Below are 142,848 nucleotides of genomic sequence, written 5' to 3'. Positions count from 1 at the left end.
TTGTACAAAAAACACTTCATTCTGTTATTAAAATTGTGGTTAGATAAATATTTTTTTTTTCAAACATTTTTTGTTCGTTAAAATGCCAATGTAATCATAAACTATGTTTCAATATTATTTTACAAATATTTTATCATATTCCATCCAAAATAAAAGGCTGATTTTTCAAGTTTTAAAAAATCAAGGTGTTGCAATACTTTTTTCCATGTGCACATATATATATATAATTATATGTATAAGGAGTTACATTCTGGCGTTCCATTAAAGTATAATATCAGTGTTATAAATCATATCCTTTATGAAATAGATACAACAAATCTTACATTACGTTTTTAATCGCACAAATCAAGTTGACTTCAAAGGTTATTTTAAATGGTCTAGTCACATTTTGGACACAAGACACGACCCTTGGTCCGCCTTTTAGACAAACAGTAGTGTTCTGTAAATATATGTAAACAATTGCATCAACGGTTTTTATTTAATTTGCACTAAATATAGTTGACAGTTTCTTTTTATCTTTTTAATGAGTTTCATTGAGTCTGTCTATTCTGTAAAGTTATGTAAACTTACAGATTGTTGCAAAACCATATATCATGGCCAAGCGTTATATACATGTATATAATATATTAGATGTATCATATTCAGTCAGAAATATGTAAACGGAATGTATGATGTCTACTATGATATACAATTTACTGATCTCTATTTGGTGCAAGGTCGAACATTAAACTATTTTACTTTTAACTGATTTACTTTGAGGACTAGATTTTAAATCATATCACATTTATAAAATCATGCTTTTAATTAGATTTAGGACACGGCTAAATTTTGTCGACTTTGTGCGTCACATATTTATTTTCATGTTGCAAATATACTGCATTCCAAAGTTATATTTGTTCGGTCTTTTCGATTTATTCGAATTAGATACATATGACGTTACGCACTGTATTGATGCAACTCAACGTTACCTTGCAATATTTCGAGCACAAAAAAACTGGACACTGAGCGCGGAAGCTATACACCAGTGTTGTACCAGTCGACCCCTCCAAAAAAAAACCTAGACGCAGAAGCCATGCCTCACACTCTTAAACACAGGATCCGATTCAGGACATGATATCTGCTTTTAAAGTACCGGTGTTTGTAAAAATCATGCAGAAGGTGATTCAGGACTTGTCACAGAAGTAATTGTTTTTGCCCTATATCATAAGAACTTTGGTAGATGAGTAAAATTCTGTCTTTATTTTCCCTGTATTATGCCCGTTGCCATGGTAACCATCAAATCAACATTTTGCCTGAATATGTAAAAAAAGACCCTTTTGAAAATATAAAATAAGGGAATTTAAAGTCCGATAGAAATAAAGTTAATCAATTCAAACAATATGAATATTTACAATATTGACAAACTAAACCCCAAACTATACAAAAACGTTAAAATTTTGAATTTACTAAATAGTTTGTTTCCATAGCAACCATTTAAAAATGTGTTAAAATTCGAAAATGAAAAATTTCAAAAACACCTAAATTTCAAATCTGTTTATCTCCCAAGACCAACAATATTATGACATGTCATTGACAAATTTTGAAAGACCACATTCTATATATTAATAAAATAAAAAGACAGTCGTGTGTTTTTTTTTTTTTTTTCTTTAAAAAAATAATTTTAGTCAAAAATTGTCAATTTTCACCAAAATTTAGATTACCAAACAGATGAATACTGAAACATTTTGAACTTAAAAAGCTAAAACTTTCCATTTATACGTGCATTTCTGACACAAATATGGTAATTTTAAACGAAAATATATGCTAAATGAAGATATACTTTTACAAAATGAAAAATCATTACTCTGGGTATGGTGCACCCCCCTTTTTTTCGATCTATTTTTTTTTTCAAAATTATAAAATTTGTTGAAAAAATTGTGGTATCTCATAGTGTTTACTTGTGAACTAAGTATTTTAAGAATTTAAGCATAACACAACTTCTAAAGTTGAGGGCAGCATATGTACCCCTCCCTTCAATCTTATATGTAAGATTTGTCATAAGTTTTTAAAAATGGTAATACGCAAAACCCGTTATCTTGCCTTAGACTGATGCTGTCAGTGAAAAAGAATAATGTTGAATCCAAAACTTAATTTCTGGTAAGTCTATGTATAAAAATAAGAGGATGTGTTTTAATTGTCAATGAAACAATTAACTCTCCACCAGAGAGCAAAGACATAGAAATCAGCAACCACAGGTCACCATATAGCCTTCAACAATGAGCATTATCTATAAAACAAATCTTAATGAACATTTAAAAAAAATAGCTCAGGACACTTTCTCTTTCAAAATGGTTATAAAAAAGTTACAGTAACAATTTAATGCAACTCATTGTTGGTTTTTGAAACAGATTGATTCTTTAAAAACTTTAAGCCTAGACTAAACAAGAAGGCTCACTCTGAAATGTCTGGTTGGTTTTATTTATCATTGAATTACTTTTACAACTCTGTAAGTGTTATGTAAAGATTATAATACAATTATCATAATAACTTAACATTATCAATGTTCTAAGAAAATGAGGTCAGGGTAAGATTGACAGATGAAAAAGAGAGAACGGAAACGGAAAATTCAGCACCTTTTCCATTTTTAAAGGGGCATAACTTATTGACAGTACAAATAACACCAATAACATTCTTACTCTTCTGCATTTTATGGAAATAAGCATTGTGTATAAGTTTCAAAACATTTGGTTGTGGCAAACTTAAGTTAGAGAACGGAAACAAAAAAATCAGGATTTTTTTTCCATTTGTATAAGGGTATAACTCTGGAACGGACGTACTTATGGACAAAGGTACAACGTAATGCCCCCTTTGCAACGGTGGGGCCATACACATTCTATATGTTCTATCTGAGGAAATATACACCAACGATTTACATTAAATTGTGCAAGAATTTGTCAATGTTTCTATTGTATATGGTGGAAAAGGACAGCTTGTCTATTATTTTTTTCAATAACCTATAAACTGAATTATTATTGGTATACGGCAGAATAATCGCATCTTTTATGGTCCTAACTATTATATACTGTTTTGATTCTAAAACCTTCATGACAAACCATGTGCAATGACCATTCATTGAATTTTGCCTAATTTAATCAATTGTTATATTTACACATTTTTATGCCCCGTCGTGGCAGAGGGGTTATTAAGGTTTATCCTTGTCCGTCCGTCAGTATGTCCCAAAGTTGGTTTCTGTTCTCTATCTTTATAAAAAAAAGAAGATGTGGTATGATTGCAAATGAGACAACTGTCCACAAGAGACCAAAATTACACAGACATTAACAACTATAGGTCACCGTGCCTCAACCAAATGTTATGAAACTTGATCACATTGCTTATTACCATACAACACAGACTAAGATTGAATTTTGGTGGTGTCACTTAAACCGTCCAAGAGTTATGCCCCTTTACAAATAGAAATATTACTGAATTTCCCGTTTCTGTTCTCTAACTTTAGTTTGTCTTTACCAAATGCTATTAAAATTATACACAGTGCTTAAAACCACCACATACAGATCAAGTTTGAATTTTGGTGGTGTCACTTTTACTGTTCTATGCCATGCCTCTTTATAGAGGGAAAAAGTTGCTGAATTTCTTGTTTTGTATTTATTTCTTTAGTTTACCTCAACCAAATGTTATGAAACTTTTATAGGTGGCACGGTAGTATTTGCATTCCAGAATTTAGGTTGCTCTTTTGTGTACCCTACTTAGGTAAATGTATCTAAACAGTGTGATTGGACAAAAAATACAGTATCAACTGAACATACTTTCCCAAACTGAGTGATGAATCAGGTGTATAAAAATATAAAATAATTTTACATACAGATGAAAATGAATTTTTGAGAATTTTTTTAAATTTTGTATTCACTGCACCATAAAAGACCTAAAAGTACTAGTGGCCTTAGGTTTTTAAAAATAGCAAAAAAAGTAAACGGTCATGATACATATTCAAATTCATTTCTGAATAGTAAAATAAAAGTACTTCAGTTAACTGTGAATGTAGAATTTTTTGCAGTGTTAGAAAGTGGTGAAAATTCTAAAAAGGCTATCATTATCCCTTATGGGCCCGGAAATACTACCGTGCCACCTATACAATACTTATCACCATAAACGTTAGTACACAATTGGTGAGTGTCACTTTTACCGTACTTCAGTTATGTCCGTTTATGGCTTATTCTCATTTCGCCTTAGCTGTCAAAAAAATTATATAAAATTAATCCCAGTTTGCCTTAGTACAAATTTTCAGGTACATAAGAATTAACTAAGGTGAAATGGGAGCTTCTGTAAACATTATAATTAAGTTATGTTTTGTTTGTATTGCAATTAGTTATTATTTGTTATTTTGATGTCAAATTTTACCATGAAATATTATTTATGTTTGGTGTCCCACTTTTTAAATAATTCTTTTTTTGTAGCTGCTCTTCTTTTTCTGATTTTATTTTACTCATAACAGACTCTATTTTAAAAGAGTAAAATCCATTTTATTCCTTTTTATAATCTTTTTCAATGTTTACCATAAATTGAATGAAGATTTCATAAAGAAACACACATTTTTTACAACATTCCATGTTTTTATTCTTATAATTGATAAAATTTACATTTATTGTTCGGGAAATTTCCCAAAAAATATGAAAGTTTCAAAATATTTGTAGTAAAGATGGATGTGACAACGAATTATTCGGGAAGTGTCCCGAAATCATTCTCAACATTATTATTTATTAAATATATGTTGGCAGAGCATTTTAACAAACAGATCTGAAACGCATTTTGGGAAATATCCCGACAAAAAATAAACTAAGTACAACATGTATAACACAGATGTCTTCAACTATTTCGGGATTTATCCCGAAAATTCAAATGTATATACTAGACCTCATGACTAATAATTTCTTTTCACATTTCGGGAAAAATCCCGAAAATATAAATCTAATATCAGACACACACTTGTTACATAGATTTTTTTTACCCATTTCGGGAAAAATCCCGAAATAAAATCTACAAGAAAAAATTATGCATTTTGGTTTTTTAAACATATTGGGGAAAATCCAGAAAAAAAAATCATTCAGATTTTACAACACATAATTTTGATACATTAAAAAAAGTTTTTACATAAATTTGTTTCCAACATTTGTTAAAATTTTAATTCATAAAAAATATGTTTATAACCATACTTTTCATTTCTTTAAAAAAAAAAAGTAATTTCTTAGAAATAATAAGGTTACTCTCTACTGCATCCCTTTTGTCATGCTTCAGTAATTCCCTAAATATAATATCAACCAAATTTGTCCCACAAAAAGGGGGGCCTATGCATCCTCTAAATCCCATTGATAAGTGTTCGATCTTAAACTGGCCTAAGCATAAACTTTAACATATAAACAAACGGCAAAATATTGTAAGTAATAAAACCATGATTTAGGGTTCAGGATTATTAAAATCCCTAAGCACATGCATTGTCCAAAAGCTTATTCAACTGCATATAAATTATCCCTGACCTACTTTTAGTGGTTCTCCTTAAACTGGACTTATCACAAATATTTCAGTGTAAACAAAGGAAATTTTCAAAGTCAATATGCCATTACTGAGAGGCTTGTGAGGAGTGGATGCTCTATGCGATTCAGAGATATATATATGTGTCCATAACACATTATACTCTGCTTCCACAATCAGATTTCCATGTTTAGTAACTTATTTGTAATTGTTTAAAAAACACTGACTTAAATGAACACTAAAAAGTACAAAGTTTCAAGTTTATTTGACCATTACATCATAGTAAACTATTGTACACAAAACCTTAACCTTCTCTACTGTTGTACATGTTGAAAACAAAATAATTGATAAAAACTAGTTTCAACTCATTATTTCAAATGCCAATGAAATTTTAAAATAGGAATGAAAAAAAACTCAAACTCAAAAATATTCAATAATGTAGCCTCATTTAATTTTCCTAATTTGCACATTTTTTTTGTCACAGAAAACATGGAAGAAACTATCTTTAATTATGTTTTTCTAAATTTCTTTGATATTCTCCACAGCAAAATATAAAAATTAAAATACATGTACTTTTAATATTACAAATACATACAATAAAATATAACTACAAATCATAGTATACATGTGAATAAATCTTCATAGCATGTGCAATGTTTGTTATATTCAGATGGAATTATTACATATTATAAATTGATCTGTTTCTTTACTGATGCCTAGCTTTCTCTTCCTTTCACTCGATCCTATAAGAGCAAAGTAAATTAACATTCAATAAAATATAACAAAAACGTTCTATTCTGCTGAATATGCTAAAAGTAAATATTAACTGTGAAATCAACAATTTTGATTATGTTGATAGGTTGAGACTATAACCATTTGACACTTATAATAAAACTTCTTTTCCTCCCTGACCATTTTGATTGCCTTGTGTGACGTTTCACACAATCAACATGATCATATTGCACATAATGTTTTTTAAATTTTTATAAATAAAGATAGTATAGCCAATAAGTTTTCAAAATTATTTAGTGTATGTTCTTTTCCCTTTCTCCAATTTGAATGTTCCTGGCAACCTGCATTCTTTTATTTTACTTTTTTCTTTTTACAAACACTGATCGAGATTTAAAAGGGGAGCAATATTGAGTTTGCATGTGGCTTAATAAACAGATTAAAATCCTTAAAACAATATGTTTTATCTGTATGAACATTATGGATTATTTATTCCTTTTAGAGTTTTCTGAATAAATAAATGATGAATGAGTCCATGGGACACATATTATGCCCCTGCTTGCATATAACAATTCAAAGGGTCATAAATCAAGAATGGTAAAAGTGACACACAGTACCCAAATGAGTACTTAATCGGAGTTTTGTGGTAATAAGCATTGTGTTTAAGTTTCAGTACATTTGGTTAAGCAAACTTAAGTTTATAGTGAACTAAAACAAATAAACAGATGTGTCATGTGAACATGATACCTCCGTCGCTTTTTCAAGAATAAAGTTCAATAACTTCTTCATAAAATTGAGAATGGAATTGGGGGGAATATGTCAACAATCTGACCAAAGTGCAGACAACAACCGAAGTCCACCAATGGGTCTTCAACACAGTGAGAAAATCATGCACTATAAGTGTTTGTCTTTTCTCTTTTTTTTATATAGATTAGACCGTTGGTTTTCACGTTTGACAGCTGGTTTCACAATAGTAATTTTTTGGGTCTTTAAATTAATAATAGCTTACTGTTTGGTGTGATCCAAGGCTCTGTGTTGAAGACTGTACTTTGACCTATAATGGTTTTTCTTTTACAAATTGTGACTTGGATGGAGAGTTGTCTCATTGGGAGTCATACCACATCTTCTTATATCTAATATTATGTACAAACATACAAGGATAAAACTTAATGCCCCCTCCGCTACGATGGGGCATAACAAAAAGCATATATATATATATAGAGAACCAGGACTCTTATTAAGACTGAACATGACAGTACCTTATTCTGCATTCTTTCATCTTATCCCCTGATTGCTGACATGAATGGTTCTTTATTTCTTTTACTTCCAGGCAATTTTGGTATGAAAGCACCATATTTCAAGTTAAGTGTATCCATGGTTTGTCCTGGGCATGTTTTGATAAAAATGATAAATGTTGACCACATCTTTTGGTGTCTCTCTTGTAAAACAATAATGCAAAGCCTCTGTGTGTTGTTTAAAATTACAAATCAAAGGAATTAACCAGTAACATAAATTGTATTATAATTTCACTTCTGAAATAATCCTGACCGGTGACTGTACAGTTTCAGCATATTTTCCTTTGTTCTTAATTTTTCTGATATTTAGCTGAAAGCAGGATCAATGAGAATCTTCATGTGTGTGGCCAACAGGTTCTTACGACCAGAGAACCTGAAAAAAAATTATCTGTTGAGGTCTTAACTAGTACCATTTATTTATCCATTAATGAGATAGAGCTTTGTTAGAATATTGAAAGGTTGAAGCAGTATTATTACTTTAATACACTAAAATATGTAATAAATAAAACAAGAATGTGTCCATGGGACACAGATGTCCCTGCTTGTATATATATATATCTCTAATATATATCCTTTTTCCTATTAAAAAAGTAACATATTCATGATAATATGAGAATGACAAAGTGACTTGATCAGTGTTTGGTGTTAACAAGCTTGTGTAAATATTTCACAACACTTAATGGTTGATGCAAAGTAAAGTTAAAGTGCAGTTTGGGATTTGAACAAGTTTTCAATTACTTCAAGTTCCTGTAAATCCCTGATATTCTTTAATGTTTTTTTTTTTTATTGCAGTACAGTAATAATCTGATGGTTCAAGAGAGCACAAAACCACGACAACAACATGTTTATCAAAATATCATTTTCCTTTGTTTTTTCTTAATACATTTGTATTATTAAACCAGAAGAAAAATAAATTTCCATATCTTGCCCTGTTAACGAGTTGTAATAAAATTTATTCATCAACATGATCAAATACACTGGATCAGAATCTGTTGGTAGTGCTCTGAGGTTAAATAATAGACCACTTTCGAGTTCATCCGTCACCGGCAAAAACTCGTCAATTATGCACGCCTTTATGACGTCATTTACCAGATAGAGGGGGTCGCCTGTATCCCTGCACTATTTACGTTCATCAAGCGTCTTAGTGATCGTCTTTGTGCAGGATAAACTAGAAATAATGGTTGCTCTGTAGGTACTTACTGACAATTCCCTAATGACAGCAGTGTTGATTGTCAATTTTGAGAATTCAATTTGCCGAATAATTCGTATAATATAGAATTATAGTTTTCCAACCACTCGCTCAACATTGGAAGGGAAGTGACGACGCCCCAAAACGCACAAATGACGGTGATAAAAGCGCGTATAATTGACGAGTTTTTTCCGGTGACGGATGAACTCGAAAGTGGTCTATTGACTTATTTTCATAGGTTTATGACCACTGACCAGCTATAACAATAATGGCTATAGAAAGTTGAGGCTCCAATGGGCCTTTATCGCTCACCCGATATTCTCATTTACAATTGATGCATGAAATAATGCAACTGTTATACTTTTGCTTTAGTTTCAGAGATATAAGTAAACACTGCATTTTTCTCCTATTTTCTATTTTTAGCCATGTCTGCCATGTAGGTTGGCAGGGTCATCAAACACATTTAAAACTATATAAACATACCCTAATGATGAGTGTGGCCAAATTTAGGTAGATTTGTCTCAGTTGTTTCAGGAGACGAATTTTCTAAAAGATGAAAAAAAATTATGAAAAATTATTCATTATTTATTCCTTTCAAAATTCTCTGAATAAATAAATGTCATGAATGGGTCCATGAGACACAGATTATGACCCGTGTATATCTATACTATTAAACGAGAAGACCTCATTTTGTGTGTCGCTTCTCTTCCTTCCACGGTATATCAATCATCATGCCTCTGTGTCCTATAGGTAACATGCATATTAGCATTTGTCATCCATTCTTATGATTATTCAGATTGAGTTATTTTGGGAGAAAAACGACAAAAAAGGAGTCTGGATATGAATCCGTCATCGGACTGACTTTTAGTCATAGATAAGACTTCCGGTTTGAAACATGCACAAATACAACCAATAGATAACAACAAGAGTGCACACGCTGAAATGTCTCGCCTTCTATACTAATCATTGATATTATGCTGATAGTCCTAAGTAAAAAGCTAAGCTTTATAACAACTGTACCATAAACTTAACATTAACCAAGATAACTAAACATTAACCAAGATAACTAAACAAAGACCAATGAACCTTGAAAATGAGGTTAAGGTCAGATGAACCATGCCAGGCAGACATGTACAGCTAACAATGCTTCTATACAACATATATAGTTGATGTATTACTTATAGTTTAAGAAAAATAGACCAAAACACAAAAACTTAACACTGTGCAATGAACCGTGAAAATGAGGTCACGGTCAAATAAAACCTACGCGACTGACATAAATATCATTAAATATTTCCATACACCAAATATAGTTGACCTATGGCATATAGTATTAGATAAAAAGCCCAAAACTCAAAAACTTAACTTTGACCACTGAACCATGAAAATGAGGTCAAGGTCACATGACATCTGCCCGCTCGACATGTACACCTTACAATCATTCCATACAACAAATATAGTAGACCTATTGCATATAGTATGAGAACAACAGACCAAAACACAAAAAATTAACTATAACCACTGAACCATGAAAATGAGGTCAAGGTCAGATGACACCTGCCAGTTGGACATGTACACCTTACAGTCCTTCCATACACCAAATATACTAGCCCTTTTGCTTATAGTATCTGAGATATGGACTTGACCACCAAAACTTAACCTTGTTCACTGATCCATGAAATGAGGTCGAGGTCAAGTGAAAATTGTCTGACAGACATGAGGACCTTGCAAGGTACGCACATATCATATATAGTTATCCTATTACTTATAATAAGAGAGAATTCAATATTACGAAAAATTTGAACTTTTTTTTCAAGTGGTCACTGAACCATGAAAATGAGGTCAAGGACATTGGACATGTGACTGACGGAAACTTCGTAACATGAGGCATCTATATACAAAGTATGAAGCATCCAGGTCTTCCACCTTCTAAAATATAAAGCTTTTAAGAAGTTAGCTAACGCCGCCGCCGCCGCCGGATCACTATCCCTATGTCGAGCTTTCTGCAACAAAAGTTGCAGGCTCTACAAAAATGAAAAATAAATAAGCCAATCAGAGCGTTCTCTATATCATGGCGTTTAGATCGCAAGAATCACAACTATTATACCTCCTTATAGAGAACAATTATTTTTCGCTTCAATCACATGTAAACTACGATTATACTACTTGAATATATAGAGACTCTCTGTATTCTTTCTACTGTTTTCTTTGAATGTTTACTATTTAAGGGGTCATACCAGTTGCATATATATTAAAACAAGAACTATCTTTAAAAAAGATATCCGACGTATTTAAATTTGAGTATATGTTTAAAACTATCATTTCGATAACCTTCAGAAGCACAATGACTTAATGATGCAGGACCTCTTTAATTAAATCTCCATCTGAATATAACTACAAGAAGGCGATTGCAGTGCACTGAAAACCTGCATAGTTTGACACAATTTGTCCTTGGTGGCAACGCCCGTTCACTACCTTCATGTTGTAACTTTTTAAAGAAAAAAAGAAAAAAACATACAATAGATTGTATACCAATATGCGAATTAAAATATTAAGGTACAATGTAATGTATGTGCCTGTTCCAAGTCACAAGTGTTACATTTTTTTTTTATAAATTAGGCAGTTTGTTTTCTTGTTTTACATTTGTCATTTTGGGGCCTTTTATAGCTGACTATGCGGTATGGGCTTTGGCCTTTGCTCATTGTTGAAGAGGGTACAGTGACCTTTAGTTTTTAATTTCTGTGTCATTTGGTCTCTTGTGGAAAGTTGTCTCATTGACAATCATACCACATCTTCTTTATATAAGCATAAATCTAATAAAGTTAAGTACAACATTTAAAAGTGTTGACAATGGTTGATGTTAATAACATTATATTAGATTTTCTTGAGGAGAATAACTAAAATATGATTTTATTAGGGCTTGGATCCCACTAACATGTTTAATCCTGCTATCTTCTGTGTCTGTCCCAAGTCAGGAACCTGGACAATCAGTGGTTGTTGTTTGTTGCTGTGCTGCATATTTGTTTTTAGTTATTTTATTTGTATATATGAATATTAAGGTCATTAGTTTGGAATTATTTTACAATTGTAATTTCAGGGCCTTTTTTATATATGACTATGCAGTATGATCATTGCTGAAGGCTGTACTTTGACCTATATATATAGTAAACTGACCGACGGAGGGACAGGTGTAAAACAATATGCCTGTCAACTTTTTCTTACAATTTCATACATTTCCCATATCATTGACATTGACTATTTTATCATTACTTACATCTGTCCATTATTATACTGTCTTTTAGGTCACATTGCATTTCAAGCTGATGTTCAATACTTGCACAGTTGTACACCTAGAAAAAAAGTATGCAAAATTAAGATAAAACAGTCTTGTGTTACTGTCACACTAGTTTAAATAGAGAGTCTTGTGAGTTTCACAAATCAGTATCTGCATCCTCCCCTTGAAATGTTGTGTTCTTAAGGGAACCAGGTGCTTTTTCCAAGTTAAGAAAGAGTTTTAAAACTATCCATGCATGTCCTCACATCTAATTTATAAAAGGTGATTAAATTGATCATTGAAATATGTATCAGAGTGAGAACTTCTCAATTTTCATTTTTTTTTTGGGGGGGGGGGATATTTATTACCCTAATTTAATATTTCTATTGTCTTTAATTAAGTAACTGAGACGTACAGTACTGAGGATAAAATTTTCATATCTCTTCATTTATATACACAAATTCTAATGATGTTTCACATCCTGGGGGATTAAAACCCAGATTAAAACCCATGAAATTGAAATTTTTCACACATAATTGACTTACATGTATAGTAGTACTTGGGAATGTAAACATGTAATAATGTTTTCCCAGTAGGCAGTTTAACCAAACTTAAGATAGACAAGACATAATAAATCTATTATACAATATACACAGCATGCACATGACATGTGCTCCAATCATAATGATGAACTGAGTCCATACTGTCCCTTTAACATGTTTAACAAATAATGCAAAAATTTTTTTTATTAAGATTCTGTGATTTTTTTAAATTTTATAAACATTCTTATAGTTTGCTTGAAATAAATTTAAGTTATATATATACTTAATCATCTGTAGAATTTTTTTATTAATGAAAAAAAAAGAATTAGCTTAACTGATTAATCAATATTTAGGTCACAAGGCTTTTTACCCTGATGATCGAAACTTGTCTAGAAATTGCTTCAGATTACTTTTAAGCAAATAGAACAGTTTTGAACATTCAAAAGGTCCCAAGTACATGTAAGTATTAATGACACACATTTTTGATGACCAACAATGTATGAAGAAATTTTCAAAGAACATAAAAATAAAAAACAAAAAAAATCACATTATAAATCGAACACTGTTTCTGTTAGCGCTTTCACTGCATCCCTTACAGTTCATCAGACAGAATTGTTATCGTTACTAGTAACAACTTGTGATGTTACCTAATAGTAAAGTCATGTGGTAGTTTGTATATATTACAGAATCTTATTCACAGACCGAATTTCACTTCCTATTAAAAGTCGGCTTATACTGTTAAATAAAATAGCGTTCCTTGGCTTCAAGCGGAATTTTATCTTCGGTCCACATCTGAAACTAGAGGCTCTAAAGAGCCTGTGTTGCTCACCTTGGTCTATGTGCATATCATAAACGAAGGACACAGATGGATTCATGACAAAATTGTGTTTTGATGCTGGTGATGTGTTTGTAGATCTTACTTTACTTAGTGCTTACAATTATCTCTATCTATTAAATGAACCTATGAATCTATCCCAGTAGTTAAACTATTTTGTAAAATTTTACAAGATTTACAAAATTTATGAAAATTGTTAAAAATTGACTATAAAGGGCAATAACTTCTTAAGGGGGTTGATTGACCATTTTCATCATGTTGACTTATTTGTAGGTCTAACTTAGGTCTACATTATTGCTGTTTACAGTTTATCTCTATTGATAATAATATTCAAGATAATAACCAAAAGCTGCAACATTTCCTTAAAATTACCAATTCAGGGGCAGCAACCCAACAACATTTTGCATGTTTGTTACGGAAATTTCAGGGCAGATAGACCTAGACCTAACGAAACAAATTTAACTGCGTCAGATTTGATTAAAATGCTTTGGTTTCTGAGATTTTAGCAAAAAACTGCATTTTACCCTAGTTACAATTTTTTGCCATGTTGGCCATCTTGGTTCGCCAGATGGCATCATTTAACACATTTTTTAAACTAGATACCCTAATGATAATTGAGGACAAGTTTGGTTAAATTTGTCTTAGTAGTTTCAGAGAAGATTTTTGTAAAAAAAAATTGACAAAAATTGACTATAAAGGGCAATAACTCATTAAGGGGTCAACTGACCATTTTGGTCATGTTGACTTTTTTGTAGATCCTACTTTGCTAAACATTATTGCTGTTAACAGTTTATCTATTTCCATAATAATATTCAAGATAATAACCAAAAACGGCAAAATTTCGTTAAAATTTCCAATTCAGGGGCAGTGCACGACAATGGATGACGGATGCCAAGTGATAAGAAAAGCTCACCTGACCTGAAAGGGATATAGTTTAAATTTCCCTTTCCACATAATGGTCAAAGTGTTCAGAACATGGAGAGCTTCTAATTGAAGGGACCTTTGTCAAGACAGCTGTTTGTGAACTCTTCCTCTATCAAATGGTTTGACCTATGTAGTTTTGATTACAAGTGGGACAGGTTGCACAATAAATAATATTTTTCGGATTTACAGTTCATGCTTTTATTCGGTTTAATTGCTGTGCCTGATTTCAGAGTTTTACTTCTAGCATTTAGCATGTTCCACATCTGAGATCCCCCCCATTTTTGTATTTCTGCCACTTTCGTTCTGTGTACTGAATTTTACTTGTGTCAGAAGTTTCTTTAGATTTGGTGCTTGTTGACAGCTCCCAATAAGTCATGATTCATCGACTAGATCTTTCATCTTCTTTGCTTGATACAGAATAGGTAAAAAAAACCTTAGCATAATTAAAGATCAGTGACTTTTTTTATTATCTCCCTTTAAAGGACACCTTGAAGGACACTTTTTCACAGCATCTGACAAATTAAAATATTTACAAGTGTCAAGGTGGTTGATAGTAAACAAATTAGGTATTGTTACTTAAAGACCAAACAACCTATTCATTTCTACCAGTGATTTTTCCTTAAAATTTTGTGTGAAGGTATTTCATGATTTGAGGAACAAAATGTGATGAAACAAATTGGGGGTCACGGACTTATTTTTGTCACTATAGCAACCTCAGTTTTGCGTTTCCTCAATATTAACATAATATTTGCTTGTTATCTAAACTCTCAAAAAAATCCTTTATATCAAACCTACAAGCATAGTTCTTGTTTCACGTTAAACAGTAGATTTGTATCTATCAAAACAGGTTCCAAAATTTAAAACTAGTATTGTTTTGATCTTTAAAAATATGATTTATTTCATCCCCGCCAAAAATAAAAATGAAAAATGAAAAACGTTTCCAGTATTAAAAAATTTCTGCCAGTGATTTATCCATACAAAATTTCAAGAAGGAAAGTGCCATGTGTATGTAATCTTCAAAATAAAGCAAAAAAAGTGTGTGTCACCGACCTTTCAAAAAAGTTATGAGTAATTTTTATGTTTTTTTTCTCGTTTGTTTTGGAGAAAAGAGTTGTCTTTCTTTAGAACATTGCATCTGACGTCATAGTACAAACTTTTCTTGCTGGCCCACTATTTGAAAAAAATCGCAAATTGGACTTTTGAAACTCACATTTAAATTTCCAAGAATAGCAACTATATTCACCTGTACTTTATTATCCGGTAATACAAGAGATTAAATGCATGTATCAGTATCAGATCTTATGATGCTGTTGTGGCATAATATTTACCTTCAGAAACACCATCCGTTGGAATGGAAAATTGTTTGAAATAACCTTTCACGCCGCTTTTGTTATGAAAATCTGTTTTTGTCCTCTGTCCCTCATTAGCATAATTATTGAAAATACAAAAAAAGAAAGAAGGCACTGGCTAACTTACAGAGTATTTGACTATATCAGACTAGAAGTGTGTTTTTTTTTCGTGTCAATTTTAGAAGTCTGCCATAATGAACTTATTCGCTACTGTAGACAGACGGACACACAAAATCATGAACGAACGTCTTTATACCATTATTTTTCCTGACTCAGACAAACGTATAGAAATTATTGCAGCAAGTTTGTGATTCATTATTTCTGAATATTTAACAGTCAGGGGACTTACTTAAATAAGTGATTTTCTAAATCACTGATTTAAGTAACATTATTTCAATAAAGATTGGAAGTAAGAGTTGTCTTTCTTTAATAATCACCTATTTAAGCAGTACAAATTAATCACTAGAAGAAGTGATTTAATGTTATTATAGCTTTAAATATAGAATACTAATGATCCAGGGACTAATTATGTTTCTAAAATTATCAGAATCAAGATCTGTGTTGTCTAGGATGACCAGGTCATTTCAGGTGATGACCTTGTACTGAATCTAGGATAATGACATTAAGATCACTTGTTTAAGCATCATACCTCAATACCTTATTTAAGTATCATTATTTTAATAACCCCCACTAATTTCAACACCCTCTAACAGTGAAATTTTAATAGTGAACAGTAGAATTTTATTACATAATCTGAAAGAAGAAACCTTGAACTTCACAGGAAAAATACTCCCACTGCTGGGAAAAATCTGTTAAGAAAGTATCAGTTCATTATTTAAAGCCATTATTATAGCATTTTTTCAACTAAAATAGAATTTGCAGATAAATGATAGCATCAAAGGCATAAACCTTGCTAAATAAAAGAAGAAAAAAGTTCATTTTTTCCAAGTTTATTAATGAAAAGATATTATTTAAACCTATGTCACAGTTTAAAATTTTGGTAAAACTTCAAAATCACAATTTGTGACAAAACTTCAAAGTCCCCTGACTGTTTAAGATATAAGTAAATTAAAATTATAGTATAATATATGAATTAAAGTTTTTTACTCTAAAATGTTATAAATCTATCATAAAATACAATCCCAGGCATGCAGTGTTATTACTATCTCAAGTGTTTTGAATAAACAAGACAGTAAATATAAAATACAAAAAAGTTTTTAATTCAAAAATTATTTTAGAAATAATTTTTCGTTGAAAACTACAAAGTAAGATTTCTCCAACAGGATAAAATATTATAAATCTAAATTGCTCATTTTGGAAATTTAAACAAAGGTTTTTCTCGGTATTAAAAATCAAAATTTGTTTTCAAACTTTCCGGTCATAGTTGAAGCTAAATAAAAGGGAGAGATTTAATGTTGGATATTATTCTTGGAGCATTTCTTTTTGTCTTAAGTTAAATTTCTAAATATTTAGTTTTAACCACCGACAATTTTGATTTTATTTCACATTCGCTGAGTATTAATTTTATTATTATGTTTTGCCTTACAGCTAATTTCCTATTGTATGTAGGGTAAAACTTTGGTTGACCTCCTTACTTTCTTTGTTTAAATGTTTATTCAAACTTTGTAATTAAGATTGACATCTTCATATATATAGGTATGTAAACCTGTATATATTCAATTGGACATTATCAAAAAATAATTATACAAAATATACAAACAAAGAAAGCAAGCTAACCAAAGTGTTGATATACATAAATTAGGTAATTAGCTTCAGTGAGATCAGGGGAAATGTTTATCATTTCTCCTTTAGACAATTTGAAATGAAACAAATGACAAACGACAATGACCCTTTGTCATTATTTTATTTTTACTATAAGATTTAGTGAAATAAGCAGTATAAATAAATTTTAACTTCATTGCAAGATCGGACATTATTTTACGAGAATCATCCATACATTAGTTCCATGCATACGTTGCCAGTATGTCAAAACATCTAGGAATAATTGTTTATCTGAATACTCAATTTTTGAAAATTGTGACATAAAATTAGAAGGATCATGTGAATATCATAAGGAACATTGTGTATTAAGTTTTAAGTTGATAGGACTTCAATTTCATAAAAAACTGCCTTGACCAAAAACTTCAACCTAAAGCGGGACAGATGGAGGAACGGACGCACAGACCAGAAAACATAATGTTCATAAATGGTGCAGAAAAAGAACTTTCACCTATCTAATTAACATGTACACAATTGGCGAAAATGAAAGACAAAATCTATCAAGTGAAAGATAAAAAAAAGAAATGTCGATTGGCACAAATACAAGACAAATATGCATGTGAAATAATAAAAACAAGAGGCGCTGTCACAACGACAGCAAACCCGATTTATTAACATTTAATTGTGTCCTGGCAATATCACAAGAACCATAACTGATGAATGCTGAAAGTGAAAATCGTCAATATCAAATTTGACCTCCATTTTGTAGTCAGTATCAACATATTAAAATTTGAAAAGCTTAGATTGAATGGTTCATTAGTAAATGCAACAACATGAATGGAAACGCCATTTTACAATCTTTCAAGAACCATAACTCCTGAACGGTAAAAGTCAAAATCGTCATTATTGAACTTGACCTCTATTTTGTCATCAGTAACAACATATAAAAATTTCAAAAACTTTGGTTGAATGGTTTATGAGAAAATGCACGGACACGACTGGAAAAACCATTTTTCAATCTTTCAAGAACCATAACTCCTGAACGTTAAAAGTCAAAATCGCCATTATTGAACTTGACCTCCATTTTGTCATCAGTAACAAAATATTAAAATTTGGGAAGCTTTGATAGAACAGTTCATGCGTAAATGCACGGACACGACTGAAAACTCCATTTTTCAATCTTTCAAGAACCATAACTCCTGAACCGTAAAAGTCAAAATCGTCATTATTGAACTTGACCTCTATTTTGTCATTGGTAACAACATATTAAAATTTGGGAAGCTTTGGTAGAACAGTTCATGCGTAAATGTACGGACACGACTGGAAACTCCATTTTTCAATCTTTCAAGAACCATAACTCCTGAACGGTAAAAGTCAAAATCGCCATTATTGAACTTGACCTTCATTTAGTTGTCAGTAACAACATATTAAAATTTTAAAAGCTTTCGTTGAACGGTTCATGAGTTAATGCACGGACAACATTTGATTGCCGCCCGCCCGCCGTACATCCCCAAATCAATAACCGACATTTTTGTCACAAAAATCCGGTTAAAAATGATATGCAGATTGGCGAAAATGCAAAAAGTCGAGATCAAAATTTATATGTGATTATTTTTATTAGAACGAAGGTCAAATATAGTGTAGTATCTTTTGTGTCCATTTTTGTTAAATTTTACATTTATATAAGACTAGAACACACCCGTGAAATCGCTGGTCCGTGACTAAAATAAAGTATATAACTATGTGTAAGCCTTATTTTAGCCTGGATATTTAATTATCTGATAAAGTCATGCTGATTATAAGATGCACAGTTTTCTCTACTTTCAAAATCTTTCTGTTAGAAACCGTTGACCTGGAACTTATCAATTATTGGAAATATTAACTATTTGAAAAACAAAAGAGCATGGAATGGAGTAGTTTTTTATCAACAGCATTGTCCAATATTAATTATAAATAAAGTCGAATTCTTGGTTTTGCTGTTTTGCGTCATGCCGGCTAACAATTGGAAACTGTACCTATACGCCTTATTTTAAGTCTAGATTTTTAGTATTCATATTATTATCTTTTAAAGTCATACTGATTAAAATACTACAATAGAAAACAATGTGATATAATTTAGTATTGTCAACCTTGTGATTATGACCCTTGTATATAGCAAATCCTAAATACACCGTTTGGTGGTGTGCCTGTCAGATGCAGAACGTACAGATAAGGTATAGGTAAAAGGTGAATATACTATTGGTATCAGTATTGGATTCGACCCGGAACTTGTTAATTATTTACAATATTAATTATGTGGAAAACAAAAGGGTCTGGAGTGGTGTAATTTTCAATCAACACCATAGTCCTATATTATAGCTATATATAAAGTTGAATTCTTTGATTTGTCGTTTTTATCCCATGCCGGCTGACAAATTGGACCTCGTTATTTTAGTATTATAGATATCAGCATACAAAAAATGAAACATCTGAGTCGATTGAGTCTCTAAAACACATTTTATGAGAATTATTTTAATTGAAATTGATTTTGTTTTTTGTTTGTTTTTTTGGGGTTTTTGGGGGTTGGGGTTGGTGGGGGGTGTGCTTTTTCTCCTTATTTCTTATATTCTGCTATGATAGAACATTTTCCTAGGAAATACTTAAATAAATATATGTTTATAAGTTAATGAAATAATTTTTAATGTTTAATGACAAATTATTCTTTAAAAGAGAAGCCTTTTATAATAATGTCCCTCTCTGGAATGCTGCGTAAATTTAATTTTGACGTAAGGACTTATTGAAACCTCCTTGGAGACAGTAAACTTATATATGGATTGTTCATTCTGCTTAAATACTTCAGTTACTCATTTCTGATAACATTTCTATCATAAATGAGTGAATTCAAGTTACCCCATTATTTTTACTTATTGACCTGAAAAGTTAAAATTTTAAGGAAATGAGAGGTATAAATTGACCAAAAGAGACCTTATAAAGGAGACAATGAGGTCCATAAGTGGTATTTATCTTCCTAAAATCATCTTAAGTATCATATTCAACTGTTTGTAGGCAGATAAGATAAATATTTGATCATTTATTGGTCCATTTGGGGCTATGGTTTTTTTTTCTGTACAATCTATTTTTTTAGCGACAAACCGAAAACAGTTTTTTCCTAAAAGTTCAATTTTAACATTACATATAGTGGCAGCTGAGGGTGAAACAAACAAATTTTTTTTCTCAGGGTCCAAAACAAATTCTTTTTTTCACCAAAAACTGGAAACTAACTTTTTTTTCCAAAAAAAACCATAGCCTTCATTGTGATTAAGTCACTAATACAAGTATGATATGTTCATGCCAGCATAATCATTTGTTGTTTACAAAGAGTCCTACACAACTTTAATTTGAATACAATCAAAAGTCAAGAACACCCTGGACCCAAAGCCAAAGGTGCACTTGAATGGGTCTATATATTTCATGTATTTGGTAGATTGATTTATAAATGAATAACTTTATTTCTGAATTTTAAATTGTTTTTTTTTTAAAACTGTGTAAGATAAATAATTGCTCTATCTAATAAGCATTGACCAGTTGACATTATTATGGTCAAACAAATGACAAAAAAATATTCTGAATGATGAATCCAGATTTTCCCCATACCTGTCACTGTCAGGTAACCTGAGGATTCCCAAAACCGAAGTGGTTCGTCTGAAAAAGTTGGAATTTACAGAATAGGTGACGGGTAACAGGTCTGTGGATAGAACAAACATCCTCACCTTCAAACTGGCAAAGTTCAACTTCTACAACAGTCTAGACAGAAGAACGTCTGTTATCCAATGTAACTACGCAATCTGGGAACCAGTTCAGGTAAGACCTTGAACTTGAAAATGCAGAGCTTTGCTTGTAGGTACGAAAGTAGCCTGTTGTTGAAGTGATTTCAATATATATGGTCCTATATGGTAAACATTTAGTTAAAACAAGTGTGAGAGCATTATTTGCGTTTAAAGAAGGACTGGGTGTTTCGTTTTGTCCTTTTTTTTTGGGAGGGGGGGATGATATGGGATGGGATAAGGGTAGTCCAAATAATTATGACGTCTTGAAAGGCTATTATAATTTTTTTCTTGACGCCTTATTGAAAGGCTATCATAATTTTTTTCTTTGACGCCTTACTTAGACGTCAAAGAAAAAAAATTATTTAGCCTTTCAAGACGTCATAATTATTTGGACTAGGATAAGGGTAGGTCACTAAGTGTGTGCAGTGGGTGGTAAGGGGGGTGCTTGCAAGTAAAAAAGTGAAATAAGACATTATTTAATGAACGTTGCACAAAAAATAAATACTTTGTTGTGAACCTTTTTCTGACTGAGTCACAGTCTTCTCATTGGCGGATCCAGGGGGGGGGGGGGGGGGGGGGGGGATGGGGTTCCAGGGGTTGGAACTTCCATTTTTTTTGCTGATCAATGCATTTGAATGGGGACATATAGTTGGAACATCCCCCCACCCCTTTTCAAAATGGCTGGATCCGCCCCTGCTCCTTTATTATTAACTTTATGTTTTACATTGTGTACTTGATATTCCCCATTTAGTATACACATTTATGATATAATTAGTTTACAGCTTTTAAAAAAGTATTTCTTGACGATCCCTTCCAATTTAAGTGTTTGAATTTTATTTGAAAAATACTGAGCACGCAAAATAAGCATTTGAAAATCACGATGCACATACATTTAAATTAGCAGAATACATTGCACGAGGCACCTGAGTCTTGTAAGAATGAACAGAGGCGGATTTAGGGGGGGGGGGGGCAGGTGGTCTGTTATTCTATAAACATTTAATTTTCACCCCTTTTTTCTCTAATCTTCAAAAAATTAACCCCCTTTTTCTCTAATCTTTATTTTTTTTGCCCTTTATTCTCTAATCTTCATTTTTTAAGGGCATTATTCTTTAATCATTAAACCCCATCTAAACCCTCTTGTATACAGAACAGAACATATATTCCAGACCATATGAGTATTTGGACCGTACACCTATATTCGTGTGGTGGGACCATATGTGTACAGTCAGACCAATATATATATGAGATTTTGATACATGTTTGTCAAAAATTAACCCCTAGGGTCGAAATACATATAGGGGCCATTTAGTCCTAACTTAAGACTGTATTAGTATATATATGAGTATATGTATATATACTAATACAGTCTTAAGTTAGGACTAAATGGACCCTATATGTATATATATATATACTAATACAGTCTTAAGTTAGGACTAAATGGACCCTTTATGTATTTCGACCCTAGGGGTTAATTTTTGACAAACATGTATCAAAATCTGCTATTGAAAATATATATACAAACATAAAAATTAATATTAAGAAAATTAGATGAATGGAGTGAAATATATCGTCATATCACCAACCCTAATAGTAATAATCTGGAAACAACTATTATTAGAGTAACAAAGCTACCTTATTTATTCTTTGCACTAGTTTTTGACACATTTTTATTACATTTTCTCTATGTGTTTTCAAGAGATTTTTTTTTATAGTTTTTGTCATGTATCATGATGTATCGATCTGTGGAGATTTTGTAGAAAAGTTCCTAAATATTCTAAAATATTTTCTTCCAACATTATGTTTATTCTAATAACTTCAATTTCAGCCAGCATAATTCAATCTGATGTATTAACTGACATGCTAAATGTACAGGAGCTTAACAGAATAAAGCTGTGATTAATATAATGATACTGTTCCACAACATTTTAGGGTCAGAGAAATTTAATGCTTGATTGGGAGCAATTATTTGTGGTCACTTAAACTGAAGAAATTTATTGCTTTTAATTGATTGACCATGTGCAGCTGGTAAGCACATAATCAGCTGATTTACTAAAATAACATTGATTACCCTTGAATATTATTATGGATAGAGATAAATTATAAACAGCAATAAGGTTTAGCAAAGTAAGATCTACAAGTAGGTCAACATGACCTAAATGGTCAATTGACCCCTGAAGGAGTTATATTCTATTTAAAGAATTTTTCGTAAATTTTTGTAATCTGAAACTACTGGTCCAAATACATGTACATGAAATACATGAAATAGATTCAAAGGAGTAGGGGCAATAAAGGTCATTTTTTTTCGTCCAATTTTGCCTATTCACTGTCTTGAAAACTATAATAATAGATAGAGAGAAACTTTGAAATGCAAAAATGACCAGAAAAATACTTTTTTGTGTGTGAACTTGAAGCAAGAGCCAAATAAGATCATAAAGATAGAGAGAAACTAAACAGACTTCATTGATCAGCAATATAGTTACGTACGATACAATTTTTTTTTAGTAAAGAACGCAATGTATTAAAAAAACATACACAATATAATTTAAATCATGCACATGTATATATAATTTACAGATCTAACATTGTTGGGTTGATGTTTAGACGAGTTGTATATACATTATGTACACAGTCATGTATCACCATCATTGATGGCGATCCGATGGATACATCTGTTGTAGGGTTGTCACTGACTCAGATGTACTTATGAATATAATTATTTTCTGTGACTGTATCTTACATTAATTTGTAGGATCCTTTACTATAGATAATTTAGCTGATCTGTAACAATAACATCTTCATGCCTTATATATCATGTACTGTAGTACGCTGCTAGATTAAAACTGACGTGGAAAGGTAACACATGGCCAGCGAAAGCTCTTTTTTTGAGAGCCCAGGTGGTCGTGTGGTCTAGCGGGACGGCTGCAGTGCAGGCGATTTGGTGTCACGATATCACAGTAGCATGGGTTCGAATCCCAGCGAGGGAAGAACCAAAAATTTGCGAAAGCAAATTTACAGATCTAACATTGTTGGGTTGATGTTTAGGCGAGTTGTATATATATATGTATCTAACTTTTCTAAACATCAACCCAACAATGTTAGAACATGGAATGTATATATATATATATATATATATATATACGACCTATTAGTCAAATGCGTTTTGTTAAAATATACTTTTTCACTTTTTTGGTCTTTTGGAAAACGTTGTTTGTGCTGTATTTAGACCCTTCTTCAACGAAATTTGTTTTACATGCACACGTATAAATTGCTGTTTTAATCCAACGCAATCATAGGTTTGAACGTAGTTTTTAATTTAGATTTGTACATGAACATATATATGTCAAAATATTCACTTCAAACTATCCTGAGCCAGTTATTTCAAGACATTAAATACATTTGTATATAGTCATAATATGCATTAATTAGGGAATGATGTGTTACTGTTAAACTTCAAACCCACTGTTGTTGAACTTTTAAAGAAATATTTGATAGAGAATTGTTGACATTATCTTTTTATATTTATGATTACTGTATCTAAACTTCAAAGTGTAATTTTTAAAATAACTTGCCATTTTCTTCTTTGAACTGTTTTCTTTCACTGCATGGTTCTTCACAAAATCACCACAAACACAATATTGTAATAAATTGAAGATAGTTATAAGATGTGTATTCTTGATGAATTTCAAACTACATTTTATTTTGCTCTACACATTTTATGATGTCCAAGTAATGAGGTCATGACATCAATATGAATCCATATAGTAACCAATGAAATAAGAGAGAAATTCATTTTATGTCTTCCTAGATCTTTGGATAAAAACAGGCCACATTTACTTGTACATGTTGTGTGTATTGTACTTAAATATAAAAACACCAGTAAATGTTATACATATATATCATGTATATACACTCTCATCACATTCAATGGACTTAATTAAGTATAATGGGAATAGGTCTATTAGTGTAAATAAAAGTGAAATAATTAGAAGGATTAGAATTTTGAAAATTTTATTGTAAGTAATAATTTCATACTTAACATGCTTAATGCGAATTATAATTATGATAATTGTATATTTTTTTTGTTTTGTGTATGGTCTCCTTAAAGTTTTATTTTGAGGAGGATTAAGGGGGATGGGGCAAATGGGCCGGGGCATTCCCTTTTTGATAAAATTTTGTTTGATTAATCTATTTAGGGATCAAATCACTGAAGCATGATTTGTATGGGTCCCTTTAAAAAAATTCTGGATTTGCCACAGGCATACAGAAATTAAGGATGTTTTATAATTTTATGAAATTTTAATCTATATATCAATTAAAAATATATATATATATATATATGCAGTAGTGATAAATTCAATAATCGTGTCACCTAAGGATATTTGCCTATAGATGTTTTATGTCCCACCTTTGGGCATTATGCGTTCTAATGAGTCATGAGTATGAGTCTGTTCCTCCATCTGTCTGTCCGGCTTCAAGTTTTTGATGAAGTTGAAGTCCAATCAACTTGAAACTTAGTACATGTTCCCTATGATATGATCTTTCTTATTTTATTATCCAATTTGAGTTTTGCCCCCAATTTCATGGTCCTCTGAACATATAAAAATGATAGTGCTAGTGGGTCATCTGTTCACTATGGACACATTATTGTTATTGATTTAAATGCAAAGTATTAAGAATAAATTTCTGAATTTCACCAGTTGATTATTCACTACAATTTAAAATTCAAGAATTTTGTACAAGTATGTACCACTTGAAAGTATATTTGACATGGATGAGAGTTTAGATGGGGTTTACAAATTAGAGAATAACAGGCAAAATGTACAAAATAAAGGTAAAACAAAAAAAAAAGGGAAAAGAAAGAAAACTAAAACTAAATAAATATTAGAAAAATTAACAGGGTGCTGAAATGAAATATAAAAATAGAGATTAAAGAAAAACAATTTAATATACATGTCTTAAAGAATAATTAAAGATACATGTATACAGAACCCCTATCTAGACCTTAATAAATCAAGCCATATAAACACATAAATGACAAATACTCTGTTAATTGTGATTAGGTCAGACAGGAGTTTGTCTGCAAAAGACTCATAAGTATCTCTCCATTAAAAAAAATGAAAGGCCAAATAATTTACAAAATTAAAAACTTTGATAATCAAGAGAAAAACTGAGAAAGACATATATCTATGATTCATACATAAAATACAAAACTTAGAACCTGAAATTAAAAAATTATAAACAGTCAGGGGCGTTACTTAAACAAGTAGTTTTTTTTTCACATTTTCACCTTACTTATATATATAAGTAATTTTTGTTTTTGAAAATAATAAGATTACTTAATCATGTTAATAGAGTTATTTTAAATTTGAATAGAAGCATAGATTAAATGTAGTTTGAATGAGTTTTTATATAATTTTATATGATAAAATAAAGAATTTATTAGATTGGAGAGGAGTATGGAGATAAAGGTTTATAATGACAAAAACATTACTTGAATAAGTTATTTTATACATTTTAATTTTTTTTAGTAATAACACTTATTTAAGAAACACATGTAGTTGATTTGGGTTAGCAGTTATAAATAACTTGAAATCTTAATTAATTCACAAGTATGTTAACTTTCTATTTATACCAGTCTACCTTCAAGATTTTGGAGGAAAAAGATAATTTAATAGTCCCTGAAGAGACCAATCTAAATTTACCCAGAAGTATCCATATGAAAGATAAGTGATAATTAAGTGCATCAGCAAGTTCATTAGTGTTTCAGAAAAAAATTATATTTCATGGGGAAAATAACCAGATGACTGTGAAAATTTGTTAAAGCTAGTAAAATCTGCATTTTTGGACACCTATAAAAATAATGTTTTGAAAAGTTACCTAATATATAAGTATTATTGAAAATAGCCTGGTTTTCAACATAACTTATATAGGCAGTTTTAAATGTTACTTGTTTAAATAATGCCCCTGACTTATGATTTTTTGTTTGTTTGTCAAAAGTTTTATTTTCTATTTAGCTCACCTGACCTAAGAGGCCAAGTGAGCTTTTGCCATCCCTTGGCATTAATTGTTGAATCATCCATTAATGTCTGGTGTACACTTTTTCATAGATCTTCTCTTCTGAAACTACTGTAATTAATTAATTTTAACCAAACTTTGGCTAAATGATCCTTAGGGTATCTAGTATATATTTTGTAATTTTTAGCTCAGTGAGGCCCGTAGGGCCCTATGTGAGCTTACGCCATTACTTGGCGTCCTATGTCGTCTGTCGTCGTAAACTATTTAAAAAATCTTCTCCTCTGAAACTACTGGGCCAAAAACATGTACCTTCAAACTTTAATTAAATGTTCCCAAGGGTATCTAGTTTATAAATTGTATCCGAAGTTTTGATCCATTGACAAACATGGACGCCATGGCTAAAAATAGAACATATTGGTCAAATGCAGTTTTTTAATTGGCCCCTTAAGGTGTTATTGCCCTTTAAAGTCAATTTTACACAATTTGTTGATCAAGTTTGCTAATTATATATAACATTTAAAAATCTTCTCTGAAATACAGATGAGCGATTCAGGCTCTTGAGAGCCTCTTGTTATCTTGTCCTTTAATTAAGAAACACTGCATAGTTTGGTAAAAAACAATAACTTTAATATTTAACGTAGCATTTCAAGATTAATCTGCCTTTAAAATTAAGACCAATCTTGAAAACCCTTGGCTATTTGAAGTTATTGCCCCTGCAATAGCAAGTTTCCACAATTTATACATGTTATATATATGTTCTTGTTAACAATGATTGTCATATTGAAAACAATTATAGATATCATAAAGATAAATTTAAAACAGAAAAATAGTAGTGTGGATGCTTATATGAGTTATTGCCCTTGAAATACAAAATTTTAGCAGAATTTCAAGTTTCATGCAGGAAGTATGATAGATGTAGAGACATTTATTTATGTTCAGCTAAGTTAAAGATCTGTGAATAAGCTTACATCATGACCAAAATAGTTAATTGATCCTTTATAGGATTTTTTGTCCTTAAGAAATTATTTTACCAAAAGTTATGTTTTTTTGCAGATAATAATAGAAAGAAGGAATTTTAATTTTTCTTTAAGTGATAAATATGTTCAGCAAAGTAAGATCTGGGAATAGGACTTGTATTATTTAAATTGCCAATTGATCCTTCAAAGCTGTTATTGCCCTTGAAAGAATATATTACCAAATATTTTTTTCTTCGGTTTTTTTACTTTTGATTTCTTTTTTATGGAAGTATTATATTTCATTTTACTTCCAATGGTCGAATATAGAAGAGCAGAAATTTAAGTAGCCCACATCAAATTATAGGGGCCATTGGCGATTGGGCCCCTGCTAATTTAAGTTTTTGATAGTAAAGAAGTGTCTTCATCAGAATTACAGTTTACATGTGTTGTTTACATTAATGTCATTAATTAGTTCTGCACAGTTAAAAATGTTAGAAGGAACTCTTTAGTTCACATAAATTCTTTTATAGCTGTTTAACTAATTCACCAATGTTTCTATTTCTTTTGAATCCTATTGATAGGTTTTTATTGAATTTGTCACCTATTGTAGAATCTATTTTGATAAGATTCCAGTATTTCCTGAATATTGTTTGAAGTTTTCTGCTTAAGAATTCGATTGATTATTCGTAATGAATGATATATTTTATCTATTTTCAACTTTGTTCTTTTTCTAGACATAAATTCATAGAAATTGATCAAATATCCACCTATTTAGGTGAAAATCCTAACTCTGGACACATCCTGATTTCATAGACAGAATTTCATAGAAATTAATCTAATATCTATCTATCCATTAGTGCATATCACAATTTTAAATTAAATAAATGTGCCTTCAAGTAGTTCATGTGTAAAAAAAAAATACTAAGGATAATTCTGTGGATTCATTTAAATTTTGGGTCACATGTATCAATTTTCGTGGATTAAAGAAATTTTGTATTTGTATTGTTTGTTTTTTTCATAGGACTTCTGTATACAACCCGATGGCAAATTTATAATTCGTTTAACATTTAAATTCGTGGTTCAGCTGTTTCAATGAAAACCATGAAAATTGGTATCCCATGAATAATAATGAATCCACATTGAACGTTTTCAGCATGAAGGTTTATGCCATTCTGTTCTTTTTTCAGATTGACATATCTGTAGGACATGCAGTTAGCCTAGACAAATAGGAAGAGAAAAGTCTTTGATTCTGAGTTCTCTGTGAAGTTCAAGTCTTTTTTAGTCTACATTATAATGGGAAGATGTGAATGGTAAGTTTGAAAGTTTGTAATTGTGCAAAAATATGTTATTTTTAACAAAATGTGCTGTTTTACAAATAAAATCCTCAGTCTCTTAGACACTTATGTAGCAATAAGGCCACTATATTGGTATATGAAATGATTGTAAGCTGTATTTGCCTGACTGGTTAAACTGACCATGCCTTCATTTTCATGGATCAAGTTTATGTGATATTATTAAAAAAAAGCGACAAATTTTCAATCATAAGTAAAGCAGGCTTAGTTGTTAATTTATGTGTCATTTGGACTCTTGTGGAGAGTTGTCTCATTGGCAATAATGAATTATACCACATCTTTTTTTATATGACATTTGAATGTTGCATTTATATATATATATATTATATACGTATTGCAATCACTCATTAGCTGGCCAATTGTTTATTAGCATCCATGTTCACATTTGTGCAATAATGGGATGATTTGGTGGCGCCATGTACTTTAACTGTTCTAGAGTAATGCCCCTTTACAAACAAAGAAAAATCCTGAATTTTGTTTCCATTTTCTAACTTTTATAAGTTTGCCTCTGAACCAAATGCTATGAAATCAATACACAGCAATGCTTATTACCACAAAATACAGATCAAGTATGTATTAAGGGTTGGTGTCACTTAACTGTTCTGTAGTTATGCCCCTTTACAAATGAAAAATATACTTATATTTATAGTTTCCGTTCTCTAACTTTGACTTGCCTCAACTAAATGCAATTAAACTTATACACAATGCTTGTTACCACAAAATACAGATCAAGTTTGAATTTTAAAGGGGGTCACTTTAACCGTTCTAGAATTATGCCCCTTCACAAATTTAATGATTGGTGAAATTTTAATTTCCATTCACTAACTTTAATTAGCTTGCCTCAACCAAATGCTATGACAAGTATGAATAATTGTACACAATATTTATTACCACAAAATACAGATCAAGTTTGACTTTTGAGGTTGTCACTAAATTTTTTAGAGTTATGTCCCTTTGAAAATGGAAAAATTGCTGGATTTGTGTTTCCTTTCTCTAAATTAAGTTTGCATAAACTAAATTTTATGAAACTTATACACACTACCTATTACCACTTAATCAGATCAAGTGTTTTCGGTAGAGTCACTTTTACCGTTCTTCAGTTATGTCCTTTTATAACTTTATATGATATGCAAGTGTGGGCATCATCTGTGATCCATTGATACATTCCCCATTTAATTTTTTGTTAAACATCAATTTTTAAATTTTTTGGTTGTCAGAGCTGATTAATGTCCCATTTGTTTGTAGGTAAGAATTGGTAAAGTAACACACACACATATATATATCAAAAAATGAAAACACTAGATTAGAAAAAAAAGATGCAGTATGATTGTTAAGGAAACAACTGCCATAATAATTATAAGAACAACATTTAAACATCATCAGAGTATTAAGGCTTCAATTATTGAACAAAACAAATGACATACAGTAAGCTATGAAAGGACCTGTGATAACAAATTCATCTATTATCATAATTATAAGACAGAACAAAATATGTCGGGGGATGGGGGGGGGGGGGGGGAAATCATGAATATTAATATACCTGAAGGACTTTAGAATATTGAACTTGAATTGACTCTTCTTTGTAGGATACAAAGAAATCTTGGAGGACAAATTGGTGCGAGTCTTAAAAGACACAGATTTGAAGATAAATGAAAGAAAAAGAATGACAAACATAGTTTAAAGGACTGCAGACTTCCTGATATCTTACAAACTGTTCTTTTGGTATACATGGTATAAATGTAATATTGCAATATCATCTTATTTGTATAGGTATACATCCTGTAAATCTTGTTGGTGCTTTTTAGCTCCTTAAATGCAACCACTATTTAGTAAACATTGTCGTAATTGTTGTTCTATATGTGAGCAAATTAGTTAACTAGCGCATAGTAATTGCATATATATAGGCAATCTTAGTCTTTTTAATTCAGAAATAATTTTTAAAGCAAGTTATTCTAATCAGACTAATGGAATTTTCTTTTCTATGTTTAACCTGTTATATGCACTTTTTCACATTTAGCATGTTGCAAATGTGATGCAATAGAGAGCAACCTTTATATTTCTTAGAAAATGCTTTTTCTGAACTGTTATGAAAAGTATGGTTATACATAATATCCCAAAAAAAATTAAGTGAGACATATGTTTTATGAATATTTCAATAAATGTTAGAAACAAGTTTACATAAAAATTTTCTTCTGTATCAAAATTCTGGGTTGTAAAATCAGGATTTTTCTCAATATGTTTAATAAATCAAAATGCGTAGTTTTTGCTTGTAGATTTTATTTCGGGATTTCCCGAAATGTGTAAAAAAAAATGTGCCTGATATTAGATTTTTATTTCGTGATTTTTCCCAAAATGTGAAAAGAAATTATTAGTCATGAGATCTAGCATATACATTTGATTTTTCGGGATAAATCCCGAAAATATGTGAAGACATCTGTGTTATGCATTTTGTAATTAGTTTATTTTTGTCGGGATATTTCCCGAAATGTGTTTCAGATCTGTTTGTTCAAATGCTTTGCCAACATATATGTCATAAAATTTAATGTTGAAAATGATTTCGGGATTTTTCCCGAAATGTTGAAAGAAATAATTAGTCATGAGACCTAGCATATACATTTGATTTTCGGGATAAATTCCGAAAATATTTGAAGACATCTGTGTTATACATTTTGTAATTAGTTTATTTTTGTCGGGATATTTCCCGAAATGTGTTTCAGATCTGTTTTTTCAAACACTTTGCCAATATATATGTCATAAAATTTAATGTTGAAAATGATTTCGGGACATTTCCTGAATAAATAGTTGTCATATATACATTTTTACCACAAATATTTAAAAACTTTCATATATTTTGGGAAATTTCCCGAACATTTAATGTAAGTTTTATCAATTATAAGAATAAAAACATGGAATATTGTAAAACTTGTGTATTTCTTTATGAAATCTGCATCCATTTATAGTAAACATTGAAAAAGATTATAAAAAGGAATAAAATGGATTTTACTCTTTTAAAATAGAGTCTGTTTCATGTGTTATATTTTGTAAATAAAGTATTATCAGATATGACACATTGTATATGGATATTTCATATTTCAATGAATAAAGAAAAGACAAATATCATACTATCATAATAAATACATTTGTATTTCATATCTAAATCAGCACTGAATTCAAAACCCAATTTCAAATTTGCATACTTATATAGAAAATGCACATGTTATATTTTTAATAATAGCATGAGAAAAAAACACTTAGTCTAATACATATAGCATAAGAATTATTTCCATATAGTTCATATTGTGAAAAACAAGGCACTGATGTGCACATTTGAATGTTCAAAGTTCATTTAGTTTCCATGTTTGAGGATGTAAGATGCTGCATCACCATACTGAGGTTAATATGTTGGTTGGCGATGTTTTCCAGGAGATTAAAGAATCTTATATAATTTGGACCAAGCTTGAAGAAGTCAAGTCATAGTATACCATGTAATTCAGTGGTTGTCGTTTGTTTATGTGTTACATATTTCTTTTTCGTTCATTATTTGTACATAAATAAGGCCGTTAGTTTTCTTGTTTGAATTGTTTTACATTATCATTTCGGGGCCTATTGCAGCTGACCATGCAGTATGGGCTTTCCTCATTGTTGAAGGCTGTATGTTGACCTATAGTTGTTGATATCTGTGTCATTTTGGTCTCTTGTTGAGAGTTGTCTCATTGGCAATTATACCACATCTTTTTTTGTATTTTTACATGTATTATCTTTATTATATATAATTATAATAACACAATTTAAAAAAAATACATTATTTTATTTATTTTATTAAAGTTTCTGTAATATATGTAAACAAGTTTGTGGGAATACATTTTTGTCTTTCTTTTTTAAACTCTTTGTGTTGCACAATGTAAAGGATAATTGACTGATTATTACATGTAAGTACTTTCTGGTTGCATAAAATTTATACAATTGAAACTTATAATAAGCATAAAAGAAGCAACTTTCCTACTGACTCATGTTTTATTGTGGATTTTTTTTTCTGTTAAAACCATATAAATTGTCACAAAATTGTCACTTTTATTAAAAATGATAATTAAAGAGAAAAAATTCCCTAATTCAATGTTGTTAAAATTGCTATAAAAACACAGAGTTTTAATTTGTTTATTTAATATTTTTATCTAAATTCACATTTCGCCTTAGTTTATTTCCCATCTGGCCTTAGTATGTTTTTTACCTTTTTTACCTGGAATTCACAGCTAAGGCGAAATGAGAACACACCCTTCAGTTATGTCCGTTTATAACTTTTATGATATGCAAGCGGGAGCATCATCTTTGTCCAATGGACACATTTGAAATCTTTTGCATAAGTTAAGATTATCATATATTATAATAGAAAGAAAGGGTTTGTAGTTCTTCATCAATTTCTATTTTAACACAGTTAAATCGACATAGTGCAGGGGCGGATGCAGGAATTTTCGAAAGGGGGGGTGCTAACCCAGGGCAAAGGGGGGGGTGCAGGGGGGTGCAAAACATATGTCCCGATACAAATGCATTGATCGGCAAAAATAAAGGGGGGTGCGCACCCCCGGAACCCCCCCCCCCCTGGATCCGCCACTGCAGTGACAAATAAGTGTTTGCATAAAGGTTTCGATACATGTCGATTTACATGGGAGGTAAATTATAGTAACAGCCATTATGGGTACATAATCTGACTCTGCGCAAGAGTAAGTATACTAGTCAACAAAAGAAATGATACAAGGCAATGCATTTTCCATAGGTAATGAAATTGGATACACTGTACTAAAATTAAACTGTCCCATTGGTCTAATCTTTACAGAATGTTATTTTCTTATCAAAACCACTGATTTAAGACCCCAAAAAAATATTTGATTTTTTTTAATTTTTGTTATATCAAAAATAGTATTTTTATAAACAAAAAATTCTAAATTAGAACGAAATTTTTTAAATTTAAACATGGTCTGCTTAACATTTTGATTGCCATCTGTCCTTGCGTCCATCGGGCTGTCCGTGTGTTTGTCTGTCCGGTCCTTGCAGCGCTCGCACATGTACAAATCCTGTCAGATTTTTACGAAACTAATACTTTAGGTATAAGCAATATCTCAAACAAGTTATACATTGGTGGCCAATCGACTTTTATAAAAGCAGTTATAACCCTTGAAAATAATAAATTTATGGAAAATAGCCCCTAGCCCTCCCACAGGTACAATTCTTGCCAGATTTTTAATAAAACTTATAAACTAGTTTAACATCAACAATATCGCGGATCTATAATGATGGACAATGGACTTTTTTAAAAGAGTTATGATCCCTAAAAATATTTAAATTTATGGAAAGTGGCCTCGTTAGCGCTCTCAATGGTACAAGTTTTTTATTTTCAGTTTATTTCTGATAGAACGGACATATTTTTTTTTAGATCACCGTTTCAAAGGAACTGTGAATTTTGCCATCACTTGGCGTCCGTCGTCTGTACGGTGTTAAATATTTGAAACATTTCCTCTGAAACTACTTAACCAATTCCAATGAAACTTCAACTGAATGATCCTTAGGATATCTAGAATAAAGTGTGTGTTTTATTTTCTATTTTGTAAAAAAACATGGCCGCTATGGGTAAAAAAAGAACATAGGGGTAAAATGCAATGTGTGGCTTATATCTCAAACACTAAAGCCTTAACAGCAAATTTTCAGATGAATCTAACAACCCATTGTTGAGTTGCTGTCACTAAATTGTTAAGTGTACAGAAATTTAGCAGTTTTTGGTTATTAACTTGAATATTATTAATGACAAAGATAAACTGTAAACAGGTTACAGCAAACAATTCATCCTCTGCCATTAAAGCGGGAGGTTTGGCATGCCACAAAACCAGGTTCAACCCACCATTTTTTCATAAAATGCCCTGTACCAAGTCAGGATAATGGCCATTGTTTCATTATTATAGTTCGTTTCTGTGTGTGTTACATTTCGGTATTGTGTCTCTGTTATATCGTAGTTCTCTTATATTTGATATATTTCCCTCAGTTTTAGTTTGTAACCCGGATTTGTTTGTTCTCTATCAATTTATGAATTTTGAACAGCGGTATACTACTGTTGCCTTTATTATTCAGCAAAGTAAATAGTTTTCAAAGGTACCAGGATTATAATTTAGTACGTCAGACGCGCGTTTTGTCTACATAAGACTCATCAGTGACGCTCATATCAAAATATTTATAAAGCCAAACAAGTACAAAGTTGAAGAGCATTGAGGATCCAAAATTCCAAAAAGTTGTGCCAAATATGTGTCAAAGTAATATCTACAAATAAGTTTATATGACCAAAATTGTCAATTGGATCCATATGGAGTTATTGCCCTTTAAAGAAATTTGTCACAATTTGTTCTAGTTTGCTTACTTTAAAAAAAAATCTTCTTAATCTGAATATGCTAAATCAATGTCAGCCCAACTTGGAAGTATCTTGTATAAATTTTGTATTTTATTTCCTTGTACTTCAAGAAACTTAGCCACTATGGCTAAAATGGAACATCGGGGTAAAATGCATTTTTTGCTTTTGAAGAAAAACGACAGATACAAAGAACATTTAAATGGAATTTTTAAGCCACTCATTGATATATATTGAAAAGCACAGATAATCAGTGATACAAGATTTAACCAAAAAAATTACAGGTGATCGATTCAGGTTCTTTAAAGTCTGTTGTTTATAATAAAAATTTAAAGACAGTCTGAGACTAAGTTTTTTTTATAGATTGAAATGAAACTTGGACAGAGTCTAATTTAAAAAACCATGAAATAGCATATAAAAGTTTTTAATTTCAATTTGCACAAAACAAGTGTATTTAGGGACGCAGCTATCCTTCATTCAGTCATCAGCTTTTCAACTTTTTTCTGTTGTTTGTTTGGGTTGTTGTCTCTTTGACACATTCCCAATTTCTAAAAAAAATCTTAATATATAAAAATGGTGTAGGGGGTTCTATTGTTGCCCTCACCCTCTGAAGAAATTTCATGTTTTAAATTTTTAATATTTTTTTTAATTTTGAAAAAAATGATTTTTTTTTCAAAAAAAGGGGGGCCCCATGCCCAGAGAGAAACATTTTCCTTCTCCACCAAAATATCTCTATTAATCATATATTTTCATTTATTTATTACCAAATTTGTGTCAGAAATGCACGTATAAATGGAATGATTTAGCTTTTTAAGTTCAAAATGTTTCAGTATTCATCTGTTTGGTAATCTGAATTTTGGTGAAAATTGACAATTTTTGACTAAAATTATTTTTTTAAAGAAAAAAAAAAAAACACACACGACTTTCTTTTTATTTTATTAATATATAGAATGTGGTCTTTCAAAATTTGTCAATCACATGTCATAGTATTGTTGGTCTTGGGAGATAAACAGATTTAAAATTTAAGAGTTTTTAAAAATTTTCATTTTCGAATTTTTACACATTTTTAAATGGTTGCTATGGAAACAAACTATTTAGTAAATTCAAAATTTTAACGTTTTTGTATAGTTTGGGGTTTAGTTTGTCAATATTGTAAATATACATATTGTTTGTATTGATTAACTTTATTTCTATGGTTCTTTAAAATCCTTTATATTTCATTTTTCAAAGGCTACTTATTTACGTATTTAGACAAAATTTTGTAAGGATGGTTTCCATGGCAACCAAGGTTCAAAAGAAAAAAAATAATACATAAAACTTATTTTCATACCTTACCTTCTTCATAAACAAAATATAAAGACATTTGAAGAGGGGTCATGAATCGCCTATCAACAGGAACCTGCATGATTCTTACATAGACCGGTACTTAACATACATGCAGGTGTTAAAGATTTGTTTTTAATGGATAACCTTGAAAGTGGAATGCGCACCCTTGCAAACGGGAGTCCGTGGACCCTTCATATTTAAACGCTAATTATTTAAACATTTAAATTAGGTACATTGTTTGTGGTAATTCTGAAAAGGAATAATTTGCACATCAACCTGGCGAGTTTCCATACACCAATGTTTAGGGAACTAAGTTTTGCATTCAAGTGTAAATACGTCTTAGAACAACGCATATTGAATCTCTCTTTACTCAACAGGCGGGATAGAATTATTTCATAATTCAGATTGAACAATTTTAAAAATTTATATTATTCAAATTTATGAAAGTAGCGTCTTCTGAAATAATAAAGATACATGTAAATTGATATCTAATGGTAAGTGTGTAGTACATGGTACTACATGTTTAATATCGTGTACATGTATATGGTTGACAAGCACAAAATCGCTATTTTATATAACAGTATACAGTAGTATTGTAGTAGTCATCTTCTGTACAAGTGCGTATTTCTATAACCTTCAAGTAAGGAAACAGTTATCAATATCAAATTTAATATGATCATTTATATCCGTGTATTGCATTGATTTTTGTATGACTTTTGACTTTAGATTACTTTAATATTGCATAATATAACTGAACAAATGTACATGTTGATTGAAATCTTCAAATACGTGCATTGCACAGAGATATCCATAAAGATAACGGACTTTCTTCGTGTTTATTATATTTTTAGTGAACCCCGCATGGCACGAACTCCTAAACATACTGTTACGTTTGTATAAATTATATAATTTTAAATATTATTTTCGATGTTAAAATTCACTTGAACTTCATAGATCTACCACAATTCAATACAGAAATTAACGATAAATGTACTTATAGTTAGCTTTATTTTGTAAACGAGGGACTAACGATACCAGATTCATTTGACATTCAAACTTATAGATCGAAAATAAACTGACAACGCCACATGCTAAAACAGTAAAAGACAAACAGACATTTTTTGATTAACACAAACAGACACAATTAAAATTAAAAAAAAAAAAAAAAAAACAATTGAAGGTCTTTCCACCACTAACAATATATTTTGATATGAAAACATTGAAATTCAGTTTGAATGTCAATTCCTATGGCTTTATGATGTATAAATATGAATTGCAAGCAAAGATCAAAATCTAGAACGTCCAATTTGCCTATGACCTTGACCTCAATTTCAAGGTCATAAACTAAGGACCTCAAGTCAAGAGACCCTAGGTCCATAATATGTAAGGATAATGAGTTATATCACTTAACGCATTATTCTAATTATAAAAGGGGAGAAAACTCCCATTTACAGTCAATGTACCCTCGCAATTAAAATTTAAGTGTTACAACATGTCACTACTAACAATTTAGTAAAGATAATTTGTCGATATCTTTTACGGTTATTGAAAATAAGTGAAAATAAGCCAAAATCAAAATTTAGAAAATGACTTTGACCTTTGACCTTGACCTACTTTTCATTTTTTTGGACGAAGGACCTCAAATCTAAAGACCCTAAGTCTCTATCACTTATGATTTACCAGTTAGAAATGCATATTACTTATATGAAACTTAAAAGGGGCGAAAACTCTCATATTGAATCTATATACGGCTTCGGTCAAAATAAAACAGAACATCCTGAGGATATAACGAGCAATTTGATAAAATAAATTTGTCGGTTTCTTAAACGGTTGCGAAGCCTCAGAGATCACAAAAGAAAAACAGTGTTCGGGGAGATAACTCTTATATGGGAAAGTATTCGGTTAAGGTAGCACAATACAACTCCCAAGTTTTAAAATGCTGTAACTCTCTTAATAATACTTGAAAATTTGTAAAAGTGGTAGTTTTGGATAGCTTACAGATCACTCTTTCAAATTAATGCAATGTTAATATTATGCAACAATTACGTAACCAATTATAATGTTAACTGTGTCTTAAATATTTTTCACCAAATTTCCACTTTCAAATGAAATTAGCTTCTGCATAGGTATTCCTAGAGGGTTGATTTTATTATATGTTGTTCCTATGGCCATTATCTACAAAAGAGTGTCTCAGATTTCAGATAGAAGGCATAGAACAAATTTTACACCTAATTAAACATTATCTTCTTTTATGTGGTTAGGATGTTTACACTAATGACAGATTTATGAAAGAATGAAATACCATAAGGACAATTTGAGACACCCTTTTGAAGCCCATGATGTGTTGATTACGATTTCGTTAAAATTTTCTGTATAGTTTAAGAGATGATAGAGCTAAATTCATTCAAGTGAAATGACCAAAATTTTGCCACTAATTACATAATAATTGATAACATAATGATTGCATAATAAAAATATTGCATTCATATAAAAGATTAATCTTTTATCTATCTATATATACCTCTTTTATTATTTTTTATGCATTCATAAGAAAGTTACAGCATTTTAAAGGTTAGTTATTGGAAGTAAAAAAATCTTTGTATTGTGCTACCTTAAGCGGTGTCAGTTTCAAAAGTGTATAAACTGTTCGATAAATTAGGCGGAAGAAAAAAAAAATAATCAGAAGAAACCCAATAGGTCTTTCCAAAGTGAAAAGACCTCAATATAATGTAGTAACATATAAATATCAAAAGATTATGTTTAGGGTCTATATGTATATATATATCTTTATTCTCATCACCAAATACATAGGTACAGAGAAGACATGCATGTATAATACAATATATTAACTACATGAACATAAATATACAATATATACAACAGCAACAAAGACAAAAAGAATTTATTCAGGAGGACACACTCGCTTGTTTATAATTCGTATAAACTTACATATTAAATTAATGAGATCTGTCCTATTTGTAGACGATATAATTTCAGTAAATAATATAATATTTGGCCTTGTACTAAAATTTCGATTTATAAAATTATTTCTCTCTTCTCTAAAATGTGAACAATTAATAATGCAATGACATTCATCTCCAATATCTAGCTTACATAAATTACACTTTCTTTTTCACCTTTATATATTGTACCATCTTCCAAGTTCGACTGGAAGTTTATGGTTACATATTCTAAATTTACATAATGTCAAAAAATCTTTTTCGTCTAAAATATCAAAATATTCTTCAAAACACAATATAGTCTTAAAAATACGACAATTCAAGGCTTTGGAACAGTTTTGAATAGTCTCGTTCCATATTTGTTTGAATTGATCACACAATCTTACTTTGATATTATAGTTCAACCATACATCATTTAAAAAGAGCTGTGTGTTCCAGGTATAAGAAAATCCACCATCGAATATATTTTTAACACATATTAACCATTTCAAATCTATGTTTTTAGTACAATGCAAGTGGTACAGTAGCTTATAAATAACACAAGAATACTTTGACTGCTTTCCCATAATCAATTTAGACCAGTAGGATATCATCCTTAATTTTTCATCAATAGCAAGCGGAAAACGTCCTAGCTCACCGTATATCATACAGTTAGGAGTGGAAGATTTCAGATTTAGGAGCAACTTACAAAATTTTAGATGAACCTTTTCGATAATATCACAGTTGCTGAATCCCCATATTTCTGATCCATAGAAAAGAACAGGTTTTAGTACTCTATCAAAAAGATCTAACTGGCAAGCAACTGACAGGCTATGAAATTTGCCCCTTTTTAGCATCTCATACATCGCTTTTGTCCCTTTGCAACTTGTGATTTAATCGCCTTTTTATAATTTCCCGTTTTTGTCAATAAGATACCCAAATAACTAAACTCTTGAACGATTTCTATTTCTTGATCATCTAAAACAAAGTGTAAATTTTCCGGTAATCTTTCATATGAAAAACATAATATTTTGCTTTTGGATACATTTACTTTTAATTTCCAGTAGTTACAGTATTCATTAAAAAAACCTAACTGTATTTGAAGATCTTGTGGTGTTTCAGACATTAAAACAGCATCATCTGCATATGATAATGATATTGAGAATACATCAAATTGATTCTTCTGTAACTGTGAAAAGGCCCTAGTACAGTTTTTTGTTTGTAAAAAAATTTCCAAGTCATTTAAAAAAATTGCCAACAAAAAAGGGGGTAAGCATTTACTGCTATTAGTTTGCTATCTGTTTTACAGAATTCATCTTTCTACACAATATAATTATATATCTTCTATAAGCACAATCAAACTCTTACAAAAATCTTAATAATATTTTTTAATTTTTAGTAGAACTTTGATTGACTTTTCCCCCCGAATTTTACTTTATATTAAAGAACAATTTGTAATGAGAGTAGTTTGTTTATTAAGTTTACCAACTTTGAGGAAAAGCATCTATTTTCAGCCAAAAAATCCTTGATCATGTTCTTTCAATACCTATTTATTTAACTACCTACCTACCTACCTACTTACAAAATGTACCTACCTAATTAAATATATCTCGTATAATATAAATCCATGGGTAAGTTTTCTCTATAAATTTTTGTCATGTAATAGCATTTCATTTAAAAACAAGAATGTGTCCATGGTACTAGGATGCCCCACTCGCATCATTTTCTATGTTCAGTGGACCGTGAATTTGGGGTCAAAACTCTTAATTTGGTATTAGAATTAGAAAGATCATATCATAGAAAACATGTGTACTAAGTTTCAAGATTAGACATCAACTTCATCAAAACTACCTAGACCAAAAACGGAAAAACAAACGGACACACATACCAGAAAACATAACGCCCATAAATGGGACAAAACAGTGGCGGATCCAGAAATTTTCATTCATTCAACTGACTGGACCACTCCGGTCATGCTTCAATAATTCCTTCTATAAGCAACCTAATTTCCCCCTGAATCCGCCTCTGTACAAAATTAAAGAAAATGTGGTATGATTACAATTGAGACAACCCTTTACAAGAGACAAAATGAAACAGAAATTGAATTCAAATAGGCATCTCTGATTTTTCAAAGAAATCGACATGGTTAACGCGCGGATCTTGAAGAGGATACCCCAAAACATTTTCAAAAAAATGAACAGTCACACAAAAAGAAATATTTATATTATAGTTCCGTTTGCCTAGTATATATATGAGCGAAAATACTAACCAAAACAGCTGTACAACAGTTTGGCTGTTCGCAGAATAAATTTACAGGAAATGATAACAGTTTTATCCAGCTTTTCGATTGTATTTTCTATACAATATTTAAATACTGGAATTAAAGAGACAATCGTAACTGGAATTACGATTATCCCAATATGGCGACGGCAGATATAGGTAAAATAATTATAGTCATTTTTCTCAAATGTAGAATGTTGAAGTTAATAGTTACTCAGCTGCAAGGTTTTTCTACACAATTACATCATATTTGAACCGTAACAGTGCACTGAAATTGTCTAAGCGCTTTGAAAATTGCAGTTGAAAAATTCGGGATGATAATCGTAACTCGGAAAAAAAATAATTATCGTAATTATGGTATTAAAGGGAAAATTCACGATTTTTTACTTATGGTTTAAATATGTTCATTATGACATAATATATATATTCACAAAGTTTTATCGCTATATGTGCAGTAATAAAGGAGAAATTCAATAATTAATGAAAAAAATATCAACTACTTCCTGTAGGTCGTGACGTTTTCTCCTGATTTTTGCATGCCGGGATTTAAAATACAATCATTAAAAGTCTTGGTTTTTAATCATATTTTAACGTAATCGTAAGCGCGCCGATGACTTATACTTTATCTAATAACCATCCGATAATAAGAAGATAAAACGCACAGACGTTCAATTGTACTCATTCGTGAGATAAATTATCTATGTTAAACGTATATATTCGAATTATTTTTGTAGACAACACAAAAAGTTATAAATTTATTTTTAATAAATGCATTTTCAGACTGATAAGGTGAACAAATTAAAGTACAATAATCTGTAAAGACAATATGTTGGTGTACTATTATTGACCTTTTACTATCTCTGCTATGGCTAGGTTTATTCGATGTGTGTATTCACGGTTCTGTGGCAATACTCGTAGATGGCTTGTTGAAAGGTAAATTGTTATTTGCACTTCGGTATTTAACCACGCCTCTAGGGCACACCTTGCCAGGTGTGACTGTCTATTCGGATCAGTGGTAGCATTTAATACACACATTAAAAATACATATTCAAGTTGGTGACAAATAAAAATTGGTCGCCGTGGAATTATTTAATTATATTTGGTGCTATTATTTATTTGAATTCAAATAAGTTAATTTACTAAGAAATACACAATTTTCGGTTAAAGACGGGAAACTTAATTCATATGTCAGAATGAAATGATATACAAGTCTTGTCCATAAAAAAGGGGGACTTAGAAATTAGAAATAGCTTTACTAAATCATTTTTATTTGTCTTTATTAGGCGAAAAAATGTACGAGAACACTTACATTTAGACTTTTGAAAGCCATGTATTAATTTATTAATTAATATATGAAACCATCTGAAGATAACTCTACCGAAGCGGAATATAATATGTACGAATAAAGAAAAAAATATTCTTTTCAAGTGTGATAAACGTCAACCAAATTTATTCATAATGGGGAACGCCCTTATTAAAATCTGAGACAACTATAATAATCGTCGTCTCCCAACGTATATATATACTTAAATAACTATTTGATCAACGATGTTTAAAATTAAAAGACAACGAATTTAATGTTATCTTTCCCTATTTTTGAATGTTATTATAAGTCTGTTCAACTTGCAAGAATACCCCTAAAGCGGACAAATATCCGACAAGCAGTTTATTCTTTAAATTGCTGTCATTGAATATCAAGAAAGAAAATAAATCCCGAAATTGATACTCAATAGTTTTCTTAGAAAATATTCACATTCCTTGGGGATTATTAGTGTACGTCCAGTTGCATATATTTTACATGAATGTTGGAACAATTGTGATGATGACGAATTTCGTCCTTTATTCGAGAACAATTTAATTGATATATAAATCTGTGAGTTTACTATGTTCTTAACTTCGATGAACCAAAGCAAGTTATAAATTGACCTGTATTTAAATCAAATTGTTTCTTTTTTTTCTTCTTCTTCTTTTGGTATACAATAGTCTATCGAATTCGTTGATTACATACTGTTGGCATACATGGACTAGTCTATTTACAAAACTTTTACCACAATTTACACAAAATGTATGTTTCTTTCTTATGTTCAATGTATACATGTATACATATTTTAAATTGCGCTACTGACTATATAGTTCCGTAACTTTCTACCAGGCGTATGTATACACGAATCGTCGACAAGTGCGCACATTTTTTTAGATCAATAATTCTGGTATGTTCCAATCTGTCCTAAACTATTGACAACGAGTATATATTACATTTTCCCAAATTAACCCTTGGAAAATATGTAAATAGATTTGTATTTTTTCAATTATTTTTTTTGTATTATTTTTTTTTTATAAATAATATTCTTTACACCAGAAATGTTATTTATAAACAAGCGTATGAGTTCAGAAATGACTAGTATATTATATCACTTTCGGACACGCAAGACAAAAATGTATATTATACATGCACCTGATAGTTCAAAATGGAAAGTTATAAGTAACGGTCGTGTACACTGATCAATACCTACAGAAGTGAAACGATGCATGAACATGCAATCCCGCCGGACAGGAAATCGATTGAATACCTGGACGTGTCACCTTACACCCCTTCTAATACCTTTGGGAGTAATACCTTTAGCCATGCTGGTGATCAGATAAGGGAAGATCCGAATTTATTTAAATAAAGTTTATTATTTGAAAGAATTATGAACGAATTAGATTTCCGAAAACAATTTCCACGGAACACTTATTTATCATTTTATGATTTGAACTTTGACTTTTTAACTAATTACAATATTATCAGTTTAAAAATAACAGACTATATGGTTATTTAAAAATATGAGACCATTTTCCGTATCAAGTTAGTCAGTCAGATAAAACAACCGTTCGATTGACAAGATATCGACACGCAATTACGACTACATCGTTTACTGTAGTTTTGTTCCTTTGTGGTTTATTGACATATCGGGATTTTTCATCGGAGAAGGTGACAAGATGGCGGAGAGTAGAGAACTGATACTCAAAATTTAAAATCGATGGTGATCTCTTATTTAGCGGAATAAAACTTTAATATCTATAAATTTGAGCATTTTTATACAGAATGGACATAATATCAATTTTTGATTTTTTTGCGAAGTTTCCCTTTAAAAAATGAGAAGATAATCGTAACTGGATTGTGTTTTATTGATTATTGACATTAAAAACGTATATCTGATAGCACACGATGAAATTATGGTGATGAATTATTCACGTTTCAACATCTTATGACAATTCTTTTCGTGCATATTAATAATAGTTCTAATGAAAACAGCTACATACTATTATATCATAAAATTGGAAGGGTGAACAAGCTTCAAGAAATTTGGAAACGGGAAAAACACGAACTATGACTATGTTAAAATACAGAAAGCTCCAAGAACTAGGAATGTCACAAAATATGGGAATGAGCGAAGAGGCAATTTTAAAGGAAGTTATGATATTTATTGTCAATGATTGTCGGGCGAAACGCATGTTTCACCCTACATCAGATTTGTGATTAAGACTGTTAAAAACATTGATTTATCCTGATTAAAAACAAAGAAAATGTAGTTAATATTGTTTTAAATCATTTAATGCAGGTTGCTATATGTGCTATTTCTCCCCCGGGAAGCCTCTGCTGATTCAATTCTAGCCCATACCCTATTATGCCATAATGAAGTAGGAACACTGTTTAGTATTCGACAGAGACAGTTTGACGAGAAATAATAACTACAGTTTTGCACTTTTGGGATACGGGATATTGCTAACCCCCCTCCATTTCTCCCCACAAAAAACACCCTTAAACGCGCACATAACATTGAAAATTTGAAAGAAATTAAAATATCTACTTACCACAATACCTGACCTGACAGCTGCTACATTTTCAAATTCTTTAACAGGTATATGTATATATTAAAAGGTTATGCATATTTTTGTCAGTTATAAGGGCGTATTTCAATAAAAGTGTGAATTTCAGACCTAAAAAAATGAAAAATAAACTTGTCGAAAATTTTGTTTCTAGAGTTATTTTGAATACCTCGATTATAGACCTGTTTGTGAATAAAAAGTGCAATCTTAAATACTCTTCAAAATGATATCATTTTCATAATGTATGTACTGTTTAGAAGGGGACATTTGTCCACTACGAAACTGCTTTTAAACGCACATCGTATTGCAGTTTAATGTCTCTTATAGATATTCCAGTTTGTTTTACTTTATAAACTAGAAAGATCTCATTTTTTTCTGAATTTGAGAACCATTTTTAATCGATAAATATTAGACAGTACTTCACATATGAACGTACAACTCATGTTACGTAGTGGACATTTTGATGAGTGTCGTAGTGGACAAAACCGTTTCGATCGTAGTGAACAAAAAGTTTCGTAGTTGACATCAACCCTATTCTATAATGATAACATACTGAAAATTACATGAAACTAACCCTTGATATTTGTTTTGCACGAATACAATTGAAAACATACAAAATCTCCAATACTTGTTTCGTAGGTGACCGTTTTGTAGTGGACATATTTACATTTTAAAACACAAAATACCATTGAAAGGCTGAAGGACATATTTATCATTTTTCAGTTACTATTATCCGATAAAGAAATTACTATTATCAAACAAGAAAAAATCCATAGAGTTACGATAATCATCCCAATTTTTTCAACGGTATTTTTCAAAGCGCTTAGACAATTCCAGTGCCCCGTTACGATTTAAATGTGATGTAATGGTATTGAAAAACCTTGCAGCTGACTGAGTAACTATTGACAAAAACATGCTACATTTAAGAAAAATGACTGTACAGATTTTATGTATATCTGCCGTCGCCATGGCCATATTGCGATATGGGCGTTTTTCAATAAAAACTGGCGTATTTTCTTGTTCCAGTCACTTTAAAAAAAAATATGTTTGATCTTTGCAAGCAATTTTTTGTGCAGTCAGTACATTGAATTAGATTTAACATTTTTAAGCAAAGAAACAGTTTATTTTTAGAGGGATTGATAAGATATTGATTCCTGAATGGTCCAAAACAACCAAAATGGCATGTCCCTAGACCGCCTGTTCAACATTTATACTCTAAAATATCGTAAAAAAATGAAGAAATAAATGTTATTTTTTAATAAATGCTTTGATGAATACAATCAGTATTGTTACTATTACAATATAGTAATTGTGGAGGAAAAAATAAAACATGCGAATATGTCCCCTACGAAACGGTCCCCTACGAAACAAGAATGGGAGAAAAACGTTTCGTAGTGGACACTACCACTACCATGCAGTCTTGTTTTAATCTTTCTTCAATTATATTCGTGCAAAACAAATAACAAGGGTTAGTTTCATGTAATTTTTATTATGTTTTTATTAGCATATAATAAGGTTGATGTCAACTACGAAACTTTTTGTCCACTACGAAACGGTTTTGTCCACTACGTAACGCATCAAAATGTCCACTACGTAACATGAGTTGTATCTTCATATGTGAAGTACTGTCTAATCTTTAACGATAAAAATGGTTTTCCAATTCAGAAAAAAATGAGATTTTTCTAGTATTTAAAGTAAACAAACTGGAATGTCTATAGGAAATATTTAAAATTGCAAAAAATATGTGTGTTTAGAAGAAGTTTCGTAGGGGAAAAAAGTCCCCTACTAAACAGAATACAAATTATGAAAATAATATCATTTTAAAGAATATTTAAGATTGCACGTTATGTTTACAAACAGGTCTATAATAGAGGTATTCAAAATAACTCTTGAAATTAAATTTTAGACAAGTTGATTTTCCATTTTCAGTGTATGTAAAGTGCGGATCCTAAAATATCATTTTCACTGTATATGCCAGAAATTGTTGATGTAGAATGATAAATAAACAGACGACTTTTTTTTTTATTTTTGAAGAAAATGAAGAAAATTAGTTAAAAAGTATATGCTAAGAAACACATAATACTAATAAAACTAATAAGAGATGCGAACGGGTTTTTTTTCGCGCCTAAATTCAAATAGCTGTGAAATATATACCAAAATAGGTGAATATTTAGGACATTTCACGAACAGATCGTGCAGGTTTTTTATAACTAACAGGTAAGATGTTGTTGCAGAAAAAATATTCATTTCAACACAATTATTAAAGTTGTATAACGTAGAATAGGTTTTGTCATTCAGTTTCTTCATATTGAACTGAATTCCAATATGATGCTTTCTTTATGCGAGTCATGTTTACTGTCGAATAATGATACTATTCTTTCATTTTCACTGTAGAGCGATTCATTAGTATTGTATATGCGGCGCATTTTCACTGTATGATATATTTATTTTTTTATCTATTACAGCGTATTTTTTAAGCATGTAAAGCAAGACTTAAGTTAGCGTGCTTGCTTTGGTTTTTTTTTTTTGTACAATCATTATGATAACACCCAATTTAATTCAAATATAATAATTATATAAATACAGGTTAAACTATGCCGATACATATTGTTTATAAACAATTATACAAACTAATCAATCAATTTAACCAAAGTTTTGCTTTACATGCATTAGGAAATTAGCTGTAAAGCCTTAATTTAGCCGACTTGCTCAAACAATAGATAAAGTAAGAGGCGGATTTGATAAAATTTAACTTACGGAGGAAAGTTTGGTTTTAAAACACTCTAAATAAATTCAATAGAAATAACATTTATTTCAAATGTATTCCATTTTTAAAATTTCTTATGAATCGTATAGGGATCTTTATCCTTGTTTTTTTTTATCCATTTCCATATCCTTGTTTTTTTTTTATCCATTTCCATGACACTTCACTACTAATTACGTACATCTTGATAAAGATTGAATCGTTGATTTTCCCGTTTAAAAAGTTTTACACTGGGGCCCTTTATAACTTGCTGTTCGGTGTGAGCTAAGACTCCATGCTGAAGACCGTATTTTGACGTATAAAGGTAAACTTTTATAAATTGTGACTCGTTTTGAGAGTTGTCTCATTGTCACATATGACATCTTATCTATCTGTGGCTCAACCCGAAACGAGACGGGATAAAAAGGGATAAAAAAAACACACTTTTTTAATATATTTGTAATGGGCTTAATATGAGTCAGAAAAGAGTAGAATAGTGGGTCGCGTTGGGGTATAAGCGTGACGCGGAATTGCCGATTTTTTTGTAAGCGTGACACGTGATAGTCAAATGATTGTGTCGTGAAAACGAGAAATAAAGTATAGCGGGACACGGAAAATTTAAAAAAATGAGAACTGCACAGTATAAGCGGGATACGGGAATCTGATAAAGCAGTAAGCGGGATCAGGGATCAGACCCCCCCCCCCTCCATGAAACCCCAGAATAAGATTTTTTTTTTATCTTCATCCTATTGTTACAGTCATGCCTTCAATAACAAATGTATCCCATGCATGCATTTTTATAGACAAAAGACCTTATGGATATTTGGGGTTCTTTGACATGCTGAATCTAACCTTGTATCCAGTTTGGGGATTTTTACCAAGTTACCGAAATAGCCCACATAGAGGTCCAAAGGGTTTAAGATCATCAAACATGAATTGTAGCATGCATGTTGTGTACAATTACCCAAATGTGCATTGTTTGACCTCTGTGGTAGTATCCACTCGCGGATCTAGAAATTTTTATAAGTAGGGGTCAAATGACTACCTAAGAGGGGCCCGCTCCAGTGATTCCATATAAAAGTAACCAAATGTTTTTCCAAAAAGGGGGCAACCCCCTGTCCTCCTAAATCCTCCTCTGGTATCGAGCTGTTCATTACGGATAATTCTTTTTGTATCAAGGGTGCTCTACTTCACGTACCAATGCAAACAAAAAAGTTCACCCACACCTTACATTTCATGTTTTAATGACTGTGGATAATTTATGTCACATACCGTTTCAGTTAAAATCATGCAAGCAACAATCGAGTCAAGAACATTTGTTCTACCAAAACTGTCTTTTTCAGAATATGGAAATTGAAGCAGTTGAGGGTACAACTGGGGAAATTAATCTTTTATAAGCTTTTCTGTCACCATTGCGTTTCAAGATGCATATTTCTCTGTTCGCAAGTGTATTTATTGCGTGGAAGATAACGTCCTCAAATGTACTCGTCTCTATTTTACACAGACTGCACTTAAACTCCGCAATATCAATCTTTGACTTAAAAAAAATACAGAAATATCTTTTAATTTTTTTTTTAAATCAAGGAAAAACGAAATTTGAAGAATACAATATGACATTTTGAGAAGCGTTTTTGTTACAAGTTTGAAAAGCTATATATTTGATAAAGAATGAATGAGGAGTTTGTATTTCAATTTGAAAATACATTTATCATAAATTCTAAAGTCATCAACTAAGTTTTTTCATTTGTTTCAAGTGCATTTATCACATAATTCTACAATAAAAATTCCTCGCATCTTCGAAAATTCCACATCAGAAATGACTGCACTAACAGTGATAATTCATCGCATCTTTAGTTAAAATGGATCGCTTTCAAAAATCGATATGCTATATTATGTTGCTTTTATAACACTTATTTGAACTTTAATGCTATGTTTGTACATAATAAAGACATATCACAATGAAAATATGTAAAAACTTTCCTTCAAATCAATTAATTTGGTATTTTCAAAACGTAAACAAATACAGTTTTCCCATGATCCTTTATTCTACAATAGACATACCCGCATATGACAGTGAAAATGAACTAGCTGGATTCGCACTTTATATACACTGATTTTTTTAGGTCTGAAAGTTACGCTTTTATTGAAATAGTTATCAAAGGTACCAGGATTATTGAAAATTGCCCATATCTCTTTAATACCAGTGAATATTGTCATGTATATAGCACGTGTTGTCATATGATTTGTGTTTTACACAGAAATAAAGTTTGATATTTGATTGTCTCATAATCGTTGTCATCATATTAAATTTAAACAAGTTAACACAATGTAATAATAACTATATTTTTAAAACTACACAAAGAAAGATAACTCTTTATTTAATCTGTTCTAATTTTTGAACTTTGTAAAACTCAAACTGTTACTTCGATGGCAGATGATTTAGTTGCGCACTCTGGAAGCTGTCATTGCGGTGCTGTAAAGTTTGAAGTAGTGGCCGAAAAAGTTCTTCATGTCTACGATTGCAAGTAAGTAGTTTATTTTAGGCATTCGGTTATATTGTTATAATAATAATAATTTATTTGCAAAATACACCCATATGGGTCAAGCAAACACAAATACAACATTTAATACAGACAGTGAAGAATTACAAATATAAACATAAAAAAAACCATAGTTATAAATGGTAATTAATGTAACCTTTGATGGACATGGACCTCATTTTCGCAATTCTAAAGATTGCTTTATAAAGTCACCAATTTCTATTATATGTATACATGACTTTAAATAAATATTTATGCTATATGTAGACTTTGCTTTTACTTAGTAAGAGTGGTCATTCGGCAGTGTGAAATTCTGTATATTCTTTATTTGCTCGTTGAACAATATCAAAGGTAGGTAATTTGATAAAACTGGTTCCCAACAGGTACACATTTTTAAATCTTGACCTCGTTATTAACTTAGACAAAGCTTTATTTAGAGTCGGTTTAAGCAGTACACTTACAAACATAAGCTCAGAAGAGCTTTATAACCGACAGAACACAAGCACAACGAATGAAACATTATGTCATACATATGAAGTGATGAACACATACACTATTTATAGAAAGCAACAGTTCGTAAACGGTATTAATTTGACTCAGTCTGATGCGCATACATGCAACACAAAAGTCCTAAATTTATTAAGTATCTTAAACACACACAAACTGAAACATGCACTTATGAGGTACACACACAATATCATTTAGGAAGGTAGAATAGTCTTAGAAATACCAAATGGTCTGTAGGGTAACTTGGTGCTATCAATCGAATTCGTCAAAAACAAATCTCTACTTTCTTCGAATTTGACTTACCGCATTAGACTCTTCTCCAGGATTGTTTGCATCAATTGTTTAGGATACAATTCAGAAAAGAAATTGTTTTTTTTTTTTTTCAGGATTTTACACCTTCTGCAGGAACAAAAAAAAAAAGACCATCGAAATCTAAAACAGATTTTATTTTCTGAAACACAAAATGCAATGACATTTAAACTTGATATACAATATGTATACATCTAATAGATGACTTGCCTCAAACTTTTTCAACTCCACAGGTTAGTCTGTCCTTAGTACACATAAGGCCGTTAGTTTTCTCGTTTGAATACTTTTACATAGTCATATCGGGGCCTTTTATAGCTGACTATGCGGTATGGGCTTTGCTCATTGTTGAAGGCCGTACGACTACGGTGACCTATAGTTGTTAATTTCTGTGTCATTTTGGTCTCTTGTGGACAGTTGTCTCATTGGCAATCATACCACATCTTCTTTTTATATTAGAGTAGAGGTATACATACAGCCATTGTCCGTTTGTTATGATGAACCTTAATAATTTTCTTAATTACATTGTACCTAAACGAATTTGATTAATTATTTGTTGGCTGAATTACGTCCAGTAGCAAATATTCCATGCATGTTCAGAACGATTTTCAACTGTGTAACTCTTTGATGTGATATATTTTTTTTTAGTTGCAGTATTTGTAAGAAGAAACAGAATAAACATTTTGTTGTACCGAAATCCAGATTTAAGCTGTTACAGGTATTTTAATTAATAGTTGACCTTTAGATATACTGCTACGATAATACTCCAAGAAAATTAGTTATTGTGATGTGACCAAATGGTATACATATGTTGATAGAAAAGACCTACACTCTCTTGTCGTAAGGCTATGGAAAATTTCTTTAAATATCTGATCGTAAGGAATATATAAGGCTATAAAACGTTTCTTTAGAGCTCAATAGGAATGAGCCGTGTTTCACCTGGTTTTTTAAAAATAATTTAATATTGGACGAAGCATTTTAGGCTAAGCACTATTAGGACTAGGATTTTAAATCACTGTTGTGTTATGGAACTGTTTTGTGATTTATCTTCTGGAAGAACATAGTCCCACAACTTCATATAAGAATAAGAAGATGTCAGGTGCTGATTCTTGCGGGGTTCAGCCATGCCATTTTGCGTCAAAAAAAAAGTCCTCTAAGACTTATTATTTATTTTCCGTAGTGCTCCCTCCTCTTACATCTTATCATGAATCTGCGTCTGGAGGTGACATGACTGCCAACGAGACAATTATCAATAAAATAACGAATGATGTAAAAATATCAACTATAGATTACCATACGGCCTTCTATGAGCAATAACAATACCATACAGTAAAGCTATACAAGACCAAATATAAAACAGTTCACGCGAGAAAAGTAACGGTCTGATATATCACGGTACAAAACAATGAAAGAAAAGCAAGTAAGATATATATCAACAAACGCGAACCACTGCAGAAAAGTCTCCTGACTTCGGAAAGGCACATACAGAATGTGACGTGGTTAAATTTGTCGGTGGATGTCCCCGCTTTCTCTAACCTGTGACAATACACGCAATTTTGAATACTTGCATATTATTTAAATTTATTGCAAAACATGTCAGTATAGTTAAGTTATACAACCCATTCTAACTGCGTTTTATCGTATCGCAGTTGAATGTTTCTGCTGGCATTGTTAAAAAGAAATTAAACACAATAGTTATCATATACATACGCCATTAGTTGCTCAATGTATTCTGCACTATTTGATTTCTTCCAGGGTGCTGACAATATAACTACATACACCTTCAATTCACGCAAGGCTCAGCATACATTCTGTAAGACATGTGGTGTTCAAAGTTTTTATACACCAAGATCTAATCCAGATGGCTATGGTAGGTCCAATCAAATGTTTTATACTTGTTTTTATCAAAGCTTTGAAAATATATTAACGTGACAATATATAAGTCTGCAATCCCAGAAACAAAATGTGTTATGCAACAGATAATATAGGAACAATGCGGCACCTAAAAAAAGAGTCGGAAGATACATTTTACCAAGGGGACATTTAATACTCATAACATAGATCTTGCCCCACATGTGACACCCGTCGGTATACGCCTATAAAATGTTAAAGATTCGTGTTTCTTGTTGATGACAATTTCTGTTTATACATGTTTTACTATAATAATTATATATCACTCGCTGAAACCAAAGGATGTTTTTTATTGCTGTACCATTTATTGTATACAGGTATAGCACCACACTGTATTGACTCGAACACAATAGAAAGGATAGAGGAAGAAAAATTTGATGGACAGAACTGGGACCAACACATTGAGAAGTCTGGCATAAGACAGAGATCTAAGGAATGAATAATATTACCCATATAGTTACATTGTGACGTATTTGTTTGAAGCTGTTTATACATGTGTCAGATGGTCGATTTAGATTAATATGATCAATTGTATGGAAACTCATTTAAGACTATGTAATATACCAAAAGATAGTATACAAGTGTAAATACATAATAGTTTTGTAAATAGATATAAATAAAAAAAAGGTGCAAATAAATATATTTCAGGTGTTCGAATTGTGAATGATTACAGTTGTGGTTTGGTGAAAACAAAAATTTATTTAAATACTAAAAATACAAATACAGTGTCAAATTATACAAATGTAGTTTATATATATAAACTCAGTGGCGGATCCTGAAATTGTCATTGAGGGGACGGGCGCAGAATGCCAAAAGAGAGGGCCATGTTTCAGTGATTCCAAATAATCAACCAAATGTTTCCGCAAAATGAGGGACCGGGATCCCTCCCCTAAATCCGTCTGTAACTCACTGTACTAATAATAAAACGGTGGATACTAAATGTAATCATGACATTTGTGTTAGTTATTCATTTGATTAGGAATTTAAGATCAGAAAGCATACATTTGTATGTTGGACATATACAATAATTGTTTACACAATGAATGATTTGATTGTTGCTTACTAACGTCCAGTGGCACATATTCCTAAAAATATGTTTTTGATTGTTAAACAATATTAACGTCAGCACACTGGCTACTTATCCGATTGTAAACATGTCCTGTGTATATCCCTCTCTTACAAGTTCATCTCTTCCACTGTACTTTTAAACGGTCTCCCACGCTTGAAATATAATAACCTACGCCAAGCTCATTCATCAGGTTCATTGACAGCGAGTTGGCGCAAATTAAAGAACGAAACTTCAAAATGAACTAAAAACAGGTTCCGAATGTTACAAATGACCCACATATAATAAGACATCTAGAGGTTACCCAGTTTTTAAATTAAATTGGTCAGATCGTTTTATGACTAGAACAGACATGAAATCGCTTCTTAAATTAACTTTACTTTTCTTTAAACCGTCTTAAATACCGACAGTCTTCAATTTCCTCCAGTCTTTCTTCCAAGGTAGGATTGTGCATGAATATATCGGGTTCAATATCATAGTCACGTGATTTGATGACGGTTGGTTTAATTTTGTAAATAGGAGGTAGCTGTGGCGGAGGTAGTTTTAACGGTCTCTGTTTATTAAATTCACTTCGAATACTGCTCGGTCGAATGTCTGTTTTTAGAGGACTTGGTGTTGGCGGTTTCTGGACCTTTCTGTCGACCAAAAATAACTTTCCAATCTCCTGATCCTGCGCAACAAACGATGCTGTGAAAGCCTTCACTTCGTTAGCCTTCTCAAAACGTCGAAGCTTCTCGTTGTTCACATAATCATTTTTAATTCTGAACTTTAGAATTCGGTTTTTAATTTTCTTCTTTAGTTTATCAGGTGAAATGTATATAGGTTTTGAATCATAAGTTAACGTATTTTCATCATTAATAACTGGAATTTTGTCTTTTGAACTATCCTCCTTTGGTGGGATACACGGCAGACTATAACTCCTTACGATATCCATAATTGTTGTTACCTTGAAAAGAAACACAAAAAGTTATTAAGAGTTATCTCCACTTTAACATTAAACAATCAATTAATAGTATGCGAGTGATTTACATTGTTTACATGTAACATGTTTTAATTCCAAAATAACTTTCCGAAGTTTTTCCTTTAGAAATAAAATGTATAAATAAATAGTCTTGAAAATTGACAACAACATAACAGCATAACTTATTTTAACGTATGTAGTATAAATTGTTAAAATCTATAAAATATCTACATGCTAGTGCGATTTAAACCTGTAGATATGGTAAATATATAGAGATTTTATCGTTTGATGTCGTTCTGTTGTTAGGCAATATTGTCCTTGATTCATGTATATTAAGTGTATAGTATCATAGATTGCAGTGCCCTATTCACTTTCTTTAGAAGCCTTGGTGGTTCAAATGTTAACTACAAATTCAAAAGGACGAGATGTTTAAAGCCCGAAGAAGAGCAATATCATTGGCAACATCAAACTTCAAATTCAAATATTCATGCGATATAATGGTCTGCAAATTAAAACAACGACGGGTAAATGTTGAAGATTTAACAAATATAACAGATATTGCACCTTACAAAGAAAAATAGAAATATAACTCCATCAACGCTTGTGATAGTGGTAATTATCTGTCGTTAGTTGGACTATTTAAAATATATACCATACAATTCAAATCAAGTATTAAGACCTTATATTATCAAGTAGAAAAAAAGTCAATATAATGATACTTTTGAAAGATCGTTCTGAAAGAATTTTTTTTACCAATTAAAAACCATAAGAATAGTAATTTATCAAATAAGTCAACAATAAAGAGCTCCAAAGTTGGGTGGTAATACTATCTTGCATATTTCAACCATTCAGCTATAAGTTAAAATTAAAGAAAGTAGCAATTGATATTATAAAAAGATATACTATTTAAGGAATGACTGTAATATTTTTTCTGTCTATGAAGAAATAACATAAAAAATTGGGTGCACACTGAATAACGCGCGTAGCGGGTTATTTAACAGTGTGCACCACATTTTTTATGTTATTTCGAATAGACAGAAAAATATTACAGTCATTTCTTATAATTTAATTCTAAATTCCATTTTAAACCGTAAAAAACCATGAAAAAACGTTGATGACGTCACGGTCACATGACTAAATTATGTCTATGGGCTCATAACAAAATAACATCAGCCAATCAGAAGACGCGTTACATCCAAAATTAAATTATAATATATTAATATAATTTATATAAAAGTGTATCAATCTTAGATAGATATCAGATGGTTATCCCAAGACCTTGAATGAGCTGTTATAATTAGTTTTTAGTTTATAACAGTCTATTTTTGTGACCCTTTCTAGCTTGCTGTCCGGTGTGGTCCAAAACTCCGTGTTGATCGAAGACCGTACTTTGACCTATAATAATTTACTTTTACAAATTGAGACTTGGAAGGAGGTTGTCTCATTGGCACTCATACCACATCTTCTTATATCTATGATTGCATGTTTGAGCAAATTCAAATGTAAAAGCAAATAATTGTAAAAATGCAAATAAGATAATTATTTTTAACGTCAAGTGCCAGTAATAAATGCATATCCAGGACGAAAATGGGTTCATAGGATATAAATAAGCCACTTGCTTTGTACCAGACTGTCGACACGCTGAGCTGGAGAGGTAGACATCGGACTTATTGTTCTGATTCCACGCCGACCAGTCTCAGCTGCATGGCAAGCGAAGTAGCAGAAATTACAAACTTCAACCTGTTTATAGTTTGCCTCGGCGTTTAGTTAATTTATATGTTTTATAGTTTTTATTCTCAAGGGTCTAGATGAGGCCGCCACACGGCAATTGCCGCGTTGAAGACCCATTGGTGGCCATTGGCTGTTTTGCACTCTTTGGTCGGGTTGTTGTATTTTTGACTCACTGTCTGCTTCCTATCAAATTATATTTTGACAATTTTGACTGTCCCTTTTATATTCTTTGATTTGTATGCATTTAAATCTTAAATCTTAGCATTTTGTTTTTGTTTAGTTTTATCTGTCTGTGTGTGTGTTATATGTATATGTGGAAAATGCTAAGAATTTTAAAGACTAGTCCCACAGAAAATGCTAAGAATTTTTAAGACAGAAAGTGCTATGGATTTTTAAGACCAGTCACACAGAAAGTGCTATGAATTTTTAAGACTAGTCACACAGAAAGTGCTATGATTTGTTAAAACTAGTCACACAGAAATAGCATAGAAATATTCGGCAATCGTAAAATAATGTAGTCATCAGTCACTACCAAATGCAGAAGAGAACAGTGGTGAAATGTGTTCCTGTCTCAAGTCATGAGCCTCTGGCCTGTGCTAGTATTGTAATTTTAGTTCATTTATATATATATTCAGAGTTAAAAGCATCCATTATCACTGAGCTAGTACACATTTTTGTTTAAGGGCCAGCTGAAGCACGCCTTATGTTGCGGGATTTTCTCACTGTCTGCTCTTTGGTCGGGTTGTTGTCTCTGACACATTCCCCATTTCCATTCTCAATTTTATTGACATTCATTCTTTAAAAGTTTAAAAAAAAAAATCTAGTTAAATACTAAGTATTCTTTTAATAAAATTGAGAATGGAAATGGGGAATGTGCCAAAGAGACAACAACCCGACCATAGAAAAAAACATTTTTAAACTTTAAAAAGAAATATTAATGCAGACGGCCATTTTTTTCTAAAACAGTATCAATAATAAACTAGAGGCTCTAAAGAGCCTGTGTCGCTCACCTTGGTCTATGTGAATATTAAACAAAGGAAGTAGATGGATTCATGACAAAATTGTGTTTTGAGATGGTGATGTGTTTGTACATCTTACTTTACTGAACATTCTTGCTACTTACAATTATCTCTATCTATAATGAACTTGGCCCAGTAGTTTCAGTGGAAAATGTTAGTTAAAATTTACAAATTTTATGAAAATTGTTAAAAATTGACTATAAAGGACAATAACTCCTTAGGGGTCAATTGACCATTTCCGTCATGTTGACTTATTTGTAAATCTTACTTTGCTTAACATTATTGATGTTTACAGTTTATCTCTATCTATAATAATATTCAAGATAATAACCAAAAACAGCAAAATTTCCTTAAAATTACCAATTCAGGGGCAGCAACCCAACAACGAGTTGTCAGATTCATCTGAAAATTTCAGGGCAGATAGATCTTGACCTGATAAACAATTTTACCCCATGTCAGATTTGCTCTAAATGCTTTGGTTTTTGAGTGATAAGCCAAAAACTGCATTTTACCCCGATGTTCGATTTTTAGCCATGGCGGCCATCTTGGTTGGTTGGCCAGGTCACCGGACACAATTTTTTAACTAGATACCCCAATGATGATTGTGGTCAAGTTTGGTTTAATTTGGCCCAGTAGTTTCAGAGGAGAAGATTTTTGTAAAAGATGACTAAGATTTACGAAAAATGGTTAAAAATTTACTATAAAGGGCAATAACTCCTAAAGGGGTCAACAGACCATTTGGTCCTGTTGACTTATTTGTAGATCTTACTTTACTGAACATTTTTGCTGTTTACAGTTTATCTCTATCTATGATAATATTCAAGATAATAACCAAAAACAGCAAAATTTCCTTAAAATTACCAATTCAGGGGCAGCAACCTATCAACGGGTTGTCCGATTCATCTAAAATTTTCAGGGCAGATAGATCTTGACCTGATTAACAATTTTACCCCATGTCAGATTTGCTCTAAATGCTTTGGTTTTTGAGTTATAAGCCAAAAACTGCATTTTACCCCTATGTTCTATTTTTAGCCATGGCGGCCATCTTGGTTGGTTGGCTGGGTCACCGGACACAAATTTTAAACTAGATACCCTAATAATGATTGTGGCCAAGTTTGGTAAAAATTGGCCCAGTAGTTTCAGAGGAGAAGATTTTTGTAAAAGCTAACGACGGACGACGACGACGACGACGACGACGACGGACGACGGACGACGGACGCCGGACGCCGGACGCCAAGTGATGAGAAAAGCTCACTTGGCCCTTTGGGCCAGGTGAGCTAAAAATGAATGAAGTCGACCAAAAAAAGTACGAGCCACTGTGAGCTAGGCCAGAAATAAGAAAGGATACACATTTTTCATTCAGGAATTAAAGTAATAAGTAGAAAGAAAACATAATAAAAAAGAATAATATATCTTACCTGTTCCCCAGTTATTTCCACAGAACTGTCTGTACCACGTGTTTGTACAGATGAACATAAAACAGGACTTAGCTTCTCATTGCTTCGTAAAATTAATTGTCACATTTTAACGTCGCCATAATAGCAAATGAAGAATATTCTACAAATTCGAACAAATATACCACTTGAGTTCCCTAGTGTTGACATGTACCAATACCATAAATTATCAAACCTTCTTAGGATAATATAAGTAGTTGACAATTGTCATAATATAAAACGATTTTGATCCGTATTGTTCTCTACTTCACGACTGTAATTCAATGTTTTTATCATATTTTTCTTTTAAATGTTAACCTTAGGTCTTTATTAAAGTTTAATAACTTGCTCAAGAGCTAAAATACAAATATTATTGATAACTATACTGTTTTCAACTTTTATTGACAAGTTAAGCGATATTACTAATCAGCTTTTCTATCAAATCTTTAAAGTTTATGATATATAGTTGAAATGAAATTGAAATACTTATTTCTCTTTTTATGAACTTGGCCTAAATATATGAGTCATTACGCGAGTAATTAAAATTTGGAAATATGAAAATAATGTTTTTATTATACCTTACCTCACCTGTAAAGACAAATTATAAATATTTTAAATCCCTTCGATTGTATTTCATATTGTCCAACGTCAAGCATCAGAAGTCTATACATTAATGTTACGCAGGTTGCAATTTTTTTTTTAATAATAAACAATAATAATTTATTATTTTAAACTTAATTTTTAAATTTGAAGTTTCGGTGTGGACCGTTATTCATGACGTATTGTATATTTTCATATACCGGTTGATATGTTTTGAAATTCTCAAAACTGCAATCGATCTCAGATAACTTGGGGTATATAACATAAGTGAGATTTGAAATATCTAAATGTATGTACAGAGAAAGAAGGAAACTGCACCCATCTCAACCATAAAATCAAGCTAAATTTCACAAAACTCTTGATAATATTATTGGTATTGTAAGATGATGACTTTGTTTTGTGTTCAAATTATTAAAAATAAATAATTGATAAAATTGTCGCAATAAGAAGATTTTTTTATTCGCAGAAGTAGCATTGGCGCAATTAAGTTGTGGCGCAAATGAGGTTTTTTTTGGCGGAAAAAGATATCGTCCTTGTCGAATTAGACAATACAAGATCATGATTATGAAATGCGCACGAACTTTCCAATAATGTCTGTTGAGATAAAAGGATTTGTGTTTTATTAGTTTAAGGGTATTAATGACGAGAACAATTAAAATTTCTACAAAGCAGACCCAGCAGGATGAAGGGTGGTACATTTTAAATGTTATTGGTAAAGACGAAACTATTGTGACATTTACATACTATTATACAACTAATCACATGAGATTAAACGACAAAAGATAAAAGAACTCCAAAATAAAAAAGGAATTAACTTTGTTTACAGTTTTTATGAATTTTAATAGGCATGTCGTCGGATTTTTTTTTATGTATTTCTTTAAATTAAAATTGTAAATATGTCCCTTCAAGATCATAACCTTTGCATTGAGTCTTACAGTAAGACGAAACTGGAGACGGATGACAAGGGACCAGTATTTTTACTAGTTTATTACTGACTGTATAGGAACTCAACAAACAATGTTTATTTACGAATTTTAAAACAGATAAAGATAATTGTTGAAATAAACCTTTTTGAAATAAACGAATTTTAAAACAAATAAAGATAATTGTTGAAATAAACCTTTTTGAAATAAACGAATTTTAAAACAAATAAAGATAATTGTTGAAATAAACCTTTTTGAAATAAACGAATTTTAAAACAGATAAAGATAATTGTTGAAATAAACCTTTTTGCAAGGACTCGGACACCATGATTTTTTTCATCAATATGTTCTTAACAGCAGGTTACATACATACTTTGGTTTTGCTTTCAGAAAGTGCTAGTGTGCTACACAATGGTATAATTATTGTTATGTGTTTACGTATCGTGTTTTTTTTTTTTATCATTTGCTTCCTATTATTATAGGCTGATAACTAATTTGTACTCGTTGACAACTGGACCTTATGGCCTGAATTGGAACAAGCTCATTAAGATTTGACATGCTGAAATGAAACGTGTGGCATTATATAACATATCATAGATAATACAATGTAAAATGGATTGACCTAACAACAAGGAAGGAAATAGATTATTTGTCATGTGATATAATTGGAAATTTGTATGCGTATCTTTTCCTGTCATTTGACGAATGATGTTATTATAAATATCTTAAACAAATACGGTATTCCGCCACCCCCTCTCCCATATATAATTTACACGTTTGTTCATACATTTCACCTGCACGAGTCTACGTTTTGTAAATTCGAATATACCACATGCAATTGATTTCATTCAGCAGTTTAAGGATTAAAAAAAAAACCCAAAACACCCAAACAAAATTTGAAGGGAAAAATACTTGTTTTCACATACAATTATTTCTATTTAATTACCGCGTTTATTTCTGAAAGAGATAAACAATTAACTATTAATGATTTAGCTGATTTGGACTTGGAGGAAAATTGGACTTTGTTAAACAACACTTTTATTAAAATACAAAATGCTCTGAAACTGTCAATATCAATCAAGATGCTTGATTTCTTGATTGCCTACATATTTGCTACATTAGGAGGATCTGTTTTTCAACATGCAGCCCCATGAGAACCAGCTATGTTCCTCTTCTTACCGACTTGTTCCTAGCTTCCTTCATACTAGACTAACTTCGCACAAAATCCTCCGAGGAGGAATGAACAGAAGATAGCGTTATCCTTTTAGTTTTATTTCCCGCTAAATATATGATGTCCTCTCATTAAAGATTATATAGCATGGTGACTGTGTTGAGCACATCTATCATTTAAAAGATAAATGAAGGATACACCAGATACAGGTAAGGCTGCCACATATCCTGACTTACATCTCGACCAAAAGAATCAGTTAAGAACAAAACTTTACTCCAAAAAAAAAAGAAGATTTCAGTGAACGTTTCGTTTTTATGAAGAAGTAACATCAGGGATGCTGATAACAGAACAGCTTTGAACCAAGAGTTCCAACATGTGAAATTACAATCATCCACCAAAAATGTGAATCACGTCATCACAAGTTGTTTGACCATTCCAATTTTAATCATGTGGCCCGAGAACACAGTTATTTCGTAGTGCATTTCTTTTAGACAATAAATTCAAATTAAAAAAATGGCACCTGCTCTTTCTCAAAAAGATTTTTACAGTGTAGTGTACTACCAGTGAGACAAATAATATCAAAATTATAGAAACTTCTACCAGCTCTAACTCAAAATATTGACAATTCTGTGTTAAGGGGGTGTAAAATTCAGTTTGACAGCTTCAGACGTGATAAAAATTGACCTTTTTGAACTGGACCAAATCCCTACTTAACATAAAGATTCAGCACCTAATTTTTTTAACATGTAATTAAACCCCCTATTTAATATTTCATGCATTTAATATCAAGAAATAAATTGGGAAAGTGTATCAAATGAAACATGCAAGTAATACAATGTTTACACTAGGGACTATATTCGTAGACAACGAAAACCAAAGGACGATAACTGTGTCCTTGGACCATGTCCTTCTTTTTCGAATATGGCCTACGGAATTAGACTTATCACCGGGTTTATGCTTACAAAAGCAACATGACGGGGTCTGCTTAAATTCCGGAAACTTGGGACCATCCTCGATTTCTTATGGGGTTTGTGTTGCCTAGTCTTTCGTTTATTTATGTCGTACTTTATTTGCCAACAAAGTGCGGTTGCGGTATAGAAATATGGTCATTATTCCTTTCCCTGCGATCGGCAGTAAACACTCATTCAATTTAATCGTCCGTTTGGCTGTTTGGGATGTAAAAGTTCGCAGTCACGTTCAGAATACGGAAGTGAAATGTTATTCCTTGGCTAGAGAGATTGCCATGTTTTTTGTCCATTTAAAAACCTTTCCAAAAACTCTTTGAGGGGTCTGTAGCTGGCATGTTGCAAGAGAACACTTTCTTAAACTATCCAATTTACCCTTATTTTCCCGTGGCATTCTAAACTTCCCTGATCTTCATCTTATACGGCTTCTATTACAGAATATTCCTATTGTATTTTAATTGTTCACTTGTTCTCGTTTTGGACATTTAGGAAATGTTTTCTATTGAACATTAAGCAACCAACAAACAATCGATCAATCGATGATTCTTTATTTGATGTTGATTATCTTTTAGTCGCATTTGTTTTTTTGCCATGAAATTTTGTTGTTCGTTTTCGACTTTCCAGTTTTAATATCCATTTGACATCGTTTTCTCCTTTTGTCTTACTTAGTCACAAATGATGTATGTTTTATGATTCGCATTTGTTGTTTGTGTAGTTTCTATCGCTCCGTCAAGATTAGTGGTTTGATAAATAATGGATTCTTCCGGTCTATATATAGAGAATATCATATGGCTTTTTCAATATCGCATCCGTATCAACCCGAGACACCAATATAATCCCAAGAGCTCTGCTCGAGGGATTATATTGGTTGAGGGTCGATACGGTGTGTGATATTGAAAAAGCCATATCATATACACTTTATTATATACATATACCTCAAGTAGATGTTTTTTATTTGACATGACGTCATACAGATAAGCAGGTTTGAAATGACGTCATACAGATTATAGGTTTGACATAACGTCATACAGATTAGGGTTTATAAGCCTTCAGTGACTGCAATCGATGACGTGACGTCATACAGATTAAAGGTGTGATAAAGCTTTTGCAACCGTGCTGATATCGATATCATCACGGGTGGCTGATACAGCACGCTTGGCATTGATTGTATTACACATACAATTTATCTGTATTTACTACTAAGTATATAATAAATGAGGTTATGGCCTATGTTGAAACAAGAAACTGCTATTGCTTGTATAGGAAACACTGTAACTTATCACTGGAAATGAAAATAACCCAGTTAATACGACGAATGTATCAAACAGCATGATTACTCAATGTGACTTACAAAAAACCCAACTGGTAAAAATTCCACAACAACTACGAACATCCGCGGTTTTTGATGCGTTTCTTGTTTCTAAATGTTTAAATTTTGCATCAATTCTTCCCAATTGATGACTGTTTCACATAAACATTTATCGTATTTTGTTTTTCTGACAAATGAGGCTTTGTCACACGTCATATGTATCTTATGTATTGACGAACATTATCTAGTCCATACAAACACATGCACTTGTCTTTAAGTATGCCTTTTTGTACAAATTGTAAAATATAAGAAATCTAACAATTTAATTTACTTACTGAACAATCTCCCTGTTTGTTAAGTAAAACTAATCCTACAGGGGCTCACTGTCAAGTGCTGTAGACATGATATTCATTATAACAGCAATAGTGCAATAAGTTAGATTTTAATGCATGTATAGGAGCCTCTAGCCTTTGTTAGTCTTGTATTATTTTTAATCTTAGTTTCTTGTGTATACTTTGGAGTTTAGTATGGCGTTCATTATCACTGAACTAGTATATATAATTTTTAAAGGGCCAGCTGAAGGACGCCTCCGGGTGCGGGAACTTCTCGCTGCATTGAAGACCTTTGTGACCTTTTGCTGTTGTCTGTACTATTGTCGGGTTGTTGTCTCTTTGGCACATTTCCCATTTCCATTCTCAATTTTATACATTATTCAGACAACAATCCAACAACCAAAATAACTAAAAAGACCCCAAAACAGTCTACAACAGTAAAAAAAAAAAATATCACCAAGGTCGTTATATATTTATTACGTAAATATATGTTAATACTTAAAATGTGTCATACACACACGATTGTTGTAGTCAACTCGCCAAACTCATGAGTTCTTTGCTACATTTTTATCCTACTATATAATACTTATACATCCTGTACATAAAATAAAAAAAGGAAGTTAGAGACAGTCAATGATGAACGGATGCATTTGATATATCAAGTATGCATGCAAAATTCTATCTGTTGATGTTTACCCTCTCATTATGTGGAGAACATGCAAAAACGATTCTGATAGGAGATAATCTTTGCGGCAGAAAGTACCGGTAAGTTGAAATTAATTCTTTGTATTTTGTATTTTGTTATTTGTTGTTGGAGTACAAATAAGAAGGTAATAAATTTGACATTTCAACTTAGGCACATAAAGCTGAAGTAAACACGTCCGCTTTAAATTGGCACTAGCTGTAAAATTCAGGTTCACCGATTTGACTCAAATTCTCATATTTGATTTATAACCATGTAAAACATTTAAAAAGGTTAAAGTTTGATGTAAACAATTTACAGGGCATATGAACGGATAATATGTAGCTTCGTTTTGTGTGTATTTTAGTCGACCCCATATAATTGACTATCGAGTTGAAATCCGAAGACATCCGATGGTCATATACGCTATATAAACATAACTATGGATATAAATAGAAAGCGTGCAATTGGATTTTTTAGGACCGTTTAATTTCCGGTGCATTACGTTTGCGCGCAAAAATCATTACATTTGCGCGCATTTTTTGACAGGTAAACTCAGGTAAACTCGGATAAAATACAGGTTATAACACTTATTTATTTATTAATTTGTTCTATTATTTACAAGTATCAATACCCCGTCCGTTAGTCTAAGTCTCATAAGGCAGGGAAAAAAAAGAAATAAAGCCGCATACTTTTTTTCGATTTCAGATACAATTCAACAAGTCAAAGGTGTATGCACAATTTTAAGAAAATCTGTGCCATAGCCCATTTATTATAACTTGACCTAAAAGCTATAACCTGATAACGGGGTGTATACTTGGTTTTAGAATTCAATATGAACAATTATATATAATTTGAATTAACAAACTATTTAAAAAATTGATAACTGTTAGTCATATCCATTATGAAAAAATATAGTCTTTAATAATTTAATATAATTTTTATTTATATTTTTACCTAAGATTACCTGTAAAATGAATGCGCGCAAATGTAATCAAAAGCTGCGCGCAAATGTAAAACATTTTAATCCCCAAATGCGCGCAAACGTAGTGCACCCCTAATTTCATATTACAAATAAAACATATAAATGTTAATCATCGCTTTTACCTGTATTAGAATATGTTTTTGTTGTTGGTCGAATCAGTCAATCAAATGGTTTACATTTTGTTTCACTTTTAATGTTGACATTCGTTTTCTTAAGATAACCACACACGCATGAAGTTATCGATATCTAATTAAGGGGTTAAATTGAAAATCACATGAATACGATGTCAATGAAGTAGAAGTATTCACTTGCAGATGAATAATTCACCATCAATGTTTCTTAGCTCAATTTGACAATGGGTTTTTTTCTTAGTCAGAATTTTTTTTCGCATCAAGCGCGAACAAATTCATTCAGTTTACGACGCAATCAATCAGATTATTTTTTCAAAATTAAACTCTTTAAGGTATGGGGGAATTTACACTCAAAATATTATTTTTTGACACCTGCTTGACCAGAATATATTTTTCATCAAATTGGGGATCAGAATATTTTTTTCAGAAAAAAAACCTCCTGGAAGTTAAATGGTTAACATACAGCAACAAATTGTATAAAAAAGAAATGTTTCCAAAAAATATTTACACAAATGAGGATTACACTTTTGTAAAAAAGTTATTCCAAATTGTTTTGAAAAAATCCGCACGTATTTTTTGAAACAAGGAAGATGGAGATGTCTATCTAAACGATAGAGATGTCTACAAAAACGAAATTTTAGGCAAATGTCTAAAATATCGACCCATTTTTTTCTCTATTTTAGCACATTATTTAAAGGGATTATTTTATTACATAATATTTGTTTTGACCTGATCACAAATAACTTGTATACAAATATTCGAAGAAAAAAAATCATCTCGGGATTGAAGTTGTATCGTATGCTTTTAACTTACAATAAGGTGCATCTTAAAGTGTACATTTTTATAGTTTTATTTATTTACACTTATCTTTCTATTTTATGGAAATTTGATTTTTAGGATTCTTGTAGCCTTATAAATTTAAAGCGTTCGCGATAAAATGGCTGTGATAACATTTAGAAAACACCTTATGGACAGTTTTATGTGTATTCTTCAGACTGAAAGCCTTTTACTACTGTTTAAAGGGGCACTAGCTGTCAAATTCCTGTTCACCGATTTGACTCAAATTCTCATATTTTATTTATAACAATGTAAAACATTTTTCCAAGCTATAAAAAGTATAAAATAAACAATTTACAGGACATGGTCTCAATAAGATGTAGCTTCGTTTCGAGTGAATTTTAGCCAAGACGCCATCTAATTAACTATCGAGTTGACCTTCTATGACCATATAAGCGATGTAAACATAAACATAGATATGAATTATAAGTTTAATTATAGATTAAGCAACTCGTGCAATTGTATTTTTATAGGTACGTTGAATTTTGTATTGTAGATTAAACATTTATGTTTATCGTCGTTTTTACCTTTATAAGAATGATTTTGTGTGGATCGAATCAGTAAATCAAACTATTTACCTTGTTTTACTTTCAGTGTTGACATTCTTTTCATTTAAATACACGTACACGGACAATGCATGCGTTATTCTATCTCTTTCTACGGGGTTAAATTGGAGTTCACATGAATACGGATTTAATGAGGTCCAGTTATTCACTTGCAAGTGAATAAGTCATTATCAATGTTTATAAGCCAAATTTGACAAAATTGAACCATTTTAGCTGATAAAAGCAAATTAGTATTTCACTATTTCACTTCCATTAATGATTGAACCAAAAAAATCATACTTTTGATTTTTTATATATCTCGTAGCTAGTGCCCCTTCAAACAGAACATTTTAATCCGTATAATCAGGTTTATAAAATTCACATGTTTAGCAGGCTGGAAGAAGATATATCATATAGTCTGAAACGTAATACATCACTTAGAATTTAAAGGTCTTTACTGTTACTTTTGAAAAATGCACCGGAACACAGTCGCATAATATGAAGATTCAGATGATGACTCAGTCGAGAATAAAACATACGATCCCCTCCGATAGAGGAGAGAACATTGTCAAGAGAAATTGATGATGCTCAAATGAAATCAGTATTTTAAAAATAACCCATTTAAACTACGTTTTAAAAAAAATGCGACTTAGAGTTATATTGGGGATGATGATAAAGTATCAATAAAAACTGATATTGAGGCTAGTGTCAATGAGACATTAACCCAACGTTGCAAATACCAAATAACATCTAGATATCAAAATGCATACGCAATATATTGATTGACTTTCAGAAATGTGAAATGATTTTAAAAATTATCTACAAATGCATTCAGCAATCTATACATGCTATACCTATGCTTCTATTTTTGCTAGCTTTTTACTGACAAATGGAATTAGTTCTATATAGGACAGGTAAGAGGTTAATGTAAATCAGTCTAAAAGCGAATAAACAAAGACCGGTTGTACAACTGTATTGAGAAATTATGTTTTATAAATAAGTCTTGATATCCTTTCTCATTGTTTCTTGTTCATTATAATGACAAACTTTGTTTTTCATTCTATTGTGTGGAGAGCATAATTTGTGCTTCAATCAGAAATGAAAGAGAAATAGTTATATAATAATTCGCGCTAATCAGCCAGTTTGATACATTTTTTTTTCAAAATAAGATAAGAAAGATCGTTTATGATTTTCTTACTTGCAAGTGAATAATTCGACCTCGTTTTATCCGTATTAATGTTACCTTCAATTAATCCCATTATGTAGATATTGGTTTATGCGGGTATAAGTCGTGTTCAGCCATTAAAAGAAATTAACACATACTTACAACTTTTCGTCCAATTAAATTACTTGATTTTGCCTTCTAATTTTCATAGTACATACCTTTTCCGTGTACTAAGTAACTACGCATGAATGACCACAAGGGTAAGATTTCATTGTATCGTAATCAAGATATTAAAACAAAAAATTGCTACTGGCTGTTTTGAAATAAATTCTGTGTTCCAAATTTAACTAAATAATTTGTAATTAGTTTTCAAATTTTAGATTTTTAACATCCTACTAATCAATCTTTCGATCTAAATTTTTGTTTCGACAATCAAAAGTTTCTTTCATTAAAATACAGAGTAACAATTATGATTCTTTATACATTGATTAAAGTACAACTCCATCTAAAATTTGTAATCCTTTATCTTCCATGCAATTACTTTGTACAAAAAAAGAGTCAACCATGAATCTTTTGAAGGGAAACTATCAATAAAGCAATTTGATATATTTCGTCATATATTGGTCGATTATTGGTTGCCTAATGTCCAGTGACAAATATGTCATGCATGTAAACTATCTACTAGACTTCCTATGGGTACATACCAGGAGCAGATCCAGCCATTTTTAAAAGGTGTTTCAACCAAAGATATGGGAGGGGGATCCAACTGTTTGTACTCATTCAAAAGCATTTTCAATATAGTTTTAGTTTTTATGTGAAATTGAAAAACGTTTTCCAGAATGTAAAGCTTCCACTGCAATTTAAGTATTGTCTGCTTTTGGTCAATTTATTTTGTCATCTTACCATGTAAATAAGTACACGTACATGCATAGTAAAACACCGCTTTATATCAATAAACATACTTACACCAGCAGCTACCATCTTTTCATTCTAAAGTCAACGGCCTTTTGAAATCCCGTTTTTACAATGATATTAGTGAGTAGATTTACAAAAACTACGTAAATGAGCTACATCTAGTCAACCAAAACATGTCGATAGACTAATTACAGGATTACTCAAGTTGTAAATATGTGCTAAATTGGATAGTGTATAGAAAGGTATATACTATGAAACTATGAGCCCCTCGCTCTAAGTTTCATAGTATATACATTTCTATACACTAACCGACACAACTGTCAACTTTAAAAGAGAAACAAAGGTGAACAATTTAGTGAACTGATATAGATTCGATCCACAAAAAATCAGTCTTGTATAAAAAAAAAAGATGATAACCAGTACTTTTTTTTTTATACCTGTGACATGAACTCAGACAGACCTAGAAAACTCCAATTGCTCGAGATCGCTATATTTTAATAGCTATGTTTATGTTTTATACACTTGTAAATTTGGAAATTGTTCCGAGGTTTTTATCATTGCGAATAATGCGACAGAGTTGTAAACGCAATAATTTAAACTCGCATTTCGAAATATTTTATATGAATCAAACATATTTTTTTCTAAAAATCGTCAAAATTAAAATCGCATTTAAGTCTAAAAGAAAATAAATCGCAATTATAAATTATTTATTATCTGCCAAATGCATTATTGTTTGTTTAATATAGACCTCTTGTAATTTGGTTATACATTTTAGTAAGTTATAAAGCAAATTTTAGAATTTGAGTCAAATTGTTTAACAAGAATTCCACAGCTTATGCCATTTTAAGGATGGCCCCCTTTTATTTAAGAATTTTTGACAAATATTGAGAATCCTCTGGTTGTATCCAAGTAATACAATTAACAGTTTTGCTCGCTTATCCCAACCTTTCTTTTTATACATGTAACTTTATAACATACAAAGTGAAGTCTGAAAAATCTTTGTTATCGTTTCATAGTTTTTGAAAGAGAGGAGGTGCCAATGTTCAAATTGAAAAATGTAGAGAGCATCATTTCAAGCAAATATCTTAAACGGCTTATATTTTGAAAACAAACGCAGATCCGTCACTGTTTCTGCTTTTTAGTTCCTTTATTTATACAGTATCAATTCATAATAGTTTTTATTAAGCTTGTTGTTATGAAACCGATTAGCGAACATCTTTGAATGTGCTTATCACCGTTAACTAAATTTTATAAAGCATATTGTGACAACCGGTGTCTGGGGTCGTCTTATAGTTTTCAAATTTCAGACGGTCGAGATCAGGACCTTCGGACATAATGAGTTGATCCTTGATTCGGTGTCAAAACCTCAAAGTTTTCGCACTTTGTCTTAAGTAATTACCAAATACCAATATGAAACTTTATTGAATTGTGTTAAACACTGTAAACAGATATGAGATTTCATATTTTGATTACACAAGATACATATATTTGCTATAAAAAAAATGTGTTCACATTTTGATTTGAAATAGATTAATAAATAATTTTGTAAATGTTTCATTCAAAGGAAAAACAAGTTTTCATCACCGTTTAAACTTATTAAAACAATATTATTACACATAAGTAGAACAATGACAACCCATCCGGGGCCCTCCGGACTTGTTGTTTTTGAAAAATCAACGATCAATCAAACGGAAATAAGTCCTTTTCATTAAGATTTAATATCTAGATACGGAAATCATTTCTTCATTAATTCTAATACTGACAAGAATTGTAGTGAAATCGTTATGGTTAAAGATCTTTGTTCGTTTATATTGTTACTTTCGCTGATTGTCAGTAGTTTTACCGCTGGATTAAGTACGACAGAACAAAATGCATGTCCTCGGTACATCAGGTCAGTAGACTTAAATCGTATCAAGATCGCACAATATGAAGATTCGTCGTTAATTAAATCATTTTAACCCATTTTAGGTCGAGCTTTTTTAATGCTGAATTTTTGGCTCTGCTTTTACGTAGTGTTTTCGTAAATTCTTTACACTTCTCAGGAATTATTATTTCCCTCGGAGTTCAGTATTTTTGTTATTTTACACTTTTCTATGTCATTAAGTCAGGTCGGACATTTGTCTCATTGGCAATCATACCACATCTTATTCATGTGTATATTTTTGCTTTTAGTTCATTTGCATAATAAAATATATATCTTGATAATAAAGGACCGATTTAAATAAAGTTCACATTGTTGTGTACGTATTAAACATTTTATAAACACATTTTCGTTTTACAATTTTTTTTGTTTGCAGAATTGTAGAATGGGGAACATTTGAATGTTATTTTTATAAATGGAGTATGAACTCGTTAAAATTTGAATTCACGTAAAATTCAAGTCAATGAATATTTCTAACAAATCCATCAAACAAGCACGTGAAAAATGATACGTAGTAAATGTAAGACAAATATTTTGGATACATTCCATGAAAAAAACGTGTATTTAAAAAGTAGGCGTACATGTACATTTTGGCTATCCGGAAATTACTTTTTCTATTCATTATTGTGTTTTAGAAAGAAAAAAAAGTGTACGGCAAAACCAATAAATCGTGCAGAGTTTCATGTTAACATGAACATTTGCTCTATAATTTTTAACTATATTTTTTTTCAGATTTTGTTCGGATTACTTTTATTTAAATTCTCTGTGGGTATTGGTACTTTCATCTTTTTAAAATGTTTCATTTCAATCGTGGTTAAAATAAACATGTACATGTAGAATACCCGATCTTAATCAATATCATGATACAAGATGACATGCGCGTGTGTGTGATTTTTGTGGTACATATTAACATTGATTTGTAATTGCATGATATCTGAGCACACTTCTGGTTTTAGTGCCGTATATTGTTAAATTGTTAGTTATGTGTAAGGCGTTTGTACATTGTTGTTTATCCGTTCAGTTTTTTTCGTTTGGTTATGATTTTTTCATCTGTCATTTTTTAGGTAATCTTTTAAATTATTATCTTCTACTTTAAAAAAAAAATATGTATATATTTTCATCAATTGATTCAGTCTCATCATGATCTAGATGATAGTATTTTGATATTGCCCTGTAACATTATTTCATGCTTAAAAACGATATACTTTAATCTCTTCGTACGTAAATCCTAGGGAAATGTGAATATTTTATTGTTGGGAATTTTCAACATTGATTTAGAATATTTCCAAATCTTGTTAATAGAAATGCTCATATTATTTTTACATGTTTAGCCTTTGGGAAATGTCAGTCATAAGTTTAGTCTTGAAAGAGAACAGATTTTGAAATTTAGAATTTGTACGTTTACCCCTGTAAAATAATTTCTACTTGAGAAGAATTCGGATCCACAAATGACAAAATCCATGACACAGGGTAATTTTTAAAAGATACACATCAAACTAACGTTTTTCTCTATCGTTATATTTCACTATCAGTTTTATAATAATTGGTGATATTAGAATTATTTTTTTCATAATGTTTTAATTATATCTAAATATATACAACGTAAGCACATGCTAAAGTTACATAGTTTTATTATAAAACACATTTTTTTCATTGCACATTGTCATTGATTTAAATTTCAAATGAAAACAACCAACCATTAGTTTAAATGAAACTGATCCCAGTAACATAGAAGGAAAAACACCTTACAAATCTAAGCATATTGAAATGATGTTGCAATGGATAGAATGATGTATTACCTAGTCAGTAGTGTAGTCATTAAGTTTATACATACATTTAAATATTTTAAGACTACGCTTATGTGTTTCTCATATAAAAAGTAAAATAACAAAACTACCATCCTCCGAGGAAAATTCAAAACGGAAAGTCCCTTATCAAATGGCAAAATGAAATGATAAAACACATCAAACGAATGCACAACAATAGTCATATATCTGACTTGGTACAGGCATTCTCAAATGTAGAAAATAGTGAACATGGTTTTATAGCGTACAGTATAAATCTATTTTTTGTGTACCAAGAACTTCGAGTTCTAGAGCATAAATGACTTATATTGATTTTGTTATTTTGTTCTGTTTAGACGAATGAAGCCAGATGGACAGTACCATAGAGTTTTGGAAATGACATGTTGTCCGGATTATATGGAAGTGGACAATAAGTGTATAGGTAATTAATGACCTTCTAGATAAAAAGAAGAATAGTCAATGCTTGCTTATAGACAGTATAGACCTTTTGAATACAGTTTGAAATATTGATATGTTGACATGTTGATTTGTTTTTATGTGTTATCCACTATGCCGTAATTTACGTACTGTAAACTTGCTTTTCTGTATCTATTTATATGATAGACGTGTACGTACGTTTCGTTTGTACAACTGCTTGAGATTAAAACGTAAAGGGTTGAGATCTTAAAAGAAAAATGTAATCCCTTTACATATTGATGTGACTTTTCAAAGTTCTCAAATATTGTTAACTTCATATTAAAATGTGTTGTGTTTTTTTTATTTGGAGAAATTGAGAATACGATGAAATGATTCTAAATTAAATTCAAATTTTATCAATGTGATTTCTATCTTAATTGTATGGAATGTTCATTCCTACAAAATAAATGTAAACTGTTGCTCCAATTTGAAAACTAAATGAATTTCGTTATCAAAAAATAATATTCTTTTTAGCGTGCCCTGCAGGCCATTTTGGACAGAACTGTAGTGTACCATGTCTTGACGGTAAATATGGACAACAATGTAAATTGACATGTAATTGTACACGTGACCTATGCGACCCAAAGACTGGTTGTAAATGTAAAGCAGGTTATACTGGAGCACACTGTGATAAAGGTATGACAGGTTTTAATATAACCTTGATGTAACTACCCCTTTACAATAATTGCAGTTGTTAGGACTTAGTACAATGTTGTGTCTGTTGTCTATGTCACGAACCATTTATGCAATGCATTCCGACCATTTCGAAAGATAGCGAACTATTTCCTTCATAATTGTATATTTAATTGAAAAAACAAAAATAAACAGCGTGTAATGATCTATATAAAAATTCAGGATCACTCCAACAGATTTAAATGATTAAAACGTAAAATGCGTTGACCAGAAATGACTTTTTAAAGCCTACTTTAGCTCAACCTTTCTTGTATTTAACTTATCAATTGTAAAAATATAAGTCTACTTTGTCTCAATATAAAAAAAGAAGATGTGGTATGATTGCCAATGAGACAACTCTTAAACAAGAGACCAAATGACACAGAAATCATAGGTAATCATGCGACCTTTAACAATGAGCAAAACCCATACCGCATAGTCAGCTATAAAATGCCCTGAAATGACAAAGGTAAAACAATTCAAACGAGAAAACTAACGGCCTAATTTATGAACAAAAAATGAACGAAAAACAAATATGTAACACATCAACAAACGTGAACCATTAGATTAAAGGCTCCTGGCTTTGGACAGACACATACATACAGAATGTGGCGGGGTTTAACATGTTAGCAGGATCCCAACCCTATCCTAACCTGGGACAGTGGTGTAACAGTACAACCTCAGAACGAACCATACAAATCAGGTTAAAAAGGCATAACTCATCAGATGGATACATATGCCTCCCTTTCCTATATTTAACTTATCAATTGTAAAAACGTAAGTTATGTTGACTAAAGGACAACTCTATTATAACTCTACTTATGGTCCAAAAGACGGACAACCAAACAAACTTTAATGTTAGTTCATAAAAACGCTGCATATATCTCTTACAGGAAAGCAGGAATAAAATTAATGAATCTGGAAGAATTCGGTCGTTTAGAATTTTAATCCATTCAAAATAATTATTCATATTCATTTATCTTGTACTTTGTTTGAAAAGGTAGATAACTTAAATATACGATTTCCATAAGAATCTTAATTATTGAACTTCTTTTACTTATAGAGTGTCCAGATGGATATTACGGCATGGATTGTCAATCGGTTTGTAAATGTTCAGAACACTCTGACTGTGATCATGAGACTGGCCATTGTAGTTGTCACATAGGTTATGAAGGCAGATTTTGTCATGACAGTAAGTCCAAAGAACATTTGATTTTATCCTTTTGTTGTTTGAAAAATATGACATTATTTTCTAGAAATCAAATGATATTTTAGTGTATATTTCTTGGAGAAACATAAATGACGTCACTGATACTTACCAATTTTTCTGTATTTTAGCTCAGATTGATTTCTTAGACTACTTATTTAATTTATTAACTCACAGATCGTTATAAACAAATAAAGGTAAAATAAAATGACAAATTTCAATATCAGATAGAAAAATTGGCACAAAATCTAAACGTTTGTATAATATGCATTCTTGTAACAAGGTTTAATCTTCATACACAAATAAAGGAAACATTTTAAGAGAAGTTTCAATATCGAATACAAAAATGGCACTTTATCTCTTGTGTTTGTATAATATGCAGTCGTAACTTTAATTTAGATACATGGATTAATATACGGATATTAAAATCGTTTTAAAATCAATTCGAAATACCAAATAAACATTTGGCACTACATAGCCTGTCTCTGTATATAAGCATGTTGTTCATTTCAGTTTGCCGAGATCAGTTTTACGGACAGGAGTGCTCCCGTAATTGTAGTTGTCCAAATCAGGTACCTTGTCATCACGTGACCGGTCATTGCTTGTGTCCAAAGGGGTTCAAGGGAAACAACTGTGATGAAAGTAAGTGAACAAATTATAAGAGATGCGTCTATGAAGTGTATTGTTTGACCAATTGAGGTACCCTTGATGAATGATTTGTACTGAAACCAAAGGTATCATTAACTTAGTAGCAAGGTTGTATGTGCTTTTTACCCTTTAAATACTTGATGGGTAAATCTGTAATATTATAGGGTAAATCTGTAATAGTATACAGACACTGTAAAGAAGTTTTCAAACGGAAACCAATACAAGTATGTAATTCTGCGCATATATTTTTGGGTCTGATTCATATACGTCAACGATTCAAGTAATACTGAAAATTCAAGGTTATTTTTATCATCAAAGATAAGTGGGATAAAATAGATTATATACGAAATATGTTTGTACGATTGGATATCGGATTATTGAGAGAACAATACATTTTTGTCCGAGTTTTATTTTACAATTGATTTGTGTGTGATCAATTGAAAGGAAATGTTATCCGGGCATTTGTGTTATTTTTGTATTTCCTTGTTCAAATGATATTTATAAATAGAAACCGGGATAACGCGACCACATTTTTGTATTTCATTTCACGAGGTTTAAAATGTTATTCCTTAAAATGCTCATTTGTTAACACACAGGGAAGTCTGTAGATAGTCCAATTTATGTCGATAAAACTCACGTCTGTGTTTTATATTACTCAACATGATTCACCTATTGTCAATAACGAAGGTACGCCAATTATGGAAAGTTGATACAAAGCATTTGGAACAAGCATCTGGTATTTACCAACATCCACACTTATCTACATTACAATTAGATTTTAAAAATGAAATTAGTAGATGTTGTTGATAACAGACATAACATGCTCCTTTTATTTATTGACCACTCATATATATTATGATGCTAAAAACAATATATTTTACTTAAATGAATGTACAAGAACATATGTTTAATTAAATCTATGTACCAAAAAAACTTGTTTTTTAGGATGTCCGGTTGGTACATTTGGCGGAGACTGTCTTGGTACATGTAATTGTATAGAAGGAACATGTGATCCAAAGGACGGACAATGCACGTGTAACCCGGGTTATTCTGGTAGATTATGCAACGAAAGTAAGTCGGTCGTATTTAAAGCCATGCACCCAAACTCGTTTGCACATATTAACATGAATATTATGAATAACTACAGACTAATATATATTTTACTCCTCAATGTAAAATTAATTTCGAGTTTCCCTGAAGAGACATTAATTGTCTAAATGCTGATCTGATGCATTAAAATTGGTACTGTTACTGTCATTAACACACTTATTTGATGTTGAATAATGTCTTGTACTAATAAAGTCATCCTTATACATCATAGGCAAATATGTTGACCGTTGTTCAGATCTCATGAATCCTTTTTATTAAAAGTCATAAAAGAAAGTCCAGTTAGAATCGAATTACGCATAAATGAGATAACTCGACTTGAAAAGGAAAGCTTCTCCTGCTATGCATTATCACCCGCCATGTCCGTATAATAAGAACATGCAACACACTTGGTAAACAAATGTGCAGACAAGTCAAATAAAAATCAAGAGATATGATATGATTGCCAATGGGACAACAATTATCAATAATGTTAGGTAATGAGAGTATCATTTAGATCCAGTTGTTCAAAGTGTAAGTAATATAAAAAGCTGGAAATCCAAAGGACAAAATCTGATATATGGAAAAAAACGAAAACAGCGATAAGGTGTTTAACAGTTTATTAAGCAGCTGATGCATAACATTACTCGTTCCAAAGGAATACGTGATTTACGTAACTGAAACAAATACTATGATAAGTAAATGATAAAGTGTTTTCCCGGTATACAATATTTTAATAATTTTTACAGATTGTCCAGAAAACTCGTTTGGGAGTGGATGTAATTCCACCTGTACTTGTGATACTCACTCAAGATGTCATCCAGTTACTGGAGAATGTCTGTGTCAGCCTGGCTTCCACGGAAAGGATTGCAGCAAAAGTAATTCAATTTTTATCAAATATAACTTGCATATCGTCCATAATTGAACGGTGTATAAGGAGTTTCACTTAATAGAGGTTTCTCAACATCTCACGAACGAACGAAAATTGACCTAACTTGACGTAAGTTGCCGTAACGAGAAAAGAGGGAGCATTCATTTATTCAATACTTTTGGACTATCGGTTGTTATCTTCTAACGTTTGCAATTTCGTTTACATAGAAAATATATACATTTTGGAATTTGTAAAACCATTTAGAGTCGTAGACATATTATATTGACTTGATATGTAAATATATGATATACAATTTACGGTTTAATCTAAACATTTGAAAATCTAATTAGTCAATAAATCATGGCGAAGAATATAAAATATTTAGACCCAGGACAGCAATCGTACAAAATATTTTGATTAACATGACAACATCATTTAGAATTTTGGGATAGTAGGGAATGGGAATCTTTTTGAATCTTATCAAGGATCAGATCAGTGGAAGAAGTCTTTCGCAAACATGAGGTAAACTAATCTAAGCGTGAACGCTTTTAGCTTTTAATTTCAAAAAAAAAAAACATTCCTCGGATCCAGGGTAACTTCGTTGCCCCAACTCTTAAATCCAAATGATCACTTCTTGACCTTAAATGATTATATCTGATTTATATTCTAGCTAAACTGATAAAGTCAAGAAGATGACCAAAGGGAAACATTGAAATAATTATTTAAAAAAAGAAAAAAGCAGTTAACACTTTAAAAATATGTTCTGTAATGTATTTAATTTTGTTTTGCTTTGTTTTGTTTTCATGCGATTCTTATTTTCTTTTTTAGTATATTATTATATATTAGTTTTTTTCGTGGAGCTTTTATGGAATGCTGTATATGTTTTCTTCGTTTTTTGTTTTTTTCTAATGTTTTTCTTTTTTACTTTGGGAATGGAATTTAAAGAAAATGGACCTTTTAAAAACTGTCTAACTATCAGTTCTGTTGGTGCTGTAGCACTCATATTTTCAACAAGAATACACAAAACTCTATAACTTTACGATTGATCGAGTGCACCTTTATATTTCTGTAGCTTATTCCCAAAAATAATTTTAGAGCAAGTTGGACCGATTTGACCTAGTGCACATCGATACTTTTCTGTTGGGTGCTTTATTCTAGGAGATAGAATTTACCCAAACTCACCCTCCTTTATTCGTTCCATATTTATAACGGATGTGTGGATAATAATACAGTGGCGTATCCAGAACTTTTCATAAAGGGGAAGGGGGGGGGGGGGGTGCTGACTGACAGAAGAGGGGGTCCTCTCTAGATTGCGAGTTTAATCTCCCCAAATAACACACGGCTAAAAATGATCTTAACTTATTTACAAATATCTTCCTTAGTTTTGGCCCTGTCGTCAAAATTTCGTATGGTCATATTTTTCTAAAAAGCCGTTTTAATGACTAGTAGTATGTTGGAGAGTTTCAACCCCCCTTATTCAAAATGAAAAGGAGTAGGTCCGGTAAGGGCCGATTTTGGCCTCAAATTTCCAGTTCATCTGACGAAAGATTTTAGACACTTTTTAAACACTTAAGTGTCTTTTTCAGCTGATTCAATTAGTTTATGTGAAAGATTTAAACTGATTTACTCATTTAAAACGCTCCGATTCTAGCTTAAATATGAAAAATCTATCAAATATGCCAAAAAATGTCACGTTCAGTTGGTTTTTGTCAAAAATGAAAGTGGCCGCATCCGTGTTCATCCTCAACCTTTATATATATTATGTATTATAATCAAATACAACTTACATTTCAATGTAAAGAATGAACACAAATGCGGTCACTTTCATTTAAGACGGAAACCGTCTAAAATTTAACTAAAATGCTAAAATTGTGAAGATTTCAGTAATTTAGCATGATTTAATGATGCTAGTACCCGATATATGTACATTGTTTTGTCAAAAACTGCCCATATTTATGTAGCAGAAGCATTCTAGTTTCGAATAAATAACTCAAAGTTTACAGTTTAACAATTTTGTAAAACTGCTATATTTTGGGGCCAAAACGTGGTCTTAGTGAACCTTCTCCTTTGTGTATGTTTGCTTACCTTTAATTGAAATGTTTTTTTTCTGAAGCTATTTTCATATGTCAAAATATTATATTCAGTACTTTAATTTCTTCTAACCTTTAAAATTTGCTAAGTTTTGGCTGTTTAAAATTGAGGTAATTTTAATTGCAAATTCAGACACAAACTTATTATAATAATAAATTTAGTTTCTTCTTCATAGTAGTAATTAAAATTATCCCATAATATTTTAAGCATATAGTATTTCGTAAAACTAGTTACTGATAAAAATTTCGGAACCTAAATATGAAAAAAGCCTTAAGAAATAAACGGAAAAAAGAAAAGAGTTAACAACTTCAATTTCAATACGGAACTTAATCACTTTCCTTCCATCACATTTTGTGTATTAGTCAATAATTTGCTCTCAACTGATATATGAAATTACTCCCTTTTTCGCTATTATATATAATTTTTTTTCGAATAAAGTGCACTAATATATTGCCCATACTTTGTTTGTATATGTTTATATTATTCTATGTTTTTTGTTATAAAACATCAAATATACTTTGTTAGAAAAGTCTCATTGTAAAAATCAAAACAATTGACGGATTGTTTCAGTGAATATTCCGTGATGTGTACGATATGGTCAAGTCCGTTGAAACTTGCTACTTCAAGTCCAAAGAAAAGACAGAAGTCGTTAAATTTTATGCAGTGCTTAATATGCCAAAAAAACATCACCGACTGAAAGTTTGAATCAATATACCAGTATAGGGAAGTCGACTTTTGTATCTGCAATGAATAAAAGATTGGATGAGGTGAACATCAAGGTGTTTCATGCGATAGCTGTGAATTTGAAGAACTGCAGGCAGTTTACCATCGTCCATACTACAAAAGTTACACTAGTAAACAAAATTGTTTCCCCTTTGAGAGCGAGGATGCTTCTAACCTGAAATTTAATGACGACAGACAATTATCGGACTGTTCAGTGTCCCTCAGTTTCGGGTGTTTATACGCGTTATAGAATGCAGTCGTTCAACTGAAGCGCTTGATATTTTGTTGCAACAAAACATTTTAGAAAGATCGAAAACAACGCAAGTTTGAATCAGATTAGCGTATTAAGAATGTTTTATCCGTGGCAGAAAGCAATGGCGATGATTTTAAAGTTGAAACAGTTTCTCGTCCATCTTTTAAACTTCAAGCACTCTATCATTCTTGTTGCATTACAAACTATTTGCTTAAAACGAAACAAACAAAATTCCAAACCCGTGGAGGCAGAAATCTCAGATCACGATACTGCTTTTACTTATTTTATTTTGGCTTTTGACAACGATTTAATGGTGAAGAAAAGCATTCCTTATGACTACATTACTTGATAAATATAGATGTCGTCTTCCTACTGATTCTAATTTAAAATATTCTACTTGTAAAATGCCGTTTAAACTCATTGATAACTATAGAAACTCAGTTGTAATACAACTTCAACAAGTTCAAGGCAAATCTAACATAATATTCAGTAGCAACATATTGAAGATGTCAAATCAGCTGCTAGTCAATTGCAAACTGACCTCAAAATCTCAATGTCAACAGTAATAGACACAAATAACGCACAGATATAAAGTATACTTAGAAAAGACATCAAAACTTTACTAATTTCCACAGAAGAATACCCAACTTCGGATTAATTGCCTCTTTTTTCTTCGATTCAGGCAATGCCTTCGTATTTATTGCAATTATGTTTTTATCGTTATTTATTTTATACAAAGGCTACCTGTATTTATTAAGCAGTTTCAATTTTATCGTATTTATTGCAATTCATTTTATGGTTACTCGATGATACTGTATACAGCCAAGTCTATTCTCATGAAATGGCACCAGAGAAATTGCGTAAATGCTTGGCAATAAATGAGTCAATCGTTTATGTGGCCGAAAAAATTTTTACTCCTTTTCATTTAGGTTTGGCGTCACAAATGTACCATGAATTTGGTTCAAAATACCTTGTTGAAACATTGAATGCCAATGGATTTTGTTCTTCGTAAAGTGGAGTGCGACTCTATCTAATAACCATGATCTGAAATTGAGCGAATTCAAGATAGTGTGTACATCTCGTATAATGTTTCCCCAGCATCTTTGCAGACAAGCATATGGATGTCATCACACCTTCCTAAACAACCTATTAGATCACCTATTAGATTCGGTTAAATCTTAGATGGATTGATAGGATGGTTTGAAGCCGGTATTTTTTGTGCGACAAATGTCTTCGGACTGCCTACAGTACTTGTATGTACTTATAAAGGCAAATCTGTGTGCTCAAAAGAACGTGTTTGCTTTGAGCAGAACCTTTCATGTACAGACCTGTGTCCATGAGTGAAATGTGTAGAAATATTATAAAAACATTTATTGTGACGGTTGATGAAAATGACGATAAAGAGGTAACGCTTGGTTTTATATATAGCTTGTTGCACTAATATACACTGTCCAAGGTTAGGGGAGGGTTGGTGCGCTTTTAAAAAAGTTAAACCCGCCACATTCTGTATGTGTCTGTCTCAGTCATGAGACTGGACTGTAATGCAGTGGTTGTCGTTTGTTTCTATATACTATATTAGTTATTTTCTTATTTATTTTGTACATTAATCACGCCGTTAGATTTTTCGTTTGTATAACATTTTTCATTTCGGGAATTGAAGACTATGCAGTATGGAGTTTACTCATTGTTGAAGTCCTACGGGACCTATAATTGTTAATTAATGTGTCAGTTGGTCTCTGTTGGAGAGTAGTCTCATTGACAATCATATTACATCTTCTTTGTTTATATGGAATACTTTTGAGGTTTGTGGTACGTTGCAAGGAAAAAAACGGGGTACAGGTACAAAATCGATCATGTAGTAGACATTAACCAGAGTAAGATACACAACAACAGATAATACTATGGAAGAAGCAATAATTGTGAAAAAAAAACGAAAGCAACGAGTAGTCTATAAAAAAACCCAGAAGTATCCGCAAATTCAATTTGAGGTCATATTTGACTGTACTGTTCTATTGCTTTGGTTCGATACCTCACCCAAAGTGATAGTTTAAAAAATAATTTTAAAGTATTATCCTTCATGACACCTGATTTTATACCTGAAATTGAAATTATTTATAAGGTTATGGTGCTCTTAACATTTTATGGGTTAAAAACAGAATTTTTGAAATTTTGTTTGTATAAAGTCGTTTTAGGATTTGTTTTGATAAAAAATCTTTAATGATTAAGGTTTATGTATAATAACAAACATTACTAAAGCCAAAAACAGTATCGTTTGTATTTAGGTAGAGTTTAGAAATAGAAAAAAAAAATGTTAAAATTGAAACCCTTAAAATTTTTCACAGATTTGTACAGATGACCTAAATTTAAAAAAAATGTGACCATATCAAGTCCTGACGACAGGCATATTGTTATAATATAAGGTTTCCTCTTTCCAATGATATATTATATAGGTGTGTGTTCGGTGGGGAGATTAATTTTGAAAAAATATGCCTTCAGTCACCGCACTAGTACAAACTGACAATGATCTTTTTAAATGGATAAGGGAGATAAATCGAACGCGTATATTCGAAGTGTAAACAAACGAAACTCAACGTAATAATACGTAACATTCAACAACAGAAAATAAATTGGAACACCGATTTTTAACCACAAAAATAAAATGCAAGGTTGCAAAAATATTATGCAATTGTTAACTGTTGTCTTTAAACACACTGCAATACCGGTAGACATTTATCTTGGATTTTATTATAACAAAATTACTGCTCCTTAATGATACGTTCGAAGAGTTTTGTCCGTTCGCAAGATGTTGAGAAACCTCTATTATGTATTAATGATTACACTCATATTTCAGATTTAAAGTCACATTTATAAAACTACGCATTCAATCCAGCTTGTATGCAAATCTCTTTTTGAGTAAACAGTTCTTAATAAACATTGTTAAACGATTTAAAAGAATTAAAATATTATGTAAGAAAACAACTGAATCCAAATTAATTTTGGCATCAATTATAATTTTAACTTATTTTCAGCATGCAGTGTAGGATCATATGGGCCTGGCTGTATATACACATGTAAATGTTCCAGAACGTCAGTATGCAACACACAGACTGGTGAATGCGCGTGTGATAGAGGATGGACCGGGTTAATTTGTGACCATAGTAAGCTATTATCATGAAGTCACGAAACAAACTTATTGTTAGAGTAGTTCTCCCTTTTGGCAACGGTTTTGCTACACAATGGTGTTTTTGTAGTTTCTTGACCTTTGTTTGAATACATCGACTAAGTTAAGGAATTTGTTTTGTTATTCAAAATTATTACATGTAGATTACCAATAAAGTAATTTGAAATAAGATTTAATAAAAAAAACCTAATCAGCCTCATATAGTTATTATTTTGTCATTAGACTTTTCAAACTAGGATTTATACAAACGACATGACTGCAACAATACTATTTTGCTCAGTAGTTTCACATTTGCTATGTATCGCAGGATGTTGAACTGTTAAGCTTCCAAAGGAATGATTAACATAATGTAATATAAGTGGATAATTTAGTTGTAGTATAACTTTTAATTAGAATGCTCCTCTGGTTACTATGGTGCTGGGTGTCTTCAACGCTGTGGCTGTTTAGAAAATCAACATTGTCAGCACGTGACTGGTGACTGTCAATGTGAGGCAGGGAAACATGGGTTGCACTGTAATGAAAGTGAGTTTTGTTTTTATAATTATTTGAACGGACATTTGCAATTAACAATTACTTATTGTTTTAATAACTTTACGGAAATTTTAAGTGCATACAAACAAAGTTTAATTTTATATTTTCCTGTTTGTTAAATTGTTGTTGGCGACACATTAGGCTTGTTTTGATTTTCTCACAAAGGTTGACCGAATATCCATAAATATATATATATATATATCAAAGTCAGATAATTTGTATTGATAACAGGTAAATTCAAAAGACCATAGAAAGAACTTCATCAACGAATCAATAAAAAAAAATCTAACATAAAATGAAATGTGTTTTTGATTTCTTCACTTCACTTTTATTCCTATTTTAGCTTGTGGTGCTGGTACTTATGGAATTGACTGTGCACAAAGATGTAGCTGTCAACATTGCAGTTCAGTTGACGGAGGTTGTCAACAAATGCATGCCAGTAATGATGGTATATTTCTAATTATATTATTAATAATAAAAGAATATGTGTGGTAAAATGCACTATCTATCAAAAGTCGTAACAAAAATGCAGAGACCAAGTTAAATAATTAATAACACACATGTGAGTTTCTTTGTATATAATAGATTTCTGGAAATTACACGCCTCTGTTGCCATTGAGGGAAAGCTCATCGTGTTGACCGATGGACATCATCAATGTGCAATAATCAATCGATAAACCAATGGCCATGTCTCATTATCCTTTTTAATGCTTAATAATCCATCAAAATTAACGCATTTTTCGTATCACTTTAACGTATTACACTCCTAATAGTGTAATGACAGAAATTTCTATTCGTGCAAGCAAAAAGAAAAAAGGTTACAACCATAAGAATATTTCTTTTTAAACCGTCTTGTTGGAGGACTATCATAAGCATGAAAAACTCGAGCAAGCAAAAAGACAAAAGGTTACACTCATAAGAGAATTCCTTTTTAAAACCGTCTTGTTGGAGGACTAACATAAGCATGAAAAATTGCAAGAGCAAAACTTTTTTTTTTATTTTTGGCAACAGAAGTTTTATTACACAGTAAAATGTAGTTTTGTTAGTATTTGGTCTTTATACTTTTAATTTTCTTATTTTTAGATAAATCAACAGTAGGAATATCTGTCGGTATAGTGGTGGGAATTCTGGTTTTGGTCGGATGCCTTTTACTTATTGTCGTTTTGAAACGCCGTAAACGTATGTCAGCTAAACAGGAACTGCAGAAGATGAAGAGGGACGATTTTAGCAGTAATCATTACGAGGACATTGATACCTACGCTGAAATACCAGATTCAAAATTACTACCAAATTATCCTTACAGCTATGCCGATTCAACTGATGTTAAACCGCCAATCAAAGAGAGACAACCGACAACAAAACGAACACGGAATATTTACCTGTCTGTCACTGATGCACAGAGATTCAGTAAACTCTCAGTTTCAAGTGGAGACATAAAGAGTAATGGTGATAGTTCGGACTATTTGAATCCATATACAGGATTAATAAGGGATGTCAAATGTGCTAGTTATCAAGAAATCAACAAAATGACAAAAGAACGGAAATCAAGCAATGAGTCTGAATCTGGATATGTAAAACCTGCATCAGGAGCTGCAAAGACAAACGATGGGAGTAACAGACAATGCAATGACTACATAGATGCAAAATCTTCTATAAGACTTAACAATGGCAGCGACCTCGACATGATCACCAAAAAAGGCAGAAACGAGAGCGAAAGCAGCATCCAGTCTGGATACTTAAAAATGAACTCGAGTCTGAAGAAGAAATCAGAAACTGATGCTGATTACAGCACAATGGACATCGATGAAAATGGTAGTCTTAACAGTGTATTTCTTCCAAAGATTACAATAAGCAGTCAAAATGGTTCAACAGAGACCCTGAATATAAGAACCAATGACTGAATACATTTGCAAAACAATTGATTACAAATATGTATAGAAATACAAGTTTCACTGCCGTTTTATGTACATTCTGTCTGAATTAAACACATTATAATTATGTAAATCATAATAAAATGTTCTTGACGTTCTCATGCATAATTAAAATTATTTGACATTTACGAAGGTTTTCAAGCAGATACAATTTAAAGGCGTAATCATGAGGGTGTTTTAAATCTTTATCTTTTTGTTTGACGCTTCCTTTTCTTTTACGTTTTGTTGTATTGGTGTCGTTTATCAAACTATAATGCTCGTGATGTTTCATCTATATCAAAAGTCTTGAGACTAAAAAATCGCACACCAACTTTATAGAGAATATCAGTATTCGCTCTCGAATGTCAAAATACACAACATACCATAAAACGGACATCAAGAAGGACATGGAATATCAAATTAGCTCTCAGAGCACTTCAATGGCCTGTTTAGCCTACCTGAACATTAGTGTCAAGTGAGATAGTCTCTCACCTGGCGTCCGTTATCTTTGTTGTCCGTCGTCCGTTTACCATTACAACTATCATACAGTTAACTAGTTTTAAAACAGTTTCCAAGAGAAGAAAGGATATGGGGCATCAATCTATAACACAAAATCAGTACACGCACAGCAACTAAAAACAAAAACAACTTAAAAGGTGAAGAAACAGCGATGATATTGCTATTCCCCATTCCATAGTCAGAGTAAAACGAACACGGAGACAAAGAGAAACCCAACTCACTGAAGGTATAATACGTCTTCTAGTATCAGATTAAGCGGATTTGTTTTCATTCTGACGATAACGCCACAACTTGGAATTGAAAAAAACCAAGCAATGGCGTTATATAAAAATAAAACTGGCTGAGAAATCAAACATTTACTGTCATAATTAAGCCCGGCAATCAAGTAGAAGCGTGTTAAATCAATTAAATCATTTTGACAATTAAACTACAAATCGATCTATATGTCAACAATTTTAACAGGAAATAGCATTTGAGTACACTAGGTGAATCGGGTATGCTATGTTAGATGAAACCAACTGGGTTAACATGACATAAAACGTACCAAAGATTATTAAGGTAAGAGTCCATAAAAGAGGGACAAAAGATACCAGAAAGAAAGTCAAACTCATAGAAATGTAAATAAACTGACAACGACATGGCTAAAAATAAAAAGACAAACAAACAAATAATAGTATATAAGACACAACATAGAAAACAAAAGACTAAGCAACACGAACTCCACCAACAAAGGGGGTGATCTCAGGTGATCCTGAAGGGTGAGCAGATCCTGCTCCACATGTGACACCCGTCGTGTTACTTATATTATTACAAATCCGGTAAATAGAATAATTCAGTAGGTCACATTCGTGAAACGGGAAGGTATTGTAGTTACTACATAAATAACATATCCGATATCATCTGTGAAACGGTTATTCCATAACGGTCAACGTACTCGTGATGGCGTCTGTGAAATTTACGAAGGGATGATTTCAACTTCAACATTTGCTATCATTGTTAATACTGCTAGATATATCGAAAATCTATCGGTGTAGAACTGTTAAAAATGCTGTGATCTACCGGCTGGTTACATAAAGACCGTCAGATGACTTCTTTTACGACTAATTGTCCTTAAATGACGAATGTTACCATTTCCCCCAATGTTTGCCTGATTGATCGACAACTATAATAGGGAAAGGGAAACCATAAATGATTAAAGTATAAATATGATATATCAATAAATCAACACCACCGAAATTATCAGGTGACTCCATACTAGTATTTAAGTTTTGATCCTTTATTGACAGATTTTTCAATTTTCTGTTAGCATTTGTGTCTATTGTTATCAAAACATGATAAATAGATACAAATAGTAAGTATCAAAAATTAACCGTATGATAAGATTTACAAATAAGTTCAACTGTCAAAACTATTGGATGACTTCCTATAGAGTTATTGCCCTTTTTTGACAATTTTTATCATTTTATTATTGTGTCTATTATCTTGAAAGCTATAACATATAGCTATATAGATATATAGAACCATTGAAAAAGAAAGAAACACTAATTCGTGTCTTATAACCAATCTGAAATTGAGTTATATTAAGACTTTTGATTTTCAAATTTTTGCGTGACATCTCCAATATGTCGTTACTAAAATGAAAACTGCTCTGTAAATTATGCAGTAATGTTTATTCATCTTTATATAAACAAGATTTCTGCAAATTAATAGTAAACACTGAAAATTGTGAAATTTCATTTTCATTTTTTGGTTATATGTGGTGTATTATTTGATCACAAAATATAATAATAATAATGGCATGAATATAATTTAATTCAAAAGATTGTGTCTTAGAAAAGAGGGACGAAAGATACCAGAAGGAGAGTCAAACTCATAGATTGAAAATTAACTGACACCGCGATGGCTAAAACATAAAAATAAAAACAGGCAAGGTTGTTGTCGCTTTGACACATTCTCCATTTCCATTTATAATTTTTAAATAATAGTACAAAAGAGACATAGAACATAAAACTAAAGCCTAGGCAACACCCCACCAAAAACTCGGAGTGATCTTAGGTGCTCCGGAAGGGTAAGCAGATGTTGCTCCACATGTGGCACCGTCGTGTTGCTTATGTTATTACAAATCCGGTAAATGGTCCAATTCGGTAGTTCACATTCGTGAAAAAGGAAGGGTATTGTAGTTACGACATAAGGAACATATCCGATATCATCTGAATCGGTTATTCAATAACGGTCAACCAACTCGTGATGGCGTCCGTACAATATACGAAGGGGTGATTTCAACTTCACCATTTGGAACTCTTGGTTTAATAGCTTCCTTGTGATTAACAATTCTCTATCAACGAAATCATGATAGGAAATACAAGCCCGGGAATATCGTATGAATTGGGAGATATATATTCCGTATGCAGGCGCTTCTGGAATGTTGTTACATAGACATGGAAAGTGCACAATTTGGAAGCTGAAATCATCTCTTTTGTCGTATATTTTTGTTTTCAACCGACCCTCATTGTCAATTTCTAGATGTAAGTCAAGATATGAGGCAAACGTAATTGTATCTATAGTATCCTTTATCTCTAGTTCGATGGGATTAGTTCGTTCAACATAGTCACCAAATTGTGTATTATTAAGTGAGAGAACATCATCTATATAGCGGGACGTAAAATTAAAGGATATTGCTTACTTCTTATCTTTCTTTCTAAGAAGTTCCTGTATGAAGTCAGCCTCACAATTATAAAGAAAAAAGTCGGCAGGAATAGGTGCACAATTGGTTCCCATTGGAATCCCGACAGTCTGTTGAAAAAGACAACCGCCTTTCTTTTTTTCTAATTTTCTTATTGACATACGTTTTTGTGTTGTTTCTGTTGGTCCGTCAATTAAGTGTGACAGATGTTGATTTTGTGATAACTTTGTATTTGTTAATTTGGTAATGCTCTATGATTCTGCACGAGACATTACCACATAAACTGTTATTACCTATATCAGATGCTTTATCTCCGGAAGTAAACACGAGTAACACGTCCGATGCCCGTAAAAGAGTAAACACTGCTTATATTCTGGCATCATAACGATTTTCATGTACCAAAATCAACCATATCATTCCTCCATAAGTGTAGAAGAACCCAGCGTTTGAATAATCGTAAATATTTATTTCATATAGCATATATCATAAATTCAAAAACGTAAAATTACATCAAATATTAAATGTAGTCTTTACAAACTCGCTCTTCTAAGGACCATTCATTAATATTTTTTTTATTGAAACACATGTATACTTAGGTCATGTCAAACGAGTGACCGGTGAAACATAATGTTAATCCAATTCTTGAACCTATGAATGTATATATCATAAACTTTTTTTTCTGTGCACGGTTGTATCATTTTTATGTATCGATAACGTATAATCGTCGAAAAGAATATCTCGGTCAGTTATCATGTGAAAATATGACAGCTAATTAATTGTCGCGTTTGAAGCCGTAGTTTACCAAATGTCAACTTATAGTAAAAAATCAAAAAAGTATGGATATTGAGCACCTGTGTAACACGAACAATAAGATAATACTTTATTTTAATAACAGATCCATGCGTATTGTGATCTGCGGATTTTCATGACAAAGGTCACGACACTGAGTTAACTGCATACGAAAAACATATTGGCGAATTGTAAACTGAGAGTAAACAATGAATAAAAGTAAAGTTGTTCTAAATTTGGACAAATTATATAAAATGTTTTTGAGAAAAAAATTTATGTACCTATTTCATAATGAAAACTAGCCATTTAGTGATAAAAATATTTACAACATTCTTTTTTTAATTTGAAGCTGCATATGACTTTAATGGCGACAGCAACCAAACGATGAAAATAGCCAGTAGCGATTCGCAAATTGTTTTCAAAACGAAAACGGTTTTTGAAAAACTGCCAAGTTTTTGATATATCGTAAATATTTTTGGAATACATATACAGTACGTTTCATAAACCAATAATACAAAAGCATTGTTCCGTGACAGTTTTTTAATGCTATATTGTGAATAATTCTTCCGGTTTTATATATGTTTGAGTAAAATGTGAAACTCAAATTATAATGATAAAAAATCAAACGATCAGAGATCAAGTTTTAAAAGTAGGAATATGAAAATAAATTCCAGGTTTTATATATCGATGCTTTTCATCTTATGGTGTGCAAAACAAGCGAAGACTACTGTGACAGGAGATAATATATGTGGCAATCATAATTTGTAAGTTATAATGTTTTAATATTCTTTCTATATTATTGTTCTGCCCATGCTAATTTTTTTGTCGTTTTGTGGAAGCGTTGTACAAAAATAGTCAAAAATTTGATTTTGAAGGTAATCTGCAGGACAATAGTGTTTTTATTAAATCTCTTAACTCCGTCCTTAAGTGGTGCACATTTGGAAGTATGATTTTTCGAATTTAAAATACATGAACTTTGGCGGACGGTTTTCTGTTCTAGTTGCTTCTTTTAAGAAAGAGTTTCTGCTTGTTAATATTTCATTCTTTAAAGCAAACTGTGGTTATACATACGGATTTTCATAATTTTGTGTTTAATTCTTAAAAAAATATTAATATATAAAGTTTAAAATTGTTGTTTAATAAATTTTTTTAAATTCTTCCATTCATGTCCGTTAAAAAAGTCTAGGTTCTCGTGATAGTGCGGTGACGGAAGAGTAAAAAGTCGATTATTAAAAGAGTTTAATTTCACTTCATGGTACACTGCTAAAAAGTGGCACGGTTATAGAACTAGAGGCTCTAAAGAGCCTGTGTCGCTCACCTTGGTCTATGTGCATATTAAACAAAGGACACAAATGGATTCATGACAAAATTGTATTTTGGTGATGGTGATGTGTTTGAAGTTCTTACTTTACTGAACATTCTTGCTTCTTACAATTATATCTATAATGAACTTTGCCCATTAGTAACAGAGAAAAATATTTGGTAAAAATTTACATAAATTTACCAAATTAATGAAAATTGTTAAAAATTGACTATAAAGGGCAATAACTCCTTAAGGGGTCAATTGACCATTTAGGTCATGTGGACTTATTTAATCTTACTTTGATGAACATTATCGCTGTTTACAGTTTATCGCTATCTATAAAAGTATTCAAGATAATAACCAAAAACAGCAAAATTTCTTTAAAAATTACCAATTGGAGGGCAGCAACCCAACAACCGGTTGTCCAATTCATTTGAATATTTCAGGGCAGATATATATTGACTTGATTAACAATTTAACTCCTTGTCAGATTTCCTCTAAATGATTTGGTTTCAGAGTTATAAGCAAAAAACTACATTTTACCCCTGTTCTATTTTTAGCCGTGGTGGCCATCTTGGTTGGATGGCCAGGTCATCGGACACATTTTTCAAACAAGGTACCTCAAAGATGATTGTGGTTAAGTTTGAATTAATTTGGCCCAGTAGTTTCAGAGGAGAAGATTTTTGTAAAAGATAACTAAGATTTACGAAAAATGGTTAAAAATTGACTATAAAGGACAATAACTCCTTAGGGGGTCAATTGACCATTTCGGTCATGTTGACTTATTTGTAAATCTTACTTTGCTGAACATTATTGCTGTTTACAGTTTATCTCTATCTATAATAATATTCAAGACAATAACCAAAAACAGCAAAATTTCCTTAAAATTACCAATTCAGGGGCAGCAACCCAACAACGGGTTGTCCGATTCATCTGAAAATTTCAGGGCAGATAGATCTTGACCTGATAAACAATTTAACCCCCATGTCAGATTTGCTCTAAACGCTTTGGTTTTTGAGTTATAAGCCAAAAACTGCATTTTACCCCTATGTTCTATTTTTAGCCATGGCGGCCATCTTGGTTGGATGGCCGGGTCATCGAACACATTTTTTAAACTAGATACCCCAAAGATGATTGTAGATAAGTTTGGATTAATTTGGCCCAGTAGTTTCAGAGGAGAAGATTTTTGTAAAAGATTACTAAGATTTACGAAAAATGGTTAAAAATTGACTATAAAGGGCAATAACTCCTAAAGGGGTCAACTGACCATTTCGGTCATGTTGACTTATTTGTAAATCTTACTTTGCTGAACATAATGGCTGTTTACAATTTATCTCTATCTATAATAATATACAAGATAATAACCAAAAACAGCAAAATTTCCTTAAAATTACTAATTCAGGGTCAGCAACCCAACAACAGGTTGTCAGATTCATCTGAAAATTTCAGGGTAGATAGATCTTCACCTGATAAACAATTTTACCAATGTCAGATTTGCTCTAAATGCTTTGGTTTTTAAGTTATAAGCAAAAAACTGCATTTTACCCTTATGTTCTATTTTTAGCCGTGGCGGCCATCTTGGTTGGTTGGCCGGGTCACCGGACACATTTTTTAAACTAGATACCCCAAAGATAATTGTGGCCAAGTTTGGATAAATTTGGCCCAGTAGTTTCAGAGGAGAAGATTTTTGTAAAAGATTACTAAGATTTACGAAAAATGGTTAAAAATTGATTATAAAGGGCAATAACTCCTATATGGGTCAACTGACCATTTCGGTCATGTTGACTTATTTGTAAATCTTACTTTGCTGAACATTATTGCTGTTTACAGTTTATCTCTATCTATAATAATATTCAAGATAGTAACCATATAACGGCAAAATTTCCTTAAAATTGCCAATTCAGGGGCAGCAACCCAACAACGGGTTGTCCGATTCGTCTGAAAATTTCAGGGCAGATAGATCTTGACTTAATAAACAATTTAACTCCTGTCAGATTTGCTCTAAATGCTTCGGTTTCAGAGTTATAAGCCAAAAACTGCATTTGACCCCTATGTTCTATTTTTAGCCATGGCGGCCATCTTGGTTGGTTGGCCGGGTAACCGAACACATTTTTTAAACTAGATACCCCAATGATTATTGTGACCAAGTTTGGTTAAATTTGGCCCAGTAGTTTCAGAGGAGAAGATTTTTGTAAAAGTTAACGACGACGGACGACGGACGACGGACGACGCCGGACGACGACGGACGCCGGACGACGACGGACGCCGGACGCCAAGTGATGAGAAAAGCTCACTTGGCCCTTCGGGCCAGGTGAGCTAAAAATGATTAAAATGTCTGAAAAACTGCACCATATTTTCTTTTGACGACCAGTAGAATCTCAAATTACACATATTTCCGAATCCAATGATATATGATATGGCCGTGTGCCATTTGTGACGATTAAAATTTTATAATTCCGACCTTGGTCGCCTATGATGTCTTATTCATGCGATCACTTAATGTGTGTGTACAAACTTTTCTGTCAGTTATTTTTCTTATTTTTATGCAGTCGATTCCGCTTGAACGCTCTTGTTAGAGTTCTTGTAGACAGATATTTATTTATGTGTCATATGGTTACATATATGATTGGGTTTTATGCCTGTAACATGTTTAAAATAAATATAGCACTTACATGAAAAATAGCGTATAACGTTATATGGATTTGTTCAACAGAAACAATAAATGTTTTAGCAGAATATGTTAATCCGGTTTGAACTTGTTATTTTTTACATAGTATCAGGCTATGACAAGACATGTAACCTCATCCAGGAACAAAGAACATGTCAAAATGCTCAACAATCTTCACTGTTACTCAAAGTTATATATTACATGTTTTACTCTAACGATAATCAAACAAATGACCTGCCAGATCGAAACTAAGATATAGTCAGTAGAAAATCATGTTATTCTCAAGAAAAACTCCTTTAGAAATCACATATTTAAACTGTGTCTATAAATGCTATTTAAATTGGGTTTAGAGAATTGGTAAAATAATAATAATGATAGTTGCTAATGAATGACTTAACTGTAACATAACGACACTAACATAAACCAACTAGAAAACAAGACAGCATTCAAACAAAATATGATATGTTTCAGAAAAAGTTTAAATAAATATAAAGTGGTTTTTCATCAGATGGCAATTTTACCCAGGGGCTTGATAATGTACTATTGTTTCACCGGTTTGAATATACATGCAGTTACCTGTACCATGGAAGTAAATATTCCTTCCATGCCTGTACCAAGTCAGGAATATGACAGTTGTTATCCATTCGTTTGGTGTGTTTGAGCTTTTAAGTTTGCCCTTTGATTGGGGACTTTCTGAATTTTTCCCAGAGTTCATTTCTGTTGTGGTTTTACTTTTTAGTCTAATAAAGAGCATGGTATAATATTAATTTCAAAATCTACAAGCTAAGACAGCAAGTTCAAGTATACATTAATATTTTGCTACATATTTAGATTAAATACATCCCGTCTCGTCCAATAAAAGATTTACTTTATCTATCGTATTTTATGTGTCATCATGCATACTTTCATGTATGCTCCCATATTTTCTTTTTCTTAAAATTAATGAAAGTTTGTATACTTAACTTTCTTTTTCAGTTCTGTCTATTCGTACTATGAGTGCGTTTAAACATATAGTTATTTGCCCTATGGCCAGTGCTAATGAATGATCGTATGCGTGCCTTTAATAATAACTGCGACAACCAGTTAAATTGCAACTGTAACAGTATGCTGTCTTCCGTTATAATGTGTTACTTGTAAGTATTATTCCGAGTAGCAGTTCTTTATAAATTACCGTTTTGAAAAAAAACTATTTATTCCATCTTTCCAACGTTTTGAGCCGCCCAGAACTTGGGAGGGTAGGGTCTACCTCAAATCAGAACTTCACAGTTAATGGGATTGATAGAAGTTACATTGTGTCTCGGTTTGGTAAGTGGGTGTATGTTACACTTTGTAAATACAGCTGTTTCTCAAACCACTCCTCTTTTGGGGTGAATATAATATTCATAGATAATGAATTTCGTTTACATACTAGTTCCCAGTAAGGATCTCTATGTTTAATCTCACAGAGACATAACTTTGGAATGTTACCAGTAAATATGCATATGCATATTGTTTATATTGAAATCTGTGGTAATCCTAAAGTTAAGGTAAAGGTAAAATATTCAGTTTTAGTTTCAACTCTTAGATGTTCGGTTCATATAAACGTTGAAAATATGCCGCACAACCCTATAGTTTGACCTTTGAAAAAATTAGTAGTGCATATGAACTTTCCATTATAGGATAAGATTTTTTTCTCAAAAAGTCATTATAAAAAGGATACCATTCCACTTGACAAATGCATTGTCAATATCTATAGAAATGCAACATGTGATTTTATGTCATGAATTGATACATTTCATATATTTGTTAGACTGATAAAGTTTACAGACCACATTAACCGAACAAAAAATCGTCAATTATGCGCGCCTTTGAGACGCCATTTAACAGATAGAGGGGATCGCCTGTATCCCTGCACTATCAACGTTCATCAAGCGCCTAAAAGAACGTCATTGTGCAGGTTTAACTAGAAGTTATGTAAATTCTTTAGGTACTTAATCAAAATTCCGTAATGAAAGCAATGCTGATTGCTAATTATGAGAATTCAATTTGCCGAATAATTTGTGCAATATAGCATCATAGTTTTCCAACAACTCGCTCAACATTTAAAGAGAAGTGTTAATTCCCCTAAACGCACGAATGATGTTCACTAAAACCAAAGTGTTCGATGGAAATACATCAAAATTGAAATTTTAAGTTTACTTGTCTATAACGTTATCAAATTAAGGAGTCGATGACTGTAATATACTCTATAAATTAGTCTTTAGTCAATTAGAAATTATATAAAATCGTTCATACTTTTAAATGCATTTCTTGCAAAATGTTTTCTGGGTATTTAAAGATGACATTTGTATAAAATTTAGTAAATCGTTCATTCACAAGATTAAACATTCAATACTATTAAAAATGGTTATATCAACGAACTGTACATAATAAAAAATATTGACATAATATTGAAACTTGAGGATTTTGAAAAACCATCGTGTATACAAACGGAAATGAGTACTTTAAATTTAGACTGATACACAGACATATATTATGTCTATAGGTTATCATTTAATTTTATTTTATGCTGAGACAGAAAATGTGAAAGCATTATGGCTAAAAATATTTGTTCACTTTTATTATTACTGTTCATATTTGGTAGCGACTTAACCATTGGACTAAGTGCAAAAGAGAATTATACTTGTCCTAGGTATAAAAGGTCAGTAGATACAATATTTTACTGATATCACCATGAAAGATTAACACATTATTCATTGTTGTTATTACTTTCTATATAGAGAATAATACATGGCAAAATCCGTATCATATGTCGTATCATTCCGAGACATCAATATCATCCCAAGGGCCTTTAGGTTACCTTCAGTTCTACTTTCGTCTTGTTTCAAAGGCCTTAAAAGAACTGCTCAATTACTTATCAGAAGCACCTGGGTTACTTTACAATTTGCGTGCTGTTGTTATATTTTGTTTATTATTGTATTTATTTGTGTTTTTGTATTTTTTTATAGTTGCATTTAGTGTGCCAAAAAATATGAAAACTTAACGTTCTTGACGTCGCATACAATATGAAAACTTGACCTTCGTGACGTCACATACCAAACAATGACGTCATTAAAAAAACTTTATGTAAAAAAAAAGTAAGGGTATGCGATAAAGAGTATGGGGTATGATAAAGGGTATGCGATAGAGGCTGCGCATCAAAGTTGTGCAATATTGATTAAACAGCAGGCTATTTATCACATATGCGAAAACTACTGTATTTACTACTAAACATATGATAAACCTATTTATTTATTCTTTAGTTACGTTTGATTAAATATATAAATGATCTAAAATTAAATAATCCACTGTTCAATTAGTACTTACATATTATATACCCCCTTTGAACGGGAAAATAAGGATTTTACCTCAAGTCGAAAGTCTGTTTTCATATTCTTGAAATTGACATGGACTATGTACGTTTATTTATTTATATATTTATAAATTTTAAAACATATACGGATTAACAGGGGTATTGTCCTTACTACTGCTGCAAACGACAAAGAAAAACAAAAAAAGATACTTCATTAATTTTGCAATCACAATTACTATTGCTAGCTATCGACCGATTCAATGTGTCGGTGTTTCGACTCACTGGCGACTTTTTTGCGGTCTCTCTGTTCTTTATATATATGTATAGTCGTTTGATCTATAATTTGAACAGGTGTTCTGTTCTCAATTTGTATAATGTTACTGAATGTTATTTCTCATGATGGGCAATGCACGCATAGTGGTTGCCGCTTGTCCTGTCCACTGACTATATATCGTTCCATTTGAATTGCACGAAATTCTTTAAGTTCTTCTCCTTCTTCTGTAGGTACATACATTTGTAAACCATCAAAATTTTGAAGATTACTTTCCGGTGCATGCCTGAGTGAGGTTGCTTTTAAAGTTAATTTCAATTCTTTTCTTTACAAGTTTTATTTGCTGTGAGTTACCATGATTTTTCTCTTTTCAATCGATTTGCAAGATTGGAACATCAATATACTACTGTCGCCTGGAATAACATTACATGTTCTTGCATCTTGAGTGTACATATTTTTGTTATCGACATTTCAAATGGACCAAAGATCGTCTGGAACTGACAATGAATAAACAAGGATTTAAATCCTTGGCAAAGCACCACCATACATAGTAAAAGCAACTCTTAATGTACATGTATGTCACTAGGAAGTGCATGCAGCGATTTCTATAGTTATATTATGTGATTGCGTGAGAGGGACACAAGTAAGGGGTTACTGACTTTAATAAGCAAATACCATACAATAGTTATCAAACGTACCAGGATTATAATTTTATACGCCAGACGCGCGTTTTGTCTACATAAGACTCATCAGTGACGCTCAGATCAAAATAGTTAAAAAGCCAAATAATACGTACTACAAAATATAATGTAGTTTGATTAAAACTGTGTTGATTCAATTAAGTTCACAAAACATTTATAACGAAATTTTGAAGTTGCAACTGATATATAAATGGTGGTTTGAAATTTTTGTTAAACGATTAAAATGTGATCTACTTTCAAAAAGATTAAAACAATGTACTACCCATTAGTGATTTAGTGCCATACTATGCAGACTTCAAGTTGTTTAAACCAATCATAATTTTTAACGGACATATTTACTTTTTTATAAAAATTTGATACCTAGACGCGGAAATTATTTTCTAACTGTACCTAATGTGGAAAGGAATTATTGTGAATTCGTTATGGTTAAAGATCTTTGTTCATTCAGTTTGATACTTTTACTGATTGTAAGCGATTTGACCACTGGACTAGATACTTTAGATAAGAATGCATGTCCTAAACATATAAGGTCAGTATACCTACATCAGTAAATGCTACTTAAGTCTCATAGTAATAATAACATTTGTGTTCGTTAATTCATATAGTTCGACAATTCTAGACCGCTTTTTATTGTTTATTGATAAAGTTCGGATACGCTTAATGTTTTCGTACGAGTCATCTACAGTTGCTTTTAAATTTACATTTACCGTTTTACATTCATTGTATAAATAAGCTTATTTACTGAGAATTGAATAAAGAGACACTAAATCAGGAAAACTTCAATGCACATCTGGTGCAGATAAGTTGATACCATTGACGTTATTAATAACACAGGGTTGATGCCTTTGCTGGTGGACTGATAGTCCCCTAGGGTATCACCAGCCAAGTCTACTTTACTGGCATGAAAGTACAGATGTAATTTTATAAAAATGTACTGTTACATAATTTTGCTTCCTCTTGCAAAGCTCTGATTCCTTGCCCAGCGTTGGCTATAGTTTTTGGTCCTTTTTTGTTTATAGATCTTCATATTTAAATAGACAGTGGATTTTCAAATATTTTGGCCTCGAGTATTTCTGAAGAGACATTGATTGTCGAAATGCGCATCTGTTACAGATAAAATGGTATCGTGTATATTACTAGAACTTACTAATTTACTACATACATTTTTGACTGTTCATGCACATCTTGGGTTAACGTAATCATTAATCCGTGAACCTGTTTTTGTGTGCACAGTATAAGTGATGTGAAAAAAAACATTTAAAAATGTAAAATGTAAAATTTGAATTGAGAAAGTCTAACTGTATCTGGCTGTTTTTAAAAAGTATGAAATGAAAAAATATATAAATACAGTCTTATACTGTTTTTCATCAGCAACTTAACATTTAAACATACTTTATGATCGAAGAATATTTCTGTAAGTGTATGTCAAAGACAAATATTTTGATATCATCATTGCTTAGAACAAAATATTTAAATGGCAACACCAATCAATTTGTTAGTTTATGCATAATTTTACATTTACATGTCGTTATTATATTGACTCTTACTATTCGTTTGAATTTCAATTCGGATTTGGTACAATTGTAGATACATTTTATAAACTGTGTCCTTTTCATTTTTCTTCTTGTTTTAAGGATAGGTAGGTTTTTTTTTATAAAGTTAGTATTTTTATTTTGTAGTGCTTATCACGTACAAGATTCTTAGCACAATCTTGATAAATAATCACGTGCATCAAGACTATAATTAAACCGACATGAAGCTACATATTATCGAACCCATGCTCTGTAAATTGTTTATTTAATACTTTTAACAATTTGGATAAATGTTTCTTTAAGTAATAAATCAAATATCAGAATTTGACAACAAGTGCCCCTTTAAGACTGTGATTCTTTACTTTCACAACTGAAAAATTAAGTAAATATTTACTTCAAGTTGAAATGAAGAACAAAATACTATATTAGTTTCTTTATTTTGTTCTGTTTAGACGAATGAAGCCAGATGGAAACTACCATAAAGTATTGGAAATGACATGTTGTCCTGATTTCATGGAAGTGGACAACCGATGTTTAGGTAAATACTGTCCTTTTATCGAAATCCTATTAATAGTTATTTCTACGGAGGCGTATTACCGCCACTAAATTTATACAAAAGTATTTTTTCCCCCTATGTTTGTGTTATAATGTGGCAGGATTATCGCTTTTTTTTATTGAAAATAATGGGAACATGCGGATATTTTATAATTCTAAAAGAAGATATCACGAATACAAGGATTGAAATTGTGAACGTAAAAGACTCAGTTGCATAAAAAAAGCAAAATTTAGTACACAGACCTACAATATATGTCCGATATTTTTAGGAAACAAAAATGAAATCGATGGGATTTCTGTCACGAAAGTTTGAAAAAAAATGTTGTTAAAAAAAACGACTACTGCATAATTGCAGCTATTTTGTTTTTTACGTATTTGATACAGTTTGAAACAAAATCAATTCTTTTTTTAATTCAAGATATTCGTTTTCAGCTTGTCCCGCAGGCTATTTTGGCCAGAACTGTAGTATTCCATGTCTTGGCCAATTCTACGGGCAACAATGTAAATTGAAGTGTAGTTGTACAGGTGAAGAAGTATGCGACCCTAAGGCTGGTTGTAAATGTAAAGCAGGTTTTACTGGACCGAAATGTGATAAGGGTAAGACAATTATTATAGTATTCAGGAGTCTCCCATAAAAAAAGGAGAAAACACATGAATAATGATTTGAAATTGGAATATATGTACTGAAATTTATTGCAATGTGTATACTAGTACGGTGAGTTAAAAAAAAACAACGTAAAATACAGATCTAACCTGCTATTGTGACATCCACTCAATTGTTGGTGAACATGAAACTAAAACTACCTTTATTTGTTTCAGGATAATGGATAGTCTATGTATAATGGAGCCTTATTTTACACTATATAAGTCAATTTGTAAACATATCTTCGTATGAGAAAGTTAATGCATAATATATGTACATACTGGTGTAATTAAACATCCCTATAAGATAGGGATATAATGAATAACTGTAACATTCAGTAACATAATATTAAAATTGTTTGGAAATTTGTCACTATGCATAAAGAATTTCCTCAAAAACTTCTAAAAAATGAATGGATATATAAGAAGCAATTACATTTGTTTTAAACGTAAGAAAATTAAATTTAGATACGACGTCAATTATATTTCAATCATTTCTAGAATGCAGTGCAGGATTCTATGGGCCTAGTTGTATATACGACTGTGAATGTTCTAAAACGTCCGTATGCAACAAAAAGACAGGGGAGTGCACATGTGATAGAGGATGGATAGGAAAACATTGTGACAACAGTAAGTTACTAATATTCTATGTTTATAAAACAAACTTATTAATAAATCAATTCGTACTGGAAGAAAACAGGAAACAGTAGAATAAGGCAACAATAGTATAAAAAGGTTCAAAACTTATAATTTGATTAGGAGGGAAAAGAAAGATCATACATAAAAATCTGAGGAATCGCATTAACTCCAGAATAAAAACTGAAATATTTTGGCATATACAATTTAAGTGAATTTCATGAGAAAGAAATTTTAAAACTTAAAGCTTAAGCAAGCACAAATCGTCTGCAAAACATTATTAAAAATAAAACAAAAGCAAAATGATAATGAATAGATGTACATTCACATCATATATTGTCATTTAATACATTTAACATCCACTGCAACAAATAGAGAAATTCATTAGTAAGTTTACTCTTTTAACTTCCGATACTGAGCTATGTATAAAAAATCAAATTGAAAATGGAAATGGGGAATGTGCCAACGAAACAACAACCCGACCATAGAAAAAAAAACAACAGCAGAAGGTCACCAACAGGTCTTCAATGTAGCGAAAAATTCCCGCACCCGGAGGCGTCCTTCAGCTGGCCCCTAAACAGTATATACTAGTTCAGTGATAATGAACGCCATACTAATTTCCAAATTGTACACAAGAAACTAAAATTAAAATTATACAAGACTAACAAAGGCCAGAGGCTCCTGACTTGGGACAGGCGCAAAAATGCGGCGGGGTTAAACATGTTTGTGAGATCTCAACCCTCCCCCTATACCTCTAGCCAATGTAGAAAAGTAAATGCATAACAATACGCACATTAAAATTCAGTTCAAGAGAAGTCCGAGTCTGATGTCAAAAGATGTAACCAAAGAAAATAAACAAAATGACAAAAATACATAAATAACAACAGACTACTAGCAGTTAACTGACATGCCAGCTCCAGACTTCAATTAAACTGACTGAAAGATTATGATTTCATCATATGAACATCAGGCACAATCCTTCCCGTTAGGGGTTTAGTATCATACCATCATAACATATATGAGAAGAACATATATGTTTATTTGATGATGTATTCAGTCTATTATTCAGTAAAATAAGTATGTGAATATTTCTCCTTTTTGGTACAAGCAAATTAAAGTCATATACAATATAAAACTGAAATAAATTAGCTTCAACAATACTTGAATATCTATGACATCATATTACCTTGTGAAAAACAAAACGACCCCGGTTGTAAACTGAAAGCCATTTGAAATATAAATCAACATGTAGTTTGATTTTAATAAAAACCCAAATCAACAAACTTGATATTGACCAATTATTCTAAGATTTAAAGGACATTTGTTGGTTATGCCTTCAGAAATTTCCGAAATTTGTCAGAGCGTTTTGATTTTTAGATTCTAACTTTGACAATTCATGAATAAAATTTAAATTTCTACAAAAATGTTATGAAATGTAAACTTTGAAAAAATAATGTCATCACGATGGACCGTATAGTAAGTATTTCAAAAACGAAGATCAGATTACCAATTTCCATGTGAATTTGGTCCATCCGAATCAAATATGGAGTTCTAATTTTAAAACCTACGAGACCAATCGCATGTTTATGATATGAAAACAGCCGACGCAAAACAAAGAACAAACAATAATCAAATGTTTGAAGAATATACTGAAATGTCAATGTTGATGTTATTATTCAAAATGGATTTAATAGAGGCTTTTGATATAATGGGTTGATTTATGTGGGTACTAAGTGTATATTTGAATGCGGAGTTACATGCGAATCTGGTGCGACTGTCATACAAGTGAGAGGTTTAGCGCTATAAAACCAGGTCAAATCCACCATTTTCTACATTTTGAAAATGCCTCTAGTAAGTCAGGAATAGGATAGTTCGTTGAATGTGTTTTATGATTTGATTTTGCCATTTGATTAAGGACTTTCCGTTTTGAATTTTCCTCGGAGGTCGGTAGTTTTGTGAGTTTACTTTCTTATATTAAAAATACTATCATAGTTCGATTAGAAGATTTTTTGTTTTCACAAAGTGTTAAAGTATATTTTCGTTTAAGATGCAGCAATTCAAGCAGGTCATTTTAGCCTTCAAAGTAGAGGCCTAGACTAGACATCGCTTGTGAGATACGAAATCAAGAAGCGGATGACTAAAGTATATAGTTAATTGAAGTTTGCAGTTGATAGCATAATATTTATGTTTTTAGAATGTGCCTCTGGCTACTATGGTATTGAGTGTGCTAACCGTTGCAGTTGTTCAGCCAATCATCAATGTCATCACGTGACAGGGGATTGTCATTGTGAAACAGGGAAACAAGGATCGCACTGCAATGAAAGTGAGCATTGTTATTCATTATTTTAAAGTACATTGTCAATTGACCATTAGTCAGTGTCTCTAATTGTCACGGAAATTATTGGTGCCTGGTACTAAAGTTTAATTCTATATATCCTGTTTGCTTAATTGTTGTTTACAATAATGAATAATTCTTAATTTTTTTTTAGATTTTCATTTTCACAGATATAATGACACATGCCATGCATTCATCAATGATGAATTTTTATATCCATAAAAAGCAAATTAAAATAACAGTAGGAAGGAATATTATCCTTCCCTATCGTACAAAATTATCCCAAAATAACATCAAACTTTAAAAACTGTTGACATCATGTTACAATAAAGTATAATAGCATTTGTTCCTGTTTTAGCATGTGATGCTCGTAAATATGGAATGGGCTGCCTAAAGATATGCAGTTGTCAAGATTGCAATCCAGAAGACGGTGTCTGTCAACCAATTGATAATGATGGTATTTTGTTAAAATTGTATATACAAATCGTGTTTAAGTATAAGTTGAGTATAAACCAAAAACTGACAAAAGGATGTGACAGTCTAACAACATAAAAACAGAGAAAATGTATGCGGTCATTATCCCAAAAGGAGAAACCAGAGACTTTTTTTCCATAAAAAAAAACAACACAAAATAACACCAGAAAAAAACAAAAAAAACAGAGACTTGTTAATAAATATTAAAACATGAATTAATTGTATTAGGTCTTAACACATATCCGGGGGTAGCATTAAAATTTGTAAGTGCATATCAAATTTAAAAAAGAGTATCAACTAACCTATCAAACTTCAAGGTAACTGTGGATTCATTTTTTTTCGTGGGTATCAATTTTCTTGGAATAAGGAAAACTCACATGTTCTTGGATATTTAATTTCATGATACAAGCCTATTGAAATTTTGTTATTCGATGAGTGTTTAATTTCGTGGTTCACCTGTACCCACGAAGTACACCACAATTGGTATCTAACCAATAATAATGAATCAACAGTAATCAAAAAAGGGAAAAGTCCATACAACCTAATCGAATGCTATATCAACCATCGACATGAATATAAAGCCTGATAAACGGTTTTTGAAATGTCAGAAAACATGTTCAGAAAAGTATTTTGGTAATATTTGTTTTTTTCATGCACACATGTATTATTTTAGGCATATCAGTAGGGATAATAGTTGGTGTAGTTGTTGGAATTCTGGTTCTGGTAGTAAGCCTTTTGATCATCGTGTTGAAATGCCGAACAAATAGTAGTGACAGGCATCAACTACAACAGAAGAAGAGGGGAGATTGTAGCAGTAACTACTATGACGACATTGATGACTACGCTGAAATACCGGATTCAAAGCTACATCCGAATTATCCTTACAGCTATGCCGATTCCAATGATGTTAAACCGCCAATCAAAGAGAGAATACCGACGACAAAGAGAAAAACCAATCAGTACTTGTCTCTTACTGAAGCACAGAGATTAAGTAAGCTCTCATCTATCAGTGGGGAACTGAAGAGCCATGGCGGTAGTACAGACTATTTAAATCCGTACACAGGATTACTCAAAGATGCCAAATGTGCTAGCTACCAAGATATCAACAAGGAAAAACCAGAACGGAAATCAAGCAGTGAGAGCATTCAATCTGAATCCAGATATGTGAAAATTGCATCGGGAACAACGGAGAATAAAGATAAAAATTCAAGACAATGCAATGACTACACGGATGCACCACCTTGTACCAGGTATAGCAATGGAAGCGAACTTGACAGACTAACCACGGAATCCAGAATCGAAAAGAGGATCAGCATCCAGTCTGGTTACTACTTGAAAATGAATTCGACTCTGAAAAGGGAAACTAAAACTGAAGCAGACAAACGTACATTGAAGATAGATGACAAAGGCAGTCAGAAGAATGAGTGTCTTCCAAAGATCACAATAAGCAGTCAAAGTGGTTCTACAGAGACTCTAAATATCACAAAGCAATGACTGAATTCAGTTGAAATGAGTTAGGCGTCTGTTTTCTGTAAATGCTTGTAAAATAAATGTATTATAGTAATGTAAAACATGTAAAATGCTCTAATAAAAGTTGTAAATACAACTGAAATGTTAACATTATCATCCACAACTCAAAGTCATATGATATATATACTCAATTCAATCAAATGGTATGAGACAATTCAAAAGATAATACAAAGGTTCAACCCATTTAATGAAAATGAATTCAACAGAATATTATATGTTCTGCGGAGAAGTATAATTTATAAACGAAAGAAATGACTTAAACACAAATCAAGACTTAAATAAGTGAAAGATTTATCTAGCTATAAAACCACATTTCCCCCACGATTTCGGAACAAGGAAATGCCTGTTCCATTTCCGGAGTATGACAATTGTCTTTCATTCATTTATTTGTGTTTGTGTTTGAGCTTTTAGTTTTGCCAGTTGGTAAATTATTTTTCCGTTTTGAGTTTCGTTGGTATTTTTGTTAATTTCCTTGGAGTTCGGTATTTTTGTATTTTCATTTTTTGCATACAGATATTAAAAATCGATAACAGTTCAAAAATGCTTTTAAAAAAAGACCGGATTTTCACATGACCGCAATACTATTAAATGTTGGTTAAAAATGATACTAAAAAAATAAAACTCCCAAAGACGTCAGCATATGAATATGAGAATAGAAAATTGGTGGTCGTGTTATTCGATCTTTAGCTTTTAGTATGACTGCTTATCGTTATTTTCTGATTTGTTAAGTCATGTTGATGTTGTTTATCACCGATACTTGACAAGTTGTGTATAATATTGTGACTATCAAATACCTGTCTTGAATTCCTATTTAAAAACATCGACAAAAATATAAGCAAATCAAACTAGTTATTCGAACAGTTCACCTATTTGCCTTGTATAAAAACAGACGAGAAGAAATAGGAGAAAACACTAAAATCAGCTACAAAGAGAATATATCACTAGCTTTCTTTTACATTTTTAGCTGACTCATTTCTCTTTCTCTCCCTAATATTTTATTACTAATTTTTCTTTCTCTGTTATACGATATGGGCGTTACCCATTATCGACGGCTGTACATGCACGGCCTTTTGTTATGAACCGTCTTGACTTTATATCTTTGGTTGACTCTCAATCCTATCAGACCGTTACCAGATTAAATAGTTTCACTGTCAGGAATTGTGTTGTTGTACCAGTTGTTACTAAACTATGACCTGAAGGCAAAACACAGCAAGCAATACTTCAGGAACACATATATAATAGATTTTGATGCGACTGTCAAACAAGTAAGAGATTAAGCTAGCTTTAATACCAGGTTTAACCCACTATTTTCTACCTAAGAGAATGGCTGTACCAAGCCAGGAATATTTGAACAGTTGAAATTCATTCGTTTGATGCGTTTTAGCTTTTGATTTTGCCATTTGATTAAAAACTTTCCGTTTTGAATTATCTCGGAGTTCAGTACTTTTGTGATTTTACATTATACATATGTAAATTAAAAGAGATGGGATATTCGATCAGATCAAACTTTACCATATTGATAACCAAGAGACATCTAATGTGTACACAATCTTTTAACAACTACACATTCCGATGAAAAGTTTGTTGAAAAATCTAATTGATTCACATCAGGTGTTTATCTTTCCAAAAACATAAATAAGAACAGCTGTCTTGTGAGTTTTGTTTGTGTTAATTAAAACATATGATACAAACCTTTGCCTTTCTTCATCTCAACGGTTCGGGAAGAGTTGGTAGATAGTAGAAGATGTAGTAAGAGTACCGATGAGATACTCTCCATTCAATTCATAATTTGTATTATTGACATTAGATAGTCTTTCAAATGTTTTTACGATACGTAAGAATCAGCATTTAATACAATCAATCACAGAGATACGACAACAGGTATAACAAGTATGTAAGGCATATCAAAAGTACAGTGTTGTCAGATTAGAAAATTTGAATGCAAATCAAGTATCAATATTAATTTGGAATTAATTGTTATGATTTATGATGAAGCATATTAAAAGAGGGACGAAAGATACCAAAGGGACAGTCAAACTCATAAATCTAAAACAAACTGACAACGCCATGGCTAAAAATGAAAAAGACAAACAGAAAAACAATAGTACACACGACACAACATAGAAAACTAAAGAATAATAATAAAGAAACAAGTCGGCGAGTAGAGGGGCACAGTTTGTTCCCATTGGAATGCCGAACGTAACAAATATGTTGACAATCAAGAAATCAAGCATCTTGATAATATCAGTTTCAGAGAATTATCAATTTGTTTGGGGAAGAATAGTACTTGAAGAGTCATGTTACCGGCAGGAGCAATCGATAGTTTAACAGAGTGTTGATTTGAGGAAAGACACTACGCTTAGAGTGCAAAGTTATTGTTTTGTCAATATAAATTGAATTTATGATAAATGAGACATATAACATAAATAACAATGTGTACTTGAGAAAACGGAAACAATTGAATTAACTCGTTCAATTTTCAACTGGTACAATTTAATAAAGGAAATTAGAAAAAATCCCTATTTATCTGAACTTATATCGAACATTGAACTTTCCAAAAAATAAATGTTTACCAAAAATCAGTTAAAAACAAAATGCCGGTTTATCTTTTCATGATGGCATCGTATAAAAAGGTATATCTGGTGTTGTGCTTTCTGATGTGGATCCCATTCTGTGGTAGTCTCGAAGGAAAACATGTTTGTAAAAGATTTAAAGTGTAAGTGGTAACATATTATTGTACATTTCACTGAATGCTAAATGTATAAAAAAAAACATGACGATGTGGTACGATTGTTTATCAGACTTTCCACCAGAAATTAAGTATGAGTTATCAGCTATTTAGAATCCTGGTATATGTAAAAATTATTGTACAAATGACAGTTTTGAAATGGTCAGTGTTGTCAATATAAATATGTGCCCCTGCATATTAAAATATGTAATTATTGAAATAATAGTTCTTAACACGGATTGAGTGGATATTGATGTATACGTAGATGTACCTGTTATTACGCAACATTCGGTACTTATTTCCTGTCCTTTGGTCAATTTTGATATAGTCAAACCTTTGTATTTGACTTTTTCATATTATTTTACAGCTTACACATTTACACCGATTTTGGCTAGTAAACAAGCTTAACCCAACCACTTACCCTAAGTGCTTGTCCCAAGTTGTATTAACATGCATTTTGTTATTACTGTCTATTATACATCGTTTGTCCGTTTGTTACATAAGTCAAACTTAAAAGCTCAAACACATTAAACAAATGGAAACCAACTGTCATATTCCTGACTCGGTACGGGTCAATTTGATAAAACTTGTAGAGTCCACTTTAAGAATAAAAAAATAATTAAAAGAAGACTCAATCATTTACGAAGATACTAAGATGTATTTGAGGAAAACAAGTTGAACTTGGGTTACTTTTTTACAGATTTATTTCAAAAATGTTCTTTTATTAATCATCGACTTAGTAATAGAGTAAATCATCACTGTTTTGCAATTTCAATTACCAAATACGAAATCATATTGTACACTATATAACAATGGTATACTTGTCTCATATATTTTAAGGACAGCAGATGTTGTAGATATTATACAGTTATTTTGTTGTGCGGGATATAAACAGGAAAATAACAGATGTGTTGGTGAGAATATTATGTTATTTCTGTTGAGGCATATTTCAAACAGTATAATAAACATTTTAATAAACAAATACAGATAAAACTTTACTTTTAATTATATAACAGACATTTTCATAGCTCTTTGAACGTCACGATGATATATGAACTAAGCATTGCTGAAAAGGCTTTATGATATAGATATAGTAGTCTGCATTTCCGAATCAATTTTGTCAGTTTATTTTAGAACTATGTGCTTAAATTCCTTTGATATTTTGCCTCTCTTTTACTTTTTTTTTACTATATTTTTGATGCTATACAACTTAAATTCGTTTGTAGTACTTTCTTGTCACACCTTGTGATTGTCATTTCGTATACCTAGCATTGTTTCACGTGCACTCAAAGAGAAATCAATCAATCAATCAATACACGAAAAAATAAACCATCAATCAACGATTGATGATTACAAAAATAGAGCGAGAAAATGATAGGTTGATAGAAACAGAAAGGAACAGGCAGGCAGAAACCAAAAAGGTGACAAGGAAAAGAAGGAGAGAGAGAGAGAGAGAGAGAGACAAGGAAAAGAAGGAGAGAGAGAGAGAGAGAGAGAGAAATATATAATTTGTATAAGAAATGACTGGTTCAAGTAATCAGTTAACAACAGTTTACTCTAAAACAAAATAAAAGAATGAAAAATTGAATAAGAAATAAGTAGATATTGATGAAATATTAGGAGTAGACAAAAAGCACAAAATGTCAGAAACTCAAAACCTAAACCGATTTAATCATGATATGAAACGAAAAGTATAGTTTTCGTGATAAGTTATTTTCTCTTATAAACTGAAAATTATAAAGAATGATGACAGTTATTGTTATGCTACAAAAAATATTAATGTCATCTGCTGGAAGTAAAAAAATATTAAGTATTAATCAAATAAGATCCGTACATGTTATTGTAAATTAAGAGAGACATCATACTTCAATCGATTTTGGAATAATTTTCAGGTGCACTTCCAAACAAACATAGCAAATAAAAAATACGGTATGTGCTGAAATTGTCAAATATAACAGTCTGCTTAACATATCTGACTGTATGCCCCGGAACTAGTTTAAGGATTTATAATTAAAATCTTTACATTAAAAGTGAATAACTCAATGTTTTCTCACGTTTGTGAAATTCATCTCGCGAATTCCTGAATGTAGGTATATTCAAAATGATTTAAGTGTGAGGACCAATGTCTTATATTTTGATAATTCTTATTTCGAATATCTTTTCAGAAATTAAAATTCCAGAAATTTATGACTGTCCACCAGGATACTGTGGAGAGGGATGTTTAAATCAATGTGCATGTACAATTAATGCTCATTGTCATCCTGTTAAATGTTGTGTGTGCAACGAGGGATTCACTGGACAATCATGTGACACACGTTAGTTGTTTTTCAATGCATTACTCAATAAGTGTTTTGAATTTTTGTTTAGTTATATTATGAATTGAGCTATTCAGCATTACCATTCCCAGGCGAGCAAACCAAACTAATAATCTCAGGGAAGATTATGAACTAAGAAGTGGAAAATATGAAATAAGATTATAAAATTAGAGGCTCTAAAGAGCCTATGTCGCTCACCTTGGTCTATTTGAATATTAAACAAAGGAAGCAGATGAATTCATGTCAAAATTGTGTTTTGTTGATGGTGATGTGTTTGTATACATCTTACCTTACTGAACATTCTTGCTGCTTACAATTAGCTCTACCTATAATGAACTTGGCCCAGTAGTTTCAGTGGAAAATGTTAGTAAAAATTTACAAATTTTATGAAAATTGTTAAAAATTAGGGGGTTAATTGACCATTTTGGTCATTTTGACCTATTTTTAGTCCTTAATTTGCTGTACATTATTGCTGTTAACAGTTTATCTCTATCTATAATAATATTCAAGATAATAACCAAAAACAGCAAAATTTCCTTAAAATTACCAATTCAGGGGCAGCAACCCAACAACGGGTTGTCTGATTCATCTGAACATTTCAGGGCAGATAGATCTTGACCTAATAAACAATTTTACCCAGTTAGATTTGCTACAAATGCTTTGGTTTTTGAGTTATAAGCCAAAAACTGCATTTTACCTCTATGTTCTATGTTTAGCCATGGCGGCCATCTTGGTTAGTTGGCCGGGTCAGCGGACACATTTTTTAAACTAGATACCCTAATTATGACTGTGGCCAAATTTTGTTTACTTTGGCCAAGTAGTTTCAGAGGAGAAGATTTTTGTTTAAGTTAACGACGACGGATGACGACGACGACGATGAAGACGGACGACGAACGGCGAACGCCGGACGCCGGACGCAAAGTGATGAGAAAAGCTCACTTGGCCCTGAGGGCCAGGTGATCTAAATAAACTACCTCCTGTATGTAGATATGGCAACAATCCAAAGACACAAACAAAAACTACATCAATTCAAGTCGTAATTTTATTTCAAACATCATAAATTTTCTATTGTATAAAAAAGAAAAGGTGATTATCCATGAAACAACTTTCCACAAGAATATACCGAATTAAACAGAAATAATTCTTATATGATTTGCATATTAGGGAATACGTTGATATGATTGGTTGAGAGATTTTCTGGTAGTTGTCCTTGACGGTGTTTTATTTTTGACAGACGGCGTTATATCAATGTAAACAAGATGGCGGCCATAATGACACAATTCGGATCGACGTAAACAAATCACTCGGCATTAACCGTTAAAAAGTAAACACAAATTAACTTGTTTGAATGATAATTGGAGTTTATTGTTCATCAGATAACAAATGTCATGGTGTACATATTTTTTGCATTTACCAACATATATATTAATGCGCTAGGCCTATTCAATGACACAAACATACAATTTACGTGTGATAGAGGTTACGAGCTGTGCAACAATAAATTCCTTATCCCCAATTTGAAAGAATTATAAGGATTAAACTGCTTTTGAAGGAATTTATTGGTGTATAAACTGTACCAAGTCACTCACAAATATATTATAAAAGTCCTTTATTAGTTAGTGAGTGAATTATTAGAGTTAAAACACCAATTTATTCCTTTAAAAAGGCGTATAATCCTATAGTAAAGAACTGCAGGTCACCCTTTATACTTCTTGTAATTGTATATGCTTCTTATACTTGTAATCATTGTATTTACAGCTTGCTCGGAAGGATATTTTGGAGAGGGATGTATACACACTTGTTTGTGCTCCAATCATTCAATTTGTGACCGGTTTACAGGAAGATGCATATGTGATGACGGATGGACAGGTGATGCATGCGCGGAAGGTAATTTATTCGTAATATTTATGGATCTGATAATTCAATATTCAGAATAAGTATGTAATTGATTGCAGGAAAAGTAACGTATTGATACGAGTTTTGTGATTGTTCTAAAGTTTCAACGGTCTTTAAAAGGAAGACAATAGTAGTATAGCAATGTTCAAATATCATAAATTGATTAAAAGAAAACAAATCCGGGTAACACGCTTAAACTGACGAAAAACACATCAACTATAAACGAAAAACAACAGAAACAACAAAAACAACAAAAACACAGAACTGGAACAAAAACTAACGCCAACATACATACATCTAACGGCTATGTGATTACAAATAATGCTATTTTTAAATGTGCCATACGTATTAAAATGAAAACAAAAAAACGTAAAATAATTTGTCCCTTGGTTTATTGTTTGTTTGTCCCTTTTCCACGATTTATTACGAGCATCCATTCTTCGCAATACAAAAAAATCTAATCTTGCATTTACATTGGTCAGGGGCACTTTGCTGTATTTTAGAATGATGGAATAGTAACAACAATAATTACGTCATCTTGATAACTTTACTTATAAATTGAATGTGCAATTCTTATAAAAAGAAATAAATCTAGTATTTTTGCTTACAGCAGCTAATTTGAATGTCACATGCGCACCAAACTGTACTTGTCCAGATGCAAGATGTTCTAATAATGAAAGTCATCTAAGCATTCCAACAACAACAGAGTCTCTACTATCATCAGGTATATTTATTTGTAGAAAAATATCATCTTTAAAATAAAATAAAAATATATTCAAGTCGTTATGTTTCCATATTTCAACATGTCCACTCAGCTAATCTACCATTCATGGTACACAACACAGTATCCAACCACTGGACCCTATATTACAAGACATTAACAGACTAGTGATATTTTTAATAAACTCACCATAGGATCCGGTAAATTGACAAAACATAACTAAATATTATTTTTAGTTCAAAGCTTTCGATCGACATTTCTATATACATAAAGTCTTCTGTCCATTTCAAATTGATTGGTTATAGTACTTAACAATTATTAACTAGCTGATTTCTGTTTCGATGTTTCTTACCTAAATATCCGACAAATTTGGTATTTGTAATGCGTGATACAAATACCAAACTATCATATTTAGAAATAGACTCATTATATAATACCAATTACGGATATAATAGGGAAAATATATGTGACCAAGGCCATCCGTCTCGAATATTTCATTCCTTAAGTATATTTCATCGTAATAATAAAGAAAACAACATTATAAAGGAAATTTTGAAAAATTCCTTTTATTTGAAAATTAGAAGTTTTAAGGTTTGAATCAGATGTTTAATGAAAGAAAAAACAAGTGCGACAAAACGCTATTTCACTGTCTTAATTTCCCTAAATTCAAAATGCTTGTGACGACCAGACGGTAAGATTTTTTGTTCATGATTAGTTCTATAAAATGCTGTATTGAAAAGTTTATTAAATGTGCCATTAAAATCTTCTAGTGTCCTATCAAAAAGATGAAACAAGTGATTTAGCTTACATCTCAACTTCGAAAAGACCACAGCGACAAGGTTGAAAGTATCATAATAGAAACAGGGTAACAACTGCAAAAAAAATCAAGTCAGCTAATATAATGTACAACCCTGGTAACATAGCCAAATATTCACAATAGCTTATTACACATATTAGTTTTAAGAAATATATAATATGCATTCGGCTGTTATCTGCTCATTTGCCGGGTTGTTGTTTTTTCCCCACATATTCCCAATTTTAATTTTAATTCTTATTTCCATTTATTGTAGAAATTGATATGTAATTTGTAGGCGTGTGTAAACTCTTTTTTCTTATTACAGAAGCAGACACTAGTCAGCAAACGAAGGAAGAGGAAGTCTACAATTTCATCCTATTTCTATTCATTGTATTATGCTTATTGATATCCTTCATATCAGTTGTTATATTTATCTCAACGAAGTGTAAAAAGAAATACTGTACAGTTGAAGCGAAACCAAGAGCTACAACTTGCAATGTGTATGAACTATCATGGTAGATATAAATTATTAGACAAACTGGGCCAAATGTCACTTAGAAAATTATAACGAGTGTGATACAATATCGTTTTTTGTTTTTATTTGTCAAAACTTTCAGTGTGCCTATGTGTCTTTTTTCATCTTTAGACTGTTCCGTAGAATTGGAAAAAACACAGGTCATAAAAGGTATTTTCTAAAATAGAATACATTATAATAGAGTCACATATCAAGAAAAGGTTCCTTATTGAATATTCTAAGAGAAAATTACCTGACATACCTCCAATGATAATAAGTAAATATTTGTGTAAGTTGCTATTGTTTTTGTTAATTAGCTTGCAGTTACTGCCAGAACTCTCAGGTCTGTAGTACTTAGTGTCCTTTTCGTTGTTAAGGGTGAGTTTGTATAAATACACTGCCACGTCCGGTCTATGTTTATGTTTGATATATTTTTGCTTTCTATAGATCTGATAAAAGAGGGACGAAAGATACCAAAGGGACTGTCAAACTCATAAATCTAAAACAAACTGACAACGCTATGGCTAAAAATGAAAAAGACAAACAGAAAAACAGTAGTACACTTGACACAACATAGAACACTAAAGAATAAACAACACGAACCCCACCAAAAACTAGGGGTGATCTCAGGTGGTGCTCCGGAAGGGTAAGCAGATCCTGCTCCACATGTGGCACCCGTCGTGTTGCTTATGTGATTACAAATCCGGTAAATAGTCTTATTCGGTAGGTCACATTCATGAAAGGGAAGGGGATTGTAGTTACGACGTGAGGAACATATCCGATATCATTTGTGAAACGGTTATTCCATAACGGTCAACCAACTCGTGATGGCGTCCGTAAAATTTACGAAGGGATGATTTCAACTTCACCATTTGGAACTCTTGGTTTAATAGCTTCCTTGTGGGCAGTAACCCTCTATCAAGAAAATCATGAAAGGAAATGCAAGGACGGGAATATCGTATCAATTGGGAGATATATACCCCGTATGCAGGTGCTGCTGGAATGTTGCTTCTTAGAAATGGAAAGTTCACAATTGGAAAGCTGAAATCATCTCTTTTGTCGTAAAGTTTTGTTTTCAACCGACCCTCATTGTCAATTTCTAGATGTAAGTCAAGATATGAAGCCGACTTAACTGTATTTGTAGTATCCTTTATCTCCAATTCGATGGGATAGATGCGTTCCACATAGTCACCAAATTTTGAATTGTTTAGTGAAAGAACGTCATCTATATAGCGGAAAGTAGAGTTAAAGGATATTGCTAACTTCTTATCTTTCTTCCTAAGAAGTTGCTGCATGAAGTCAGACTCATAATAATAAAGAAACAAGTCGGCAAGTAGAGGGGCACAATTTGTTCCCATTGGGATGCCGACAGTCTGTTGAAAAACACGTCCTCCGAACGTTACAAATATGTTGTCAATCAAGAAATCAAGCATCTTGATAATATCGGTTTCAGAGAATTTTTTGTTTGAATCAGAGTGATTCTTTACAAAGTATGATTTATCCCTCCCTAAGACAAGATACTTGTATCTACGTTGGCCATTCTTTTTTATGAAGCAAAGTAATACCAACTCTTTCAATTTGTCTTTTAGTTTGGAATGTGGAATACTTGTGTAAAGAGTAGAAAAGTCAAATGTTTTAATACTGTTACAAGATGAAAGAGAGTTAGATTGTATGTACTCTAAAAGATCTTTGGAATTTTTAAGTATCCAAATCTGATTCACGCCACCTGTAGAATAGGCAGTTTCACAATAACTTTCAAGTCCGTCTTTGATTGCTAATAAAATAGATGTTAATAATTTAGAAAGAGGTTTCGTGGAGCACTTGGAAGACCCAGCAATATACCGTTGTTTGTAAGGACACTTATGTAGTTTAGGTATCCAATACAGTGATGGAAGATCCAGTTCTTCATCTTTGGTTGAAATACCAAAGGAACAAAGAACAGACCTATGATTATCCAGGATTTCCTCTGTGCTAAGTGTCGTGAGGGTATATGTTGAGTTTCCAAGTGAATTGTCTATACCTAGTTCGTTTATCAAGAAATTAATGTAGTGACTTTTACGGACAAAAACGATGTTATTTGGGGCTTTTTCTTCGGGGACAACAACATATTTATCATGGAGGTCGGATAAGTGTTTAGCAACATTTGGGTCTTTAAAGATTGACGTAGCATGGACATTGATGGACCCATTCAGTTTCTTGATTCTGATTTGTTTTAACGACCTCACTGTTTTAATCCATTCGGATAGAGTGTATACGTCTTCCTTTTGACGTTTAGCCCATTGCCTGGCATAATCCTCGACTGAGTCCATCAAAATATTTTAAAGTTGTATTTCCAATTGATGGATTTAGGCTCACGATATTTCGAACCTTTCGATAACACATTTCGTAGAGAAGTGTTATTAACAATGTTAAGGTCACCGATAATAACGTGGCCAGCAGTATTATATATGAATTGGGAACTAGCACAAGTGCAATCAGGAGGTTTAGACTTGAAGTCGTCAATATCGAGATTCTGCAAAACGCGTTTGTAATTGAAAATTTTAGTTGCAATAGGTTTGGTATAGGTATAAGAAATTATTGGTACAGACAGGTCTTTGAAATAAGGAGATATTTTCGATTGAACTAATTTATGATGAAGGATATTGCCTAGGTTGACGCCATCGAGACCTTTGTTGGCAAAGGAAAGATTTAGAAAAGATCTTTTCTCTTTTTCATCTTTTCCAATGCGAACTGGCTTGAAAAGTCTGTGACTTGCAATATCCGAAATTATAGCTTGAAGTTTGTATTGGTTTGAATGAGGGTTTGTAACAGTGGATTCCAAATATAAATTGAACAGAGAATGAAGTTTTGAAAGGGGTAATGAATAAAGTTTCGTGCGAATGTGATGAATATCTAACGGCTTTTGTATGAATGACAGCAAGTCATTAATAGAGACATCATGCAAAGACGGTGATGTATAATGACGATGACCATGACTGCGTCTACGTCGAGGAGTCGAGTTGAAAATATTCATCACATTCACCGAGTTACACGAAGGACTAGATAGAATACCTATACCATCAATTTTGTCATTGCAGCAATACGGCGTTGCAGTTCCCAATTGTCTAATCCAGTAGTCTTCTTTTTGCCTACGGAGAGTCGTTGAAAGATTAGGATTGTTAGAGCTATGGTATATCTTTTCGATAATGCGAACTGTCATAGAAACGATGGAATGATCGGGCTGATTGAAATGCTGGTATAGAATGACGTTAGCATTGAGGTTAATGTCTGATCTATGACCGCACATAGTTTGTTTAGCCTTCCTTTCGTTTCACTGACGTATACCAATCCGCAAAGGTTGCACTCTAATCCGTAGACGACATTTATCGATTTACAATTCAGATCATCGTAACTTCTGGTAAAATATGACTTGTTGGTCAAATTGCTAGTGAATTCAGCATCTGTAATTAAAATAGCACATGTTTTGCAGCCTTTGGTCTCACATTTTGAAATGCGACAGTGTTGTACTGTGTCATCAAAAACCAAAATGTCTTTAAGGAGAACTGAACATGGCTGTATATGTGTAATATTGCTATTGTCACTAGGACGATGATCTGAATGAGTCGTGTTTGAGATATTTGTCATGTCTGGTGATGAGGGGACACCTGCCATATCAGACGACATCGTGTCCATGGTGACGTCTGTTTCGGACCTTTTTATACTGGGCGACGTCCGAGCCAGTTTCCTGTTTGATCTTCGTAAGTTCATGCAATTGTAGTTTTGCTACTGGGCGAATGATGTCCTCGGGGACAAAACGTCCACCAGCAGAGACATCAACCCAGTGGTAATAAAAGAGGGACGAAAGATACCGAAGGGACAGTCAAACTCATAAATCTAAAACAAACTGACAACGCCTTGGCTAAAAATGAAAAAGACAAACAGAAAAACAGTAGTACATTTGACACAACATAGAAAACTAAAGAATAAACAACACGAACCCCACCAAAAACTAGGGGTGATCTCAGGTGCTCCGGACGGGTAAGCAGATCCTGCTCCACATGTGGCACCCGTCGTGTTGCTTATGTAATTACAAATCCGGCAAATAGTCTAATTCGGTAAGTCACATTCATGAAAGGGAAGGGGATTGTAGTTACGACGTAAGGAACATATCCGATATCATTGGTGAAACGGTTATTCCATAACGGTCAACCAACTCGTGATGGCGTCCGTAAAATTTACGAAGGAATGATTTCAACTTCACCATTTGGAATTCTTGGTTTAATAGCTTCCTTGTGAGCAGTAACCCTCTATCAAGAAAATCATGAAAGGAAATGCAAGGACGGGAATATCGTATCAATTGGGAGATATATACCCCGTGTTGTGAACGTTAAATATCGCGGCAGTACCTTACTGTAAACGTAACGTCGTTCACGGCAAATTTGACAGTTGCCGATTTAACGTTACGAAATTCCGCCAACATGTGGCGTTCGAATAACATCTTTGTTTTCTAGCTTGTTATGAATCCTACATTTCTTTAGTTACTTGTATTTACATGCTTTATATCGTTGAATCGGTGTCGAGACGTACGAAATTATGCTTGCTTTCTTTATAATTCATATGTATGTACGTACTGACAGTTATTTACATGATTTAACCTTGACCGGCAACGGACTATATTTTTACACGCAAGGATAAGGCGTGCTAAGTATTATAAAAACCGGATTTTTCTTATAACGAAACGAATTTGAACCAAGCTTGAAAGAATACAAGAGGTAATAACGCATACACGTAAAACACATTCAAACGTTTTAACATATTGTATTTCATTTACCTGTATTTATTATTATTGATAATAATAATCTCTGATACTTTTAAAAGTTGTTTAGTCATTATTTAATATCCAGAAACCAAAGATATTGTTTTTAAATTAAAGATTGGCAACAATCTTTACACTGGTGGCAGCGAATTTAGTTTCTTTTTTAAGAAAATTTTAAGAATCTACGTGAATATTATATTAGGCACGCAATTGTTAAGTACATACATTGTTTCTGTCCATATTCTATGATATTTGGTTACACATAAAAAAAAACTGAACATAAAAAAAAGACACTTCAACAAAAGCTGAAAGAAATAGATAGTACAGTTGGTGAATATAAATTAGATTATAGTATATATTTAAGTAATTTAAATTCAACAAGGATAAATTCTAATCCAAGTTGAAATAAAATAGTTATTGAGTTTAAAAGATATCAACAAGGATAAAGTTTAATCCAAGTTGAAAAGTAATTATATAGTTAGTTAAATTCTATATCAACAAGGATAAATTCTAATCCAAGTTGAAAAGGAAAAATATATTAGTTAATCAGAATCTATATCAACAAGGATAAATTCTAATCCAAGTTGAAAAGGTTATAATTTAAAATTCAACAAGGATAAATTCTAATCCAAGTTGAAAAGTGATAATATAGTTAGTTAAAATATATATCAACAAGGATAAATATAAATCCAAGTTGAAAATTATTAAGGGTACAATTCAACAAAGATAAATTTTAATCTAAGTTAAAAGTTTCAATACAATAAAAGTAAATACCATATTCAACCAGGATAAATTTTAATCCAAGTTCAGTTTAAATTTAGGAGTCTATTTTTCACAAGGATAAATCTGAATCCAAGTTAAGTATTAGACTATAATTTTTCAAAAGGGTCCAGTTGTAAAAGTTATAGTCTATTTCAAGTTGTAAATTAAAGTCTATTTCAAAAGTTTCTTTTGTACAACAAGGATAAATATAAATCTAAGTTGTAGATATAATAATATTTGGATAAGGTCAAAGTTGAAAAAATTATAGTCTATTTCAAAATTTGTTATTTATATAGTCTATTTCACAAAGTAAGGATATATTCATAATTTAAAAGGTGTTTATAAAGTAATACATAGGAAATTCTTTTTCAATTTCAACAAGGATAAAAAGTAATCTAAGTTGAATAATTCTGAAAAAGTACAAGATTAACAAGGATAAATTTTAATCCAAGTTGATTAGTAAATTGAAACTCTTGATTCCATTTAGCAATTACAAGTAAAATGTATAATTTAAGAGACAGATCTCGTATACCACAGGGGTCCAATTCACTTAGTAGGGGAATTACCACATTAGCTAGTCCAATCATTCCCAATTGGTCTGTTGCATCTACAAATATTGATACCTGCTCATTTGGGGATGTCACTTCTCATAATTATTTAGCCTCAAACCAGGCTATTAGTTTAAACCAGGGGGAGATAAATACAAGCCCCATGCCATTTAGTAGTACTGCGAATAATATTCAAAGAGAAGTAAGCACAAACCCATTTCTTTTCCCAACTCAAAGTAAGAGTGATAGTGCTATAGTAACTACTAGTATAACAAAAGAAAAATCATGTGAGAGTGATGAAATAATAACGATGAGACAAGAAATAGAGGCATTAAGAAATGAAAACCTTCAGATGAAAAACAATGCTCAATATTTCCCTCAGATGAAATCTGATCCTGTTATCAGCAGTCAAAATAGTTATGAAACCCAGCAACGTTCAACAAACTCCTGTAATAATATAAGATTGCCAGAGACCCAGCAACGTTCCACAAACTCCTGCATCTCAACTTCGAAAATTGTGCCAATTTATTAGAATTATAAATGACAAGGTGGATTCTCTCTGATGTTAACCTGTCGGTTATACTGATCATACCGTTGTAAAAAACTCATATTTAATGCTTCCTCAACAAATGTACATATATGCAATGTAATGTAAACTAATGTGTTTTTCTGTATACCTTTGTCCAACTTAGGTGATACCAGAATAAAATGATATATATATATAATAGTATAACATTGCCAGAGACCCAGCAACGTCCAACCTACTCCTATAATAACACAACATTGCCAGACACCCAGCAACGTTCTACACATACATACATGGATACAGCATTGTCAGAAACCCAGCAACAACCATCATATGCCTATGCAAATACGACAATACCTGAGATCCAGCATCGTCCAAACTATTCTTGTACGAGTACAATCATGCCTGAAATCCAGCAACATCCAGACTACCAGCAGTATCCAAACAATTCCTCAGTACCAAACTGGTTACCTAGGCAACAGTATGGCAGATCATAGCAACAGCACCATAATTATGAAAACTCCAAAATAGACAATGGGAGAAGAAACAGAGTGCCATTTTACAACGGCAGAGATCCCTGGAATGCCTATTTTATGCAATTTGAACTTATTGCAGAGATCAACAGATGGGATACTAATACTAAAGCCATTGAATTAGTAACCGCACTGAAAGATGAGGCAATGGTTTATGCTTCCTACCTTTCACCGGAGACCAAAAGATCTTTCTTTGGGCTATGTGCAGCTTTGTCGAATAGATTTAGTAACCATGGTTATCCAGAGACGTATAGACAAGAATTGCACACATTAAGGAAACAGGGCAAAGAAAACATCCATGAATATGCTTTCAGAGTAGAAATGCTAGTCAGACGGTCATTTCCTACTATTGACGTAGCCACTCACAGTACATTGAGTGTAGAGTACATGTTGAGAGGATTACCCGACCTGAGCATTGCTATAGAATTACTGACAAAGAGGATTACCAGTATGACTGAAGCTATCCACCAGGTGACTTTATATGAAACATATAAAAGAGGAAATAAAGATAGAAACATCCGTCAGCTGAGTATGCAAGAAACTGTTGATATAGATGTAAGTGAAGAGGATATTGAAATAAGGAAAGTTGGTGGGAAAAGATATGTAACTGAGGAGAGGCTGACACAATTTGAAAGAGGAATGAAAGACTCCATCACCCAGTCCATCACTCAGTCAGTAGGGGAGATAATTCAGAAGGAAATGACAAAATTTAACAAACCAAATGTTAACCAAGGTTATAGGCAAAACCAGCAGTATAACAAAGACAATAGAACAAAAACAAGAACCACGAGATGTTTTAATTGCAATGAAGAAGGTCATTACATCAAAGACTGTAAGAAACCAAGAAAAAGTAAAAGCAGTGCGGAAAACAGAGATTTTTCCAACAGCAATGAGGCACAAGAGGATTCTTTAAACTAATAAGGGCTGAGACTGTCGACCAAGTATCAGCCATTGATAAAATTATTGAAGTTAAGGATATAACTACCAGGAATGGACCATGTGGAGATGAATTAGATGCATTAAATCATGATCTGAGCTTGAATTTGTTGTTTGAGGGATTTGATGAATTACAGAAGAGTACACCTAGTGATGTAATTGGCAGTGCTGAACCGAGTCAGACAATAGGGAAAAATATCGTCATTGATCGGGTGAGGGCAGCTACCATTACTGTTCCTTTGGTCATTAACAAGGTTGAAACCAAGGCAGTTATTGACACTGGAGCGGAGGTGACAGTTTTGAGTGAGGAACTGTATTCTAAAATTCCAAAAGACATGCGACCAGAACTGAAGAAGGCAACAAGGAATTTAGTGGTTGCAGAGGCTGGGAAGCATATGACAACAAGGGGAATAGCACAAGACAAATAGATGGTATAGCTAGAGTTAGGATAAAAGAAGCAATTACCATACCAGCCAATTCTGAGATAATTATTGCTGGAGAGGGTTATGACACAGAAGGATTGTCCAGCCGGTATTCTATACTTGAACCAGTTGTTGAAGATAGTAGAAAAATTATGGTAGCAAGTACGCATGCAGACATGTGTGCATATATAGGAAATATTACAAGTGCAAGTTATAAGGGTAATCAGACGGACAAGGTCGATGTCCAAATGTTGCCTGAACTTTTGCAACATGCTACAGAAGATAATTTAAGTGTTACAGATGAAAATGTTCCAGTTACTGAAGAAATTGTAAATGTTATAGTTACAGAAGAGGATGGAAACATGTTCTGTCAGGAGGAAAAGATAAGTCAACTGAAAGAAGGTTTACATAAAACAGATTTAGACCAAACTACGAATGAATTTGAGAATGAGGAACATGTAACTCGAGATACACAAAAAGATTGGAGGAAACGGAAGAAAAGACGAAAAATTGACACAGAAGCGAGATAGCAGAAGAGAACACAGAAGGAGCAAAGAACAGAAGAGGACAAAAAGAGACGAACCAATAATACAGTGAAGTTGTTGGAAAAGAAGACTTTGAAAATTTAAAAAAACATTTATTTATATTGAAAAGACACAAAACTAGACATTTGTTGATATTATTTATATGCATATTGTTTTGTATGCCGTTCGTACAATTTTATCATTATGTATACGTGTCATAGATCGTGGTAGGTTATTCGTGATTTAGACAAAAACAAATTTTCTTAATTTTAATATTCTATTGAGACAGCAGGTGCTTGTTTAAATTTTGTTCGATTGTATATAATGATTTAATCTTTCGTAGATATTTAAATTTCGAGACGAAATTCTATTTTTGACGGAGGGCAGTGTTGTGAACGTTAAATATCGCGGCAGTACCTTTTTGTAAACGTAACGTCGTTCCCGGCAAATTTGACAGTTGCCGATTTAACGTTACGAAATTCCGCCAACATGTGGCGTTCGAATAACATCTTTGTTTTCTAGCTTGTTATGAATCCTACATTTCTTTAGTTACTTGTATTTACATGCTTTATATCGCTGAATCGGTGTCGAGACGTACGAAATTATGCTTGCTTTCTTTATAATTCATATGTATGTACGTACTGACAGTTATTTACATGATTTAACCTTGACCGGCAACGGACTATATTCTTACACGCAAGGATAAGGCGTGCTAAGTATTATAAAAACCGGATTTTTCCTATAACGAAACGAATTTGAACCAAGCTTGAAAGAATACAACAGATAATAACGCATACACGAAAAACACATTCAAACGTTTTAACATATTGTATTTCATTTACTTGTATTTATTATTATTGATAATAATAATCTCTGATACTTTTAAAAGTTGTTTAGTCATTATTTAATATCCAGAAACCAAAGATATTGTTTTTAAATTAAAGATTGGCAACAATCTTTACACCCCGTATGCAGGTGCTGCTGGAATGTTGCTACTTAGAAATGGAAAGTTCACAATTGGAAAGCTAAAATCATCTCTTTTGTCGTAAAGTTTTGTTTTCAACCGACCCTCATTGTCAATTTCTAGATGTAAGTCTAGATATGAAGCCGACTTAACTGTATCTGTAGTATCCTTTATCTCCAATTCGATGGGATAGATGCGTTCCACATAGTCACCAAATTTTGAATTGTTTAGTGAAAGAACGTCATCTATATAGCGGAAAGTAGAGTTAAAGGATATTGCTAACTTCTTATCTTTCTTCCTAAGAAGTTCCTGCATGAAGTCAGCCTCATAATAATAAAGAACCAAGTCGGCAAGTAGCGGGGTACAGTTTGTTCCCATTGGGATGCCGACAGTCTGTTGAAAAACACGTCCTCCAAACGTTACAAATATGTTGTCAATCAAGAAATCAAGCATCTTGATAATATCGGTTTCAGAGAATTTTTTGTTTGAATCAGAGTGATTCTTTACAAAGTATGATTTATCCCTCCCTAAGACAAGATACTTGTATCTACGTTGGCCATTCTTTTTTATGAAGCAAAGTAATACCAACTCTTTCAATTTGTCTTTTAGTTTGGAATGTGGAGTACTTGTGTAAAGAGTAGAAAAGTCAAATGTTTTTATACTGTTACAAGATGAAAGAGAGTTAGATTGTATGTACTCTAAAAGATCTTTGGAATTTTTAAGTATCCACATCTGATTCACGCCACCTGTAGAATAGGCAGTTTCACAATAACTTTGAAGCCCGTCTTTGATTGCTGATAAAATAGATGTTAATAATTTAGAAAGAGGTTTCGTGGAGCACTTGGAAGACCCAGCAATATACCGTTGTTTGTAAGGACACTTATGTAGTTTAGGTATCCAATACAGTGATGGAAGATCCAGTTCTTCATCTTTGGTTGAAATACCAAAGGAACAAAGAACAGACCTATGATTATCCAGGATTTCCTCTTTGCTAAGTGTCGTGAGGGTATACGTTGAGTTTCCAAGTGAATTGTCTATACCTAATTCGTTTATCAAGCAATTAATATAGTCACTTTTACAGACAAAAACGATGTTATTTGGGGCTTTGTCTGCGGGGACAACAACATATTTATCATGGAGGTCGGATAAGTGTTTAGCAACAGTTGGGTCTTTAAAGATTGACGTAGCATGGACATTGATGGACCCATTCAGTTTCTTGGTTCTGATTTGTATTAACGACCTCACTGCCTTAATCCATTCGGATAGAGTGTCTACGTCTTCCTTTTCACGTTTAGCCCATTGCCTGGCATAATCCTCGACTGAGTCCATCAACTGGCATAATCCTCGACTGAGTCCATCAAAATTTTAAAGTTGTATTTCCAATTGATGGATTTAGGCTCACGATATTTCGGACCTTTCGATAACACATTTCGTAGAGAAGTGTTATTAACAATGTTAAGGTCACCGATAATAACGTGGCCAGCAGGATTATATATGTATTGGGAACTAGCACAAGTGCAATCAGGAGGTTTAGACTTGAAGTCGTCAATATCGAGATTCTGCAAAACGCGTTTGTAATTGAAAATTTTAGTTGCAAAAGGTTTGGTATAGGTATAAGAAATTATTGGTACAGACAGGTCTTTGAAATAAGGAGGTACTTTCGATTGAACTAATTTATGATGAAGGACATTGCCTAGGTTGACGCCATTGAGACCTTTGTTGGCAAAGGAAAGATTTAGAAAAGATCTTTTGTCTTTTTCATCTTTTCCAATGCGAACTGGCTTTAAAAGTCTGTGACTTGCAATATCCGAAGTTATAGCTTGAAGTTTGTATTGGTTTGAATGAGGGTTTGAAACAGTGGATTCCAAACATAAATTGAACAGAGAATGAAGTTTTGAAAGGGGTAATGAATAAAGTTTCGTGCGAATGTGATGAATACCTAACGGCTTTTGTATGAATGACAGAAAGTCATTAATAGAGACATCATGCAGAGAAGGTGATGTATAATGACGATGACCATGACTGCGTCTACGTCGAGGAGTCGAGTTGAAAATATGCATCACATTCACCGAGTTACACGAAGGACTAGATAAAATACCTATACCATCAATTTTGTCATTGCAGCCATACGGTGTTTCAGTTCCCAATTGTCTAATCCAGTAGTCTTCTTTTTGCCTACGGAGAGTCGTTGAAAGATTAGGATTGTTAGAGCTTTGGTATATCTTTTCGATAATGCGAACTGTCATAGAAACGATGGAATGATCGGGCTGATTGAAATGCTGGTATAGAATGTCGTTAGCATTGAGGTTAATGTCTGATCTATGACCGCACATACGTTTGTTTAGCCTTCCTTTCGTTTCACCGACGTATACCAATCCGCAAAGGTTGCACTCTAATCCGCAGACGACATTTATCGATTTACAATTCAGATCATCGTAACTTCTGGTAAAATACGACTTGCTGGTCAAATTGCTAGTGAATGCAGCATCTGTAATTAAAATAGCACATGTTTTGCAGCCTTTGGTCTCACATTTTGAAATGCGACAGTGTTGTACTGTGTCATCAAAAACCAAAATGTCTTTAAGGAGAACTGAACATGGCTGTATATGTGTAATATTGCTATTGTCACTAGGACGATGATCTGAATGAGTCGTGTTTGAGATATTTGTCATGTCTGGTGATGAGGGGACACCTGCCATATCAGACGACACCGTGTTCATGGTGACGTCTGTATCGGACCTTTTTATACTGGGCGACGTCCGAGCCAGTTTCCTGTTTGATCTTCGTAAGTTCATGCAATTGTAGTTTTGCTACTGGGCGAATGATGTCCTCGGGGACAAAATGTCCACCAGCAGAGACATCAACCCAGTGGTAATAAAAGAGGGACGAAAGATACCAAAGGGACAGTCAAACTCATAAATCTAAAACAAACTGACAACGCCATGGCTAAAAATGAAAAAGACAAACAGAAAAACAATAGTACACTTGACACAACATAGAAAACTAAAGAATAACAACACGAACCCCACCAAAAACTAGGGGTGATCTCAGGTGCTCCGGAAGGGTAAGCAGATCCTGCTCCACATGTGGCACCCGTCGTGTAGCTTATGTGATTACAAATCCGGTAAATAGTCTAATTCGGTAGGTCACATTCATGAAAGGGAAGGGGATTGTAGTTACGACGTAAGGAACATATCCGATATCATTTGTGAAACGGTTATTCCATAACGGTCAACCAACTCGTGATGGCGTCCGTAAAATTTACGAAGGGATGATTTCAACTTCACCATTTGGAACTCTTGGTTTAATGATAAGTTGCCTTTTTCAGCACAGTTTTATTGTTTGTTCTTTGTTTTGCTTATCGCCACTGCCCGGAGATAGGGGCGGGTTGAAAGTTTACAAAATATCTAAAAACGAAAAAAAAATAAAAAAAATACCGAACTCTAAATGGCACAATCAAAAGCTAAAAAACATCAAACAAATTGATAACAACTGTCATACTCCTGACTTTGTACTGGACTTTGTCTTGAAAAGGTGGATTAAACCTAGTTTTATAGCCAGCTATGCTTCTCTCTTGTATGACTGTCAAATGTAATTTGCATCATAATAACGAAAGTGTGTGAACAAAACAAACAGACATTATAGGTAAAAATGATAAATATGGGGGTGCAGCAGTGAATATTGTGTTAAGTTTTAATCGTTATAAAACAAAAAAAATTATAAAAAAGAAAGAAAAAATGCATATTTGCAAACGAAACGAAACGAAAATCAAAGACACGGAAACAGAAATTCCCCATAGCACAGTTAAAAATGACGGTGTGTATGAGAAACGAGCAACGTCAAATGGATAGTATCAAAAAGTGACTAAACTAGTTTTTAACTCTTTCTGTTTGACACATTCCCATTTCCACTTGATAGTAACAGTTAAAATCTATTATACAAAAAAAAGTAATTAAAGATGATAAACAACGTCAGTATCTAGGATTTGTATTTTACGACCATCGTGTTTTATTTGCGAAGTGAATATGGAATATTTATCTTGTTTTCTTCCGATCATCTTTTGTCGAAAAAGGACGAGACTAGTGTTGACATAATTTTGGCTTCATAACTTTCTGCTAATACACTGGTGACATTTTACAGAGTCTGAGTAGCAGCTGCAAGCTCATAAGTACCGAATGAGTTGGGGAAATATATCCCATATGCAGGTGAAGTTGGTATATTGCTACTGAAGTGTGGAAAATTATAATTTCAAAATTAAAATCATTTTAATTCATTGCCATTCAATTTGGTTCTGGCAATTAGATGACTGCTTATGTCAAATATTAGTATAAAAATGAGGAAGAGAGAAGAATACGTTCTTGAGATCCTACCACTTTATTCATGTATCTGCCCTAAGTCAAGAGCATGTAGAGTCGATATTAGGAATTGAACGATGGACAGTCAGTGCGTGAATTTTTCTTGCTACCAGATTGGAAGATATTGCGAGACGTGAATTATCAAAGTTTATTGATTGGTTAGGACAATCCAAACCTAGTAAATGTCCTTCAATCCCGTAGAGTATCGGATTTGTCCTCTCTTTTTCAGCAATTAGATTTTGCCTGGTCATTAATCATGCATATTCATGATATCGGTACACAGGTAACTTTTATCTATAAATAGTCGAATCTTCTGGAGTTTCGTAATGCCCGCGTCACACTGTCCCGATTTGTATATACGATGGACACCCGAATGCGAAAATTGTAAGTTCGTACGAAGTTGGTCCCGATCTCGTTAAAATACCAAAAAGTGATCGAAGCAAGTACGATGAATAACGAAGTTTATACGATGGTGCCGAAATTATATACGATAGCAAAAGATGGAAATACGAAGGTTAACCGAAGACGGGTAAGTAAGCTTCATATCTCAGCCGAAGCCTACACGATGGATCACGAAGGCTACACGATGGATTACGAAGGCTACACGATGGATTGCGATGATGGCGCGATGGCCATACGATGTCTAAAAGACGTTGGTTCTAAAGACAATATTAAAGGTATTTCCAGTTGCTGAATGTTTTGGTTGATTTCTAAAAAAATAGTTTATGTATCAAATATGCATATTCAATTTACCATTTTCTACATGTGTCATATACAAATATAGTGTCCATATTTGTCCCCAATGTGTTACATACGCGGGGATGCCACGCTCGGCATTGCCTTGTTTGAACTGTAAAATGTGTGCACTAGTCTGAATAATCACCCATAATTATGCCCATGCAGGGGTCGAAATTGGCGCTGGTCCGGTGGTCAGAGACCAGTAGAATTTGTGTCGGACCAGTAGATTTTGTCAGCTGGTGGTCCGTCGTATCAGTAGAAATTTTTCGTTAAAATCAATGATTGCATCTCTATCTCGGTTTGTTTACAAAAAACAAAAAACAAACCTGAGAAATTATTTTTAGGTTATTGGGGGTGCTATTTTTGGAATAAAGAAGAGGAAAGCAGCTGAGGAAAATAAAACTAAACATCTGTCAGTATCTTTTAGTGGTTATCAAATGAATGTCATTTTTGCAGAACCAGTAAATTTTGAGCCGGACCAGTGGATCTAAAGTCCACTGGTCCGGCTGGCCAGTACACTAAAAAGCTGAAATTTATGGAAAGCCAACGCGGTCAAAATTCTTACTTCGTAACTTGTCATTTTGTTACTTGTAACTGTGTGATTTGTCAGTTTGTATATTGATCTTTTGTAACTTGTTGATTCGTAAATTGTCAATTTGTATATTGATGTTTTGATACATGTATTGTCGATTCGTTAAATGCCGATTTGTAAATTGTCAATTTGTATATTGATGTTTTGTAACTTGCCGATTTGTAAATTGTCAATTTGTATATTGATGTTTTGTAACTTAATTGTCGATTCGTAAATTGTCAATTTGTATATTGATGATTTGTAACTTGTCATTCGTTCAATGTCAATGTATAAAATGTCGAGGTGTGAAATGTCATCGTTGTATTATGCTAACTATCATTATGACGACAGATGGCTTCTTCGGTGTATAAGCCTCCTGTAAGTACATGTTAGAGCACCTCCATATGGAATATACACCTAAGTAATTTCAATCAATTACAGCAAATGCATCTAAAAGAAAGCAAAAATAGCATGTTTACAAGATCCCCGGGTTATTTTTTTTACTGACGTAGACTTTCGTTCGAGAACGAAAACTATATAAAAATGCATCCTGACTAGTTCAGTCCCTCGACGTAATCGATCTATCCTACATTTAATTGCGAGGTTTATGAAATAGTCGTTGGTCAGGTAAATACAATAAGGAGATCTAGTAATAAACCGTATGATTGCCAATAAGACAACTATCCACCAAAGCGAAGTTCAAATAAAGTCGATGTTAGCAAGTATAGGCAATCTACGGCCTTCAACAATGAGAAAACCTAATACCATATAGTCGGCTATAAAAGGCTACATCATTACTGGAAAACCCAGGTACTAGTAATAAACGATTTCTATTAATCCTAAAATGCTATTATCGGACCATTTTATTCTGATAGGAGGGGAAAGGGCTGACATAATATACATGCCTACTGAATTTTTCTGATCAAGAAGCATAAAAACTGCCGCTACCAGATTTCCATTCTATAAAAATTTACAACCAAAAAGACAAAAATATTCACGAGTCCCTCGATCTCAACAGCTGCTTAAAGCCAAGTCCTCCCGATATGAACCCCACCCGGCCCACACCTCCTTATAGCCCGGCAACCTTACCAAATCTAATATTTTGTCGATCGGATCGTTTTCAAACTCACCGAAATGATTCACGATGTTAATCAATAAAGCTATTTTTTTTTAAAATTTGCATGTCATATAAAATTAAAAAATCATTTGCAATGAATTCGTAACAATATAATCCTAATATTCAATTCACAAACCATGTTGTATTCCGCCTTTCTTTTCTGTCGACCACCAGTCAGGATCCCAGGCTACCATTTTACTCTAAAAATGAACCAATACATACCCCTGGACCAAACCCCAAATCATGTGCAAATATTTTCATGGAGAAATAAATTAGTGTAAGCATATTGGAGATGATTGCCTCTCTCTGTCATGCAAATGGCGAGATTGCGAGATCTTTTCTCTGACAAGTCAAAGGGATAGGGCGTCACTTTTGTTAAAAGTGGGTGGATTAAGGGGGGGGGGGGGGTGAGATCTCAAATTTTTTGTTTAACCCCGCCGCATTTTTGCGCATGTCCCAAGTCAGGAGCCACTGGCCTTTGTTAGTATTTTATGATTTTTATGCCCCACCTACGACAGTAGAGGGGCATTATGTTTTTTGGTCTGTGGCTCTGTCCGTCTGTTCGTTCGTTCGTCCTTCCGTTCGTCTGTTCGTCCGTTCGTCCCGCTTCAGGTTAAAGTTTTTGGTCAAGGTAGTTTTTGATGATGTTGAAGTCCAATCAACTTGAAACTTAATACGCATGTTCCCCATGATATGATCTTTCTAATTTAAAGCCAAATTAAAGTTTGATCTCAATTTCACGGTCCACTGAACATGGAAAATGATAGTGGGAGTGGGCATCCGTGTACTATGGACACATTCTTGTTAATTCTAGTTTCTTGTGTATACTAGTTATTCGGAGTTAGTATGACGTTCATTATCACTGAACTAGTATACATATTTGTTTAGGGACCAGTTGAAGGACTCTTCCGGGTGAGTTAGTTTCTAGCTGCATTGAAGACCCATTAGTAGCCTTTAGCTGTTGTCTGCTCTATGGTCAGGTTGTTGTCTCTTTGACACATTCTCAATTTCCATTCTCAATTTTATGTAGGTGACGCGTGTAGTTTTACGATCATGGTCATTAATAAAATATCCAGAGACCTCTTAGTATATTTCGATTTAGTACCATTATCATTCTAGATCTGTATCTGTATCTGTAGGAAAACGTTGTGGATATAAATACTGGCTTTAATACAACGGTAGAGAGAGCGCCGTCGATGTATTGACGATACACGAGAACAGTTTCTGAACGGCTGTCAACGCTCGGTATGCGCACTATAGTTTCTTCGAGGTGGTTCCATTCGAATACTGTTTTTACGAAAAATGAATTAGAAAATTGTGGTATTTTGCTCGTTGAGATCTCAAAACACTTTGTGTAGTTTTTGATCTGCATGTTTTTCACAACATTTCTTAACTGATAATTGTTAAATCGGGCCCTTGGCAGCAATTCAGTGTTCTTTTTGGACGAGTTTTTTTTTTTAAATTGTCTGGTTCTATAGCACTGAGAAACCAGCCCCTCGACCACCGCGTACAGAAATGATAGCTTCTGGCTTGAGCGTCTGGTCTGTATGTCTTATAGTTTCATTTTGATGAGCGTGTTTGAGACGCAACCAACTTTTTGGGATTTGTAGTCTCCTGTTATAAATCTCGCAGGTTGTCGCTGTATTCTTTCAAGCTTATTGATGTTTGTAGATGTGTACTGGTCCCATACCATTGACCATATTATATCCCATAATTGACCTGACCATTGAAATGTATGCGGTTTTCTTGCATTTCGATGGACAAAATCTCAAATTTCTTATCAGGAATCCTAGTGTTAATTTGCCTTCTTGGCTACGTTGGAAATATTGGTAGTTCATTGTAGGTCCTCGTTAAGTTTTCTGGTTCCTTTAGATTTTATTACAAAATAGTGCATATTCAATGTACAGTTTTAATATATAGTATACATTATATTGGCTATTCGTTATGTCATTGATACGATTGTCGAAAAAAATACTGAACTCCAAGAAAAATTCAAAACGGCCAATTCCTTAAAAAACGGCAAAATCAAACTCAAACACATCAAATGAAATTTACTTATTTAAAATAATTTTTCATTTTTTATTTGCAAAGTACAAATATGATATAATAAAACATTTTTTTTTATCTTCATTACTCAGGAGCCAAAGAAATAAAGATTGTTCTTCCATTTGCTTCTTGTATTAAAACATCATTAGATAATTACATTCTTTTCTGTCACATTGCGATTATAATATAAAGGAATAATGGGTGTCAAACCATTTCTCCCATTACACATTTAGTCCAAAATATGCGACCGGGACAATATTAGTATAATTTTTCAACCACCTCTAATATTTCATGAATTTAGTCCTATTTTGACCCGGTTAAATATTAAAAGTAGAAATGTCCTGCAAAGTGACAGTAATATATTTGCGAAGTTGATAAGGAGGCCCGTTCCAGCGAAACATCTATATATACCTTAATACAGGAAGTGACACACCCCATTCCAGGTTTGGTGACCAGCACAGTAAACACACATGGTATTTGAGGTCACCTCTTTATAAAACCGAGTCCCTGGTATACCAATCTAATTAAAAACCGATCTCTCATCGCTCCTGTTTCTGATATGTCGCGTGGGAGATCTAACGAAACCGGCTTTGAGGTCACATGTGAGTGAACTAAAAGTTATGAATTTATAAAGATATGCAAATGAGTTGACGACCTATTAATAAGCCAATCAAAAAAGTTTATGAATTATTTTGACTGACGATTTCGTCGTAAATAAAATGAGTTACATCCCTTTGCCTTACGTTAAACTTCCAAGATCGTGGAAGACTCGATTTCATTGGTCGAAAAAGACACACCTACGAGGTCACTCACATGTCATATAAAACAAACAAATGTATTTATCTATTTGTTTTCTTTTAAATGAATGTGGTGTACATAATTGATTTAAATTACTTTGGTATATATATTCAATATGGCGGTGTACATACTTACAGGAGGCTTATACATCTAAGAAGAAATCGAGCGCCATCTGTTGTCATAATGATCGTTAGCATAATACAACGATGACATTTCACACATTGACATTTAACAAATCGACAAGTTACAAATCATCAATATACAAATTGACGATTTACGAATGACAAGTTACAAATCATCAATATACAAATTGACAATTTACGAATCGACAAGTTACAAAACATCAATATACAAATAATTGATAATTTACGAATGACAAGTTTCAAATCATCAATATACAAATTGACAATTTACGAATCGACAAGTTACAAAACATCAATATACAAATTGACAAATCACACAGTTACACGTTACAAATTGACAAGTTACGAATTAAGAATTTTGACCCCGTTGGCTTTCCATAGAAATTCGACCCCTGTGCCCATGTTTACCGATCTATCTTAAAGGTAAGGTAATGGGTGTTCGTTGATGCCTTTTATTCAAAAAGAGCTCTTTCGAGGAGAATATAATAATAATATAGACAAAAGGAAGGATGTGGGGAAAGCAACAAATGCGGCAAAATATGACACATAGAAAACAAAATGGTTATGGAGTAAACATTCGATTGACAACAACTCAGACGATACATAAAAAATCAGAATAATGAAGAAAAAGTTGGTTTCCCTATATACGTGTACCTGCAGTGTTGGTGTACGAGGCGCGTTTATTATTGTCATTATGTTACTTGATATGAAAAATTGACAAAAAATAATATTAAAAGAAAATCCTGAGCCTGTAATAGCTGCTCTTCTTGTTCCATTTGAATTAATAGAAACAACGCTGTCGCCTTTCTTGTTCTCATAGAATCATATGATATGAGCTCTATGTTTTGTGAACGTCTTTCTGAACTGTCGTATTAGACTGACCAGTCCTTATCGCGCATGGCACTTTAAATGTATTTTAGAGCGAAAATTAACTTAAATTTAGCTGGAAATATTGCCGTCGTAATTCCATCTTGTCGCCTTCGTACTTTTATTCGATGGCAACAGGACGGCATTATGAGGTCTTCACGAAGTCGTGTTGCCATCGTAAGACCTTCGGGTAGCTTCGTGATTCATTCGTGTAGACATCGTAATGTTAAAACTGCCCGATGGAAACGATAGAATCACGAATGCAATACGATGTTCAAAGATGCATTCCCGGTGACATTACGATGGTGAGGATGGTGATACAAACTCAATACGAACCCTCAACATCGGACGCATCTTCGGGGATTTTTTAACATGTTAAAAAATTTAGAACCCTTCCCGGAGTTGTCCCCGAAGGGTAGAAAAAATGGCCGATGGTTCTACGATGGTTAAAGATGGCACTACGAATAGTCCGATCTGGATACGATCAGTCCCGATTTTGAAAATTTCCATAATCGTGTTGCCATCGGCGTAAAAATCGGGACAGCGGGCATAAACAACAACGTTAAACGATATTATACTACTTCATAACGTGTGACCTCACGTTTGTGGTAAAATTTGTTGATTGATGCACGTGGCTATTCTAGTAAATGAATTAATCTACAAAGCGAGAGCACTTTCCATTTTCATCAGCTAAGAGTCGACCAGCCCTTTTTGAAAGGCTAATGCTTGTTCAGTAGTTGTCGTTGGTTTATGTCTGGCAAATTTGTTTCTGTTAATTATTTTGTCAGAAATTAGGTCGTACGTATTCTCAATTGAATGGTCGAAAACGTCGGATGTGTTTGGACGTGTTTTTTTATCGGTATGATGTGGAATGTTCTACAAATATCGGTCTATTCAAATATTTTACAAATTAAAAAGATGTAAATGAATAATATATGTACATATAAATATATGTATAATATGTGTGTGTTGTAATGTTTAATATATTATACTATTAAACTGTAGTTGATATATAAGTTAAAATCTGGGCCTTTCTGTCTGTTTTGTACAACGCACTTCAGTTACATGATTTCATTTGATTTGAACTCTCTAAAAAAATTACAAGAAAGAAAATTTTCAAATTGTGGTATCTATGGGTCTGGGAATTATCGAATGTAGGTCAAGTAGAGATTATAAAACATTTATTTGCAATCGAAAAAAAACATGGGTTGATAATAGTTTTAGATGATTATCCACTACCGCAATAAAATGATTTATATATATTTTTTTTTTAATCCGATGATTGTGAAACAATTCTGTGTCGGAACTCTTAACGACTGTACACAGTTGTTCGGTACACTCTGAAAGAGGCAGGTATAAACATTTATGTAGGCTGTGCTAACGAAAAGATTATAAAAAGTAACATGAGGGTTGCAGTATAATACATTCACTAGTAACCTATATTTTAACTTTTTATTAAAAGGCAGTTTGACTTCAGTAGGATGCATTTTCTCAAACAAAGACGCATGACGGTTTACAGTATAACTATTTTTGACATACTAGTATGCAAATATATTAGATCAGTGATGTGTCTGGCACACTACATGTACCAACTGTTCAAGCTCTACTGCATGCGTCAAGACGACTTCATTCTTCGATATTGGCAAACAGACAGTTTACAAAGCATCGAAACAAAATCCAAAGAGTTTGTTAATCTAGCTGGTTTTAGAGTAACATACAACAATGGAAAATTTATTCATCGGTGACCTAAATAGCCCTAGATGTAACGCTTAATTAGTACTTTCTGATATCAATTGAACTTGAGAGCGAATTCGGCGCTATCTAATGATGTTCCTGGTAAGGACTACATGTACCTCTTTCGGAGGCTTCACTAAGATAACGCACTCTTTGAGTTTCACTTTACGTGTACTTCTAAATGAATGTTCATTTATCACAAGATCCCCTACTGTATCAGCTTTAATATGACAATAACAATCAAAACCAAGGAGTAAACAAAGACTCACAAAACCAAAGGACATCAACAGTTATAAATAATAAATAAGAAACAACACGAACTCCTATAAAAAACGGGAGTGAAATCAGGTGCTCCGGAAGGGTAAGCATTTGCAGCACCGTATACGGCACCCGTCGTGTTATTTTTTTGTTCAGTTCGGTAATGATGGAAGGTTATTATGACTGAGGAAGAATATCATATATGATTTCTAACACACTTTTGTCATAATGGCCAATCAGTTCATGATGGCAACCGTAAAATTTCTTGAGTGATGACCTTAATTTGATTGATTCATAGTCCTGTCTTAGCAACATTTAAAAAAGCAGTATTCCTCGTTCAACAAAATCAACGTACTTTGAGCTTGTTCTTTAGTAACGTATCAATTGAGACACAAATACTCCATATGCTGGTGCCGCTGGGATGTTGTACACAGAAATAGAAAGTTGACTATAGGAAAATTAAAATCATCGCGTTTGTCATAAATTTTGGTTTTTAACCTACCATCAGTAGTCGTTTCGAGAAAAGTGTCTAAATATGAAGCAAATTTATCTTTGTCGGTAGTATCTTTAATTTCAAGTTCACTTGGATATATTAAATGTAAGTGATCACTGAATCTATTTTTATTAAGAGACAGTACATCATCAATGTATCGAAAGGTGAAATTAAAATACTGGGCTAATTTCTTTTTCTCCTTTCTGTACAAGCCCTTTGGTAAGTTCTGCTTCATAGGAATACAAAAAAACAAGTCTGAAGAGGAGCACAATTGGTACCCATTGGGATTTCAATAGTCTGTTGGATATACATGTATGTATAAATAAATCATTACAAATATAATTGATAACTGAATGCTGATATGCTGTTTATTTGAGTAAAATACCAAATAATTACAAATTGTCTTTCATTGACGATTCCGCCGACCAGGAACAACCAACTAAAACGAGTTAAATCGGGTGTGCAAACCCTATGCTTAGAAGACTGTCTCAAGAGGTTTACTTTGACAGTAAAAAAATGAAATATAGCTAATTATTAGAAAACAGTCCTTATTTCTTCTATGGTCTTTATGGTATGTTCACAAATATTCCCCAAAATGCCCATGATTGTTTTTATATAATATTGCATAGCATGCTTGATATCAAACATTCTATTAAATAGTTTTAGTGGATAATTTCCCTGGAAAATATATCTTTGTTTATTTCTTTCATGTTGGAAGTGGTGGTATACATCACTTATCTTTCAATGATGCATTGTAATGACAAGCTGGATAAGTTAAACATTTCAAGAACATGATTCCAAGGAGAATTGTTATCAGTTATCATGACAGAGCAGCGAAAAATTCTCCCAAATGGAAAAAAAAGCGATTTGTTAAAATTTCACTTCTTATAACAACAGTACTAAAAATCTGCACGTTATATTGTACTCTACGACAGACCTTAATCAGGGGCATTATGTTTATTTTCAAAATACCAAAACTAGTCGTGAGGTATTTTGGTCAATTAATTTTTAAATTTACCATTTTGTTAATAGAGATATTAATACATTCTATCGATGTGTCTAATATTTGTAAAGACCCGACCGTTCAAAGATTTTAACCTCTATATTTTGATAACATACAGCATCCTGTAGTTTCGTATTTGGGTGAAAATCCTAGTCGAATTAAAACTGTCAATTATACGTCTGTTATATCACGCGTTAGTGTAGAAATTAATGCTCTTTTAACATGAGACTCGGAAACATCGAAGTTATGATTTGATCCTGATTGGCATGGAATTACGGGGTACCTGAACATTTTTCAAGACAGAGAGGTTATAAATATCTGAGAAAAGGCACAAAAATATAAACCACCGTCGAAAACAAATAAGAAAGAGGGTCGACAGATCATTTAAGATGCTAATCCACATGTTCCATTCTATTGAGAGAAAAAAAATGTTCACGGGAAAAATCTGCCAATATTACACTTCTTCGTTTAATGAATGCCTGAAAAATAGTAATTATTTTCATAAAATTTTAGAAATGAAAAAAAAACAAGTAAGAAATACGCAAATTTAAGTATAATATTGCAAATCGTAACGGCCGACAAAGCAGCCAGAAAGTACTGAACTTAAAATACAATGCAAATTTTAACTCAGTCTGGTATGTACATAAAACAAAAAGAACACGTAAAAAACGTACAACTAGATATCGTTTCATCGCGGCCTCCAATAACCATTCTACTACAAATACCTACGTCGGTGCTTTTAACCAGTTCCTTTACTTCTATCAAAAGAATTACTTTTCTTGTTTGTAATTTCAAAAATATATGAAAAAATATGTGGAAATTACAATATTTGATGTGAAAACATAGTTGCCTTTGATAGCAATACAGTTTATTGACAGCTAGGATGTACTCCTATGGGCAATACATGCCACATGTGCCCATTCCATAGCAGTCTTTCTTTTTCAATTGTTATGAATCATAGTCTTCATGACCAAACCTGTCCTTGATAAAAATTACTATCCAAGATATAAAATTATTTATATAACAATAAACCTGTCAAAATCACAAAAAAGAGGCAATTTCAATGAACTCTTTTAAAAATAATGATCCAAATCTCTAGATAACTATAGGCCAAGAGATTTATTAAATTTTGATGTTAAAATTCCTGCTTTTACTCTGGTAAAAATGCTCAGAAAAGTTTTACCAAATATTGTATTATTATAAATTTAAATACTTAACGTTATTATATGTGTTATTCAGGTCTTATATCTCTCTAGACCAGGAATGACACATTATAAATCTTGTCTGAGACCAGCATAACTTAATTATAATATATTGGGATGTGACCATTATG

At 32.2% G+C, this 142,848-nt stretch overlaps 3 protein-coding genes and 2 long non-coding RNA genes across 9 annotated transcripts; 4 read left to right on the top strand and 1 right to left on the bottom strand.

The window, feature by feature from the left end:
- Positions 1 to 5,103: 5,103 nt before the first annotated feature.
- LOC143075258 (uncharacterized) lies at positions 5,104 to 21,188 on the bottom strand. 2 transcript variants are annotated; one of them, XR_012978271.1, is made up of 5 exons: positions 21,129 to 21,188; positions 12,011 to 12,086; positions 9,220 to 9,282; positions 7,512 to 7,920; positions 5,104 to 6,266 (listed from the first exon to the last, which is right to left on the bottom strand). It is a non-coding gene; the product is annotated as an uncharacterized LOC143075258 (long non-coding RNA). The 2 variants fall into 2 exon arrangements; XR_012978272.1 differs by having other exon boundaries at positions 21,013 to 21,150.
- Positions 21,189 to 21,228: 40 nt separating this feature from the next.
- On the top strand, positions 21,229 to 32,441 carry LOC143074351 (uncharacterized). The gene is made up of 3 exons (XR_012977815.1): positions 21,229 to 21,311; positions 29,344 to 29,466; positions 31,095 to 32,441. It is a non-coding gene; the product is annotated as an uncharacterized LOC143074351 (long non-coding RNA).
- Positions 32,442 to 51,451: 19,010 nt separating this feature from the next.
- Positions 51,452 to 54,960, top strand: LOC143075257 (centromere protein V-like). The gene is made up of 4 exons (XM_076250621.1): positions 51,452 to 51,579; positions 53,056 to 53,125; positions 54,163 to 54,277; positions 54,636 to 54,960. Exons 1-4 carry the CDS (start codon positions 51,482 to 51,484, stop codon positions 54,755 to 54,757), a joined length of 405 nt encoding a protein of 134 aa, XP_076106736.1. The 5' UTR covers positions 51,452 to 51,481; the 3' UTR covers positions 54,758 to 54,960.
- Positions 54,961 to 66,355: 11,395 nt separating this feature from the next.
- On the top strand, positions 66,356 to 88,561 carry LOC143075255 (uncharacterized). Of its 2 annotated transcripts, none has more exons than XM_076250620.1 (11): positions 66,356 to 66,593; positions 75,150 to 75,235; positions 75,745 to 75,906; positions 77,006 to 77,134; positions 77,663 to 77,791; positions 78,743 to 78,868; positions 79,633 to 79,761; positions 85,851 to 85,979; positions 86,396 to 86,524; positions 86,877 to 86,981; positions 87,617 to 88,561. In XM_076250620.1, the coding sequence occupies exons 1-11, from the start codon at positions 66,493 to 66,495 to the stop codon at positions 88,432 to 88,434; spliced, it is 2,043 nt and encodes a 680-aa protein (XP_076106735.1). In that variant the 5' UTR covers positions 66,356 to 66,492; the 3' UTR covers positions 88,435 to 88,561. The 2 variants fall into 2 exon arrangements, with proteins under 2 accessions (XP_076106735.1, XP_076106734.1); XM_076250619.1 differs by lacking the exon at positions 66,356 to 66,593 and adding an exon at positions 72,824 to 72,979.
- A 4,543-nt stretch (positions 88,562 to 93,104) lies between these two features.
- LOC143075254 (uncharacterized) lies at positions 93,105 to 108,488 on the top strand. 3 transcript variants are annotated; one of them, XM_076250618.1, is made up of 7 exons: positions 93,105 to 93,198; positions 102,693 to 102,778; positions 103,228 to 103,392; positions 103,939 to 104,067; positions 106,268 to 106,396; positions 106,767 to 106,865; positions 107,556 to 108,488. In XM_076250618.1, exons 1-7 carry the CDS (start codon positions 93,122 to 93,124, stop codon positions 108,374 to 108,376), a joined length of 1,506 nt encoding a protein of 501 aa, XP_076106733.1. In that variant the 5' UTR covers positions 93,105 to 93,121; the 3' UTR covers positions 108,377 to 108,488. The 3 variants fall into 3 exon arrangements, with proteins under 3 accessions (XP_076106733.1, XP_076106732.1, XP_076106731.1); XM_076250617.1 differs by lacking the exon at positions 93,105 to 93,198 and adding an exon at positions 98,907 to 99,085; XM_076250616.1 differs by lacking the exon at positions 93,105 to 93,198 and adding an exon at positions 101,080 to 101,237.
- Positions 108,489 to 142,848: the final 34,360 nt, after the last annotated feature.

This window comes from Mytilus galloprovincialis, chromosome 5 (genome assembly GCF_965363235.1).
Source record: "Mytilus galloprovincialis chromosome 5, xbMytGall1.hap1.1, whole genome shotgun sequence".
NCBI classification, from domain to species: Eukaryota; Metazoa; Mollusca; class Bivalvia; order Mytilida; family Mytilidae; genus Mytilus; species Mytilus galloprovincialis.
This window is presented reverse-complemented; position numbering and strand designations above follow the sequence as displayed.

Bases quoted from the DNA above. Each gene is read 5' to 3' on its own strand.
- LOC143075257 (XM_076250621.1), top strand. From the start codon at position 51,482: ATGGCAGATGATTTAGTTGCGCACTCTGGAAGCTGTCATTGCGGTGCT. The intron at 51,580-53,055 runs GTAAGTAGTTTA...ATTTTTTTTTAG, and splicing joins CTTCATGTCTACGATTGCAA to TTGCAGTATTTGTAAGAAGA. The intron at 54,278-54,635 runs GTAGGTCCAATC...TATTGTATACAG, and splicing joins ATCTAATCCAGATGGCTATG to GTATAGCACCACACTGTATT.
- LOC143075255 (XM_076250619.1), top strand. From the start codon at position 72,873: ATGGTTAAAGATCTTTGTTCGTTTATATTGTTACTTTCGCTGATTGTC. The intron at 85,980-86,395 runs GTAAGCTATTAT...ACTTTTAATTAG, and splicing joins CGGGTTAATTTGTGACCATA to AATGCTCCTCTGGTTACTAT. The intron at 86,982-87,616 runs GTATATTTCTAA...TCTTATTTTTAG, and splicing joins AATGCATGCCAGTAATGATG to ATAAATCAACAGTAGGAATA.
- LOC143075254 (XM_076250617.1), top strand. From the start codon at position 98,979: ATGGCTAAAAATATTTGTTCACTTTTATTATTACTGTTCATATTTGGT. The intron at 102,779-103,227 runs GTAAATACTGTC...ATTCGTTTTCAG, and splicing joins AGTGGACAACCGATGTTTAG to CTTGTCCCGCAGGCTATTTT. The intron at 104,068-106,267 runs GTAAGTTACTAA...TTATGTTTTTAG, and splicing joins AGGAAAACATTGTGACAACA to AATGTGCCTCTGGCTACTAT.